The sequence below is a fragment of the Chlamydotis macqueenii genome, chromosome 3, assembly GCF_036417535.1.
Source record: "Chlamydotis macqueenii isolate bChlMac1 chromosome 3, bChlMac1.mat, whole genome shotgun sequence".
Classification (NCBI taxonomy): domain Eukaryota; kingdom Metazoa; phylum Chordata; class Aves; order Otidiformes; family Otididae; genus Chlamydotis; species Chlamydotis macqueenii.
The window spans coordinates 88,867,867-89,012,045 of NC_141558.1; the positions used below are offsets into that span (position 1 = coordinate 88,867,867).

Consider the following 144,179-nt stretch of genomic DNA (forward strand, 5'->3'; position numbering starts at 1 on the left):
TTGAGCAAGGCGGGGTTGGACGTGATGATCACAAGAGGTCCTTTCCAACATCAACTATTCTGTAATTCTGTAAAATTAAAAAGAACAATAATGACAGGCTGAAGATTACATGATCAGCAATTCACAGTGACAGACAAGACAAAGAATATTCTACAGAACACCTGTGACTACCTCATTTCTGAAGGTGTCCAAAAAGCAAGGAGATGCTGCTGAACAGTGCTCTGGAGGTGACTTGAAATGCTGAGATTAGCAGGGACCAAGCAGTTGAAGGAGTGCTCTGAGATTTCCTCCACCAGACACTACAGATGGATGAACCAGGAGGCACTCAGTGAGGAAATTCATGGGCTCTGGGATGAAAGAAAAGAAGTGCAGGTGGAGTCTCAGCATGCTGTTTGGAGAGGGGTTACATCCTGGCACAGTAGCTGGTAGGGATGTGGCTGGCTCCCACTGCGTGCCTCAGCCCTCTTCATGCACCTGAATGAGTACAGGGTTGTGCCCAGCCCAGATGGATGCTGAGCTTCGGCTTAAGAAAGGCATGGGTCTGGCATGAGTGCTTTCTCATTCAGCACTGGTTGTGGTCTACTTCTCTCACTTTTCCTCCCAATTGGCTTTAGCTGATCATCCAATTCCTTCCAATCATAACAAAATGACTTATATAGTCCTCAAGCAGTACAGCAAGGATTGCTTTGGAAAGTATTACCCAACATAAGGATGACAGAAGGATGGGCTGAAGCAAATCCATCTCCCTTGTCTGTTTTGGGTCCTTGTGCCAGAAGATAGCACCGCAGATGTCTGGAGAAAAGGGACTAGGCAGGGTTAACATACACTACTTGCAAGAACTTCCCATATTGTAGCTTAAAGAAAGGAATGAGATACCACTCTACTAGAGATCAGGGTACCTGCAGCTTCCAGCCTAATTAGCAGTGCACTCTGCCTGTACCTAAGAGCTGTATTTCTCTGTCCGGGAGGCACGTGTGTGCTTGCTTTGCTCACAGTCAGCATGGAGGAAATGCTCTGCCAGGAGCCTGAATTTGACAGTCTGTGAGCACGTTTTCTAGACCTGCATCTTCCCTGCAAGTGCCTCAGCTTTAGTCAACAGACATGCCTGTAACTGGCATCAGAAGACGACTTCAGGTGCTGACTGGCTTCAGCACATTTAAGCTGTCAAATACGAACCTTGTTCATTACTTTCTCTCACAGCTGCACATCCTGATCGCCATCCCGTTTTGCTTTCCCAATATGAGCAAAAGCTGTGGCAGAGCAGCAGGAGTGGAGAAATAACAAGTTTGGAGCAGATACGTCTTCCTACATGATAGACCATTTAATTAAGCAAAAGACCCAGTCAGACTGGGCACATACGATGTAATGAAGCTGATTTAGCTTGATTTGTGTATTAAAGAAAAGGACACAATTGTATAATAACTCATTCATACTAAAATGGCAGCAACAGGACAAATCTCAAGCTTTGCCTATATCAAACCATGCTGAGGTCATGAGCAGAAATACCAAGTCTGGTGTGCAGGACAGATCTCTGACTCCAGGCACACAAAATACCGCACCCAGTTCATCATCACAGCACGTAAGGGTATCCGCATGCATCGCCAAATATGACTGTGGTTTAAAATGCTGGTCATTATGATTCTCAGCCATATCAGCCAGTTCTGCATCTTTAATAAAGTGGCACATTTTCCCTCTGGTCATAGTTTGAACCCATGCCTTATCTGCTAATACTTTATTTTTTTGCACACTCTAACTGCTGAACACAAGTATGAAGAATTTTGTTAATAATGGTAGAGCATTCACACAGGCCAAGCGCACAGCAAGCAAATCCTTTATGCAGCCCATTTCTCCTCAGTGTTATGAGTAAAACTATTTAAAGTTTAATCAGTCTTTTCAGTTCCTGGCTAGGCTCTTGTTCTGATGTCTGAATGAAAATAAAATGAAAAATCTCTAATGAAAAATTCCCTGAAGAAGTTTTGTGCCACTAAGCTGATACAGGTGCAATACACCAGCGTGCTAAAGCAAATTACTCCGGCTTTGAAAACCTGAGACATTTATTCTTGAGTCCAAATTTTAAAACCTTTAAAAATCAAATGTTAGAAGTAGAAACCTGGGAGTAAAGCAAACCAAAGTCTGCATAAGTTAGTTTTGGCAAAATTAGAAAAGAAAACAGACCAAAATAAAATACCATCAAGGGAAAGGAAAACCCACAAACATAAAGGCACTCACAGTGTGATTTTTTCAAAGTGGATTTTCACCAAAATCTTTACATAAACTGAAAACTTCATTAAAACATAAAGCTTGAAAGGTTTTAGTGGACAGGGCTCTTGTTTATTATGTGAAACTGATGTCAGTCCAGGTGGAGGCTGTAATGAAAATAATTATAGATTTCAGTCCAGTTTCTTTGAAGGTTAACCCAGCATCACAAACCCATCACGTCATTTAACACCTATTGACAAGGCCGGGGTTGCTTCCATCTAGAAAGTCCTAGGACTGTATGGAGGGTATGTATACTGACCTACAAATCATTTGTGGGACAGTGGCTCAGTAAACGTAGGTTAAAATCTTTTGATGGTCATCAATAATTTGGAAAATATAAAAGGCCAGTTTTTCCAGAAACACGCATGTATCTGTCCTGAGTGTGAAAAATATTCTTCAGATGTGAATGGGTTCAGTGTTTGCACGAATACCTGGGGGCACCTGACTTGCAGGTTAGTCCTAAGCGCTGTGCACACTCATGTCACATGTGGTGCAGACCACTTAAAAAGAAAAGTAAACAGCGCATTTTTAGGAAATATAGTATAAACTCAGAATGCAGAACAGAAAAAGGGAAGTTCAGCTGAGATAGGAAACTGGTCCACTTCCCCTCTCAGCTTGAGAAGATTTTTATGAGAAGTTGAAGAGAACCTCTGAATGCCTCTCACAAGATCCCACCCTGAGTCTGAACCAGCCTCCAGGACCCAAACATCTCAAGAACTTCTTCATATAAGCCTATTCCTAAAGAAGATACAGGAGGAGGAAAGAAAGTCCAGATTTTGACTTGAAAAAAAAAGGAGTGTTTTCTTCCATGACAGAAGAGTTGTGATATGCTGCCTCTGCCTGTTGCTGCCTGGGAAAACAAGTGTAGGCAAATTTTCTTACTGCTAGATGCTTTAACTTCACCTGGGTTAAGGGAATTGCAATGGACCTTTATTGAGGCTCAGCCACTATGCATTTAGATAAATATCACACACAAAAGGCTGCATTTACTCATTATGGTGCACGCACCACAGCCTTAGCAAAGTACCTGCATCAAATGCAGTCCTTTGCTAAGGAGGTCTTTATCCCAACGTTGCAGGAAAGAAACCTGTCTCTTGCAAAGCATATGCATTTCAGATGTCTAACTCAGGTTCTCAAATGAGCTGAGAGGGCTGCTCTGTGCTCCCTCAGCTTTCCCTGCCCACATTTCCTCTCGTGTCTCACACAGCCAACAGCATGGAGGGGATCCAATGCTCCTGATGAGTACCTGAATACCTTGTCAGATTCTGTGTAAGGAGTCCTGGGAGTCTCCTGGAAGCAGAAATGTTGACTGCAAAGCCCGTGGAAGGTGCTGAGGGATTTCAAGGCTCTGGGGCAGGTGGGGACCTAACTTTGTGCTGGCTGGATGCATTTCTATTGCAATATTCATCAGCATGTGCCTTTTCCTCAGCACAGGTACCAAAAGTAAGTCAGCCCCTTTTCATAAGAAGAGGGCACCATCTTTCTTTTTCCGCTTATGAGAAGGGTGCTGGTTATTCTACACAACCTAGTCCAACTTTGAATAATGAGTAAAAGGATTCACATTTGAAAGCCAAGTGCCATAAGCCATATGCTCACCAGTCCCTCAAATCACCTTCTCTGGAGATAAGCAGTATGGAGATAACATATCTGCAGTTCTAAACCAAAAGTGAAATCAGTGTAACTTTCAAATTTTTTTTTTTGATGATTTATAAACAGGGTATAATGGCAGAATGTCACTTGTGTCATGGCCAGCACATGTTACAAGTGGAAAGGAGAGAGTGCTGGGCATAGCGTATCTCTGTCTCAGAAGTCCTGTGAGTTTTGAGGGGGCCCACAGAGCTCTCCTTCCCCGGAAACATTAATTAGTTTGCTGTTATTGTCATATATTCGTTTTTCTTAGCATCTAATAGCAGATATGGATTTGCTATTACACCTTTGTTGGAAATTTAATAGTTGCTGTCCTTAGACTGAACTATTGTTTTATTAGTCAATTCCAAATAAATTGGTTGAAAAATATTTTTTCTCAGGACAATTTTTTATAGAAAACAAATACAGTTTAAAAAATGTTCTCTATGTTTCTAACCTCATTTTTATGTTTCCTTTCTTTGAACTATGATCATTTCTGACCAGTCCTGTTTCCCAGGATCCCATCTGAACATCATTACACTGTGGATGTATTCAATCAGATTTTTATCACCTCAGAAGGAGGGGCTAGTAACATACTGCTTTCTCTAGCTTACTCTTATTCAAAGAAAAATAATATATTACTTTAGGGACTATCTTCCTTTTATTCTTGTTATTGGTGCTATCATCTGATATCCATCAATGAAGCTTTTTATTCTGTATATATCTATGCATAAAACAATTGTCTGGAGAGTCAATGTGAACTTTTAAAAAGAATTAAAACAATGTACAATCTCCTTTATATGTGATAGCAAGTGAAAGCCTTGTACGATTAAAGTATCAGTACTGGTTTGGTTTAGTTCCCAGATGTGCGTGCTCCACTTCTCCCCCAACTCTCTAAAGACCTCAGTTTGGCTCAGTCCAGCAAGTCTGTTAAAAAACTTCCCTGTAACATCCATGTTACAGCAGAACTGCTTGGCTGCTAGAAGGATTCTGGAGTTTGAATGTTTTCCTGTTTGCTTACTAAAAAATGTTGGATGCTGGACCGTGACATCACCTTGTCCCAAATCCCATCTTTATGGTTTCAACTGCTCTGCGTTTCCGTGCTTACAGCAGTTTGAGCTCCTCCAGGAGCCTGTTGGTTCAGTGAAGAAATTTTTTACTCTTTAATCTGAAGTTTAACAAGCAAACATTGGTTATGTAGCATGAGTGGAGGGCTTTATTTGCTGAATGCTGCCTCTCAGGGCAAGTTTATTGGCATATTTGAAGAGCTGAGGATGTTTTTGTAGTATAGAAGCCAAGCTGACTGTGATAGGACCCTGTGGGGTGGAACATCAGGGTATTTTCTGTGTTTAGTTAAACCCTTATATTTGTGAGTAATTTAAAACGTTGATTATATTTTATTGAAGACTCGTGATTCACTTTTCTCAAGAGGCCTATAAACATTAGGGTCTTCTTAGTCTATGAACAACCATATTGCGATGCCAGGATTTAAAACAAACAAACAAAACCCCCCAAAATCTCTCCTAAGACAATAGTTGAGATTCTAAAGGCCTATAAATTAATCAGCTTTCCAGTAGGAAGTGAAGTCTAGGAGAGTCACTGACTTTCCAAAATAATGTGCTAAGCAAGCCAGAGTCTGATCCAAGGCTTGTTGAAGACAGCGAAAGGAATCCTTTCACTCCAACAGGAGTCTAAGGACTCTCCACATCCAATGGCACCCCGAAATATAGGGAATTGTGACTCAAATTTTATGACATATTACAGTCATTTGGACACAGGTCATTTGGAAGGAATATCTACTTTATGGACAAGAACCACACAGAGCTGAAATTTTATATAAGTGAGACTGTTTTATATAAATCTGTGGGACAGTAGAAGTTACCAGTGGCAATTATTAGTTGAATGGTAATAGGATTCCTTGCTTCAGTTTGTCTGGTCAAGACAAATGGAAAGAGTCCACATATAGAGCAAAATGACTTTCAAATTCCTGTCTTTCTTTGCTGAGCTGATGCTCATACAGTACATTCAATAGATACAGTAGCATGTTGTGCAGATTAGCCATTGTGCTGTGACTGCTACCCTGTTAAAACTTGCTGCTCAGTGTATAGCTAGCAGATAGCTAAGAAATATTCACACCAAGTATTATTTCTGTTGGAAACAATCTTCAATGTTTATGATAGTCACTAAAAGGATAACAAATACACAACAATTCCATGCACTTGGAGTCTGAAACACTCCACAAAAATATCAGTTCCATCATTTCCAGGAAATCTGCCTTGCATTTTCACATTGACTGCCATGACCGACTTCCATGACCCAGCTAACTCAGACTGTTTTCTTGTGACAGAGCAAGCAGGCAAACACAGAAACCTCTCTACTTTCTGTAGCAGAGATTGTAATCATCTGCATATGTAAACTATGAGAACACAAATTAAATAACTTCCATAATACTTTGCTAGTTGTATGTTGGCTCTTTTCCTGTGCTAAGCTCCTCTGTTTCCACAGGACCACAACGTCACGCTAGTTGTGTACCTGCTTTAAACTGCCCCATAAATAGAGATCCACTGGGGAGAAGAAGGGATTGTTGTGGTTGATGGGATTTTAACCAAATAATCCACAGTGAAGAAAGAATTGCAAGTGGTTATGACAAAATGGGATAAATTTGTCAGTTTAGATTTGTAGTATTAGCTTAAAAAACCTTTTGTAATTAAGACTACTTTAAAAGGCAATCTGTTCAAAGTCTTAATTTTGCAATATCTTATTCAAAACAAAAGTTGTAAATCTAAATGTCTAAATGTTTCTGATTTTCACATTTGTATCTAAATTCATGAGCACCCATCGGCTACTCTTGAGTGTTAACTAAAAATACATCAATGTGATGATATTAAGAAGAGACAATTATTTTTCAGGTTTTGTTTGGTTTGGGAAAATAGAACTTTTACAGTATTCTGGGGTATTTCTGCCACATACGCGATGTAAAGGATTGTGAAGAATATAACTTCAAGCACCAGTTTTTTTCAGTTCTAGAGCTGAGGGATTGAGCAGCCAGCCAAGAAACACCACAGAAGAATGTGTTGAGGGAATAGTAGTTCAGGTAGATGGTTTGGCATGTTTCCTTCTACTGCACCGTTAAATTCCAGAGCACTGGGCTTGGCAGCACTCTGTGCAGCCTTCTGCGTAAGTTACAGGCCGATGGGGCTCCCAGATTCACTGGATTCACACACCGGAAACCTTCCAGCAATGCTGCAGAAAAGGTAACTCTTTGAAAATCAGATGCAGCCTGCAGTGGCAGAGAGGCTGGTATTCATACACTCACAGTATGTCCAGAAAATCCCACCCCATCAACCTCTTGCCGTCAGCATTTTAAGAAACCTTTCTAGAGTCTCCTATAAATTATTATTTTTCTAGAAAAATATGCCTTTCACAGAATTGCATAGATTTTGTCACAAAAATACAGACTCTAAGAAGTTTTTGTTTTCTTTTGAAATGCTTTAGAAGTTCTATAGTAATTTGTTCAGGGTTTTGATCATTTTCTGGCTTTATCCCTATTGAATTTTGTGAAATGCTTTCATAGAGGAAATAATTCATTAATGGTTGTAGCCCTTAGCACAGGCCTAAATGAGGAAGGGAAGTCTGAGTTCCCTGTTGCTGGTGATGGCAGCACATAGGAAATCCTTGCCCAATCCTCCCACCCAGTACTTGGCACGGGATATGGCTGGAGAGCAAAAGGTCTGAGCCTGGGGAAGCACTATATCTAAGGTGATTACGATTTATTAGGGCTATCCACAAACAAATCCTCTGCACTAATTAGGGAGACTGGTAGAAAAGGGAGTAAATTGCAGCTGAAAAGGAAGACAGGAAGGTGAGCTGATAAAGAGAGTCTCTCTGACCAGAAGCCGCCCATTTTCAGTCCCACGGTGAACTGCAGGCCAAGTTAGAATCAGTGCTGCCCACTGAGTGCCATGGTCTCGACAGGTCCCTAATTTCACCTGTTGTCTCTAGAGATTTTATTCAAGAGGAATAAACTTGAGCAAGAGAAAGAGAGAGGAACAAAAAGGGGTTTCCTCAGAGCTCTTAAAAAGGTTGTCCAGGGAAGACAATACAGACTACGTGGCTTTGAAGCACTTGCAGGTTGTCTCTGTCAAGTCTCTCTCTGTCTTCCCTGTCTCTACAGGAAAGAACCAAGACTTTGCAAAAGAGAAAAAAAGATCCCATCTCAGACTCTTTCCTTTGACATCTAAGCATTACTTTGTCTTATGCTTGGAGTGACAGGATTGGGTTTTTCCTATTTTCACTGAGCCTCAAAACTCTTAGTGGTGGAAAAATTCTCTTGTTTAATCTCTTCACAGTGGCTTATTTGGTCTTTGGTTTTACTGGTTCACTCCTGATTCTACAGTCTCCATCTGTACAGCACACTCAGTGTAGAGTTGTCTTAAATTTTGTCTGCTGTTCTTGTTATTAAGAGCATGATTTCAGAGATGAATGTTTATAACACAGCTTGAGGAATTTCATCCTCCCCTGGTAAACTGTGTAGGAGATTGCCTTAATGGACAAAGAAAAATGTCTGCTGGACTGTAGCCAGAAGCTTGGACTTGCCTACAAAGAAGAAAATACATGTTTAACCTTCTGGTATTGTGTACAAAAGACATATTTAAAAGAAAAACTCACCTCTCTTCTCACAACCTAAAATGGAACCAGTAAAAGATTAATGTGTTTTTCACTATTTTATAGCAAATCACTTAGTTGTGACAAGTTTACTTCTGCCTCATGATCAGATGTATTAAAAGGCTGTCCTGCTCTGGTTTCTTCTACAAATATCTCTAATTGTGAAAATAAATTACAGATCACTGTGAAAAACTGAAAAAAAACCTAAAAGTTATGAAAAGAGAAAGTGATAACAGGTTTTATTCACAGATATAAGGATTCTGACTTGAAACAACAGATTAAAAGCTGCAGCCCAGTTTTAACTTCCCAGAATAGTTTGAGCAAGACTTGGGACTTAAATTCAGCAAGCCATAATGTTAGTTATATTTGTGCTTCTGCAGTTCATTTAATTGGAGCCTGAATAAAGACTTCAGGATGTAAGCTGTTCTGAAGTCCATATGACACAGGGTGTTCTGAGTTTAAGTAAAATTCATTGTAGAGTCGTTTCTAACCTACACTGAAGAGAAGCAGAATCACCATGTGTTGCCTGGCTAATCTATCATGTACCATTTATTGTAAAAGAAATAATATACATGCTCAGAGCTATCTTGAAGAATGGCTACTAACAGGTAGAGAGCCTAACAATATTCATGCCAAACAGTTGTTGAGCATTTCAGTGGTTGCTTAAGAACTGTAAATGTGTAGGAGTTACAACGCAGAATTTCAAACAGGACCTAAGCATCGCTGAGGCAGCAGCCAGGGTGGACTACTGCCTTTCTCAGCCTGAGAAAGTAATCGAGAACTATGAATTGCCTTCTGTGTTTCCTCCCCTCACTCACTGGTCTAGGTTAAATGTCTGTTAACTGTATCCCCATGGAAAATGTTATGTGCCAGGAATGGAAAAGCACAGCAGTGATGGTCCCATGCAGCTGATGGAGTGATTAAAAGCTGATGGGTCCCTTCTGCCACTGCATCTTAAAAAGGGAAAAGAGGATGCCTCTTCTTCCTTAGAGCACCTTATCCCAGCTGCTGCTTCGGAGCTGGAGAAGGATGGAAGCTCTTTCTCCTGTTGGCATTGCCTGAGGTTGCTCTGGAATAGGAGACCAACTGCTCTTTCCCTAACTGAAGCTCTGGAGAATGAGAATTTATCTCCCACATTTCTGGAAAAGACTATCTGTCCAAAGTGGGATCACAATGGAAATGTGGGCTTGATCCTGGCGCCACCTCTCAGGCTCACAAGTTCCCTCACCCATAGCTTCCCTATTGAGCTGTCAAGAAGCCCAGAAAGCACGCGAACCGCTCATAGAGAAAGCCAAGTAAGCCTGCAGGGGCAGCAGGCAGCTTGGGATCCCACCCGGCTTCTGTCACAGCCAGTGCGCTGCTCAGAAACCTGTCAATTACAGCTTGGCTTTTGCTTTCCCAATGGAGAAATTTTATATCAGAAATTTCCAGCCAGCTCCGCTCTGTATTGCTACCGTTGCTACAAATGAGAAAGGCAAAAGAGAGAGTCTTGCTCAGAGAAGGCACAGAGTCCTCAGAGACCTGGCATTACGGCAGGTCTGGAGTCCTGGCTGCCACGACTCAACCACAAATACATTTCCAAAATGTCAGATATTCCCTCCAGTATGCATATTCACTCTAGTGTGACCGCCAAAACAGGGCACGTGCCTTTGCAGGGACTTTATTTAAAGGGGTTTATGCAACACTGTAGTCCTCTGCTAAAAAGTTCTGCTTCTTATTAGACGTCTAGTCCTGGCCAATATTCTTCGAATTTAAGAAAAAAGAAGTGAATTCCCACGAAGAAATTCATGCTTTTTTTTTTTTAAAACACCTAGTTGTTTAATACCTTGCACTTGTTACCTTACCTGACTGAAATGCATTTATAGCCAAGCTGGACAATGACATCTATCTGAAGTATGCAGGACTACCAAAATTACCAGGTCCAAAACTACTGTTGATGAAGTTAGGCTCTTAAAACTAATCAGGACATTGCTCCTGATGAGTGATAGTGTTAAAGCGTTACTGTGACTTTGCTGGCTCAGCTTGAGGAACAAATCAATTACCATGTTATTTCTTTGCATTGCAACTCTCAATGTACTACTCTTTTTCCATCTCTTAGAAACATGATGAAAATATCAAGCGTGTGGCATTTAGATGTAGATATTACAAGGAAAATTAACTAACATCTATGTAGTAACTGGAGTTTTTAAACTAAAGTGCCTATAATGATGCTGTTTTCCAGCTCAGTTTGAGCTAATTTTTATTATGCTTTACTGTTAAACACAGATTATGGTCTTAGGGGCACCACAGATAAACACCGCCATTGCCTCAAAGAGATCAAACTATTAAAAAAAAAAAAAAGATGCATACAAGAAAAAAATGCACTGAGAAACCCTGTTTGTTTAGAAATACTAGTCCAGCTTCTTTGCTGCACCAGACTGCTGTTCAGTACAACTCTTCAGGAGAAAGCAGCCAAGATAAGCACAGAAGCTATCAGAGCTTCGTGATTTTCTGCTCATCCTCCTGTTTCAGTTCAAAATAGATTTTGGGACATCTTGCCAAAGGTTGAAACTAAAGTAATCCTTTTTAGGACCAACGGGACAGTGATGATCACATGGGCTGGCCTCCCATATAACACAATCCAAATGTGTCTCTAATAATTTCCATGACAAGGATGTCTCCCAGTAGGCAGGGGTCAATATACCCTAGGCACATAAGAGCAAGATTCAGCAGTTTACCGTCTGAAGCGGATGGACAACTACTGATATCCAGCTTGAAGATCTGTTACCCTTTGAAGGGGCCTTTCTCTCCACAGAAGTTACAGGAAGCCTGCACCCACGTACCCTTGTTACACACTTGCATTCAGAAGGAAGGAATTCAGCTCATGGCCACCTTTGTTGCAGAGACAAGCTCTCTTGGCATTTAAAATTTTACAGACTTTCTCCAGCTTCCTTTATTTCTTGCAACTTCGCTTTTACCTCCAGTTTTTACCGGTGATTATTCCACTTTCCTTCTGAGCATCTGTTCTGCTGCTTCCATTTCTCTTTGGTATTTTTTTTTTCTTCAGACTCAAAGACACAGTGCTCAGAGCTGAATCTTTCTCATTAAGGGTCAAGTTACACAGAGCCACACCATGAGAATTACACTCATTCAGAGCTACACTAGAAACAAGAATAAACATCACAAAGGTCTCTGCTGCTCTCTTAACTAGTCCTGAGACATCTGTTAGTCTCCCTCTAGTATTGATACAGAACACAAGCAATTAAGTGCTGTCTTTCTCCATTTGTATCCTGTACTCCTTCTACTACAAGTCCCAATTAGCGGTGCACTCTCAAGGTGCACTTCCATGAGATGAGTTGAGTCAGTCCTCTTTTTCCTCCAGCTCTTGGCCATGTACTTTTTCCTCTTTTCTCACACTGGGCTCTGCCCTGAGCTGATTCAACCAGCCAATCTGGCAGAAAATTATCTTTAAAAAAAAAAAACAGTGTTTTTTTTAGCCAAGTCAGTGAGCTGAGAGACCTAGCTGAACACTGGCTTTGGTGCAAGGGAGGGTGTAAAAGAGCAGGGAAAAACAGGACACCTGCTTTGGATGGCAGCAAGCTGTTGTGCAAGCAGCTTTGTTTTCCAATGGCCGTTCTTCTTTCCTCCCTCCTTCATCTTTTTCCAGATTTCAAATCTCTTCTCCTTCCTTACCTCTTCTTAGGTAAACTAGTGAAAACCAAAGACTAACGTGGTTGTTTGTTCATACCGCAGTCTCCTGAGGCCCAAATTTTAAAAGCCAGGCTTCTAGATTTACCAGCGGGGCGCTGGCAGGGAGGTTTCACAGCCGGACCTGCAGCCGGCCACAAACCCAGCACCTCAGCCCAGCCCCGGCTGCGAGCAGGGATCTCACACCAGGGGACTCCGCCGTGAGGCTCCCCGGCCTCTTCACCGCCGGGGCAGCAGAAACGCGAGGAGCCTCGCCGCTGGCGTTTACCTCACACACCCTGCCCAACGCAGCGCAAAGCACCCGGACAGGTGAGGAACACCGGGGAAGGGGGTATGTGCGGGCTTTCCTCTCAGTATAAACAGGGTCGTCTCCAGGGATATCAGCGGCCCTTCTCCCCCTCAGAAAAACGGCGCCCCCCGCGCACCGACGCAGTTTTACTTAAGCCGCACAGCGCGGCTGCTCGGGCCAGCCTCGGCGGGAGCCGCGGGGAACCTGCAGGAAAGCGCCCGTGCCGTGCCGTGCCGTGCCGTGCCGTGCCGTGCCGTGCCGTGCCGTGCCGTGCCGTGCCGTGCCGTGCCGTGCCGGTGCCCGTAGGCCGCGGCACACGGCCCGCCCCGAGGCCCCGCCGCGCTCCGTCAGAGCGCAGCCGTTGCGAGGCGGCCCTCGCGCGCCACCCAGTGGGGCCGTTGCGGCGCGGCCGCGCCCTCAGGGCACCCCGAGGGGAAGCGGGCAGTGGGAGGCGGGAGGGGCCTGTCGCGCAGGTGGCCGTAACCCCTTGCGGCCGTGTCAGTGCGAGAAGGGTGAGTCCCTTGCTTGAGTCCAGAGCGTTTCCGAGAGCCTGTCGTGTGTGGGGGGAGACTCGGGCACCCGGGGAAGCGTGGAGGACTCCGTGCCCCCTCTGCCCTGGAAGCACGTACGGTAAGCATGGCACAGTGTGTGGTGTGGGACTCGAGGGACACAGGCTCCTGTCCCCCGCTGTCTTGGGGAGGCACGTTAAGGGCTTCTGTTCTCACATGTGTCACACCCCCTCTGAATACCAGGCAGTGTTGGTGCCCTCGGCAGGAACTGGCCATTGCGCGTTTTTGGTGGTGGCAGCATTTGGGGTGAAAAGAGAGTGGCAAATGGCAGGGTGCGGTGTGGTTGTGAGACAGGTGTCGTCCCCAGGACAGTGCGTGGCCTCGAGGAAATCGTATGGGCCACATGTGACTCAGACTACCCCTGCAAAAGGTTCTCTGTCAGGGACAGAAGGAACCAGGGCTGGTTATGGGGAGGCATTTGATTGATGTGTTGCCGTGGAGCCAACCAGTACCTGACTTGTGCCCTGGCCTTCCTCGCCTGATGCTGCTCCTTGCTGCACAGCCTCACCTTGCCCTCCAAACTCCCACTTGCAAGCCCTTATCAGCAGTTCCAAACATCAGGGCCCAAAGGCATCTTATATATAAGATATAAGTAGTACTGGCATGGTGCTCGTTTTGAGAAAAATATCGAGGAATATTTAAATGTTATTGCCCAACATTAGTTTGCAGCCTAACACAAATTAGTAGAGAGCACCCTGAGGTCAAACAGATTTCCTGTTCTGCACATTTACAATTTCCCTTTGCAGCATCATTTGGGAGACCACTGCAATAAGTTAAAAAATAAGCACATTTTTAGCATTCTTTCTGCATTTTTGGATCTGATGCAAAATAGTGAAATCAATACCTTATTTACATCATATGCTGCCTCACACATTGCTTGCTCTTCAGAGTAGCTCTTGATGTGTATCAGACTTGTTCAGAGCGTAGTCTTAGATTTTATCATCACTTCCGACTTCCTGCTCAGTAGGACTTTCAGTTGTTTGAGGAATGCAGATCAATAGACACCTTTAAATCTTTAAAAGCATTATAAATGTAAAATATATATATGTATTTTAAAATAGAAGTGTCAAAAAGGATTGTTTTGCGTCTGGAAGAGATACCATAATTTGCCACTTCTGCAAATGATTTTCTTGCTTTTGAAATAACTGTACCAACCTTTACACCTCCAGTGAAGACCAAACCAACCTTTACAACCCCATTCTATTTAAAAAGTGACAGACACGATCCCATTGACATGAAAACAACTTAATCAAATTGCTTTGACATTATTTTCAATTTTGCTGGCTCTGGGGCAAGCTTTTCCATTTCTGTCTTTGATTTTGCTTGCTTAAGCCCTACTTTCCCAATCCAAGGCTATTGAGTAAAACATAAAGTGCCTCCTTTATGAACATGAGTGATCTTGAAAAACTCCTTAGTAACTTGCTAAAGTGGATTATATCAGTATGCAAAGTATATCAGTATATCAAGTATTTTATGTGCCTGTTGACATACAAATCTGTATTTCTGTGTGCTTTTGAAAACTGGAAGCAAACCAAGAAAACAGAAAAACATGTTTCAATTGTTGGTACAGTTTCTTCTTAAGGCTGGAATCTTACTCTGTTGTTCTCAGAAATAACTCATATTTCAGTCTGACTACAAAAGCACATGCTAATGAAGATGCTTCTAACCAAAAATCTGCCTGTTTAAGAACAGTGTGATGTTGGCTGAGATGCTTTTCTAGCTTTTTGCATTAGGTTTGGATTTTTGAAACTACATATTGAGTAACCATGCAGTAGCTTTAAGTAGCATCTGTAAGAAGTGGCAATAGAAGAAACATTTTCACTGCCTTCACAGACAGCAGTACTGCTTATACCCCAGAATGTACTAGGAGGGATTTTGTTGCTTCTGCTAAAATACAATACAAAATTCTAGGCAGTCAAAGAGTCCAAGTCTTAGTCCACACTGAATAATGATTCCCCATGTAACCTACTGGTTTAATCACACTAACACAGACTGGATGGAATATTTCTAAATTAGAAAGAAAAAAAATCACAAGAAAAACGTGCAAACATTTAAAAGGCCATCATTATCGTTCTTGACAATTGATCTTAATACCCTCTTTTACAAGAGGGCTAACTTGGTGTTGAAGTTGCTGCAGCCTATTTTGCCCACAAGGTAGCAGCACCAGAGCTATGAATGAGCAAGAGGCTTGCGAGCCCATCGCACCAAAATTCAGAAAGGCTGTCTGATTTATGTACTTTTTAGTCTTCAGGAATCAGCAGCTCAGAATCAGAGGAAAAGCTTCTTAAACACCAGGGCTGGGTGCAAACAGCAATTAAAATAATAAATAATAAAGTCTACATTTACATTTTACTTTAACAGATGTGTCTCCTGCTGAAAAAGCACAGCAGGGGACTTGAAACAATCTGCAAAACTAAAATGCTGTGTATATAGATAAATTTGTGTGAGTGTATATGTGTGTGTGCATTGAATACTGTAGAAATCCTGTCTTGTTATTGTATATAGCAAACATCTTGTAACAAATTGTTTTGCCCACAGACACACGCCTCTCGGTCCCCACTGCTTGCTAATTTACACATAGCTTTAGTGGCCTGGATGGAAAGTTAAAAACAGAGGGGAAATTTCTGATAAGCTCACAAGTGCTAGTACAGAATAGGGGCAGAAATGATGGAAGAACACAGCACATCACCTGTGTGAAGGGTTTTTTAATGGGAAATTACAGAGATCCTAAGGCTGCGTATTAGGCGATATTTACTGGGGGACCGATTTGTGGAGTTCAGGAGGGGCACTCTGCCACTTGCAGGTGGTAAAAGTCTTTAAAATACTTTAATATGCTCTGAAATTGCATATTAATAGGGAAGCTGAAAAAAGAAACACTTCTCATTAAATAGAAGAAAATCCATTAAGTGATGTGGAATGCATGGCGCACACGTGTATTTACAAAGAGTTTGACTCTTGTTGAGTTTTGCCTGCCAAGGAATATATACATATATATTATTAAAATGTAAGTTTATACACACATAGTCTTATGGTTTTTATGGCTATTAATATCTTTTTCCTCTTTGGAGTACAGTCAGGCACTCCCAGGACCATTTTTCTTTGTGAAGGAATCAGGCAGCACTGTGGAATTAGATCTAATGCAGACTTGAGTATTTATTCCTATTGTTGTCAACACAACATACACAAATTCCTTTGGGCTGCCAACTCTTGTCTCTTACATCAAGGAAATTGAATCATGTACGTTGGCCTAAAAAATTAACATAGCTTGCATAAATATATTTGATAGTGTCCTTGAGCTTCCTGATGAGACAAAGACAAACACAAAGAAGCAGAAACAGTATGTACATTTTTCTTTTTTAAATGCCATGACATCAGTGATCATTTGTACTTTGCTGAAATTGCAGCACTGGATCCTATCAACACACTAAATAAAAAAAAAACAAACAGATGCTTCTGTGTGCAGCTGAACTAATGAAGCCAGGTTTCCTATCAGGTTGTGTCTTGTAGTTCAATTCCCCCACTTCTAATAAAATGCAAGCTCTGTTTTAGCTTTCCCTATCCTTGCAAAATGCTTTTCTCTGGTGTGTATTCTCAGTTCTATAACAAGGAGTGAGCAATCTTCCCCATAGTAGGGGCACTAATTCAGGGCTTGCTGCTTTAGAAGATCAACTAATTCAAAGAAACTTGTCATAAGTTAATTTCTCTGTGGCATTTGACTGAGATCGGCCAAAGATTAAAAAATACGGGAGATGATGCAGAGGTATAGTTCCACTTACACACACACAGACATAAAGACAGCAGAGCTACAATAACTGTTCTCCTCTGGGAACTACGGTGAGCAGTATATCTGTATTTGAAGAAAACAGAGGAGATCCATGTGTTATCACCCATCTCCTTTTAACTCAAATTTATTAATTTTCCATTAAAGGCACTGGACAATTGCTCAGGGCAAGAGCTGTAGAGAATATTGACAAGTCTGACTGAATGCGTCCACTCCCTATAAGGTAAGATATAATTTTGTTTATCTTTAGAGCAAAAGATTCAGTAGAATTAAATACAACTTGACAGAACAGCAGGATTTCTGACAGGCTGGTTGTGAGTCTGGTCAAAGGTATTTAAGCTTTCACAATATTTGGTGATTTATTAACAAGGTTTGATTATACACTTACAAGACAACTGCTGAAGTAGCAAGTATGAAGTGTTACTAACACATTAAAAGTTTCTGTATTCGTTATAACCAGTAGATAATCTTTAGTTGGGTGGGGGGATTTCAGAAAGAACACCATACCACGAAAGAAAATTTACAGAAGGATTACAGCTAAAGCATTTTATGTCAGTTGTAAAATACCAATGCCTTCCATACAGAAATGAAAACACCGGTAAATTAAGCTACATCTTGGCTAGAAATAGCATGCATCCGTTATTTACAATGTAATGGTTCTCTCGCCCATTGAACACAGTTGCTCAATAATAAGCTAATTTTTCTAATATGGCACGAGAATACTGCCCAAGTTCAAAATTTCCCAAGAGATCAGTCAAACTACATGGCCTGGTTTTACACAAATAGTGCTGTAAGAAGGCTGGTGCCCTATGCAGGTGTGTCAGTGTTGCAGCTCTGGTGTGCTGAGCTCATCCCCGAACATCTGCTTGGGGCCAGGGGCAGAGGGAGGCAGGATGTTCACAAGGTCTTCCCACCCTGGAGCTGCTGACCTTCATGAAACTTGTTGGAACTTCAGTATCTTGTCATATTTCTTCTGTCAAAACTGGCTGAAATTAAGCTATGGGTTCATAGAAGCACAGAATGGTTTGGGTTGAAAGGGACTTTAAATATCCTCTAGTTCCAACCCCTCTGCCCTGGGCAGGGACACCTTCCACTAGACCAGCTCACTCAAGCTCCATCCAACCCAGCCTTGAACACTTCCAGGTTCAGGAGCTACTACTGGGTGGAGAAAGTGTCATGGTATTGCCTGACAGAAGGACAGCATACAACCTGGGGACATAAGCCTCGTCTTAGGAACTATGGCTAAACAAACTCAAAAAATACCAAAAATACACAGAGCTAACCATTTTATGACAGATGGTAGTCTGCATTTGCATGATTTTTAGGACTTCAGTACAAAGTTTCTTTTCAACTAGGAAAAAAATCCACATGCAGAAAACCAGCACTTTTCTAAAAACAGTTCCTTTCAGTTTTTTAGAACATATGTCAGATTTAGGCCCGTTTAAACGTGCCAAATCTAGGCAAACTCATGTTTAGTTCCCCAGCTTAGAAAGCTGTGGTGTTCTTGCAGGTTTCTACATGCATGCAATAACTTCTATGCTTCTGTGCTGGTAAAATGGCCACAGATGAAAAGCAAATACAGAGTTTGGGACCAGAGAGGTGACCTGATTTTCACAGTTGCTATGTATCCAGGTGGTTGTAGACAGCAGTTCTCCTGGGCCATTATTTTTGAAAACAGGCCACTTGTCTAACGCCTGCAGTCTGAGACAGACACTTTGGAAAACTCACTTTGGTTTTTCCGTCCACAATTTTTTGTTTCATCTTTGTTAATTAATTTCTCCAATTAATTATCTTTTAAAAATCCTTTCCTGTTTTAATTGCCTTATGGAAAGATTTTTGTCAGATGGTATTGAAAAGAGAAAATAAAAATAAAGGTTCTCCAACAAATTTTTATTACTATTCCTGAACATTTGAAATACCATCAGCATGGAGATTCACATAGTCGTGTTCCATTTTAAAACACTGATGGATTATGTAACTTAAAACAATTACTTCTAGCGAAATTTATTCTTTAAAATAATTTTATTTTAGTAGTTTCCATAAAATTGAAGAGATTCCCATCCTCGGTTTAAAAATCTCAAATTACAAACATATGAACAGATTACTTTTCTTGTAACTAGGAGAACTGTAGAATACTGAAACAGTATTCATCTTTCCATCTTCACAAATTTCTGCCTGCCTTTCAGGTTGTAGTTTGGTCTCACATAAGGTGAGTTTCATCCTTTGGTTCTTAGCGGAGAATTAGTTAGCAGCTGTAGTTATTGTAAAGGTAGTCTTTGTCTGAAGATAGAAATTAGGCTGATTTACATTTGCTTATTTGCACTAAGACCGAACATTCTGGAGTTCTTGATACCTGTTTAAGGAAGTACTTTTTGGGGTTTTTTTTGACAGCACTTTGTTCACTTTTTAAAGGTAATTAGCGTGCCTTTTAAGAACTACATTGTGCTCCTTTGTTTCTGAGTGACATGGCTGAGGAAAATTCCACCTGTTGAAAAGCAGTTTCTTCCATTGCAGAGAGATAGCAGTGTCCTTAATGGGTTCCTTGAGCCCTCACACAGAACATGAGTTTTACACTTTTAAATTCTGGCAGGATGTTGTGCACCGGCACCCTCCAGAAGCCTGCAGGAAGTCGAATGGGCACAGCAGGTTGTCTGTGACGAACCTTCTTCCATTCCAGGCCAGAAACAGGAGGCGCAGGAAAATAGTGACAAAGGAGGAAGAAGGATCTTGTGAGCATCACCGAAAAAAAGTGATGTTTCAGATGTGCCACAGGAGCAATACCCCTCACACCCTGTTAAACCCAAGTTCCTCCATGACTTTGGGCAACCTATGATGGACGTTGTGCCCTTAGATGGCTAAAATTGCAATGAAGCTTTTTGTGCCAGGACTGCTTCTCTTCTAGCAACTGGGTTGGGGTTCTCCGTGATTTTGCAGCTTCAGGTCCCCACTGATGCAGTGGAAGTACAATTTCCCTAGGGCCTAGCAGTAGCAAAGGTTAAGTTAGTGACAACAAGCAGCAAACAGACTGAAGAGAGACACGAAAACAGGTACATTTGTGCTTGAACAGCGCAGCCGAGCACTGTCTGAGGCGGGTAGAGCAGGCGGCCCCGGGCAGCACCGGCCGGCGGGATTCCCAGAGCTGCGGCCCACCCAGGCTCACAGCTGGAAGCACAGGCCCTGGCCCCGGCCCTGGCCCCGGCCCCGGCCCCGGCCCCGGCCAGGCCGGAGGTCTGCCCGGCCGCTCTGGGGCTGACAGGGCTACAGGGCGGGCACGACACAGCACGGCCAGCCTCTGCCCAGCGCCCTCCTCCACAGGGCAGCAGCCGGTGGCGCGGCCCGCCGCTGCGGCGGAGGCCCGTCCCCCTCGATCCGGGTATCGCCGCCCCGGGGCGGCCCCGCCGCCGCCACCACCCCCTGCGCCGCGGCGGGAGAGCTGCGGGGCTGCGCGGTGCCGCGCCTGGGCCGGACCCGCTCCCGCTCCCGCTGCCGGACGGGCCCGCCGGTACGTAACGGGGGCGAGGGGCCGGGGCGGCGGCGAGACGCCCCTCCCGAGGGCGCGGGCCGCGCTACGGCCTGACACAGCTGGGTTTCCGCCGGTCTGCCGTTGCGGAAAATCCGGTCGTATGAGTTTCCCGCATTAAAACAACAAAAATCCCGAGAGGCGAGGAAGGGTAAAAGTGAAGGCTGTGGTCCCGCGCGCGTGCCGGTGCAGAAGTGTGTGCCCCCCGCCACCCCCTTCCCCCAGCCGTCTTGTTTTTGCTGTCATAGCACGTAGCCTTGTAGTGCAGAATCTGCTAGAGTTCTGTTGTAACTTTGTATCTGCAGCATGCGCCAGTTGTTCCAGCTTTACACTTTTGTGGCTGAAAAGCAAAGTAAGTCGTTTGCATAGAGTAGGAGAAACATCTTTAACTCTGAGTGTTATTGTTGTCTCACAATTTTAGGAGAGTGCAGAAATGTCATCGTTCGAAAATAAAGGACTGATACTGGGCATAATGGCAGGGACTGCTGGAGTAAGCCTGATGCTGATTTGGTACCGTAAGATCCGAAAACCTGGTGCAGCTGTGCGTATACCTGCGTTCCTAGATGTAGGTAACAGGCTTAATTCTGTGGGCTTGCAAAATGAAGCTCCTAATGAGCAAAGAGAAGTAATGGTTTTACATGGAAGACAACTGCAGATACTAGAAAAATTGAATGGCTTGCTCATAAGTGTGGATGAACTGAAGAGAGAGGTGAAATTTCTGAAAGAAGCTCTTCCAAAGCTTGAAGAGCTTGTTCGACATGAGCTTCAAGGGAAGGGAGACATTCAGAGAGTAAGCCCATCACACAGAGCAACAAAGCGGAGAAAAACTGAGACAGCTTCTGGTGCAACAGAAACTACCAGCTCTGAGGAGGCCGAAAGTGAAGGAGGGTGAGTCAATAATGTTTTGTATATACTACAGTACACATACAGTGCAAATTGCATCACTGCCTATGGGAAACTTTGTACTGTAAACAGGAGCCCTTTCAAAGTTTTATGTTTATTTTATATTTCTCTGTATTCATGGGGAAAAAAAAAAACCAAACAAATTCAGATCAGTGATTTTTAGGTCAGAGAAAACTCTGAGTGACTGTCTCTGAATCTGGATCTGCACAGCTGAAGTTGACTTAGTGCCAAGTGTAATACAGATTTTTAAGGGTAACAGTCTGATGCAGTATTGCTACATAGCTATACAATGAGAGGTAAAGTTCAGAATGGTGGTGTAATTTTAAAAGTGCTTCTAGTAGGGAAGTAGTCTTGCCTTGTGTCTCTGACAGAGTTTGTTCAAACTGTACAAATGTGCTTTTTGTAATAGGTGTCTTCTATGGGCCTTAAAAGTGAGTTATTGCAGTGTTCTCCCTAAAAGTACTACATGCTATGAAAGCTGTGTCTGAATGCAACACCTGTACAGTATGTTTATGTGTATTTGCTGTTGTGTATACCTTCTGGTGGCTTAAAAAGTGATCACAAGGGATTTAGGGTACTGACTTAGTAAGGTAGAAAGGTCCTAGTTTTGATCACGTCTTGTAGTCCCGTCATGGTTAATGGGATCTTTTATATGCGTGAGTTGAGGAACATGCACCTGGAGTCCAGGAGGACTATATTTTTGTCTTTTCATATGTTACCTAATATATCCTCCAGAAGTAATGCAAAAATGGTGATGACATTACTCTCCTGTAATTGCAGCTTGGTTTTGATATAATCAAATACTTACACGCAATTTAACAAGGGTGTGTTTGTAGCAACTGAGTTTTTTCAACCATCTCCTCAGTGTGTTATACATACCTGTGTGGGCAGCATTATGTCTGTAAATTGCTTATCTTAAGTCACTTTTTTCTTTAAAGATGTGTTAATTAACTGTAATATTCTGAAGAGAGCAACGTACTGCATATAATAATGAATAGAATTCTATTTTTAAGAGTTTCTCCAAATGTATTTTCACTTCCAGTGGGCAGAATTTAATGTGTTATATCCCAGCCCACATGCTTCACAAGTCTTATGTTTTGATACCATATTTTGAGACTTCTATTATGAACCAGTTTTTTATTTTAAGTATTCAGTATCGTTAGGGGTATTCAAAGACATTCCTCCTTCATATGATGTAGAAACATTTCATTTCTGTTAGTTTCTCAGATTGTTTTATCCATTACTTGGTTTGCAGAGGCCTTTATATTATGCATAAAACACTTGGAGATGTAGGTAAGGCTAAAGGACCAGTTTATGAATTATCAGGTTCAGAGACACAATGTAGGGGTTGTTCCACGCCTAGCATTTGGGAAGGTCCCGTTTTCTGGTCAGGAGAGATGCGGCGATGTTTGAGAACACTCCAAGGGAATTTGTCTGTTCAGATTCTTCTGTGACGAAGCAGCTGATGAGATGGTCCAATACAACTGATTATAGTGTGCAAGAGCTTTGAATGTGTCCTTAAGAGAGGCCTTCTCTGACAAGTATTTGTGTACAGTCAGAAGGAAGAAAGATTATTCAAGGTTATAGATAGTGTTAGACATTTGAGTATGTGCTTTTCCAATGCTATTTTTTAATCCCTTTTGAAAAGAGGTGGTTTTTTTCCTACTTACATCTTGTACTTGATGTGCTTGTTTTGCATATCTTCTCTAAATTTAAGATAATTTTATTTCATTTAAGAAATTTTCTTTTTGTATTTTTTTTCTTCCTCTTGCGAATGGAAATAGGTTGTTAATCCTTATGTGTGTACAGTTGCAATGTATATAGCTTTTTCTGAGGTCTTAAGTGACTTTAATGACAGTGGTGCATGTTCTGTGAGAGCTTGCCATGAGAGACAGTAACAACACACATTTTTTTTCCAGTTAATGTGCATCACCACTTCATGTGCTGTAGGTATAGCACCATGCGCATTGTTTTATACTGTTCTGTGGTGGATTCCACACACAATAATGCATTCAGTTGCTAGTTTGTGCACTAGAGAAATTATTTTTATTTTGTTATAGATTAAACATTTTTTCACTTTCTGTATTCTATCTAAAGTACATACGACATGCTTCACTGCTTCAGCAATATTTTCATAATCTAGAAGATAGGATTTTGCTTGTGTTAAGCACTTCTGATTTTAACTGACAAATGGGTAGATGCTGGGAATTGACAGATGAAGTAGTGTTAAGAGTTTTATGGACTTGTGCTGGATGACTACATTGGTTTCAGATTTGTAAACTTCTAGAAAAGCTTTTAATGCTACTTGTTTTTTCTGTAAAATATTTCAAGCTGTCAGTTTCTGACATGGTCCTCACTGCTTTGATCATCTACTCTACATCTTCTCAGTGTCACTGTATTCAACACTTCGGGAAGAGAAACTTTCTATTTTGCCTTTCAAAAATTATATATTTTTGTAAGTGGAAAATATCACATGCTTTCTAATAAATTAGATATATTTTTACATAATATCAGATAGCCTGAATGGAAGGTACACTGAATGGGAGGGACATAGACTGAATGCTAAAGAGCCTACGGTTTCTAGTCTGTGCTTTTCTGTATTCTATTCCTAATAGTTTGTTTCAGTTTCCATCATTTACTAGTGAAAACCTCAATCTTTAACATTTGAGAATGTGTAACAAGCGCTCATTCATTTACAAATACAATAAATTGTGTCTAGATTATCACCTGGAATGGAGAGTGTCACCTAATTCTCCTCTTTGTGATTTTAAAGCTATTTCCTCCTTGATACAGCAGTGGTGAACCATTGACATCAGTGTTGTGTTTGGCACCTATCTTCAGCTGGCCTGGTATCCAAGCTTTTCAAATTACATTCAACATCAGTCACCAGAAAGGTTCAGTGCAGTAAATCTTGTCCCTGCAGAGGTTTTATTTATAATTTTTCCTTGAAATAGTTTAAATATTCAGCAGGAAGAAACATTTCCCTTGCCTGTTTCTAAGTATCACTTCACTTATCATTTCTACATTTATTTTTGCTGCCCGTTTGTTTTCAGTGCAGCCCTCAGTTGACCTAAGAATCTGGTTTGCCAAACTTCTCCTTGAAGGTTGCTTGTCGTTACAGATGGATATGCACTCTGCTGGGTCATACTGTGCAAATTCGATCCAGATCAAGCTGTGACATATAATCGCCTTTCTATTGAATTAGCTGGAGCAGACGAGACTGTGTTTGTGTCAGATTGTGATTTTTTTTTTTTTAAGTTGGCAGGGAGACAACAGATTATATTTGATCTGTCTAAAAGCTGAAGTGTTGTGAACAGATGATACGTGGTTAGGCCCAGTGTCTGCCAATTTACAGGCAATCCAGCACAGTTTTTGAACCAACAAAGTGAGTTTATACCAGATGGTGTTTTACACCATGTAGCTCAGGTTTTTTTTAATGCAATACTATGTGCCTGGATTTACTCACCACAGCGTGGTGAGTCTCCAGCATAGTTTCCATTTGTTCTTTGAACTTTGAACAGTCCTTTGTGATCTGAGTCCTGTTGGTTGATCATTGCTGCTCACGTTCTTACTGCTGTTTTTCTCTTTTAAATAAAATCTATTGGTAATAAAGGCAAAAACAAGTTGGCACTGACCGTAGACATTTTTAAAGTTCTTCCATTTTCTCAAATATTGGTCAATGTATTTATCACAAGTAAATATCCACTTTTCTGTTTATCATCTGGTAAAACCTCTTGCAAGAAAGTACCAGGTAAAATTGCAGATGTCAGTGTTGTTATATGAAATATTGTAAAAACAAACTATAATGACTCTTTCTCCTTTTTTGTTGATTTCCCTTTTGAATTAGTGTCATCATCCCTTAGACTCTTTGAGTTTTTAAACTGTGTTGAAAAGAATCTCCACATCTGTTTGTGCTAGTACTGATTTTTTTTTTTTTAATGGTATTTCTCTTCATAACATGCTTTTCTAGAATGAGTAGATGTGTAAGCCTGCTAACTGCTTTGTTGAAGTCAGTTATCAAGCTCTTCTTATTGTAGTTTTGTATCGATAATATCTGTTACACTTTTATTTTGTCCTTAAGTAGCCAGAAGGACTTTCTATCTTGTAATAACATTGTCTTCAATTCAAATTGGTAAAGTACAGCTTACCCAAGTTGTTGTAGCTGTTTATTTTTTAAAAGTCTGTATTGCCTTCTTAACATGTCATGTGTGCAGTTCTGGGCCCTTCAGTACAAGAAGGATGTTGAGTTGCTGGGGCACATCCAGAGAATTGCACTGAAGCTGGTAAGGGTTCTGGAGCAGAAGCTCAGAAGCTGCTGAGGGCACTGGGATTGTTTAGTCTGGAGAAGAGGAGGCTGAGGGAAGACCTCATTGCTCTCTACAACTACCTGAAAGAAGGTTGTAGGGAGGCAGGTGTTGGTCTCTTCTCCCAGGTAACTTGTGATAGGACAAGAGGAAATAGCCTCAAGTTGTAGTAGGGAAGGTTTAGGTTGGAAATTAGGAGACACTTTACTGAAAGAGTGATCAGGCCTGGAACAGGCTGCTCAAGGAAATAGTTGAGTCACCATCCCTGGAGGTGTTCAAAGAACATGTAGACGTGGCACTTCAGGACAAGGTTTAGTAGGCATGGTGGTGTTGGGTTGATGGTTGGACTTTATGATCTTGGAGGTCTCTTCCAGCCTTAAGATTCTATGATTCTATGTTTTTATGCTTAACATTTCAGCTATGATAAAGGTCAAACAGACATCTAGTAAGAAAATGTCATCAGAAACAAAACAGAAAAACATTCTTTATGCCTAGTTTGCCACAACTTTTGAAGTGATGTTTAGTGTTTTATACTTGATTAAATTATCTTGCTGTCATTTTACCCCCACAACTCCTGAGCAATGTAGGAGTTTGCCTGGAGTGTGTGACTAGTGAGGTGGGAACTCATCACAAATAAGTCACAAATCCCTTGGCTGTCACCACGGTGCTTTTCCTCTGGAAAATGCTGGGAGGCAGCAATGTCAGCTCTGGAGCCAAAGAAGAGGAGACAAGGAAGAGAGGACCCTCTGAAGGCATTATGAAGTTGCTTTTCTAGGGAAAGAAAGGAAAAATTTAGGGGAATGCTGATGGATCTTGAGGGTAACTAGCATGCCCAATCTTAAACTAGCAATTGTTTGTACTCCCTTGGACGTTTTGATATCAGGACATTTAATTTTTGTCCTTCCCATGAAAAATACTATTCACTTCAAACCAAACTTGGAGAAGATTTTAAATATTTTATTTTGTGTGTTTGAGGATGGCGTTCTTCTCTGTTGGTTGTGTGGAAACTCCTGCCCCTTAGTGTAGCTCAGTGTCTTCTTATCTGTGTCAGCAAGCACAGGGTTGTATGGTTTGTTTCAGTCCCTAAGAATTATTGGCATTGCCTTACAATGAAAAAAGTTATTTACTGTTGTGTTTTTCACTTCCCACAAGTTGTTTTATAGGTATTGTTTTGCCTTCTTTAAAGCACGCAGTCAACAAGTAAATTGAAATTTGTGGCATTCTTGTCAAGGTTTAAGACGGTCTGCTCCGCATTTAAATTCTTTGAGGATTCATAAAGCAGATAAACAGAGGAGGTAGGAGAGAATTTCCCAGGGCAGTGGAGATGAGAGGGAGTGGGGAAGAAATGACCTGTCCTCTCTGCTGTTTCTCAGCCCAGACATGGCCTGGAGATAATGTTTCTGTAGGAGAGGTGCGATGAGGAAAGGCTTGATGTATGTCTGTATGGTCTCATCTTAAAAGATTATTCTTCCATGATATTTTGTAATTAGGTCCTTATGGGTTCACATAGTCTGTGAGATAGCGACCTACTTCACACGTTTTCCATTTGAGTCTCTCAGTGAATATTCTCATGTGACTTATCTGATGTCATATGAATTTGATGTTTGGCCATGACAGTTTGATACAGTGCTGCGGGAAATCTCTGCTGGGCTTGTTTGGAGTGACAGGGCTTGGCTGTCAGCCCAGCTTTGGCCATTATATTTTTGCTAGAATAGTACCGTTTTCTAATAATCACTTTTGTCTGTTTTCTAACATTGGAACCGTAATGATCATAGAAATTTTAGCAGATGTTTGTGCAGCAAAGATTAAAATGTCAGCATGATTCCTACTTTCCTATCTACTTGTTTAGGTAGCATTTGCTGTAGTGCTGAAATTCCTGTAACTGAGGAGTGTTAATGTTGCAGTATTGTATGGGAGTTTGAAGTTGCCTTTACTGCTTAGTTGTTGCTACTTTATATTACCTAGTGCCCTTATTTTAGGTCAGTAATTGCACAAACCCTCAGTGCATTTGTTTTTTAATTAGGGGTGAGAGGGGCATCCAAAACCATGTGAGGAAAGGTACTTTCCAAACATACTTCACATCATAGGATTATGTATGGGAGCGAAAAGATTGCCTGCCTCTCACCAAATCTCTTGCAGTTTTGATCAAGTTAGTGCTCTTACAAATGCAGCCTACATATGATGTAGCTCTGCACCCACTTCAAAATAATTATTGAAGAACAAGATGCTGTGTTTTTAAAGATGCTCCAGAAAACCAAAATAAATGTTCTGTGACTTACAAATAAAGACTCAGCAGGACACAACATAGGATGTGTCATCAACCTCAGTGTCATCAAGATTATGTAAAACACATCTGTAGGAATCTATGAAGTTTCCCATCTCTGCTCTGCTCCATGTTGGCTTGCAGTTTGAACACATACACATGGTTATGTATGTATCAGTTTATCCAAATGTGGTTTTGACTCCTCTTTCCCATACTATCAGGTTAATTTTGCAGTGAAACTGTCATGCCACATCTAGCACTTCCATAGCTTGATAAGCAGTTCTACTTGTTCATTTACAGGCTGTAAGTGTATCTGCATATGTTTTAGTTCTGGTCACTTTGAAAAGCAACCTATTGAAAGCAAAATATTTAAAAGTCATGATTATTAACCTCCATTTATATTGCTAATATTCTGTACTGGTTATATTTCTGGAAAAATATAGATTTTATGTATTTTGACTCTCATGGCCTACTTCGATTACTCAGTTGCTTAATGTGTATAGTACATTTCATGCTTTTTCGATTCATAGTTACCATTTAAAAAATCTCTGAACCTGGCAGCTAATACTTCTACACTATTATTACTCATCAGAACAATATTTTCAAAAGCTTTTCTGTCAATTTTTAATATATAAGAGAAAAGCTACTTTTAAAAAATAATGCCATTCGGTTGCTCCTGTATAAAACTGGAAGACCCTAATGTATACTCAGCACTTTGGACAGTAAGGCCACTTGCTTATCTCTGCATGGTATTTATGGCTTTTGTAAATATTTCTTTGTCCTTGATTGCCTTGTGCTGAGTACTTGTGCACTAAGCATGATAAATTAATATAAGCTCTTTCGTAGTTTCAGATATTCTGACCTTCAGAATGTTCAAGAGTAATAAGTAAAGGAATTTATAATAGTGATGTTATGGCTTATATTTAGATCTTATTAGTGTTTAACAAAACAGTGTATAAATGATTCTTATAGCACTTATGTTTTGGTTAGCAAGCTCATTCCTGTTTCAAAAAACAGGGAAATTGAGGTAAAGAGTTGAAGAGGCCTGTTCAGGGTTACAGAGCATGTCTTAATACACATTAGCGATTTGAAGTGTTCTGCATTTGCAACACAAGAATACATGTGTTTCTAATATGTATCTTTATTTTTTTAATGCAGTATTAGGCAGCAGGACAGTGTAATTACTTGCCTGTTATGTTTGGAATATGATTGTGCTGTCCCTTTGAAGACAAAGATTTTGTAATAATAATAAAAGCTTGATACCACGAATAAAAACTCCTTTAATGTTGGACAACTGCAAGAAATTGTGCTCCAGATTTTTTGTGTTTTAATTTAACAGTGCTTTACCAATATCTTCAGAAAAAGATTGTAATTATTTTCTGTGATTTTAGTTATCTTACAGCTTATACTGATTCTGAAGAAGACTCTGAGGAAGAAAAGGGATGTGTGAAATCACCCAATGCCATTGTGAAATCAGAAGAGGAAGAAGAGTTATTTAGCTTTTTACAGCAGGTGGACAATTTGCACAAGGGTTCAGAGGATGATAAAAAGGAGGGCTTCAGACTGCTACTTGAGAAAGATGACAAGGTATTAATGGGTAAACTTAATATTAAGTTGCTATTAATTTATGCTTTGCACTGCTTTTGAGAACTTCCTTAATACAAGCATTAAAATGCATGCAGGAATGGCAGATGAAATTTAATGCATACTTCTAATATACAGTGAAAAAGAAATATTTCAAAATGGTGTCAATATTCCTGTTGAGTAAGCATAGAAGTCTTATTATTTTGTATCCCATCCAGGCAACATAATTTTGAGGCTTTGATGTATGTATTCATGCATATGACAAAGAAAGATCATGGGCATTTTTCTACGTAAATGATACTTACTTTTGCTGGCTTTAGAATGGTCTATGTGAGAAAATCCTGTGGAATTAAGTAGAAAACAGACCAAATGTTCTCAAGAAATTGGACTATGAGCCTGTAGTCGATTTATAGTATACTGGTATACTTTGTGTGAATTTTTCCTTTGACTTCACTGTGCACATATGTAACTTCAGATAAAATTTTGCAATGCTTTGATGTACAGTGCTTAATTCAGTATATCAGTTTCTTCTGATTTTGGCGAAGTTCTGGTTATATTTTCATTTACCTATTGAAATACTCAGGAAGGTAGATGAGATACTAATTGTGAGTGGGCGTGTGGTGCTTATGGCATGCCTAAAGAGAGTACACATCACATCATTCAGGGACCTGGTTTGCTTTACTGTAAAAGAACTTTAAAACTGATTTATAAAATAAAATTTATGAAATAAAACCTCTTTAAACAGCCCAGAGTATTTCCAAAAGCTATCTTCTCCTTTGGTAATGAAAAACTGTTTATCTGGTTCTCTCATAAACAAAAAGTAGTACAGAAGGATGCAAAATAACCAAAGATTTATGCCATGTTCTGATAACCTGCTTTCAGCATCATGAAAGGAAACTGTTTAAATCACATTCTTACCAGCTGAGTTACCCAGCTGTCCTCTACTTTCAGTACGACAATTGTGTAGACTTTCTGTGGAGACTTGCACGCGCATATGGAGATCTGTTTGAGATGACTACTGATGCTGAGGAGAAGAGGAAATATGTTACTGATGGTAAGCAGAGAAAAAATGTTTATGTAGAATGACATCTGAGTGTAGTGAAATGTGCTTTGAACTTTAGTTAGGTTTTCCAATCCAAGGACTTTCCAATTCAATAAGTGGGAGCATTTGTACTGTAATAATGATGTTTTGTGCAATAAACTGCCACAGTATACAACTTCAGTCCATTTTTTTCTCACTGGAGAAATCCAAAACTGATGAAGAAGTATTTTGAGTCACGGTTGATGGCTATTGTCTCTGGATGCTGCCTTAAAATCTTCTATTTTGTTGAGAATCAGATGGATATAGAATGTGAAAAAAGATAGATGCGATCAGTGCATTTTCTTAATTACATCTTTGAGAGAGCAAGATGAATAAATAAATGCCAAAGCAAAGTCAAGGTTTGTTTTTCTGCTTTCCTGTGGCAAAGGAGTGCTCCTGCAGATCAGCAGCCTCTTTTGTGGTGATGGTGGGGATGAAGCTTTGTGAATTAGGAAAAACTGTTGACCAGAAACAGAAGTCATATGTGACAACTGATGTTACTTCCAGGCATTTCTCCCTATGTGTCTTGTTTGTCAGCTTAACCTCAACAAAGTTCTAATTTTCTTATTCACAGCACTTTTACTTTGTTGCTTTTGCATATTGGGTGGAGGTACAGTTTACATTTCCCTTTCTGTTTTGGGCCACCTTCTCTTTATTGCAATAAAACCTACATCTTTTCTACCTGTGTGACTCTCCTCCAGTCAATGTACTGTTCTTAGAATAATCTTTATTGCCTGTATCTGGGAATACTTCTCTCTCTCTTTTGTTTCTCCATTGCCTCTCCCTTTTTTGCTGTACCAACTTCAGGTTTTGTAAGTGTATTCCAAGTTCAGGTTGTTTTGTCTTTTGTGACTCTTTTCCCATTTTCTACTTCTTGTTCTGTCAGCAGTGACATCATCACTGACAAAACAGTTTTGGCTGCCCTTTGTCATCCTTAAAGGCAGTGTCATGCCTTTGTGCTGTCATTATATATTCCATAGCCAACCTCAGCTTGTCTATCGTCTTTGTCCCTATCTTTTTGTCTTCTAAATATACATGAAGACAAAGATAATGGCATAGCAAAAGACAGGGAGAGATAAATAATGATGGAATGAAACTGGGTCTTAGGTGTTGAGTAACCAGCCTAGTTTGACTCATTCTCATGAAATGGTGGGTGGCAACAGCCCTTTTCATCTCAGTTTTTGGAAGTGGTGCAGAGGGATAGAGACTGCAGGGGAGCTGGCAGTAGTTTTGTGGGTTTTTTCATTCCACTGGGTTGGAGGACTGTGTATGTGGTTCTTTGTTTTTTATGAAGTTAACTTGCAATACAGAAATGTCAGGGTGGCTTAATTGGTTGCAGCTGAGACTTGAACACCTACTTAATTGGTTGCAGCATCTCATCTGAACATCTTACTGGGAGCATGGGTTTGATCAAATCACCTACTGTCATCTTTATGTCGAACTTAATGGAAGTGTTTGTGCTGGAAAGGATCTTCAACTAGTTCATTCCTGTACCCAAGGCAGGAAACAGCTTTGCTGGTTCTTCTGACAGATGCTTCTTTAACCTGCTTTTTAAGGGTCTTCAGTCTTACAGACAACACAGCCTCCTCTGGCAGTGTAGTCCAATCCTTCCCTGATTTAGCTGCGTCTGAATTGTATTGTAGGAGAAAATACCAAAATTGCACCCATATATACATACACACATATTTCTGTATGTATCTATGTATGGGTATGTAAATGATGTAAAGCCAGGATGTTACCTTGTCCATCTAAATGTTTACAAGAAGAAGAAGCAATTTCTTCTTTGCAGTTAGCCTATGTCAGGTTGCTTCAGTCTTGGGAGTTGCCTAAAATGTGGAAGAGTACAATGAATCTTTTAATATATTGTGTTCCATTTACAGGAAAGATTAAAGCTGAAAAGGCTGTTCAGCTGGATGCCAGGAGTGCCGAGAGTCACCAATGGTAAGTTTAAGAAAGTGTGCATTTTTGCGAAGTTATGTGTATTTATCAAATCCAACAAAACACCCAGCTGTCTTTGGCTCTAAATAGTGCCCCCAGCCAGTTACATTTATTATACTGCAGTTTGACACCAGTTTAACAAATTGTTCAGTAGTATCTTTTCATAGTTTTATGGAACTTGGTTATCATCAGTTGCAGCTAAAAATTACACTGAATTATTCTGTGAAGCACGCACTATAGTGTGTGAAACAACTCAATAACCATACTTCAGTACATGTAGAAGGGAGTGTTTGCTTAAACCAGTATACTATTGCTCAGAGAAGCAATAGGTTTCCATTTACCTTGTCTTCCAACACTTTGCAAATTAATGTAATTTGACCTTGTATTTTGTCCTTTATTTTACTTGTAATAATCTAAATTCTAATAATTAAAAATAAACAGTGAGAGCACTATGGAAGTTTCAATTAACCTCTCAATTTTTGTTTTATCGTATCATTTTCTTCCGAGCTTGGCACTTGAATTAACTTTGTAGACCTTGCCAGGACTAACAAACTCTTTACAAATGTAAATATTTTATATCAAATCAATATTATCAGGTAGAAGATAATTCTACTAAGTTCTAGCTGAGAGTTCCTCACCTTACTATTTTATTAATCAATTTTACTGAGCTTCTAATTTCTTTTCTAATATTGTTGACTTTTCCTTTCCATTTTGGTTCAGTATTCTTCATTAATTTTTTCATTACACATGTAGGGTGGGATTTTACTTAACTTTTACATATCTAAACCAAATCTTTTTATCCCAGGCTCCCTTTGCAATCTAAAAAGAAGTAGCCACTTCTGGAGTACAGTTCATCTGAGTCTATTTTGCCCACCTGCATTAGGGTGAGATGAATTTCTCCTGAGGTTCAGTTGACAACATCTCCATTGCCAGTATAAGGAGCGCATGTCAGCTAGCTCAGGTTTAGATACTTGATTAGACACAGATGTTTTCGTTTAAGTAGATGACTCTCTGGCTTAATCTCTCTCTCCTAAACTTCAAAGATGGCTTTGTTATTGCTCCACACTGTGTTCCTGTGAGTGTTGCCATATTTCCATGGTTCTTTTTTTCCTCCTGTTTATAGCGACTAGTGATCCAAACACTCGCTTTGTAACAATAGGGTGTTAGAAGTGGTGTGTTGTGGGAATCTTGACTAGCTTCACCGTCAGGGACGGATTTGCCTTTGCTCTTTCCAGTGTCTTGGAAGTAATGATGATGCCTGCCTGGAAGTAAAGCCTAGGCTGTAGGTGGCTATAATGTGGCAGTTTAAGAGAGGAGCCTTTGCTTTTGGCCTTACCCAATGGTGGTTAAGGAGGTTGCCACCATGGCAGCAAAACTAACAGAAGAGGATCATCTAAGCATCACTCCTCAATGCAAAGTGATTTACGCCCATATAGCTTGAACACCTACTGAAAGCAGTTCACAGCCGTTTCTGCTGTTTGCCTGATGACAGCCATGGTCAATTCTTCAGGATAATGCTGGTGTTCAGCTAGAACTATGTGTATAAACAACCACAAAATCCCATGCAAGCACAAGGCCTGCCTCTCCCTCCCTTCCTCCCCAGCCCACGAAACTGACAAAATCACCTAGTACAAATACAACTTTGCTGGCAGAAACTATGCTGATAAAAGCTTACATGCTGTTCAGGGAGATGTAGATGGTCTGTTGGACTTCAGATGTGAGATTCTGTACTGACAGGCACATCTAGCAAGGGAAGAATTATGAGTGTAAGGAGACATGTTCCAGAGGTTAGCTCAGAAAGCCTATTTGAGAGGTTTAAGAGGAAAACCTTATGTTTTGTAAGCTACTGCTTATTGTAACAGGCAATGAATTTCTGTATGGTTTACAGTTTTCATCCTTTTTGTTTCTGGGTTCAAGTGAATGTGAGGGTTTTATCGGTTATTGTTGAACTAGTGGCTTTCTAGTGATGTAGATGTACACCACAGATTTCAATAGTTTAGTGTAATTTTTTTTTTAAATATTTTATCTGCTTGTCTGTCTTTTCTGGAGTCTTTCTTGATGCATAATTTTTAAAGTGTAATGCCTCATACTGGTTATGCCACTCTGACTGAGGCTCTGAATACTGGGCAGAATGGACTTTGATGCTCCAGACAGACATTTCTGTGTTTTTGTTGAGCCTGCCAATTGTTGTTCAGTCTGTGGTTCCAGTAGATCCTTTTCTGTTATGCTGCCACTTAACCAGATGGACTTGTTTCGTAACTGCACATTTATTTTTTTCTTCCTTTGCAGAGTACTTCACACACATTTCATAGTTTTCGTGCTGATTTCAGACCATTTCTCAGGTTTATTGAGGCCATTTAGATTTGTAAATGCTTGCATAGCCTCCTAGATTGCAATTTTATTTTTGAAGTGGTTTATTGTTTTGTGGGTTTTTTTTTTTATCATTGACTTCATTAATGAAATTAGTGGAAGATAATGGACCTGGTGCAAAACTTTGTGGAACACTTAGAATGATGTGCATGTTCACATGAACCTGGTTCTGCAAACCATCTCTACAGGTGATTTAATATAGAACATATTTCCATAGTTAGATTTTTATGAACATGAAGTAGGACAAAGTCAAAGACCACGTAAAGGTCAAGCTATATGTCATGGTTGTCTTCCTTAAATATTCCAGACTTGTTTATTTTGTCAGAAAAGAAAAGTATTTTTGTTGTATAGTGTTTGTCTATGACAAACTTGTATTAACTGTTCTGTGTGCTTCAGCACTTACAGAATAATTTATCCTGGGATGTTTTCAGGTTAGGCTGGTTTGTCTGTAACCCCTATCCTATCCTCTCCTTTCCTTTCTTTGTAGATAGCAACTATGTTTGACTTTTTCCTTTCTGCTGGGACTTTGTACATTACCCAGGAGGTTTTGGTAGCCATCTGTATGGTAGATCTGGATTGTTTGAGTCTGGCTGATGCAAATTTATCCAGTTTATCTAAACATTATTTTACATGTTAATCACAGTGAACAGGAAATAAGGCTTCAGGGAATCTTCCTGTAGAAACTGTGCTCTCAAAGTTATATGCAAACAGAACTTTGCCTAAAATCATAAAAAGACTGTATGTGAACAGAAAACAGCGCAGTACAATTAAGGCATGATGAAATTATATGTGAAAGTAATATGCAATCCATAGTTAAAAAGGACAATAAGAGAGGAAACAAAACTTAAAAGAAAAAATAGAACAAATATTTATACAAAAATCTAAGTTCACTAGCAGGTGGTCACTTAAAGAAGAATGATGTACTAGTTTTACCTGAGTTCAGAGATAAAGAGCAGTACCCAACTCCAGATTAACACCTAAATGTACTGTCTCCATTATATGTGTCTACGTGTGAGCAAGGGGCTTCTCCTCCACTTACAGGGGATGGAGAGTTAACGTTTGATAGGCAACATATGCAATTTGACATGCCAGGATATTTGCATGGCATGGCAGATATTACACAGGACCTTTAGGGGTCTGTACTCTTCCAGGCCAGCAGCTGGAAGTGATGGGAAACCATATGGCATCTCCAGTGGCAGTCCACACCTGTGTCCAGGCAGGGCTCCTGTGAACTGAACAGGGTCTGCGTTCACTGTAATAGGAGATCAGATACACAGATGAGAAGCTCAGCATGAATGCAAGCTCAGTGTGACAGCAATACTGTCTCAGACCAAAATCCTTCCTTTTTATCTCACTGCCAATATAAAATTTTCCTAAGTTGATTATTGGGTAAATAATCTTAGCCAGCGTAAGAGAAGCCCATCTGTTCATTAGACAGTTTTCTCTTTTTTCATGTAAGGTTATCTCAGTCTGTATTAGCTACTGATGAGGAAGCTGGCTTTCTGACCTTGCCTAAGGAAAAATTTCATTGATTTCTTACTAATCTGTACTTTCTTTTTTCTGAGGGGAGTTGGTATTTCTTATCAGCACAGCTGAGGTTTTAACTCACGTTTGGTATAGCTGCTATCTATATTGTCAACTCATGCATTATTTCTAATGTTCTCTGAAACTGTTTAATATGTTATGGCTTACTAAATGAGTGAGGATTAAATGATAGACCTGTTCTTTCCCTGGGTCTGTCTGTTCCTTGCTCTCTACTTACAGTTAACCCTTGCTGGGTAGGGGGAATGTAAGCAAAGAAGAAATTGAATTCATCCTTGTTGATTTCATCTTTTGTTATTTTTTCCTCATTGCTGATTGTTCTGTACTTTTATTTATGCTTCTTTCCCTCTGCTGTATTTATAGAACCTCTTATTGCTTCCTGTGTCTCTTGTGAGTTGCAATTCAATTTGTATCAGCATTTCTGATGTATATATCTCCAACTATGTAATCCAGTTCTGATTATATAGATATCTCTTTAACACTCATCCAATATCCCTAGCTTAGCCATGTGCTCTTATTTTCACTTTTAGAGTTAATTACTTTTGGATTTTTAAGTCAATAGAGAACACCTCACTGAAGCTGAATTAGTCTTTAAAACTATTTCCTGCCTTTCCTCTTCATCACAAAGGATCATTTGCTGCTGTACTTTTGAATATTATGTCTTAGATAATATTCTCTAGAACTTTTTATAACATGGCACTTTTTATGATTTAGTTTTCTTCATTAGAAATGTAGGCTGTTCCTGTCAAGCAAGGATTACGCCTATCGACCTCTTTGAAAATTTCTTTTGGAGGCTTATCCCTGCTGCTTGAAAGCTCTGTATACTGCATAAATACATTTTTATCACACCCTGACTGACATAACTGTTCCAGTAAAGCCCTAGTGTAGACAGAATTATACTGGCAGAAACATTCCTTTTTGAGAGCAAGATTTTTCCTGGTTTGTGGAACTGCTATAAGCTATCTGGGAAATAGAATGTACCTTTTGTCTCCACCAGGAGAAGTTAGTGGAATGGCCTCATGAGCGAACTCTTGCTGATGTAGGCCTAGAGTTCAGCTGTCTTGCCTTACTTTTCATATTTAATTAAGTCAAGAACAAAAAAAAAATTATATATCTTCTTAGTAGACCACCTATTTTTATATAAAACTGTACTGTAAAATATATCAACAGTAAAACTGGCCAACTTACTGATCAAAATACTGACAAGTAACCAATATTCATCCTCAAATTAAATTTGGTAAAATATAAGCAGAAAGAACAGAGCAAAATATATTGAAGTAGTCAGTAGGTTTTGGTAATGAACTTTTGCAGCTGTGAATAGTTTTCATATCTGAATCCAGATTTTTGAAAACATGTGATCATACTTAATATTGTAGTTGCCAATGAGATCAAAAGCCTTCAGATTTTTTGAATGGTGACCTCTAAAAAACGGAAATAAATGGAAACACTGGAAAGGAAAAACATAGCTGTAACCTTTTGTTATTTGTGTGACTACCCTAAAGAGAGGCAAAGTAAATATTCTAAGTGACTTGTTGCTTTGTTCAGCTGCTGTAAATTATTCAAGTTGTGAAGGAATTTGCAGGCAAGAGTTGGCATCAGCCAGTTGCAGGTCTTCTTGTTTTTCCCAAGCCCAAAAAAAATATTTTTGTGGGTCATTGGTTCCCAAGTCATAGCTCTGAGTCCACACAGCTCATCTTGGACCATGAAGCATCTCTGTCATCCAAATTTTAACTCCAAGTGCTATGCGAAGAATTCAGTGCTATAGTTGCTTCAGATGGCACCACTTTACGACTTTACAGTTACAGAAAACACAAAATGTAAAGGCATGTTAATAGCACTTTTATTTAAAACTAAGCAATCACTTTTAAGTTCTTTTGCAAAACAAGTGAGTTATATTTGGGGATTTTGTTGCTGTTTTTTCTTCAAGAGTTTGAAAGAAATCCAGCAGGCTTCTCTACTGTGGTCCAGAATCCCACACCTCCTTTGTTGCTGAGAAGGACTTGTTACAGGCTTTGCAAAGAGCAGAAAGGTTACTGGATGTGGCCAGTGTTCATGACATTTACTTAGAAAGATCATTCTTTGCATTCAGCTTTGGTTTGATTGCCACAGACAAACTTAGTGCTGCCGTTAAGTTTGGGTTAGTCTACAGAACTTACTTGCTGAAAGGAGTCATATAGCACGTGTCTCATTTAGATTGACGTTATCAAGTGAAAACCTAGTAATTTTAAGTGAAGACTTCCCCTGAACCACAGCTGCCTCCAAGGCTTTTCTCTGTCATGTGTATGTGAGTTACTTGGAAGTGCAGAAACAAGTTTCACAAGCCCAGGGTTGTGCATGGAAGCGGGTTCCAGAGCTAACGGACTCTCACTGAGAGGGAACGCTGAGGAAGAGAATGGATTGGCTTCACTGAGGATATGAGTAATTGCCACTTACTTGGGTGTTTTGTCTGACCTGTATTAGTAAGCCAAAAAATAGAGGATATAATAATAGAAATTATATTAGCTTTTCTTAGTTGTAGAAATTTGTTACTCACTTCCAGGACTAGTTGAAAATGTTGACTCTTATGTTCACATATAATTTTGTGGTAAGCTTGTGTCTAGGCTAGAACTCGATGCTTAGGGAATCTTTGGTTTGCTAGTATACTTCTGGGTGGACTTGCTGTACTTGGTATACAAAAAATGAAAGAAGTGATAGTCCTAGGTAAAACATATTTCAGTGAGGAAGTCTAGAGTTTGCGAAGATAGTGAGAGGCTTATATGTAACAGTGGAGTATCTAGCCAGAAGGTGTTTTGTATTACTTGGAAGGTAACAAGTATTCTGAAATGTAGAAAGTTGTGTTTCTACACAAAGAAAGTATTCAGAAATGCAGAAACTTCTAACTCATGTATCTTCTGAACGAAAGATGGTAAACTCACTCACAGTAGGATAAAAAACTGCTCGGAAGATGGTTCCTAAGAAAGTCTACTACTATTTTAACCCAACTGGGATTAAGTTTCTCCTGGAATTCAATCAATGGATTAACTTTTAAGAACAAGAGATATTACTGCCCAGCGTGATGAAGTCAAGTTCTTAACCTATATAACTTGGTTATTTTGCAGAAATATAGGGAGCTATGCAGAACCAGGAAAAATATAGTTGTTATGGAAGAAGAACTTTTATATTAATTGGCATGTAGATGCAACAGGATTTTACACAAACTTCCCACCAAAAAAAGTGAACAACATGTGCTCTCAGTAAGAGAATTGTAACAGATAATTTGTTAGATTTCTGGAGTGCGGTGGCATAAAAATAATTCACTAGTGAAACAAAACTCTGAAACTATACAATATGTTGTAGGATACATACTACTGACAACTTTTAAAATTAAATGCGTACCATATTTGTAACTAAATACTTGTAACTTTCTGCCCTTAGTTATCCCTTATTTAGACTTAGACAGAGAACTTACAGGCTACAGGCATCTGTTTCTATCATACGGTCTTATTTTTCAGGACTCGATACCTTGTGCATAAATACGTTCAGTCAAAACTTGGTCTAACAAAGTTTCCGGTTAGTAGTTATTTACCCTGTATTTGATTCATGGGAAGACCAAGAAAGTTTTACAGCAATTTTTGTTTTTAATTATGCTTAATGTTAATCAGTAATCTCTAAATTACTTGTTATTTTGGTAAAAATAAGTTAAAGTTTCAAATACAGAAAGGCAAATTCAGAAGCCATTTCTGAGAAGCTGTAACTTGTTGGATCAGAGGGATGCATAGCTTCTTGTGTATTTCTGGTGAGAGCTTTAATGAGAGAATGATGGAAGGTCATGCATTAGGACTATGTGGTTGCTGGGGTTAGTGATTAGATCTGATAAAAGTCACCTTAGGTGCAAAAAAAAAATCACAATCTGGTGGGGACTTGGAGGGTTTTTTTGGTTTTGTTTTTTTTTTCTCTTTTTCATAGGACAGCTCAGTGGAATATTTCAGTTCAGAAGTGTTGTTGCAATGCCTCAGGGCATTTGTGGTCCCTTCTCCAAGTTCTCCATCTGTTGATCTTTCTTCTTGGTGTGCAGGGAGGTAGCAGATGTTGGTGCTTGCAAGACAGTAGCCCTTTGCAAGTGACTGAGCTCAGGTCTGTAGTGTAGCCTATGAAGAGAAGTATGATGCATCGCCTGGGAAAAAGGTTCTTGAAATAGTACTGCATTGGTCAAACACTGCAGCATCCTCATGCAAGTGCAAAGGAGGTAGGTTTGAAATGTGGAAAGATCTGTTTACTATAAGCTTTTTGTCCGAATGTTCACAGAGGAAATAATACTGACAACCTAGTGATCCCTATTACATTTCTGTCAAGGACAGTGGTTGTGTTACTGTTTCTGAAAGCTATTGTTTCACTCTGTTTCCACATTTGTGAAGACTATATCCTGCTGATTTCTTCAAGATTATGTTTGCAGCTATAACGACTAAAAATATCTGTTATAAAAATAGAAGTTAAATTTCTGGAACATAGAAATTTTAACACAGTTGCGGGTTCCACAGCCTCAAAAATGCAGAACATGGCATTCACATGTTCTACTGGTGAACTTCTGTGAATATTGATTAACATCAGCATTTTTCCTTGTTTTGGTATATCGTATGTATTGCAGTAATTGATTAAGCCAAAATTCTTATGTGTCCTTACTTTTGTGCTTTTTAAATCAAACTATTTATTTGTTTTCCATATTTTTGCAAGCGTCACCTATGCAAGTATGTGCTACATCTGATGTTTTCCTGGAGCTCAGCTTCAGTGCTCGGGTGAATTTTTAATATGAAAACTATATTCCTGCCAATTTCTGTGATGTAGACTAAGCTGTATTCCAAGAAGAAGGAAAAAAAAAGAAAACAAACTTAAAAAAAAAAAACATGAACAAAACCCCACCTAAACACTTCACTTTGCACCTTGGCGCGTTTTACTTTGTATATTGGCGGTCTTTCACATTCTTAGCCACTGCTTCCATACCCTTACCGCCATGAGGAAGGTGATATCAAACTGATACTTTACTTTTCCACAGAAACTTAATATCAGATGCATTTTTATAGATGATGTGTCGTGATTGAAAAGTGACACAATTTTAAGTATGCAAAACTGTGATCTCTGGAAGAGGAAGGAACAGGAATCATGAACAGAAGTTGTAAAATCTCCCTACATAGCAATTGATATCTCGTTGAAGTCAGATGAAAAAGAAAGCCTGAGAGTCTGGCTGCATTGCAGAGACTGTCAGGATACGTAAGTGTGTGAAACTGGTGAGTGAGGGAGATGATGGCAGAGAAATAGGATGGGATGCACAGGTCTGAGCTGTGCAGAGATGGGGAGACACAAGAACACATTTAGAACTGGAATGGAAATGAACTTTCTTTTCACTGGGCATGCAAATCCCATGCATTACCCACACGTTAGCCTGTACTCATACTACGTTACATGACAAATGAGTCTTGGATGAAAAGGAAGGAGTGAAAAATAGGTATGACACAGATTAAATTGTTTGGTATTAGTAAATATCGCAAACTCTCCTCTCATTCACAAAGTCATACCAACTACAGTTAAGAAGAACTTTCCTGTTGACACTAGACTGCTAAAAGGGAGACCTAGGCTGCCAAATTAAGTCTGTACCCACACGTTTCTGAAGTCTACATGAAATAAGAGTGTTCTTCGGAGTTGGGATACATGGAAGGGGATATAGAAGAGCGAGGAACAAGCCTGGAAAGATGCATGTTATTTCTGATTTTGACCCTGTTAAATTTATCAGGGAAATGGTAAAACTTGCTGTATTTGAGTGGTCTAATGTGGCTTAGTCTTGATTTGAGACTTTGAACCTTTTCTGTAAATCCATCTCATATGGGATAAGTTGTGGATGCCAGACTCTTAAGTATTGGTAGCATCTTTCTGCATTTTCAGTATGAAAATTCAAGTTGCTTGCAAACATGCTTGATAAAACTCATTGTGTCAACCTGCTGTTCTTCCTTTTGCAGCAGGTAAGGTATGCTCCTTACAGTTTAATGTTGTCAGAGTATGTATAGAAATTCTGGAACACCAGAAGGGAAAACATTAATTCACCTTGATCTGAACCCCTCTACATTGAGGGCCATGTAGGCATTTGGCATCCATCTCTGTCAAGTACAGTTCTTTGTGAGTCTGAGTCTCAGTGACATCATTTGTAGCTAAGGGATGTAGTGCTGACTTATTTCTGAGTCAGTTTGGATGTGTTTGTGCTTAGAAAAGGAGCGTTAATTGTGAATGATCAGTCTGTACACTTCTGCACTGTTCTCAGCAACTTTTCTTCCACCTGGAAATAACATTTTTTTTATGTTAACAGAAGTACCATTTCTGTCTCAATGGGGTTATGATCGTTATGTTTATTTAGATGAACGTGTCTGTGGCTGATTTTTTACATTCTCCAGGAGCAGCATTAACTCAGCAGTTAGATCACTTCCTTGCAGCACTGAGTTGGTACAATTTTGTCTCTATTTTTCTCTGTGAAGGTACTGTAAACAGTATTTTAATCTTGATGTTCAAAGGGTGTGAGGCCGGCAGTGTGCGTGACAACGACCGGTGTGATTTCCTCTAACAAAAGATAGGTACATTCTACCCATTTCATAGGATATTTGCACATGTGTGATTTTTAATTTTTTCTTCTTTTTTACCCTCCCCCCCCTTTTTATAATAGAGCACAAGGTGATGATATTAAAAAAAAACAACCTGTGACAGGCCCGGGGCACAGAGGCCGAGGCTGCCTGCTGTGTCCGAGTGTCACCAGGAGATGGGGCATGTGACAAGGCCGATGCAGGCCGAGCGCCCGCCGGGCAGCGCCGCTCGCGTTCCCGCCTCCCTCCCGCTGCCGCTCCGCTGTCGCCGCGCTCGGCTTTGCCCAGAGCTGGGCCCGAAGTCTGGAAAGATGGTTTCGGGTGGAACTACAAGAACCAGATGGAAGCACTTTTAGTTAGTTCCTTCCTCATTTTCTCTGTTCGTTTTCTTGGTATTGCCCTTTGGATCAGTGAATTTGTTTTTTAAACTCTTTGAAAATAATTTAAAACCCCTAAAAATTATTTTCTGGAAAAAAAAAAACCCAAAACTGTTTGTTTTTTTTTTTTAATAAATGAAATATCTGAAATTCCATAGAACTCCAAAAAATAAATAATTTATTTATGCCAATTGCTTGCCTAGCTCAGTTCAAAAATATAAAATAGAAAAAAAATTACACTAATACATGAAAGACATTCTTACTTTTTCCTTGAAAAAAATAAAATACATTTAAAGTTAGTAGGTTAGCTTATTTTTCCTTTGTTGAAAATTTTACTGGGATTTCCCTCCCCAGAGATTTTAGCTGTAAGTAGAAGGTTTTCTTTGAACTGGTTTAAACTAAGGCCCTCTTTCTTGTCACGCACAGACAGGGAAATACTGCAAGATGCTGGATTAGCTTGTTCGCTTTTCATTGTTTTCTTTTGTAGCAGCAATCCGTTTAGCTATGGTATGCTGAGTTTATCTGATTAGCACTTAATGAGTGAAGGGAATAGGGGAAATGTAGCCTGAGTTACTTAAGCCTAATAAAGTTTTCAGTACCTTCCCCCTCTTTCTAAATACCTGAACTTTCCTGACCTCCACCCTTTGCTTTTTCCCTCTGTTGCAGCTCATTCCCATACAAAATGCGCTCCCCCTGCAGCTTGAACTGTCAGAAGCAGTGGTGCCATTAGCCAGATTTTGTTCAGTGCACACTGGTCACAACACATATCCTGCTCAACAGTGTTTGACAGTCTGTCTGGAGCCCTTACAAATTCGACTACTGTGGTTCTGCCGACTTGCGTGCCTTACCTGGGACCACTTACCGACTAAAAATGCAATAATCTGTAGCATGAGTTTTTCTAACTTAGAACTGTTACGTATCACCGTAAGCAATATGATAAGTTAGTTAGTTATGTTAACAGTGACATTTTAATGAGGATTCACTGGAGCTTGAGTAATTACATTATATAAAGAAATTCAAGAAAGCTGAGGTTTAATAATGCTTAAAAACTGTGTGTGCCATACAGATTGTGGGTCTGTTACCATAATTAACTCAATAAGTTTCTTGCATAGCTCTTGTATTTTCCTCTTGACTTCAAATTGATTTCCCTCTTTTAGGATTAATTTTTGTTTTAATTTCATATTGCATTGTAAAATTTTTAATATAAAAGTAAAATTTTGAAAAAAATAGAGAAATAATCTGTATTAGTTTATGCTGCTTAAATCTATCTTTGGTGGTTCTGTCAGTTTCATACAGAAATGCAAAGTTGTCTTAATAGCAATTAAAATAGGTCCAAGGAAAGTACAATGGCCATATGTGCAAGAGATTCCTTATGCATAGTAGGTTCTATAGCTGTTGAAGTAATAAATAAAAAGCAATAGAAGTTTAGGTGGAGAGTCAATAAAACAATAGTGTTGCTCTGAAAATATTTTCAGTTATACCTGCTTAACAATATAAATTTTTAGTAGAAATGATCTTGCGTTTATTTTACCACTGCCAGTGTCCCCAATTTGTAATAATAATAGTAATATAGTAATAATAATCTATGACACAGTAGCCAGCTAATAATAGCAGTAGTGATCCTGTGTGAGCAGAAGTGCGTGTATGTTTTAAAATAATTTTAAAGACATTAAAAGAATGCTAGAGGTACAAGAATGCACCAAGAATCTGGAGAAGCGTCAAAGACGACTGTGAATGATTTTTGAGATGTGCACAGCTTCCTGCTGAGCACGTCCCAAGGATTTGCCTTCCCGTGTGAGCTTCCGAGGCCGATGGTGTTCACATTCCCAGTGCATTGCAATGCAGAGAGCAATGTGTCCAGTTAAACTGCTGTCAATCCTGGAGCCAGTCTGGAAGTGTCACACTCTGATCTAAATGGTAGAAATTTTGGAAGAATTTTTTCACTTCACTGACAGCCCAAACAGTGTCACTTGAACAACTTCTTGTTTCCATTATTGTTTTGGTTTGTTTTTTTGTCTGCTCCTGAGTATGTACAGTTCATGCCAAACTTCTATCCAGCCATCAAGATGGAATAAAAACAGATGTTAATCTGTGAATTAGGTATTGAAATATTTTGTAATTTGATTCAAAGGTTTATTTAAGTCACAAAAAGTATGTGTGTGTGTTTTTCTTTTCCCCTCTCAGGTTTGCAATTATGTGTGGCTATATGTCTCAGTTTGAAAGTGTACAAAACAAAATCAGGAATGGTTATCTCTTTAAGGTATGTTTTCGTAGGGTTTGGGGTTTTTTTTAAGCTATTTCTTTAAATTATCTCATTATATAGTATCAAAGACAGATTTTTCCAACACAGTAATTGAGCCTTACAGGTCTATTTTGGTGCCAATGTTAAAGTGAAAAAGTTATTTTAGTGTATGCAAATAGATTATATGCTTACAAAATAAAAGAATTGAGGTAGGATTCTGGGAACAAGATTAAGATTTCTGTTTTATTTTGTAGTCCAAGGTGTGGAGGAAATGGGAGTAACAATTCTGTTTAGAAAATAAAAATAAATACTAAGTGATGAACTATCACAGTTCTGCAGTCATCCTTCGTGCCACCCTTATGAAGTAATATTTGTTTAACACTGTCCTTTCAAAGCTAATTGTGATTTTTAGAGTTAACAGTTTGTGTTATGTGTGCTACCCTCCCCTCCTTGTCCTCGGCATTGCTTAGGCGCTTTCCATCCCTTGCCCTCTGAGCCGGTGTCTCCCCTTTGTGGGTGTCAGTGAGAGAAAACAGACATGTTCCACTTCCCGGGGAGTGCCCGGGATGGGTCCCTGTCACATCGTGTCCGTGTTAGAGCTTGGAGTGTCGCAGAGCTTTCCTATGAGAGAGCATTAATTACATCTGAACTGTGAATTACATCTGAACCTTAGGCCCCCCCTCACTAACAAAACCACGACAGCTAGCTAAGCCCCGAGCGCTGGGACAAGCTGGGAATGAAGGGAAAATGACAAATAACGCAAGTGCTGCAGTTGTTTAAGGATGGAGTTTAAGAAGAGCCCATAGTGTTAGCAGTAGCCTGTTCAGGGAGGTTTTCCTCTTCACAAGTAATTACTGAAATCTATGTGAATAATTTTGAAATGTTAAAGCTTTGGGAAAATAATGGCATGAAAACATAGCTCCTATCTGAATAGTTTGTGGACAAAATGATAGAATAATAGGCTCTTAGATCTGTGCAACTTAGATATGTTAGTGATTAGCTTATTTAGAAAAACAGACGTATATGGGTGAGAAAAAATAAACCTTAGTAGTGAAATTTGTTTTGAGAGGCAAATGGTAGCTAGGGGCAAAATATTTTTTTTTTTCTTAAAACTCAAGTTGAGCAATAAGAGCTTTCTTTAGTAAATTAAAGAGAGAAATAAAGATACTCATATCCTGTAATGAAAATGGTTTTTAAAGAAGCACCTCATTAGATAATTTATGGGTTTATGGTTTCACTATAAACAGAACCATTTTATTTTCTGAGTTTCACATTATAGTAACAATTTCTTGTGTCATGTACCATTGCATTGGGGCAGTCACATTCCAAGGTGGAAGAGACTATGGTTCAGCGATGGGTGCTGGCGTGTAATCTCTGTCAAAGACAGTGGTTGCTTTCTCAACTGATTTGGTGTTGCATAGTATCCTAATACTAACTATACATAAAATGAATTTAGTTAAAGTTGTTGCCTTTTTAAGACAAAAGTTCTTGAGTTCTTTGATTGAACTTTAGAGCTGCTTAGTCATGTTCTAAGTACAGCATGCCTCCTTGCATTGTGTGCAAAGTTGCTTAATAATTTTGTTGGTGGTTTCCCTCCATGAGGAAGGGGTTTGCTAGCTAAAATATTTTTAGTTTGTTAGAAAAGTATTGCAGCAGAAGAGAATTTCTGATTTTTTTTTTTTATAATTTGCAGCAAGCTGCTTAGAATGTAAGCACACTTCCCAAACAAACATCTAAAGTGACACTGATTTTCTTTCTAATAGGAGCACCTAGACAAAGCAATTGAACTTAAGCCACAAGATCCTTTTTTGTATTACCTAAATGGAAGATGGTGCTATTCAGTAAGTTGGCTTTTTATCTAACATATGAATTGAGTATACTGAAAAATGATAATGCATTTGAAATGAAATAGTGGAACTTAAGACAAAGTAGATGTTTCTGAAGTAGGTATTTTGAGCTAAATGAAGCAGTATATTTACATTTCCTGAATTAACTTCTATATGTGTGATGTTAACTGCTGACATTCCTGTTGTGTACATTAAGTAAGCTGTGCTTTTGTGTCCCTCATTGTTGTGTTCAGGTTTCTTGTCTGAATGTATGAATGAGAAGTAACTGATACTTGAAAGGGAGGAAGGGTGACCTCTGGTATTGTAAGCCTTGATTTCAGTTCTTTATTTTGCCACAAACTTTCTGAGTGACCTTGGGCTGGTAACATAGCCTTTTAGTAACTTTATTCCCTATCCATAACTGAATTTAAAGGCACTTAGATGCTGTGGGATTGTGGCTGTGGCAGCAAGGCTACCATACTGGCTTGGTATATTCCAGGAGAATGTCACAACAAAGATGTAGGCATAAAAATCTGTAATTCACCAAAAAGTTTTGCAAGAGATACAATTTGTATTATGCCAATACGACAAGTGCTTTTAAATACTGTGTTAGTGACATAGTGGTAAGTACTTATATATGAAAAGTTAAAATAATTATTTTACAAGCTTAGCTGCCGATTAATTTTTTTTTCAGAAAAACGGTGCTTATGGTTGTAATATAAGAGTTGTTTTATTCTTAAACCCACGTCTTTGATGGCTCAGATGGCTATCCTTATTGCTTTATCTTTAGTGCTGTAAGAATCTTTTGTCAGAAGAAAATGTTCTTTCATAGTCTGTCCTGTAAAAGAACACTGGGAGGCTTCTCAGAGTAATGCACAGTGAATGCTAGCCTTGCCTTTTTCCTCCAGCTACTTCCAGTGCTCGTCACTATGAAGTGCCTGCAAAGTGTAAAGAAGGAGTTGCTGTGATACGTTGCAGCCTTTGACTTTGCATTAAGTCTTGCTGCAGATAAAGACAAAGTAATCTTTCAGCAGTTTTTTTCACAGCATATATTTGGCTTTCAAAGAGCAACTACATTTTTTTCTGAGTTGATTTGAATAAGGAATGACACCAACTTTTTCAAAGAGCTTTTCATTTTTATTTTCATCACACTATATTCTTGATTATCAGAATTAACTATGCAAAAGTGAGTTGCTGAAGATTGTCCTGTAGTATGCTTGCTATCCTGCCTTTGAAGAGCATCTCTTTCACCAGCACTTATACTGTACTGTGTCCAACCGCTGGCTGCAACTTCCATTTATGTCAAACACTCCTAGATGTTTTTCATGGCTTATTTCTCACTTGAGCTATTGCTTTTGGAAACTTTACATGTAATCTCAGTATACCTCGCTTTGTTCCTATTGCACTGTTTTTTACTCTTGTTTCCTTTTAGTGAAAATCGCCACTTCCTGACTAATGTATGTAGTTTGTTGCGCTGTATCATTACAAACTCATGTTCCACACTTGCAGCATCTATGCAGGGCCTCCCTACTGAACATTAAAGCCACAGATTAGCATTTACTTTAGGGAATGACCTGACTTGCATTTTATTAAGTAGCCACTGAAATACTTAAGGATTGATTCCTTTTTTCTTCCTTTTTTTTTTTTTTTAATTTAAATTTTTGCCTTCTGTGACTGTCTTGATGGCCATGACAAAATAGTAACCTGAAACACTTAGAACAGATTTTCATAATACAAATAAATTCAAGTATAGGACTGAATAGCATTTTGTTTTAACTTCTGGGGCTGTCAGCTCTTAGAAACTTTTGGTCAATTGAACACTTTCAGTAGCAGGATGAGACCATCATTTGGGAGCATTACTTTTGAGGCTCTGCTATGGAAACTAGATCTTAATCCTAGCCCAGTGAAGTTGGTGATCTCCTCATTAGTTTTAGCAGACTATATGAGTAGGTTTCTATACTGATCCACTAATACAGGTTTTGGCAGTGCAGGTGATACAGATAGTCTTAGAAGCTTGTGGAAGATGTGGCAAATTCCTTGGTCCTGTTCTGTAGACTGTGGTGTTTCATGCTGTGGTAATTATCCCAAAAGTAGACTGTTGGCTCTTGCATTGGTTCCAAATACTTCTTCAGGGTAGGGATTATGATAGGGTGCTTGAAAAATATATTTATCACTTCTTCTCTAGACTGGTACCTGTGGATGGAGTGATAATGCTTTTCTTACACCTTCTGTTTTTTTCTGTTTAGCTGAGATTGAGGCAATGTGAGGAAATTAAAGAAGAAAAAGGGATGAGTGAGGAAGGAAAGTTATTTTTTTTATTTAGCCTAGCTGACTTTGAGGTCCAGTTAAGACTGGCTGCAATAATTGTTCTTTCACAAGTGTTGCTTCCAGAGGCACGATTGTCTGTAGTTAAAAAAGACAGCAGTAGCAGTGTAGTTAAAAAAAGATAACTAGCATTTGATACTTTCTAGGCTTTGATAACATTTTTGGGAAACATGATGTACTTAAGTCTTCCTGGTAGAGTCAGCCACTTCCCATTGACTCCCCATTTAATCTTGGGGGATCTTATTACTGTCATCTAGTGCTCTTTTTTTCAACTGACACACTGAAAAAAATAGGTATAGCGTCAGAGATTGCAAAAGGAGATGCATCGAGTGTTGTGAATCTGGGCTTCAGGTCATTTTCACGAAGGAAAATCAGTTGAACAGACTTTTAAGTAAAAAGAGTAATGGAAACAAAAGAAGAAGATTTATTGAAGCCTGAAATCTATATCCAGAGACTGCGTGCTGTACTCGTAAACCTATTTGATTTGTGGAGTTTTGCCAGCATTTGGCTCTGACTGCCATTTCTCACCTTCCTTAGTTAACAGTGTAACATGACAAGCAATGGTATGGCAATGCCAAGTTCCTTACTCAGCAGTTTTTCTCCCTGGGCTAGATCTGAAGCTGATGCAGAGTGCCATAGCATTTTCCGGCAGGAGGGATGAGCTGGATTTTCACCGCATCGCAGCAGCTGGGGTTTGTCTCTGATGCAGAGCCAGTGACAGTTGTGTGCCACCTCATCTAAAAATCTAATTTTGCTGTTTCTTATTTCTCTTACTATTATAAAGCCAGTAGAGCTATACAAAAGAGGTAGATTCTGTTCTGATGTGTGTATCATCTCAGCTTTGTCAGAAAATTACTTCTGGTATCACAATCAGGTAGGCAAGAATTTCACCAGCTGTGTCATAGACAAAATTTTGCCTGTGAAACCTGCTGTGTATACAAGAAGCCACGTAGAGCTCTAATGTTTTTTGTTTGATTTGCAGAGGTGACAAGGGGAAAAAAAAGTTTTTATTTATACATTGAGCACACATAATTGAACACCACTGCTAATGGATAACTGCAGAACTCTACCAAGTGTTATTTTATTAATCCTTTTTCCAGAGCTGATATGAACTTCTACATTGTGGTAATTTTTTCCAGCATAGCTTCAAAGATCATAGAACAGTCTGGGTTGGAAGGGACCTTCAAAGGTCATCTAGTCCAACTCCCCTGCAAGAAGCAGGGACATCTCCAACCAGATCAGGTTGCTCAGAGCCCCATCCAATCTGGCCTTGAATGTTTCCAGGGATGGAGCATCCACCACCTCTCTGGGCAACCTGTTCCAGTGTTCCACCACCCTCACTGTAAAAAATGTCTTTCTTACATCTAGTCCAAATCTACACTCTTTTAGTTTAAAACCATTACCCCTTGTCCTATCACAACAGCCCATGCTAAAAAGTCTGTCCCCATTTTTCTTATAAGCCCCCTTTAGGTACTGGAAGACAACTATAAGGTCTTTCTGGAGCCTCCTCTTCTCCAGGTTGCACAGCCCCAGCTCTCAGCCTGTCCTCATAGGAGAGGTGCTCCAGCCCTGTGATCATCTTAGTGGCCCTCCTCTGGACTCTCTTCAACAGGCCCATGTCGTTTTTTATGTTGGGGGCTCCAGAGCTGGACGCAGTACTCCAGGTGGGGTCTCCCGAGTGCAGAGCAGAGGGGCAGAATCACCTCCCTTGACCTGCTGGCTACGCTTCTTTTGGTGCAGCCTAGGATGGGGTTGGCCTTTGGGGCCACAAGTGCACGTGGCTGGCTCATGTTGAGCTTCTCGTCTAACAGTACCCCCAAGTCCTTCTCCTCAGTGCTGCTCGCAATCCATTCTCCACCCAGCCTGTATTGCCCCGACCCGTTTGCAGGACCTTGCACTTGGCCTTCTTGAACTTCATGAGGTTTGCACAGGCCCACCTTTCCAGCCTGCCAAGGTCCTTCTGAATGGCATCCATTCCCTCCAGTGTGTTGACAGCACTACACAGCTTGGCGTCATGGGCGAACTTGCTGAGGGTGCACTCTATTCTACTGTCCATGTCAATGTTAGGAAAAGATGATTACCATGTAATTGTAATGAAGATACTTTAAAATATCTAGTAAGCAAAGTAAACCAATGTTTAGTATGTAAAAGAGATGTTACTATTCTAAAGAAAAACAACTACAGCAAAGTTTCATTTTAAATGTCTTTAGTGGTGGACAAAACTCTTTCTTCTCAGCCTTGTGTAACAAAACCAGGCTTTGTTAAGTACATATCTTTTAGGGAAGGTTTAATGTTTTAGGTACATGCTTGAATTGGTTCATATGGGCACAGTATTTACAGCCTTTCAAGTTTCAGCTTTGTTTTTGTTAAGGGAAAGTGAAAACTACTTTGTTCTTCAGATCAGTAAGAATATTTATTGGAAGTGAATTGATCTGTGGTGCATGGTGTATAGGAATTAATTTTCTTCCCTTAGAATTTTCAATGTGATTATCTGATAATCCTTTATAATTGTGTATTTGAGGGATTTTTTAGTGCTTTAATGCTTAGAATAGCTTTTAAAACAGAATATGTATCTAGTTGAGATTTATGGCTACTTGCCACTACAGAACTGACACAGAGCAGTTAGCATATTCTTGTGAAACTGGATCAGAGCCTCTGGTAAATGCTAGTGGAGTGTTAAAAATCAGATCTCTGGGGATTATCTTTTTACAGGTTACATGCCATGCATTGGATTCATCTCTGGTGTATCCCAGTGTCTGTTTGGGTTACATCAGGGAACAAATTGACCCAGTTCCTTTGTCTGTGTGCTCTGTAAGTCTGCTCCCCTTGCTGGAAAGTGAAAAGCCCAGGGAATTCAAGTTGGATAAATGCCTAAATATCTGTGCAGACTGTCCTGGTTCCGCAACTGGCAAGAAAGAGAATATTTGTGTTGGAAGCCAGTATTTTAAAATTGCTGTCCAGTTACTTAATCTCTTCCAGAAGTCAAAACATTGCAAAATTATTTAATACCACTTTACGTTCATATATTGTAATAAAAAAGAAAAAGAAACTCTCTGGGGATATTTAAGTAGGTGCCATTAATATTTTACTGAAGCTGGATCAATGGGATGATTTTCCTTTATGGAAGACAGTGTGTGATCTGTATTCAGTGAGCTATTAGCAAGGAAACATCAGAGAAGGAAATCCTTTAGGGCTGCAAGTCAATCCTGACTAATTTTCAATCCAAGTGTGTTAGTTGCCTTGGTACCAACATCCTGGAATTTGAAAAGAGCTGTCAATGGGCAGAGTTTGCATTTCATCAAAACAAACAGAAGACAAAACCAAAAAAAACCAAATGCCAACCAGTGTTTTAGTTCACATATGATTTTTGCTGATCTTAGGCTAAGGAAGAGAAAGGGATGTTAGGAAATCCCTTTCCCCATTATTTAGGGGAGAATCACATTTTCTGCCTTGGTCTTTAGAGGAACAGGAGGCCTGGTAGGAGCATGCTGGGTATGAACTTTATAGTCAGCTGCAGTTTAACCCTGTGGGTGGCTTTCTTCCATCTCTGGTATTAGTAGAGATTTGTGTAGAATAAATGGATGGGAGCTTGCTGTTTGACAGATCTATAGGAGAGATTGTTCAAGGCAACCATCTCTGTTAGCTTTGGGACACTGAAGAGTGGCCAAACCAAAACTCACTTCAGGTTTGGAAATAATCTGTAGGGCAAGGACAATCTTTATTCTGTAATGTTATTGTTGTAGTTAATTGTTGTAATGTTACTTGCTGCAGTAGCTGTTTTACTTATTACTTTCTGCTGCGCTACACCATTCTTGGAACACACATTAAGTGAAATCGTGGTTCCGCTGAAGGTAATGACAGTTACAGTCTTTTTGTACTTGATTTTGCATGGACCTCATATGGAAGTGCTTTGCACTATTTGGAATAACCTTGACTGTAGAAGTCAAATTTACACTACACCAGAACGTGCTACAGCAGGGTTTCTGTTGCCTATGATTGCTCGCACACAGAGAATGCATAGTAGGAATTATATTTCCATTTCACTGAACATGGCATAAGATTTACTCTAATCAAGTTATTTCAAATTAAAGACTGTGCGTGTGTGTGTTTAGGGCAAGAGTATGATTTCCTGTTCATCACTGTTGCTCCAGAACACAATTTTGTGTCTTGCTTTTCTGTTTGTCCCACCTCATCATAGGGGAGTGCAGACTGACTCGGGCAGGGCATCATTAAGCTGTTGTGATGGGATTCACCTAACCTGTCTTTAGTCATCCTGAGGGTATAATTGTCTATGCTCCTTTTGTAGCTGAAGGAAAGAAAGAAGAGAAAGAGAGGAGTGTTTGTCCCAGGCTAATGTAGGTGACCATGCAAGGAACCTGGACAACTGGCATAAATTAGGCATTTCATTTATGGATTGCTAGAGTTAGCTGTGATTAATTCATAAAGCCAGTGGCATGTAAGTCTGCTCAAAACATTACAGAACTCTCAGACTATCTGTGTAATAGTCACAAAGTATAATGCTGAAGCCAGTGCACATTAAAGAAAGCTCACTATTGTGCATACATGCATTTCACTTTTAAACATTGTTTTAGGTTGGTGGGATTTGTAATATAAAAATGGTCAAGTGCATGTATGCTTGGGCTTTTTTTTTTAAAGTTTAAATAATGCAAAGCAGCATCCAAGCCAGACAAAATAAAGAGTAAAACCTCAGTAAATCAGTTCTGATTAAATCTTGTAAGAAAATAAAAACAACTGCCAGGAAGAACTTGTGTTTTCAATAGGTAATTATAACTCCACATGGAAAAACTGCAGTTTTATTTCCTCGGTATTGCATAACAGCAGACACGTGTGTGGTAATTGTATCTGTGCAGTGTATGTGTATCTCCAGGGTGTTGTGTGGTCTTGCAGAGAACAGTGTAAGCATATACATTCCCTTTATTTTTTCCCCTCTCTTCCTCCCTCTGTAAGCTGCCTCTATCTTGATGCGATGGACCTAGAAATACAGAAAACCCCTTCCTTTTCCAAAAGAATAGAGAACACTACAGCAGTAGATTGGCATGAAGAAAACAATACTTCTGCAAAAATCCTTCTAGTATCTCTTGCAGAATATGTCTCAGAAACTAGAAAGCAGCTAGGGAAATGAAGTGTGTGAGGGAATTATATACATACCTACAATTTGAAGTTTTAGCCAGCATGCTGCAGTTTGTAACACAGTGTGAAAGCACTGCAGTGCAGAGAGGGGAATCACTTTGTTTCTTCCATGAATAAGAACTCGGGGATTGCTGGAGAACTTTTGTAAAAAACACTTTATTCCCTTAGAAGAGGCTTCAAAAGTGAGATACATGAGAGACAGAGAATGAGGAAAAGCTTTATTTTCTTGATATTGTTTATCTCAGAAGAAACATTCTGGTTAATGGCTGTGGATAGCTGTGTGTGGATAAATTACTAGAATTAACTGACATCTACTGGGTAATTGCTGGATTTAGCTGGAGAAGGCAGAGGGAGCAGCAACAGCCCTGAAGAGGTTGGGAAGCCAGGGAATGAGGCGGCAATAATCTAAAGCTATCCAAAACTATTTACGTTTTTACAACAGTAGGGACAGACTTGAGTTCAAGACTCAACTCTGTTGTTTGAGTCACAGCTCCCTCTGAAAAAAAGAGATGTCCCTATGTAACTCATATTTCAGCTCCAGGTCTCCAATGAAAGGCTCGCTTTCTTTGCCTGTGTGTCCCCCTTCTCTGTGTTGCCTCTACACGCATCAGGCCAGAAATAACTAGGAAAACACAGAACCTTGTTTTTTACCATTTTTAAACTCGGCTGTGCTCTGTGATAGGAGCCATCAGTGCTGTGGTTCAAATACTGTGTGAAGGAATAAAGTCCTGACTTTTCTTTACAGATGCAGTAGAAGCGTCCAAAGGAGGAGAGCCTCACTCCTGTGTTTAAACAGGCTCCAGTCTCACCCTGCATTTCTTAGCAGGCCCATCCTTTGTAAGAGATGTGAGGTGTGTTTCGCCAGGCTAAGTGATGGAGCTAAATATCTTTTGGCAGTAATCAGAGCAGTGTCTGTTAGGTGTCTGTATGCGTAAGGGAAGAAGTCATGTACATTGTGTGGCAATATGACAGTTCCCTAAAGTCTTTTTATAACAGCCCATCTTCCTGAAATGAGAAGAGGTCTTTGGCAAGTGTTATTTGTGAGATTTGAAGAGGAAAAAAATGAAGCCTATTTGTTAACAGTTATTGTCACCAGCTTATTGTAATAAATGAACTTGTTTTTCAAGTGCCAAAAGCACTCACATTCTGACTGTTGCAACAGCTTTTCGTAATGTTGAAAAGTAGTCAAGTACATGGCCTATCGTGTCTGTCTCATGAGAACCTCATCAGGTTTAAAGCACTATTTCTAGCCTTAGGTTGTAAAAAAATGGCAAGGTCTTATGAAACCTAAACTGTACTTTGAACTTTGTACATTGGAATAATCCCATATCAATGATCTTGGTGTTTTGTCATATATTTCTTAATGTGTACATTTTCCTGTTAACAGAATCTAAAATCCAAAAGACTGTGCTTTGAGCTGGCAAGTGGATAGTATAATACATTCCTTTACAGGTTCTTTTGCAAAATAGGTTGTGTAAGTAGTACAGTGGCACAGGACAGTATTTACTCCGAAACTGAAAAGCAAGCCTAAAGACTTTTGAGCTTTTTTATTATTATTATTATAGGTAGCTCAGTTGTCTTGGATTGAAAAGAAAGTAGCTGCTGCTCTCTTTGGGACTCCACCAACTTCAACAGTAGAAGAAGCATTGCAGAATTTCCTTAAGGTAAGTCTTAGCCAAGAGCTTTCCTGTGTGACTGTTCACCAGCTGCTGTATGTGACTGTTGTCAAGATGTCTGCTCAACAAACTACGTTCAGTAGCAAATCCAGGGCCCTCCTAAATACCACAGAGTTCCCTACTAAAATATTTTTTCTTTTCTGTTTTAAAATTAGTTTGGAGATTAGTGTCTAGCACCTTTCTTCTCTTTCTTTAGTTTTAAGGAATTCTTCAGTGACTTGCCTTGGTTAATAGTTACTGGATTTAATGTGAGCTGCATATAGATTAGTTATACATGCCATTGAACAATAACCGTAGCAATAATGGATTATTTGCCTGCTTCTGCAAGAGGGTTAACGTAGGCAAGGAAAACTTTGACATTGTGACACTTCTCTTTTTCTGATCTGAAGCTCTTTTCGTTGAATTTGTAGAACACTGGAACAGGTTGCCCAGAGAGGCTGTTGATGCCCCATCCCTGGAAACATTCAAGGCCAGGTTGGATGAGGCTCTGAGCAACCTGATCTAGTCGGGGATGTCCTTGCTCCTTGCAGGGAGGTTGTACTAGATGACCTTTGAAGGTCCCTTCCAACCCAAACCATTCTATGATTCTATGATTCTGATTTCAGTAGAAACCTTTCTTTGTGGAGATAAACTATCATATAGGTCCATAGAGATTTTATCTTTAAGGTCAAACTCCGAGGGCAATAGAAATAATTTGAAATGTTCACTTACTTTAGCTTCAGGGTGTTTTGTGGTGAGCTGCAGAGTAACTGTGGTTTTAAGTCATCATCTGCAACAAAATTAAATTACTGTCTAGAAGACAACTGTTTGGGTTTCTTTTTTCAGTTATTTGGTAGTACACAGTTGTAGTGAAAGCAGCATTGTTTTGGTCCAAAGATGACAGCTACTATAAATTTCACTGATGTAATTTTTCTCCCCCAAAAGCTGTTTGTTGATTAGAGCTACTTCTTGGTAAGGTTTTTACTCATTGTTCAAGCTTCTACATCCTTGATGTGTTTTAAAAGGAAGACAATCGTAAGCTGTTTTAATGACCTGAACTTTTCAGAAGATGGTAATGTGAAAAGGAAGGTGAACGCAGAGCTAGAAGATATGGGTCTGTGAAAGAAAAATTATAAAGTTGATTAATACAGTTCGTTACCCATTACACAGAGTGAATGGTTGGTTGCTTGTTTATTTCTTTGATAAGAAAATAAATATTAATAATCTAGAGAAAGCAGTGTCTTCCAACCTACTATGTAAGTGAATGAATCAAATAGATATTCTATAGAATGATCCAATAACTTTACAAAGCACTTAGGGAGAGAGAACAAGAAGTACAAAACATTGTTATATGTTTGATATCAGCATCTCATGTGTCAGTTTCAGGGCTTGGATTTTGGATTTTCTTGTTTTCTTGAGCATTTTTTTTTAAGTGCTAAAGAGGTTGTGGGGCACACAGTAGGAATGATTCAGTCTGATGTTTGAGGAAGCTTAGTGCGTTACTAAAAATGCTATGCAGACCACATAAATCTCATCATACAAGTTTTATGTCTGTTTTCTTTCCTGTTTTTTATTATTTAGGCAGAAGAAATGTGTCCAGGATATTCCAAATGCAATTATGTGTATTTGGCAAAGGTAAACAAGTTCTTTTAAAAAGAATGATTTGTAGACTCTGGTATTCTTACAGTGGTCTGATTGGAAACAAAATGTTTTTTTTTCTTCTCAGTGCTATAAAGATCTTGGCCAGAAAAACAATGCATTGAAGTACTGTGATTCTGCACTGTCAATTCTCTCAGTTACTAATGAGGTGGGTATTGAGAGTGATAACTTGTTCTCTTGTGACCACTGTCTTGTCTTTGGCACTCATTATTGCACTGCCAGTAATAACATAATGTTTCAGCTTTTCCTCTGAACACAGAACCTTCCTTTTTCCTCCACTCTAGGTTGGGTCATTATAGTTGTCTGTAAAAAAAAAAAAATCTTTGTTTGAGGAACTGTCAGAGACTTATCTGTGTCAGAGGCTGTCAGAATTGAATTGCACTCTTTGTAATTCAGCCCATTTCATTAGACTATCTTAAGTGTAAGCAGTTGAGTGTGTCACTCTAGCTGTGCTGAATTTTTTCCCCGGACCTACTTTTTCGCAGTTGAAAGCATTCTGGATTTTTGTCCCACAGTCTCTATTTCTGCTCCTGAAAGCCTTTGGTTTGTAATTCTTGTCAGGGCCTCCAGGGCAGTATGTTAGCTATGGCAGAGGTAGACAAGTTATTCAAGATTGCCTTTGTCTTCAACTACAGTGCAGTTAAAGAGTGGCAGTTCTTCCAGTTACATCTACTGGAAAATAGTTTATTCTAAGAGATTATTAGATTCCTTTTTAGGCCCTTCAGAGTATTTTTAGTACATGGATGCAAAATTTCTACAGATAATTTGGGAGATTTTAAGTGATTTAGTTTCTCAAATATAAGCCACATTATGGCAAGAAAGTTTGCTCTATCTGATCTCGTGTAGAAGCAAGTTCCATAATTACCAACCTATGACTGGAAACGTCTTACCATCCTAGGGCATGACAAGTTCAAACCTGAGCTTTGTCAGCCTAAGGGACCCCCTCTGAGCACAGCAGATGTGGTAGGGAGAGAGAGAGGTGATTCCGGAGACGAATTGGCCCTATACGGTTTAATTCTTTGAAGTTAAGGAAGACGACCATTAAATAGCTCTGTAACTTGATTGACAATAAATGCTGTGTGTGGAGCACTAACATGTTTATGTCAAGTGTTTCTGCTGGCAAGAAAGACCACTGCATGCCTCACCAGCAGCTGCTCCTGGGTGGCCTTTATTTTTGGCCCAAGTTATAGTATGTACCAGTCATAAATGAAGCAATCATTGTTTAAGTTCAGTGTTTCTTTAAATATGTATTGATACAGATATGACATTAATAATCTCTTAACTCTGCTTTTTTCTTTACTTATTGTTGAAATGTACCTTCAACTTGCCTCTTACAAAACACAGGAAAGACTGCTATAAATTATCCGTTATTTGGTGCCTTACATCTTTGCATAAAAAGAAGAACCAATGGCGTAAGGGAGAGAGCATACAACTGAAATTGCTTGAACTCAGCCTGTTTTGTATATATCTGCACTGGTTGTGTGTTTTGCTAGTGAATTTTTTGTTTTTCCTATATTCAGCTACCACAGGCCAGCTAATCTTGCAGTGAACTTTGAAGCTATCTGGTAAAACTGCAAACAAATGTATATCACAGAAACTTCTGGTAGGCAGAAGACTGTCTGTGTTTAGTAAACTGGAGGTCATTCAACATATTAACGAAGACTCCTTGAAAAAGTATAGACATAGCATAGATTCAGATTCATCTTTGATAACAGTAGCTGGACAGAATTTTGGTGACCAAAGGTAGTTGCTGAGGCTCCCCCTACACTGGGTGGAGAGAGACAGATGCATCCAGGTGCCTCATCCTGCTTCTCTCTGTCTCTTGATGGCAGAGACTAGATGTGAAGATCTGTGCAAGATGTGTACCGGAGACACCTGGCTCCTAGACTGTGCAGTTAATGAGAGGTGAATCCTGCCTCAGAAGTCCAGTGTCATCAGTCTAAACGTCAGCTGGAGTTCAGTGGGAGAGGCTTAGTCCCTGGTAAAAGGAACGCTTCATCACATTTCTGAAGTACTGGCAGACCTCAATGGGACCCTGAGTTGAGAGCAGGAATTTGGGAGTAATTTGAGGGCAGGGTCAGAGGGGAGGGTGTGTATTCTGGCAAGTAGGGTAGTGATGAGAATAAGAATGATACTGGTTTGTGAACAGAAGAAAGAGTGGCAAAAGAGCCACTTTTTGTCAATCAGAAGAGGACAAATCATTTTAGTTTTGACTAATTCTGTAGATATCACAGATTTGTCTGCTTTGTCTTTTTTACTTGTGATGTGTTTTAAGTTTAGAAAAAAAAAGTCCATGCAAATACAACATTGGGGCAATAGTGTGTAATTCAATTTAAAAAAAAAAAAAAGCAGTCAGCACAAGGGAAAGAAAGCCCAGTGCATGCTGAAAGGAATTACTATAAAATGGAGATCTGGAACAGAAACTCTGCTGACGCTGTTATCTGAAGTCCCATCTGAATTAGAATATTACGTGTTGTTTTGGTTATTATGTTAGAGAAAGACTGTTACTGATTTTGGGGGGAAACATGTTGGAACTGAAGTGGTTCAGGGCTTGGAGTTGTACATAGGAATAACATTTAGTCAGGTTAGTAATAAGACTAAAGAGATATTGGGGAGACAGTAATAAAGGGATGCTGAAAAAGTGCCTGAATTGACTACAGCCCTGTAAAAGATGAGTTCATTATCTGAAACAGAAAACAGAGGTCAGCAGCAGTCGGAGGATTTCTTTCAGATCCCATGCTGCCGCAGCACAGAATCTCAGGGTTGTCAGCAGCGTGGTGTGTTGTCACAGTCATGCGAAACTCATCATTCCCAAGTGTAATCATAGTTTCTCATGTGAGTTTTCTCTCTTTCTTCAGGCAGGGTAATTCCTTTATTGTTTTTAAATGTTGGCTTGTACTGAGAAACATATATATGTATAAAGGCAAAAAATCAGGAGCAGACTGAGAGACAAAGTTGCTGGAAAGGTGCCATACTGAGGAAATGTATAGTATTTCATGATACAAATCATCCTGGAGCATAAGTATGAAAAATAATAGCAGACAATGGTTTACTTTTTATTGCTTCTGAGCATCCACAGTTTCCAGTGACTTTAGTGGGAACCAGAGGTGCTCGGCATCAGTAAAATAACCCATAGCTCAATTTAATCCTCAGGTCAAATTCTCAGCTGGTCTAACTCAGGGCACTTATTTGAGGCTTTGTCTAAGATTCATTTCATGTAACATTTCAAGTTAAATGAGATGATTTTTGTTTTGAATGTTGTATCACATCCAAATATCCCTCTCTGCATCTATTCTACCGCTTACATAATATGTTTTTAATTCAAGGGGCAGAGGGGCTTCTAAACAGAGGTAATTCTTGTTAAAGAAATAAAATAATCAGATGGCCAGTTTCAACCCTGTTGTGAACCTTTAAAAAGATACAAAAGAAATCAAAGAAGATAAAACTTCTGATTGAATGATTTAATATCCGTTTTTAAAACTAGTTTGACACATTTTTAACTAACCAATCTATGCTAGGTTTTTTTTTTTATTATCATTTTAAAAGGTAATGCAGGAGATTTGGTACAAATTACAGCTGGAAGACAAAACTGATCTTACAGTACTACTTTAGAGACCTTTATCTTCTCTATTCTAAACAAAAAGCTCCGATGAATCATACGGTCCTTCCTTGGCCGTAAATACTGTCATACTGCAGAGTGGTACTTCACTGCTGGAGGTGCACGGGACATTAAATTGTCCTGCTCTTCTCTGGTTGCTGTCCAGGTGGATAACCTCAGGGTCCTGGGAAACATTCATTCCTTCAGTGAAAGAGGTCCTGATGTTCAGGGCTGCTCTGAGTTATTGTGAAGTGTGTAACAGCTGCTCTGTTTATCTAGTAGATGTTGCATTAGCCTTACTGAGACTCGTTACTTTGTAGTGTGCTCAAAGCCTTGGTGAGTGTGACTACATGAAGGGCTGTCAAAACCAGATGTGGTAGACTACTGTGATGGAAAAAACCAACTTTTTTAAATTTGGAGAGAAAAATGTAATTTAAATTTGAAAACATGAGCATTTGTCTTGCTTATAGAAAGACAAAACAAGTAGGGGTGTGTGTGTGCTTGATTAAATACATAATGCTTTGTGTGTAAGGGGAATAAGACACTAATTTATTGTTTATAACAAAGATTGTTGGGTATTTTCAAGGCTGGAACTTAGAGAAAATTAAAGTCTCAAGGTAGGATTATAAAGTCTAATAGTAAAGAAATTATTTTTTCTTGTATCTGGAGATGAGTATGAGTGTGAGAGTGAACTCTGTGCTTGTAGGACCAGTAAGCTCACCACAAAGGGATTAACAGCCTAGCAGAGAAAGAGATTAAAATTTCAAGGTTCTGGTCTCCACAACATTTTTTTTTTTAATGAATCTAAAAAGCGGCAGTTATATTACAAAAAATTTGATCTTGGAAGAGCTGAAGACAACAAAGCAGGAAGAATGCAAAGCAAATCTCTTTGCACTGAAAGTTGCTGAAAGTCTTACTTAAAATGCAGATTAAAAACTTCCCTGAAGCTGAGAATGTATTTTACAAGATTACTGGTGATTTTGAAAAAAAAAAAACCTTAATTTCAAAAACATTCCCTCCTTCTCAGCAATTACAAATGAAGGTAATTCAGAGCTGAAATTAACAGGTGAGAGAGATTTAGATATTACAGAAATTGATCTTTGCAGCATTCACTTCTTACAGGTGTAGAATGACAGGAAGCAGACTTGTTAAAGACTCTGCCTTCAGCCTCAGTGACATTTGAAACTCTAGAAAAACCTATGTGGAGGAGGAGGTAAATGTAATAATGGGCAGGAACAATGGCTGGATGTTTACACAAGAATGCAGTTGCTGAGGAGAAATCATACCAATAAGATTTTCTTACCTTTTTTTACATCTCCAAAATGGATTGCCCTGTTCATTAATTTACATTTTTAATATTGTCTGTAAGGAAAAGAGTGAGAGTTACAGAGGGATGGAAGAGAGGGCAGAGTATAAACTTCAGCACCCATCAATTGTTCCTGTTACAGCAGATCATTTGTATATCTTGAATTTTCCAAAACACATTTTCCAAGAAATGCCTACTCCAGGCACCATAGATTGGTCATATGTTGCAGACCTTGCTGTGATATTTTCAACAGATCTTATTTGAAGCTGCTCTGGTAATCTGTCCTTCTAAGTAAGATTTTGAGGAGAAAAAACTAATTTACTTTTCTTTTAAAGTGAAAGGTACATATTATGACTTGTTTGTGAAAAAACTACCCATCACAACTATGTGAATAGTTTGAGTTAACCTTATAAAAATGTTTTTGTTTTCTCATCAGACAGAACATTTTCTTTTCTCAGCATCATCAGCTCAGTACAAAATGTCATTGTTTTCAGAGGATATTTGTTCCTTTAGATTTTATGCACATTTGTTCTCCAAATGCCAAGCAAAAGTCCATCGTGTTTCAATTACAAAATAATGGAAGTATTCAGATTTGTGTTCATTTTGAATAATACTGTTTGTGGAATTGAACCAGAATTTCCTAATGGCTACCACCAACCCAGAATGAAAGTAACTTTTGAATATACTTTTAAAAACTGTTCTTTAATTAGTGATTCTGTTTATACTGAATATGAGTGCTTCAAGCTCAGGGAATGGGCCTTTTAAAAACTCATTATAAAGAGATCAGATTTCAAACTGTAAAATGCTACAAAAATGAGACCTTTGTAAAAGAGCTGCTAAAAGAATTTGTGATCTCTTATATTTTACATTATTTTACACTTCAGAGAATACAGTCTGTTTTTCTCTATCTTACTGATCAGATTGATTTGCCATCTGCATGTTTTTGAAGTTCTTGCCAAAAGGTTTGTTTGCATTGTCTGCTTATTCTTTCTCCTCCACCAAAAACAATTCAAAAAAATTAGAGATTTTTTTTGTAGTGTAGTAGTTTCGTACATAAGGATAAAAATATATCCTGATAAATACTGAGCTTACTATATTTATGATTAAATTGACTAGTTTATCACAAAGTATTCACTTCAACATCCTATCAAAGGTAACACAGTTTTAGCATAGTTCTTAGTGCAGCAGGACTGATCAACAGATGATTCCTCAAAGTGTGGAGTGTATCTCCTCTGCTGGCGTGTGGACAGTGCAGGGGGAGAGTGGGAGAAGTACTCACAGAGGTGATGGTGCTCTACGTGATTAAGAGGTTCGCAGTTGGTTTTCCATTTTTGTGCAGTGTCCAGGGAAAGTCAGACTTCCAGGAGTTTGAAATAGATTGTCCCAGGGTCAATATACAGGGTGAAGGAGAGCCTCAACAGGCATCTTTCCAAAGGGGCTGTAACTGAGCGTGATCGTGTTCAAGCAATTTCAGTGGTGACTGCACAGAAGGAAAAAGGCTGTAGATCCCCATGGTGGGGATTGCAGCTGGACAGAAAGAGGGGTATGTCTTGAGCACCAAAAGTTCCACAGTGTGTACAATAGTAAAAGGAAACCAGATTACAGGTGAAACTTAATCTTTTAAGTTAGAAAATAACTAATGGATAAAAATTTTACATGACTATTAATTATTTGACATTGAATTCTGCTGTTTTGTAATTTTTCAACAGCAGTCTTCAAACTAGCTGAAGTGTTTATTCACAGTCTTCTGGGTGAGAAAGGGTGTTTTTCCCTCTACTTAAAGTATAATCAGAAAATGTGGAATAATTGTCAGCTACGTATTTTAAAGCTGTGCTTGCCTTGATCCTAACAGCCGTGCAAAGTCATTTTTCATCCGCAGAGGAAGATACTGAAAATATGAAAGAACATAAAGTGCCCTCACCTGTGGCATACAGCAGTCATACAGAAGGTTGCAAGCGGATGATTCATTGGTTTATTGAAATGTCTAAGGGGAAAAACAGTATTTGGCAATTGTATGCAAATTAATGCCTACTACAGTCACACTATCTGTGAGAGTCTATCATGAAACTGCGAATGGATAGCGTATAGCTTTATATGATTTATATTGTCCACAAGAGCTGTTAGTCTCTAATTAACGATCCTTGTGCATATTTGGGAGTCTCTTCTGTTACAGTCCAGGATTTTTCCTGGAGCTGTGAAGGAATGATACAGCTGTACCCGAAAGCAAGAGTGGCTCTCAGCACCTCGTTGCTGTTACCGGGTATCAAAGTACGGCTCCGGACCACCCTTGCAGCCCAGCTCATTTAATATACCAGGCAGCCCCGCTGACTTCAGTGAAACCCTACAGGATGCATGTCAGCTTGGGGTCTGGCAGTGGTTGCACACAATTATGTTATAGTTGGCTGGGGTAGCCAGCTTGTCTGTGGTCACAGGGGTGTATCGTTTTCTGTTGACAGTTAGGACTTTGTCAACAAGAGCACACATGTGCAGCGCCTGGGTTGAATGTTTAGCGCATAAGGAAGTAATTAGCAGAGATGGAAGGTAAAATCATTATCTTTCTGTCTCTGCTTTAATTGCCATTTAATTTTTACATGCACATTTATATGTGTATGTCTGTGTGTACATAGATTTATCAGTAAAATTTTTCAACTGTCAAAATGTGGGCTACCTCCAGCTAAGCCAACATTCCCTTTTTCCCACCAGCTCTCTCTTCCGTCTTGCTCTTGTTTTCAGCTCCCTCTTTCCCCTTATTCATTCCCTGGCCTCCCAGATCTTTTTTTTCCTGTGCGTATCCCCTGTGGATGCTGAAACATAAAAGAAAAGCAACTAAATAGGAAGAGGGGAAAATACAGTCACTGACCCTGTAATTTGAATACCTTTTGTGTAGCAGTTTGCAGAACATTTTGAACTCATATTCAACTCTAAAAATGATATGAGAAGTGTTTAATAAATGTGAGCCTTGACAGTAGAAAGTCAAGGTTGAAAATGGCTGTGTATTCAGTCAGCGCTGAACTAAGCCTCAGGGTGAACAAATGGGTCTGACACAAATATATTGCATTCCTCCTATGACTTGCACCTCTTCCTCTCCCTGCTGCGCTCTGAAGGGAGATCAAAGCCTGCCTGTCTTAAAAAAAAAATAAAATAAAAAGGAAAAAAAAAAGCCTGTCTTATTGTTCATTTTTAGAAACCCACAGACCCAGAAGTCAGTGAGAAAGAGAGTTGGCCAAATACAGGATTTATGGCTTTGTCTTGCTATTAACAGTCAAGCTTTGGGCAGCAATGAAGTTTTCATCCTTAAAGCTGGAGACTGATGCACTGAACAGAGTTGTGGCTTCTCTCTCCTTTTAGCGTGACACACCTCTTGGTCTGGACAGACTCTGTCCAAAGGTGACATAATAGTTCCCTTCACTGACTGTTCTCAGTTTTGGTTTTAGTGCAATTACTGATTTTTTTCAATGCTTTTGCCATCTGAGTTCTTATTATTGACTGGAAGTTGCTGGCTCAATTAACACAGCCCATTAAATAGTTTGCAACAATAATAATTCCTGCTTTTGCTGATATAGTCTTGTTCAGAACTGGCAACCTAGAGGTAGGACGCTTTGCGTGTTTACAGTTTCTGCTACAGCTCGTTCTTAGAACAATCATGGGTTTGTTTCATTCTTTTTCCTAAGCCCAGGGGAAGATTCAGGAAAGATTGCCCAATATTTTTGGGACCTTTGCAACTTGTTAAAGCTCATTGCCTAATACAATCCTTTGCTTCTAAGGAGAGAGATGATTGTACAAAGTTGTTTGGAGATATATTTTTAAAATTCTGTATCCTGCAAAGTTAGTAAAGAATCCCATCAATCCATAAAATGCTGAACACCGTTCAGATATGAGAAAACCTGCATCTTTATCACTTTCAGCTTAGAAAAGTGTGAAAAGAGTAGGACCAAATACAATGAAATCTTTTTCATTTTTCTTAATAGCATGGGACAATATCTGGCTTTTAACTTTTTTGTTTAATGGAGTTTAGCATCATTTTCACAAGTTGACAAGAGTCAGTACAGAAAACAGTGTATTTCCCCTGAATTAATCAACATATTGATACAAATTTTGAGTTTTCCAATATTTATTGAGAGCCATGGGCTAGTGCTCCAGGCAGCCTGTAGTGATGTGGAGTTTAAGGGGTGCTGAATTCAGTGTGACATTTCCTTCTGTTAGAGTATTTTGGCAAGAGCTTACTGGCTTTGCAGTGTGTGCCTTTTAAGGCCTCTGATAAATGATTAGGCAGATAGTTTAGCCTATTGTTGCCAGTGGGAGCAAGGCAGCAACTCCAAGAGAAGTGTCCAGCTAATGTATTAATGCCTTAATCCAGACCAATAATACAATGTACTTTGACGTGTCTGGCATATGGTTTCTATCATCTCAATATTCTTCTCTATTCCTCCATGACATTACAGACAACTAACCAAAATAAAGAGAAGCAGGAATTTCTTCACCCGTAAAATGTATTTTAAAATGTCTTGTATTTTGTTCCAGCTCTACAGTTGATTGGATAATGAAGTGATCCTGAAATTTGGTGATTACTTCACTGTCTGTCTACAGTATTTTCTTTCAGAACTGCCTATGGCGTTATCTGGGAAAGAAATACTGGTGTCTGTCATTAGAAATACTTGCACAAAATTTGTGATGTGCCAAAGGTTTTGGCTCGCACTGCTAAACACACATGGGTGCATGTATTGGGTGTTTAGACGCATACCAGCCTACAGGTATGAGTTGCTGACTTTTTAGAAATGTGATTTTAAACCAAGGTGTATTTTGCAAGCTAGAAGTTTTTAAGTGGCAAGTAAAGCAAGTGGATTATATCCAAGAGACATTTCAAAAATAAGTAGAATAATGGAATTTTTGTACTGCATTTACATGTTCATATGCATGTACCCATTTCTGAACAGATTATACATGGAACAGCCAAAATATATGTCACTAGTTACTGTCAGAGAGTCTGTGTGCTGGGTTTGGTTTAAAGCCCCCCGCTTACACGTCAGCCTAAAAGGAGCCTTTCCCTTCTGTCCTAGGAGGTACAATATAGTCTTGGCTCTGAGCGTAGCAGATTACTTGCCTCTTGCCCCCCCCTTGGCTCCATGAGCCCAGAGCATAGGCAGAGCCCACCAACACCAGTATGGGAGATACCGAGGGTGTAGTCAGTCTGTGGTGGTTATTACAGGTAGGTATGGCTGTACACACTGAAACCACAATCTAACCAATGTCATTAATTATATTTCCCAATGTTTTCTTGTTAATTGCATCATAAATCATTAGCAAACATCACGGAAATAGCTGTAGAAAAACTGCACACAGTCGGGTTGCAAGCTTACATAAAGTATAAGGCAAGGCAGTAGTTTTATGCAAAGTACACCATTAAAAGTTACGGCCTAAGCTGACAGGCTTACTGGTCTGCTGAGAAGGCTGTCTGTGGCTAACATTTTAAGTGCTTTAACAGAGCTGTAAAGGGAGGGCTGCCATCTGGCTCTTGTTTTCACTTCAAACTGTATTTTTGCAATCACTGATAAATTAACTTACTACGTGGTCTTGTACATTCTGTGGCTGTTGCTGTTGTGTGTTATGTCTGTTAGCGAAGAAATGTGGATAGGCACGTATTAGGCAAATGAAGGGATTTATCCTATCTTAAGTTGATGCATGATTGTCTGTTTCTTTCAGGATAAAGAGGCCCAGAAAGACTTAGAGGATTTACTTCTTGCACTGAAGCTGTGATACTACACACTTTTTAACTCTTCACGCTGTGATAAAATTGCAAAACTAAAACGAGACTCTATAGTGACTGGGAACTGCAGGTGAATTCCAGCTAAGTCAATGGGAAAAATGTCATTGATTTTGGCTAGCTTGGGTCATGGCCTTTAAGCATCTGGTGATTAAGAGATTAAAATGATGCATTCATTTTTGATTTGATTATTTATAATCTTCTACTGAAGTTTAATTTTAGATTGCTGACACTGTGAGTCTGATTCTCTGAACATGAAGTCCACTGCTGGCAATGGACATACTGGGACTTGGAATGCAAAATACATAAATCTCACTCTGAAAGATTAATCAACTACTATGTGATGCCAGCATAGAACTATGTATAGCAAAAATAAACAAACAAAATGTTTCTATAGTAAATTATATTTGTATCAACTAATTTACACAGATGTGTACAAAAGAAAATAATGAATGTTTATGTTTACACATTTCTCTGCTGTTATAAAATTAGAATCTCATTGAAGTTAAAGAAAAAGCTTTTGCCTCCACAAAGGAGGCAACCTACTGTTGGTTTTGCATGGAAATGTAAAAACTTTATAAACTCAATATTAAAGTTTTATTTTATTTGTAACATTAAGTACAATATTAAAAATCAGACCAATGAAACTAAGTGGTTTAGATGAATCAGTTACAGCTGTAATGTTTAATGGATTTCTTACAGGAGCTCCATCAAGTCTGTGAATCCTAGCTGTTTCTCTTTGAACAGTTGTCTAGCATGGTGGCATCGGTGTGCCTTCGGAGAACCTAGCCCAGCATGTGATCACCACTAACCTTTTATATTATCTATATAACATAATCTGTATATAAAAATAGACTAATTAAAGACCTACTACTTTTGTCTTGAGTGTGTAGGACAGCAAGGTTTTCAATAAAATGTGACAGGTAGGGAAAGAATTTTGTTTACCCACAGACAGATCCAGAATTCACCAAATTCTATGGAAAAATAAAGGCCAGTTTTCACCGGCTTTTAATTCAGAGTCTTAATCTAGATGCAAGGGAGTGTATCTGGAAGAAGCAAACATTTCTGTTAAAGGAAATACAATTGGATAAGGACAACTGCATGTTCCCTTGACCTATTTGATGTGTAAGACGACATGGACCAGTTTATGACTAAGACAAGGAGGACTCATATGGCACCAGTATATTGAACTAGTGATCAGGGATTTAATTTTGGACAGATGGACAACAGTGAAATTAGCAAGTAGGAACTACAGTCACTACAACAAAGATGTAAAAATTGGGCAGCTGTGAAGGAGTATGTATGCGTACAACTGAAACATCTCATAGTAAGGGTGAGCTTTAACTACTAACAACAGAAGGCAATAGATGCTGGAAGAAGACAAATGTGTAGAGTTACATTTGAATTTAGCCTGGCTCCATGACTCCTCGTAAAGTACAGAGATAAAGTAGGGCTGTCCACTTTTTCAAACATTTTATTTAAAAATATGTTTGCAGACGTGCAAGCATTACTATGAGATATCCCTGAACAAAATCTGAAAGTTCAGAACTACTTCTGAGTTCTTGCCGTTATCTTCATGCTTTTCACTAATCTGAAGATCTTAACAAATTGAAATATGAATTTTAGTTGTTTTTAATGTTCATTCTCAGGGAAAATTGTTCCTCTTTTCAATTCCAAAGTTCTCTTTTTTATATATACAACTTCAGAGAAAAGGGGAAATACCATGCGAGATAAATCCTATCAAATAATTATTTCTGTGAGGGAATAGTTGACTTGTGAACAGAGAAGCTGCAAAGGTGACGTGTCTTCTTTCTTTTTTTTTTTTTTTGGAAGGGGCATTTGGTAAAGACTGCTTTTGACATTTTCATAGCCACTTGCAGGAAGCAAGTGATCTTAAATGGATCTACAAGAGTGCTTTGTACTTAGGGTTGATTTAGCAATTCACTGTCACCTAGGAGGATGTAATAAGGAGACCTTTACTTAGATCACTTTTATGCTAATTGATACACTTCATAAAATAGATTGGATTGTGCAATAGATTTACAAACAATTATTGCCAATAAAGGCTGAAAATATGTTGGAGGAATAGATTAGAACAGGAAGTTATTTAAATTAATTGCAGAAATTAGGTAACATAAGTAGGATTTGCTTCATTGAGGGCAAATAGGAAGTGTTGAAATAAGAGATGGTCGATGGAGGAAGTCTGGCCAGTTGTGGTAATTCTGTGGAAAAGGATGTGCAGATTTCAGTGAGCGGCAAGGTAGCCACCATTAGGTCAATAATGTCATGGTTTTGTGAAAAAGCAAATTTCATATTAGACTGAATAAATAAGCATTTCCCATTAAATTCACATGAAAAAAACTTTTACTCTAATTAGGCCTAATAAGGTCTAACGAGATCTGAGCTGGAATACTCTATACTGTTTCAGGCACCACACTTCAAGGAGGATGGGGGCTAACTGGAAAGAGTCCAGTCAGAGAGACAAGAAAGATGAGAGTGCTAGACAACATCATTTTGTGTGTAAAAATTGAAAGAATTTGGTTTGTTTAGTCTGCAGGAGCAACGACTAAAGCAGCATTCACATTTGTAAAAAGCTATTGCAGAGAAGACAGTAAAAAAAAAAAAAAAAACAAAAAAAAAACCCCAAAACCCCAGACCCCCTTGTTCTCCATATCCCCTGTTCATAGGACAAGAAGTAATTGCCTACCTTTAGATTAGGCATTAGGAGAAAATAATCCTGATGGTAACTTTGCAAAACCCTGCAATACATTTCTGGAGAACATTGTAAAATCATTTACACAAGTTTTAAAGTAAAAGTTAAACAAAGAAGACTTTAAACACTGGCAACGTTTAAGGTACAGTTCATCCTCTGGTGGAGGTTGGACTAGAAGACTTCTTAAGTTTGCACTTGGCCTTGCTGTCCCTGGGGAGTGCACAACTCCAGCCTCCTACAAGCCACGGGCGCTCCTGCTGAGTTTCTGGAGTCGATGGGGTTGTGTCCACACATGCTGGTTCTGCATTTGGGCCCAGACTACCTAATGAATCTGTACTGTGAAACATTTACCAGTGTGTTTCAAGGCTTTAATTTAAAGATGCGCATCATGGCTGCCCTCGACTATGTTTTTCACACCTGTAGTTTTAATCCACGTAATTACATTTTTAAAGAAATTTCTGATTTTATAAATGAAACTACTGATCTTTCTTTTCAGCTTTCTGAATTAAGCCCAATCTTCTATTTTAATTTTTTGCTTATTACTAGCCTATGTGTAGAATCACAAAATAACATCTGGGAGAGAAAAGACTGATTTTAATTGTTCATTCTAAGTTGTCTTTCATAGTTTGCAGAAATGGGGGGGATGGACTAGATGACCTATAAAGGTCCCTTCCAACCCAAACTATTCTATGAGTCTATATTCCTTGCACAGGTTAGAAACTGCTGTTTTATACAGCTATGATATTTTGTGCTTTTAAAATTTTTTACTAGTTAGTGTACACGAGCATTCTCAACTTTTTTGTGTTTCTGCTTTGCTAATCTGAGCAGATTAAAATTGAAGAGTATTCCCTAAATTGTTCTAATTGCTCTTTGGAATAAAACTTTTGCATTTAGTTCTAGGCCTAGGTTATCTGTTTTCTGTGACATATCAGCTGGAGAAACAGCAAGCGTAGTTCCAGAGGGCCATATGTTTTCTTTTTTGTTTAAAATATCCACAAGCAGACATTCACTTCCGTAGTTTTGTCTCTGTGGAGGAGCTAGAAGTTATCCATATTAACCCCTGTGGGCCTTTAAGCCATATGGAGCAGATGGGGCTGCAGGCTGTTTGAAGCCGTAGTGCTTTGGCCGTGTTGCCTGCTACCTCCTTCAGCTCCTCTGCTGCGGCATCTCTTGTTTGGTCTCTGCTCCAGTACATGCACTAAATTTTCCAGCAGGATTTGTCTCTTTACATGTTTGCAAAAGGTGAGGTCAGGGGCCTCGATCTGGTACAAGGATTCTTGTGCTTTATTACAGTTAAAATTACTAGTTCTGCCTTCCTGGATATTTGAGATTATTTTTATTTCTTGTGGTGAAGCTAAGGGCTCTGTCGTTGTATTCTGATCCCTTTGGGATTGTCCGCCTGCAAGAGCAGGTAATCACAAACCAAGTTATATATATTTTTTTTGTAGCAATTGGCCACTGGCACATTGTGGGAACAGTTACAGTGATGCACTCTCATACTACTGTGTTTCAATTACTGTCTTTCCTTTTCCAGAGTCTCAGGGTGATTTACTAATTTTTATGCAGTAATATCAATACACTGACTTCTGGAATGAATTAGGAAGCTGTCCAACAGTGGTGAGTAGCTGACAATTTAGAAAGAAAAGTGACAATTCATGAATCCGGTTAAATAAAAAAAAAAAAACAAACTCTAAATCCACACCTGCAATCCTGTTATTATAGTAGTAAAAGCCTGAACTAAAACAAAACAAAACAAAACAAAAAAACCACACAAAACAACAACAGAAAAACAATGAAGAAGTGGCTACCAGAGATCCAGCCATGTTCAGCCTGAACGTATCAGCTTATCTGGATGTATTTGTCTTCAGCCATCACTTCCTGAACACTTTCCACCTGACGTCCCTAGAACTCTGGGGAGGTACTGTGGATTCCAGCATGGTCCATGAATTTTCTGGAACTTTGCTGGACACCCTGCAGCGTGGTCATGTGGTGTTTTCTTTCAGTGGGCACAATAGTCATGATGGATACATTACACATACTTTAAATCAGAAAATCCTGCAGTAATGAGACAAAATTGTATTGCAGCGTTCATCCAGTGCAAACTCAAGGAGTAACTCTGACTGAAGGGCCAATGTTATTCTTTGCTTTTTTCCTTCCTTCTGTACATAAGGTTATATTCTTATTTTCCAGCACTTTCCCTTCTTACAGGCTCTCCCAAGTTCCTTGGAGAAGAAACAAATCAAACTGTCTTGACAATACAAAAAGAAGTAAGCTTTTCTGGCCCTGTCTGTTTGTGTAACCCATGCATGTGTGACACTGGTAAATGAAGCACTAGAACTAAGAATGTGAAACACTAATAATTTTTTTTTTGAGGAAATACTTTACTCAATCTCATTAAAATAAACAACCGGTCATTCTATAAGTATTTGAGGGAGTGATGTCCAATGTGAATTTGAATATGAACAATCTGAGCTCTGTGCTTGGTAGTGCTACTGACCCTTGATGTGACCATGGGGTAAGCTACTCAGCTACAAGTTACGCGCATGCAAACACCACCTATCCTCTCTTCATATGTCTTGTTTATGATTATGAGCTGGTTTGGATTGCCTACCTGTATGAGGCAAAAAACCAGCCACACAATATTGACTGGGCATATTGTAACCTAAACAGGTCCAAAGGAGACGGGCGTGAATGTTGGATGTACTTTCTAACCTACCAAACTAAGCTCAGGTTTCTAGTTCGTGGATAAAGGTAATCAACATGGCTGATGAAATTTCAGCCCCCAGGTGAGAAAAATGTTCTTGTTTGTTGTTCAGAAGATCGTGGCAAATCAGCAAAGTGGATTCAGCAATTTACTTAATAGTGCACTATAAAATCATATATGAAGTGTTAAAGCAGTTTTTTTTTTTTCAAAGTAAAGGAGCAGAATGCTTCTACAGCAACACTTCTAAAGTGCGGCAAGGGGTTCATACAAAAGCACTGTTAGACTGTGTGCTGGTTTTGATACCCCCAGTGTATGGGTATTGGCAGTTTCAAGCAAAACAGTCTTCCTGGTGCATTCATCCCAAATCCCTGAGCAAGAATTACCAGTGCATGCTGGCACAAAAGACCATAATTGAGAGTGTGACCCCACGGTCATTTGACGTCTTCTTTGTTTTCAAAGTGTTTGTCTTACTAAAGAGTAGTTTCACTTGATTTGTCCCTATAAAACCTACCTGTGACATTTTGGTGCCATCGAGAACATGGCAAAACAACCCCTGGACATCAGTGAGACCCAGGCGTGCTAGGATGAGGTTTTTAAAAGCACCCACTTGACCTTGTCTGTCATTTGCACATGTACATCCCGATACTTGGTTCGGCTTGTTCCAGCGGCACGTTGCTTTCAGTCCCTTTTGCAGCCATTCCTACGTGACCAAATGTGTTGATTCATGAAACGAGAAGCAGGTCTTTTCAGCTGTCATGGGAGAAATTCAGAACAATAGTTGAAGGGAAAAAAAAAAAACAAACAACTGGACCTGTATAGTCATTTGAGCAATACTTTTATTTAGTTGTCCACTCGACATGACTTCTCCAAAGGACATTAGTTTATTCTCTGGAAAGGCAGCTTTATGATCAGTCTAGCCTATTGCATACCACAAAATTTTTCTCCAGTCTCACCAAGGCTTTACATTATCATACTTATTACCCTCCTCCCCTTGGCTTACTTCCTCATCTGAAAAAATAGGGCTGATAGTGCTTCTTTCACCCATGTGGTTTGAGAAAAACATGTTGGGCAGTGAGGCACAATTCCCAACAATGAGAGCCATTGCAGTCTTTGCATGGACCATCTGCTTGCCACCAAAGCTGGCAGCAGCTCCCTCGTTGCCAGGCTGGCATTGCAAAACAGGGAGGCTGTCTGCGGTTTTCCAGTAACTGGTAGAGCCAAGCCAAGGTCCAGCCAAGCGTTTACTGGTTGGGGAGCACACAGAGCAGTAAGCAGTAAACCAGGCTTCACTTTTTAGGCCTCTTTTACTCTTTCCATCGGCACCTGAAGAGCTGTCAGGGAAGACAAAGCCTTGGGAAGCATTCATGCTGCATTTCCAGGCTGTTTCGGAAGGCACAGGAAGCCCGTGCAGGTACATGAATAGATGCACAGCTGTACTTCCAGCCACAGCAGTGTATTTGTAGGCACAGGTGTGAGCAGCCACCCCAGCAGGTGAGTGGCGGCCGGGCAGGGAGCGGTGCTGGGGGCTGGAACACATCTCCCTGCAGCTGTGGGCTGGTGGCCTAGCAAGGCCGGGGGAGAGGTGGGGACACCTGACCGAGCAGTGAGGAGAGCTGAGTGGGGTTCAGGTGGGCCCTGGCAGCGGAGAATCGGCAACTGGGTGCACATAGTTGGACTAAACCTTCCCAGAGAGCTGGTGAAAGGTGTTTTCGGGGGACGTGTGTTGGTTACTCAGGAGCTGTGTCGCTGCAGGAGTTTGCTGGGAGACTCTGGCTGCTGCTGGCGTGGAGGTGAAGGAGGGGTGAGTACCTGCTCTGCGGGGCATCCAGCTTCACGCTGCTGCATCTGTGTCAGAAAGAGTGTGTGTGTGACACGTGTGACGGGTACTGTAATGGTGGGTGTTTCACAGCCCGTGTGTCTGCTCATGGCACCTGCCTGCATTCTGTTAGAAGAGAAAATCTGGAAGCTGTCCCTAGGAAAGCTAACCAAAGGCAGGCAGGATGTGGTGACTCCTGACGAGAAGGTGTGTTAAGTCTTGAGGCTGCAACTACCTACGTGCAAGGGCTTTAACTCCCCTGTAGCAAGACTGGGGGGACACTCCAGAACCTTCCTCTGTCACCACCGCATCCTCCTCTGGGGCAGCAGTGCATGCAACAGATGACAGTGAAATGAAATTTTTTTTTTCTTATTTCCTTACTTCAAAAATGGTTTTTGTTTATGTTCTCTAACTTAAATTTATATGGAAAAGTTCAAGGTAGAAAAGACATCTCCAGTGCATTACCTATGCACTGCCATCTTACCTATGCACTGCTGTTTTCCTATGGGAAGAGCTTGTCACTGTTAAGCAAACGAGCTAAAATCAAGCTAGAACACTAGTGTGAAAACACTGCTGTAGCTTGATTTTGTGAGATATATTTTAACTGCCAATATTTTATTCGGTTTCCTCCATAAGTGCTTGCAGCACTTAGTTAAAATCCCTGCTGACGGACCTGCATGAAAGCCACGTGCTGGGTGCAAGGCAGTCGGCAGCTGCTGGGATGGGCAGGGCTCCATCAGCAGCACCCTGCGAGGGGGGTCAGCCCTGATTCCCAGCAGCTGAGACCCATTTTGTCAACTGGCAGCCTTAAATGAAAGCTAAGGGGTGCTGTTTTTTTCTTAAATTGTTGAGGGGATTGTTGAAAAGTAATCCTTAAATTTAGGAACTTGTATGAAGGAGCTTTCCTTCTATCCAACAGCAGCAGAATAGAAGGAAATGTTCAGTACAGCTACAGTGGTACAAAGTAAAGGCAAACAGGCTGCTTGGGTTAATCTGCACTGCAACATCCTGATTTCTGTGTGTTGCACTGCATTTCTTTTGATAGGAATGCTATGGATTTGGGATTTCATCCTGTCTTATTTTGAATGTTAAACTGTAATTACACATGCAGAAATTGAATGGGGACCACAGTTTCTGTGTTTGTGTGTGTATATACATATAAAAATATTTGTGTAAATGTACACCTCTGTGAGTTTAATAGAGGAATTCAAATAGATATGATTTGCTGCATTTTGTAGCTACAAAAAGCAACTCAATTACTTTGTGAACCTTTTGAAATTTCTGTCCCTAATGTGTGGAGTTAAGAAGTGAGGGAGAAAGATTCTGCCTGCACAGCATTTTATATCCTAACTTGCAAGAGCAGAGTTAAAAATGCTTCCTGAAAGGAATTGCCACAATTCAGCACTTAACTGGGGTTCACTCTGAGAGGAATGACAGGAAAAATATCTGTTGAATACAAAGTATTGCTAGATGCCTTGCATGCTGGAGAGGAAATGCTAGGTGATAACGCTGCTCAAGACTGCAGGCTCATCTCAACATAGAGCTGTCTGTACCTATTGGAAGCCCCTTACGTGTTTGGCAGGCAGGTGGTAAAGACAAAGGTAAAAGATACTGTAAATAAACATATTTTTACAATGAGGGTGGTGAAGCACTGGAACAGGTTGCCCAGAGAGGTGGTAGATGCCCTGTCCCTGGAAACATTCAAGGCCAGGTTGGATGAGGCTCTGAGCAACCTGATCTGGTTGGAGATGTCCCTGTTCCTTGCAGGGGGGTTGGACTGGATGGGCTTTAAAGGTCCCTTCCAACCCCAACAATTCTATGATTCTGTATTAGCTTTCCTTGCCTTGGCTTCTCAAGCTTTGAGCTTGTGAACTCTAAAGGGTTTACTGAGGCAGTAGGAATCAACTCCATAGTCTATCAACCCTGTCTCTAAGAGCAACGGTTGTGATCAGTATCCCCACACCACCATGTCTACTTCTAGGGAGTCTGTGGCTGAAGGGGAGGGATGAGCGGGTACAGCTTTATGTGTCTGGAGAGGCGGCAGTTGTCTTTTGAGGGTGCTTTTTCCTAAGTAGGTATTGTGGTTTGCAGAGAAATGCTCAAGGAGGCTTGTTTAATACCCATCTGTGGTACGTTTTACTTTCTTTGGTTTCCTGAACTCAGTACCCATTCATCAGAAAGTGAAGTGACTCCTGTGGGATTGGGAAGGGGAGAGAAATTTCAGGCAAGATTGAAACAGTCTTGGATATTAAGTACGAGGAGACTGAAGCACATCCCTGAACCCCTCCTGCTGAGATGCTAATAGCTGATCCGCTCACCCGTATTACACTGAATCTCTTCCAGTTTTCCTGCCAAAACAAGTGGTATTTTCAGTTGTACTCCAAGTAAGGAGAAGTCAAAATGTAACCTTAAACCAGTGAGCTTTAGAGTCAGGGTTGCAGGGGCTGTGAAGTGCTTTTTCTGCCAAGCAGACAGGCGGGGCATTCAGCAGGAACCACAGGCCTGTCAGCAAGTTTGACTGGAGACAATTGGGGCCCCATGGCCAAAAGGGAAGGTGTCCATAAAAATTAAGTCCTCAGCAGAGCCGTGTAAGTCTCCTGTACTTCGGTTTCCACGAGTTTTGGCAAACTGTTTTTCAGTGTTGATCTTGTGTGACTCCTTCTCTCTGGAGTTGGCTTTGATTTTTATTCTGATTTTTCTGACACATGGTAATCAGAAATGGAGAAGTTTGGAACCTTAGTTTAGCATTTGCTTCCTGCATTGTTATGTTCATCACTATGTACAGCCTCCAATATATTTAATGCTTATTGTATACAGTATGTACAACTGAGGGGAGGTAATGCTGTGTTTGCCAAGTTACTCGATCATCATCTTACCAAACTACTTCTAATTACTCACCTATTTTGTCAGATGAGGTCCCTTCTTATCTCTAGCATATGCTTTTACAACTAAGTAGAGCACCTCTTTTTTTCAAAATCTCTTAAAGTCTACAAAAAAATATTTCTTGCACTGGAGACCTGTGAAACTTTCCAATCAGGTAGTATTTCACTCGATATAATTATGATAAAATACAGCTGACATGGAAACCTGGGTACAAAGCAGCCAATTGCCCAAGTCCACATTTTCTTTTTTTCCAGTGGCATAATAGATTTTCCGCTTGTAACTGACAGATTGCAAAAGGATATATCTCATATTCGGAGACAGGCTGAGTAATTCTTGATACTGCAGGCATTGGAGCAGCCTTAGAGAGACGCATCGTCTTTCAATTCAGATGCAATTCTCTCTTAAATTTTGCAAAATAGTTTAGAAAACTTCTGGTGTGGAAGGACACCCTTCTGAGCATTGCTTCATGTAAAGCACTTTATACTGATGTGTGTGTGCCGTGAGACTTTGAAGCAATCTTTTTACACACAGTATTTACCTGATCTGTTTTATTTTGAGAAATGTTGCGTAAGTTTTTAAAGACTTAGTTCCTATAGTTGACACTTGCCACTTGCAAATTGCTCTGCATTCCTCATCCTTCATGTTCTTCTAAGTTTAAAACCAAAAACAACAAAGCCCTCGACTCAGTCTCTAACTCTGATCTGGAGAGGGATCCAGGGGCCCTGGATTTCAGTAGGGATTTTCCTGCTGATTTGAAGTGGAGCGTTCTCAGGTGCGACAGTGAGTAGGGTGCCATAAAACTAACTGTAATTGTCTTCTGGGTTTCTGTCGCCACCTGAAAGGATGCCACGCGATAACAGATTAATGCCCTGGAATAAAGCTAGCCAGTGAAAGTGGTCAGAGAACACTGTTAGCACATCACAAAAGCCACAGTTTCTAAACTGACTGTAAACTTAAGGGATATGAGGACCCAATGGGTTTTGTGGTGTAGGAAAGAAAACAGTATCTTTCCACTGCAATGTTATCAGAGTGACAATTCTGTAAGGAACTTACAAAAATAATATTAAAACCAGACTGATACTATTAACTTTGAACTATATTTTTCTTATTTCTTTTTTTCATGGAAGTAGCTTTAACATTTCCCTGGTATTGATTTGCCAAGAAATATGTCACATCAATTAAATTTAAAAAAAAAAAAGCATTATCACTATTCTTGCCATAAACAGAGACCACATGGCAGCCTGTAGGTCTGTCCTAATAAGCAGATAACCCTAGGAGGACATGTCGGGGAAGCAGCAATGCTGGGCTGCCACTGAGTTGCCAGCCGTGTGGTTCCCTCTCTGACAGCGTGCCACTTTGTGGAAGCCCCATCTGTTGTTTCAGTTGTTGGAGTTCTCGTTAGTCCTGTTGGAGACAGCAGTGCAAACATTAAAAAAGAAAGAAACGAGAAACCCTGATTTCTGCTTTTTTTTGGCTCTCGGTGGTTCCCAGTTGACGTTCAACTGGGAGAGAGGGACACTGAAGAGTCTCAGTGGTGCTGGGCAGCAGCAGTTCCTGAGGTGCCTGGAGCACAGCGTTTGTTGCAGGAACAGCACATTTTGTTGATTCCACAATTAAGTGCTATGGGATTTTAATTTTCTATTTACTCATTTTTAATTTCCTTCATTTTTTTGGCATTCAGACACAATTTTGATGAAAAGATTGCCCCAGGACATGAACACTATCCTGGACCTGAAAGCTGGATTAGCAAAGCACTTTACTACGACCTCCTCCTTAACACCCGCCTCGTTCCCTGGGGAAGGGGTGGGCTTGCTGTGAGGGCTGTAGCTCGAGATGTGCACATAGGTTTCATGGTAACAGGAAGCCCCAGCAAGAGCTTTGGCAAGGAGCTTGACTGCAGTGATGTTTCTAGGCTGGGGAGTGAAATTTGTGAGCCTGTAGCAGTGAGGTGTTGTTTTCTTAGGGGGCTGCAGCCTTCCCTCTTAAAACACCTAAGGTAGCATGCATGTCTGCGTCCTGTGATGTTTTCTCAGTCCATATTCTAAGCCTGGCAATGAGCCCATTTACTGGAGAAACTGATATATCCACCCTTAGGAAATGAAGAGATTGGCTGCCCCTAAATGCCAGTGTTGCCCTTGGCTTAGGTGTACGAGTGCCACTCTGACTTTTTTTTTTACGTGTTTGCATTTCATCAGAAAAAAATACCAGCAGTTTTTAATTTAAGGGATTGTTTAACTGTTTAACTGTTGGTGACTGTGAGCTGGTCCCAAACAAGATCTTCTAATAAAATCACCTGGTGTCTGGGTATTGGCCGCAGCGTTATTGCCTGTTTCCTGAAACACGAGGGAGGAGCAATGCAAACACGCATCTGTGTGGAAGATGTTTGGCAACATAATGTTTTTCTAGGATAACTCCTTATTGTTGAATGAATATTGCCAGGGCTACATCCAAATTCTTTCCTCTTCCTCCTGCAAAAATATGAAACTTAACTATAGTACTTGTATCTCTTTACATGAAAACTTTCACAGAAAGATTGTGGGCAGGTTGTTAGGTTTTGTTTGTTGTATTTTTTTTTTCCTGAACAAGCACAGGAGAATGAATAACTTTGTAACGTAACTTTGCATCCACATTTTTGAGTACATGGGAGTTAAGTGCCTAGATGACTTCTAGGGGACATGGTATTGAAAACGTGAGAACTCCACCCCGAGTTGGAGCAGAAATGTTTTGGAAGCATCTGATATTTGTTCTGCTCAAGCACAATCCTGAAGTTTTGTTCTGCTAATACAATCCATCTTCATTTAATATAAGGACCAGTTGAACATTCTTGCTAATCCCAGAAAATTTAGGCTTATTTGCAAGCATTGAGAACTAAGGAAACATCAGGGGACCTGTTCCTGTAGAATGAAAGTGTGGCTTGTTCTGCGAGAGCACCCTTCAGTTCCTTTGCTGCAGTAGGCTGCTTGCTAAAATGCGTGTGTCTTTTTTCCAAACATGGACATAGACATGGACATAGATACCAAGCTTTGTTCCAAGCTTTTCCAGACATTTACTCTTTAGATACAAATGCTGAGAGAGCCTGGAGTCCAGCGTCCCTGCAGCCAAGTGGCCCGTCCGCTCTCACTTGGTTTCTCTGTCCGAGCAGGATAGCTCTATAGACAGTGCAAGCAATTAATCATAGCTGTTGACAGCAATATAGGGATTTTGGGATTAAACTCTAGGTACTATGATACCTACTACGTAACTACATTGTATTTTCTGTCATAACGAAGGGTGTGTCTGGAGAGTGAAAAGGAGAGGAATTTGCTAGCTGTGATGCAAATTGAAGCTTTCTAGGGGCTTAAACAGTTTACATGATACAGCATTTTAAGTGGTGTAAACTCTTCCAACAAGGAGGCAGAAGGGGATTTACTGAGCTCAGAAACAATAAAAATCAGGCTGAAACTCTCCTAACAGGTGCTAAATGTGACATAGTGTGTGGTCTTCCTGAACAGGGTTGGCTTTCCCTGTAAATGGGAAAGGGAAACACCAGTCGTTTCAATGCATGCACACGGATAAACAATGCTTTTATGGCATATTAAAAACAGTTTGGTTTATAGCTCTTTAGATGCATCTTAAAATCTTGTTCTATGACAACTTCAGCAGAGCTGTCCAATTTCCAAGATGTGCTTCTAAAGCAGAATGAGGGTTGTACCTGTTTTTTATTAACTAGGTTACAAGCTAAAAATAAACCAAGTTGCAGACAGCTGACAGCATTGCGGACTCTCAATGTGTTTCATTAAAAATAATAATAGTTCTCCGGGGGAGGGAGGCAGAGATCAAGCTCTTTTTGTCTCCTAGAAGCCCTTTGGCTTGTCTGGGGGAGAAAAGTAACCTGACAGTCTTTGAGATTCACTGGTATTTGATCAAGATCACTTGGCTTTGAATGGAGCTCTAGTTAATTATGAACTTTAACCCCATATTTGAGTTTGTTCTTGGACAAAAATATGAAAATAAGTGGCTTCATCGTGCCTTGCAGGCTACTGGCAGAGTAGGGTGTATGAAAGGATCCTGGGGCTGTATGTTGAAATCTGACAACTGCAAGTGCAGAATTACAATGAGGGTGGTCAATTTTTTTAGTCCAGCATAGGGATGTGGTGGTTCTCTTGAATTTGTCATCTAATCATGTCTGAGTGCCTTTGTGAAGAATGGACTCAAACTGACTCGGGAGTTACAGTTTCAACAGAGCAATTCATAGGACCTCTGCAGGAGTGCAGGGTAATTGCTGAGCACAGGTTGAGGGCCAGGCCCTTGAAAGAAGCATTATAAAAAAAAATCTAGCCCGGCCAGAGCTAGAGAAATGAAGAAATATTCTAGAAGAACACTGGGCTTTTTAAAAATCTTTACTATATAAGCCTACGCTACTACTGAATCTGTTTCCCCCAGAGTTACATTTCTCTGAAGTTTGTCTTTCCTAGTAGTACGGCTCTTTAGCAGGCAAAACTGAAACGGCAATAAACCACATGCACTTAAGCTGAAAACATGTTGTACCTCCCAATACATTTGGAGACAATTTCTGTGGCACAGTTTAATAAAACTTGTTTTGATGAACATCTGTAAACAAATGGCTTTGTGTATTGGATAGAAAAAAGCCTCTACAAAATCTAAAGTAGAGTTTTGATGCTTCTTTTTGATAACTCAGCAAAACGTTTCTGGAACTGGGAAAGAAAGCCTTCTGCAAATGATTTAGACTGATAGCTGAGCAAGGATGAGAAAGCAAAGAAAAAGAAACCCACAAACCAAACACTGGAAAGAAAAGGTTAGAGTTTTAATTTCTAGCTGTTTTTGAAGTGCTGTTCAGTGGCCTAAATTCCCCTGTCCAGATTTGGATTGACATAAATTGTCATTTGTTTCCTACAATATTCAGAATGCAGTAAATTTAAAAATATGCAGTAAAATGTCGTGGCCAGATTAGAGACTTAGCTGTTCACAAACACATTGCTCTGTAGCTTTTCCTCTCTTTAATCCTGACTACAGAGTCTGACTGGAGACATGCCGTGCATTTACCATCCTTGTGTTGATATTTGGAAATATATGAGAACCGATGACAGGACTTTGCAAGGAATTGCTTTTTAAATATTGAGGGGAAAGCTTAGATTCTTTGATTTATCATCATTAAAATAAACACTGACTTCTGTGCTGAAAATCAGTGAGCAAACAGGGCGCTGTTAATTACTGATGTCTTAATTGCATGGCTGCTTCTCTTACTGGTGTAGGTAAGGTTGCTGCATGTAGTGCTTAGTTGTTACTTCAAGTATCAAAGATGCCGTGGTGCTATTTAGAACTTTAAAAGGATTAAAACCTTTGAAAGGTGTGGGGCTTTTCACCAGTGGGTCATACATGTGTACGCTGGTCCCAGTGGTTCAGGAGGGGTTCTTTGGTAGAGCTCTCGCTCGTGAAGCATCCCGGACCAACCCTGTTCCTGCAGGCAAGCGTGCGCCTCGTTCCTGAAGTCACGTGGAGAATTGCCCCCATCTCTGCTTGTGCTGGCCCAGGTCTTCAGGGAGAGCTGGCAGTACATGCGGTTCCTGTCAGTACAGACAACAGAAACATCTGGGGAAGATGGGAAAGACTGACTGGCTCAGTTCAGCAGCATGAAAGCCTGTGACAGATCGTTCTGGGCAGATAGATCCTCTCGATTATGTGCTGAGGCAGGGAGCAAATAGACATAAAATCATACAAAATTCAGCTCAGGGGATGGGCATTAAGAGCTGTCTTGTATGGCCCTTCCCCGTTCCTGCCTCTGGGGGTGCTTCCTAAAGGAAGGTTAAGGGAAGGCTTTTCTCACCCAGTGGGAGTGCCGAGGAAAAGCACTTCCTAGGGACAGCAGTGGGTTTCCCAGGGTGGTTCCCATACAGGTTTAACTTCAAGAGGAAAGGAAAGCAAACCAGCGGTGAACATATTTTCTATGCGTTTACTGTAAAAAAAATTTAAGGAAAAAGCCTGTAGCATGGTGGGTAGTTGTTACCATTGTGAAGGCAGAATGACTAGGCTGGCTCCAGGTGGCCCCGCTTGAGCAGGGCATTGGATGAGATGACCTCCAGAGGTCCCTTCCCATCTCAACCAGTCTAATTCTGTGACATCAGGTAGTTAAATTGGGTTAGACTCTGCAACACAGCCTGGTTAAATCAGTGTGACTTATTTCCTTGATCCCTAGGGAAATGTGTCCCCCCAGTGTAAGAGCATTGTTTGTTTTTTCTCATCTAACTGCACCACTGAAGATGTTCTGTAGCTTGACACGTCTGTTTCTAAGCAAGGCAGACCTAAATATCCATCTCTGGCATACGGTGAGCAGTAAAGGAGGGACATGGTGCATCAATAACCTGAACGGCAGGTGTTCAGTACAAGCAGGCAGGCAATGCTCTCTAGTCCGTGGAGATAAAAGGGCAGCAGGGATGAATTCCCCTCTGCAGGGCTGGGTGTGTCTGTCTTCATCAGTTACAACCTGTGGTCCCCAGGGTTCGCTGAGAAGCAATTGTACCTGGGGATGGGGCAAATTAGCATTACCAGCAGCTCGCATTCTTTTTCCTCATTTTCATTCTCCTCCATGTGATGAAACATTTATTTCTATTTTTCTCTGGTCTGTTATTTTCCTGTTTCTCCATCTCCGCTGTGTTCTCTCACTTCTCTACTGCCTCAGTTTCCCCTATGCTTATTCCTCCATACATACAGAATCTTCTTTGCTATTGAGCCTGAAGAACTGCTTCTTCTATTACCATATGAGCAAACCTTGCTGCATTTCCCCAAAAGGCAAGAAGGTGCCTATTTAGAAAAATAAAAATAAACACGTCTGACTTGAGTTCAGTGAAATAACTGACGAGAATTTTTTTGATAGCTGAAGCTGTGTGTATTTCAGGAAATATTGGAAGAAAAGAGAGGGATGACAAATCCTCAGGGAGGAACTTGCTCATAATTTCATGAATACTATATAGGAATGTAAGGATGCAGGAAGCCCCGCTAACTGGATTTTTGCTAGGGAGAACGTTGCAGTCTAATCAGGGTGCAGTTTAGGGGCTATAAAGAGAGCTAAAGAGGTCCAGTCACTTCATTAATCGGTTTTTCATAAACCCTGTTCTCTTGAGAGCAAAATTTTATCTTTAGTATCCAATCCTTATGTATCTGTTCTGCTTTCACTATTTCAGCCATTCAGACAATTGATGGGGCATCTATTTATTCCAAGAACTTCCCTAAAGGTTTCTGTTCTGCTGTATAGTTTTATACCCAGTGAAAACTACTGTATGCACTTAACTCTGGGAACAGGCTAGAGCTATTTACTCAAGCAGAAAAGTATTGTATTTGGGTAAGAGATAGCTTGTGAAGATAAGAAAGGAATCTTTCTGGCTTTCAGTAAGACATGAAGATATTTGAAACAGTGTTGTACAGTGTTACAGTGTTACAGTGAATACATTGCCAGCCAAATGCTTTGAATTCTGGCTCTGCTGATGACTTCAAGGAAATTAGTACCTTATGCCTGAAATGCAGAGGACAATATTGTCAGTGTGCTGTAGATCTGTGTGCACAGATGTTAAGTAGCTTTGTCTTAATGCCAGCAGAAGTAGGAATCTCTTTGTACAAGGTTTCAGTTCAAGTATAATGTCACTGGAGGGTCTGCCTTGTAATTCTCTGGGGAAACTTCTTAATTTAAATATTTATCTCAACCTGATTATTTTCTTCCCCCTCTTTTATGGGAATTCATCCTTGTTTAATTTTATTAAACATTTTCTGCAGTGTTTCTGACCAAAGCCCATTGGCTGATCTGCACTCAGCTCACTGTGGTGCAAGTGCTTGTCACATACTTGGAAGATGTAGGCTTGGCAGGATGCTGAGCACCTGAGAGAAGGAATGCTCACGCAGAGAAAGCCGGTGGAAAACACTTCCCTTTTGTTCCTGTGCCACCTGGAAGGGTTGTCCAGAAAGCTTCCCTGCAGGCCATATTGTTCTGGAGTGTAGGCACAGCTCTTCGTCGCTTCTGCCAGAAACAGAAGGGTAAATGTAGTTACGTCTTGGAACAAGTTGCAGCATGACACCATGCCCCAGCAGCTGTATACACGAATGAAGGGAAGGGAAAGGAGGTTTGTTGCAGTGAGACAAAGGTTCATTTAGGAATCTCATTTTTCATTAGGGTAATTATTGTGAAGCCTGAGTTTAATTTCTGATGGTACTTCTTTTTTACTTGAATTGAGTTATTTCAATTTCGTGAACCACAAAAGATTAATAGCTTCACAATTTATGATTTTTCTCTGTAGAGTAAAAAAGTATAATTAAAAATAAGATATACAGTAGAACTAAATTTGCAAACTGCATCTTGGAAGTTTCTGACAGAGTACAAAGCGTAAAAGAAGCATGGAGTATTGTTTCATGCTGTTCTGCAGCTGATTGCAAATCATACTTGCTTTGTGAAGTCAAAAATTGTCTCAAATATTGCTTTCTTACTGGGGACAAGGGTGTCTCGCACCACATCTCCACTTCCGTTATCATGAGTAGAGTAGTCCAAATAAGTGGAGGGTGTTCTGTTATTCTTAGCCCAGAAAACATGATCACATGAAATCTTATTTCTTACCATGAGAGGATTAGAAGCCTGTTTCTGTGTGATAACTGTTATGCTCCTACCAGAGTTCAGGTTGGGAGAAGGGAGATTGTGGAAATAAAGTCTATTCTTGTAGAACTGCCCTTGCCAACAAAAGGTGATCCATCTTATGTATACAAATAATATACAAATAATATCAGAGGATAAAGGGCAGTTCTGGAGCATCCTGCAATATATATGCCATTCTTTCCCTAGGGGTTATTGAGCAACCCTTGATACAACTGAAGACGTAACTGTATAGCATGGGAAGAGCCAACTTTGATACACACCTCTCCCTGCTCAGCTTGCTCAAATAAATGACACTGACTTGCTCTGAATAGATCCTCTAGACCAGTAGGGTTTTTGCCTGGTCTAATGCCCGCTCCTTCCACTGCTCTGTCTCAATAGGGAGAGGAAAATTTCCCCAAATTGTGTTTAGACTGGTGCAGCTGGGCTGTCTTTTCCTCCCTGTTGTCCTCAGGTGCTGGGGATGCTGAGGTGAAGAGGAGAATGACAGGCTCCCCATGGCTTTTGTTTTCAAATCCTGCAGCCTGTATGGCACAGCCCGATCCCTTGTGTTTAGTTGCTCAGCTCTTGTTTCCATGTTTGCCATCACCACCTCTTTCCCTGGAAATCAGGGACCCTGCACACAGTTCCTCCCTAGCTGGAATCTTCCTGCACTTCAGGCATGTATTTTCCTCTGCTAGCTCTCAGCCACTGCAGCAAATGACTCCTCTATAGCTCTGCAGATGATTTCTACACTTTTAAGAAGTCCCCTATGCATTCACTCCCTTCCCTGCTCTGCACAGGCGCAGCTGAAATGCCTCAGCATCCTGTATCTTCTGAGTTAACTGATGGATCAGTGTCCCCAGACATCCAGCACAGACAAAGGGTGTAGGCTGTTGTTTGATTTGGTTGGGTCTAGCTTTGTGCTTTCAGGCTGGAGCAAGATCTGCTCTAAGTATTGAAGGACAAGGCAACACCAACAAAGCAAAGAATTTTTTGGTTAGTGGAGCTGTCTGAAAAGTTGGCAAAAGCCCCAAAGGAGGGCTCTCAAAACATCGACTACAGCCATCTTAAATGCTCCAGGCTGTCTGTGCTTAAGACTAAGCTTGTTTTCACTTGACAATTTAGTGAGTTGGCCTGGTCTGAGTACAAGCGACTGGAACATGAAAACAACTCAGCTGCAAAAATGCAGGGTGGTAAACAGCAAAGTTGTTGAAACGCCGATGTAGCTGGGTAGCAATGCATACCAAAATAACAGCACTGTTCAGAATCCAGTCCTTTTCTTCATCCACAAAAAAGCCAGGTTCACCTTCAGCCTTATCGCAGGTTGAATTTGTTGTGTGGGTAAATGAGATGTCTGTGTAAAATTTAACCAACCTAAAGATGCCGCAAAGGCATATGTTAACTTTTCACTAGCCATGGCTAATTCCTCAACTTTTCTCAGGTAAAATATAAGCTCCCAATTGCCTAGGGTCTGGTTGCTCTGCCTGGATAATCTGAACCGATTTCCTACAGACAGACCTATGCATCAGTCGCTACCACTCACAAAAACACACTGGGTCTGATGCAAAAGGAGTTGGAATTTGTTGTTGTGAATTTGCATTTAGTTACATTGCGCCGTGACTATGCTGGTATTGTTGGCTGATCCACAGATCCTGGACTGACCCCTCTCTCCTCTTTCTAGCAGCAGTTCTTTCTCAAGTTCTGATGAGTCTTGTCCCTTATGGTTGTATTATTGCTATTTATTTCAGCAGCTCTGAACTGACTCCTGCTGAAGCCAGCAAGTTTAACTAGTGGCTTCACGGGGACCGTAATGGTACCCCTGGATAGAATAAACATATTCCATGTGAACTCAGCTAGCGCAGCCTACTTGCCCCCCCCCCGCGTTGTGTATGCTTGGCTTGAATTCTCCCCATGCTTCCTGTAGTGTGTTTTTTTGTTGTTTTGTTGGGTCTTTTTTAATCCCTTATCTCAACTTGAATTAAAGATGCTGCTTTAATTCTGGGAGATGGACTAAGTGTGTGCATGCGCACACACACAGAGAAAGCAAGCGTTGAAATGACATTTGGCTTTCCTGACCTATTGAAATCACTACAACCTAAGCGTAAAGATTTTTAAAGGAAAAATATTGTCTTGAATACAGCTGCTAAACTTCTTTGTGCTTTATTTCATGAAGAAAGTGCAACATGTATTTGTCTAGTATTGCTATGGTGACACCCAGTCACAGGTTGGTGAGGGAGGCAGTGACAGTGCAAATACAAAATTTCATGAGACTCGCTGTTAAATGTGACCTTGCCCAGATTTGAAAATAATGGATTTTCTACCAACTGTTCCAATGAAACAAATGGAAAATTGAAATACAGAATTAAAAAAAAAAAAAGCCAATTTGCTGGGTTAGTCTTACTCTATTTCCTTAACACTTGGTACTGGCTTACGGGAGGCAATCAGAAACATTCAGTTCTCTGCTCAACTGTTAAAAATAGTATTTGTAGTGATCTCTAAGAATCTCCCCAAGAATGCCTTCTTCATGCCAACTTCTGGCTGCACCAGCCCTGCATCTTTTGGCACTAAGGTAGCAAGTGCTGCTATAAAAATGTGCTTGTCAACACTGAAGAGGGAGTCCAGACTTCAGCTGTAGACAGCTGGGAAAGCAGAAAAATACCTAGAAATTAATGGGAAGTGAGGACAAAGTGGCAGCATCTCTTGTTCTTGGGTTTTACCCAGGGAGGACACTTGCTTTATATGTACACTGCGTCGCTCTGGTGAGCCCCAGCCACGTATGCACCACATGGGGTGTCTTTGGACACTACACCTACTCCACAGGTCCTAAGCTACTTCTAGGGGGTCTTTGTAAGTTGGCTTCGACCCGTGCTCCTTCTGATTTCACCAGTTCAGTCTGTACTTAGAATTCTGCCACCTTAGGGAGAAACTCCAGCTAAAAATATCCCAAATCAGGAGGGAACCACCTTTAGTTGGTCTGCCCAGCCTTTTGCGCCAGTCAGCTTTTCTTCCACCTCCTCGGGGTTAGGGAAAATGTAAAGGTCTTTCCTAAGCCAGCTCTGAAGTAAGCAGGCTTGTGCAGTAGGCTGAGGAAAGAAGGCAAAGGGGGGCAGAGGTGCTGCTGCACCATGAGGAAATATCTTACATATGCAGTAACGGCCACCCTTCACCACAGGATTGTCTTGATTTTGTGCGAGGTTGCTCTGCAAGGAGACGTCAAGGCCTGTTTGGCCTTGAGATTTCCTTCCTGGTACTCCTGACTATGCACCAAGGCCAAACCAGCACAAACTGGTCCCAAGGGCAGCGGTGGGGATCCAGTATTGGGAGTATATAGATGCCAGCACTAGATACGGGAGAAAAAAAGAGGAAGGGAAACCACTCTGTGTGCTTCAAATAAGGGAAAGTGGAAGTAAATTGAAACGCCAGAGGGAAGAACATAGCATAGGAGATTGTGCAGGCTGAGGAGAGATTAACAAGTATTAGCAGAAAGCAAAGGACTTGAGAGAATTCAGATCAATGCTGAGACGAGCAGCAGGAATTCTTAGCAAGGAGCATGAGGAAGAGGAACACATATGGCAAGGTATGGATAAGCAGGCAGACCTGAGAAGGTGTGTGGGCAGGATAGAGAAAAACCTTAAAATCCAGAAATAGGAAGAGGGTGAAAAGTATATGAACAAGTACCTAAAATAATACTCCTTTCCAAACCAGATATAATAATTTTGTTCATCTTGAAAGCCATACATAAACTAAGCAAAGGCAGTGTAAGAATAATTTTATTTAGTATTTTGGTAACACAATGATACATCTCAAAATGACCACAAGAGTTAGCTCGCTGAACAACTGCATACATTCTAAATGGGTGCTACTAAATCTGAGTAACTTCACAGATTATATGAGGCATTATTTGACCAACAGCCATGTAGTGTGTGACCTCCTGACAGACATGAGCAGTGTGAATGGAAGTTGCATTAGTAGCCAATGCATAGTTAAAGCTTTTGAAAGAGCACAAAATTGCAAAAGCTGTTTTTATTAAAATATGAATTGGTGATTCTTGCGTTAGAATAACTATTCAGTTGTAGGTTACATCCTTTATATTTTTTTAATAACAATACTTACAAAGGTACAAGGAAAAGTGTCTTGCTCCCATTTGATCTAATGTAGATCTTCATATGAAAATGCTGAGTATCTTACAAAGCTTTTCACAGGTATAGGCTAAGTTCTGGGATATCACAAACTTGTACATAATTCAGAAGAACACCTGAGGTTACTCCTTGTGTATGTAACAGAAAGCTATTTTAGCTTTGAAAATAGAAGATAGATGCCATATAAGTCAGAGACTTTAAACAGGTATGTTACTACTATGTGAGGTTACAGAATATTATTTTTAGGCTTGATGCAGGTTATTAAAATCAGTAGTGAAGCTTCTGTTTAAGAAGATCAGGATTGCGTTGTTAACCCAGCTCTTACCAATGTCAGTATGAGCTCTGCCACTGCTGCCAACATGACTAAGAGTGGCCATGGATGAGAAGACCCAGTGCAAATCTGGACACACCATCTAACTCAGCCTACCAGAATGACTAGTGAGCAGGGCTGTAATTGCTCTGTGCTTTACTTGAGGCTTGCGGCATGAAAGTTTCATTACCAAAACCCCAAGTCTTCACTTCTAAATACCTCAGCCCACATGGATTTTACTGGACTTGCCTATGTGGCTAGGGACGGGGATATTAACTCTTTACTAAAGAAATACAAAGTTCAGCTCTACCTTTATTAAAGTTTCTAATGCAAATATCTATTTTGTTCATGAATACACTAATGAACAGATTAGCATACGGTTTGTACCACCCTTGCCATTTGATGATGTATCAAAACTGATCTTTCAAAACTTAATGAAAAGTTACTATATTAGGACATTCTATTCATTCTTATAATAAATATTATTTTTATTTTCAAATGTGCTTATAAGCAAGTCTATTTTTTCTTATTTTTAGTCATTTATGTAAACACTTTGGAATGCTAAAGGCAACACTTTACATTGTCATTTTACCAAAAATGTATTGAACACTTATAATGGAGGCATTAATGTACATCCCAGCAGTGACAGCACAGGAGCTGCCATGTGCCTACAGCAGTTTCCAGTACAGTGAATTCAGAGGCAGGCTGCAGTGTTCTGAGCACACCTTTTTTTTTTTTTTTTTAATAAGAAATTTCACTTTGGGATGTGGAGTCACTGAAGGCAAACTGAAGAGTTAAGGCACAGTGCATGGAGACATGGAAGGATCGTACAAACAGTTCCTGGAGGTGCTCCAACCAGTTAGTAGATAAAAAGTGGTTTACAATGGTGACTTCGGTGAACAAGCTAGAAAAGAAAAGGCTGACTTTCAATTGCATATGTTTTATTATTTAATACATTACATTGTTCCCTGGCTCTCCTGCTAGAATTGAAAAGAGGACTGAATTATACCTTGTGCAGTTTTACTTCCTGCTCTTGTGACTTGTAATATAGGTTAATTTCCAAAAAGATCACCAGAGAAAAACTATAATTTATTTAAGTCTAAAAAGAGAGAGCGAGATTATCTTCAAATGCAAGGTTTGTTGCTTAGGTATTTGCTGACAGCTGATTTTCAGTGGCTGCTTTCTCTGCCTGCAGTCTTTGGACAGCCTGATCGAGCAAATCCATAGTATCTCTAAGGGTAACATTCAAGGTAAATGGCTTAGGTTTAATGGTCAGCCCATAGGTAAAGTCCATTTTAGGGTCCTCGTTTGGATTGGCAGTAAAATTGCACTGATGCACCAGTATGGAGGTAAAGAGAAACAGCTGCATCTTGGATAACTCCTCTCCAATACACCGACGCTTTCCCAATGAGAAAATCATCACGCTACTGGTCAGATCTTTATTGATGAATCCATTCTCATCCAGGAATCTTGTTGGATCAAAATCTTCCGGGTTGGACCATTTTGCTGGATCATGATTCACTGACCACTGATTAACAAAAATCACTGTGTCCTTGGGAATGAGGTAGCCCATGATGAAGGTGTTGGTTGTGGTGGCATGTGGGATAGTAACAGGCACAAAGCTGCTGAAACGCATGGATTCATACAAGAAAGCCATGACGTAGGGCAAGTGAGGCTGATCTTCAGCACATGGCAGACGGTCTCTTCCAACAATCCTGTCCACTTCTTCTTGCATTTTAGCCTGCACATTTGGATACCTGCCATTTAAAGTAAGATGTGTGTACATACATAGCACTTTCAAAAGATTTTCTGAAAAACAATCCTTGCTGTAAATTTTTTTTCACAGAACCTCACCCCTACCCTAAATAATGCAGTTTGAGCAAAGCTTAAATATATTGCAGGAACATGTAGACCTTGATGGAAAACTTCATGAGAGAAAAGTCCAAAGTTCCCATGCAATGGTATCATTTTAGATTTGCTCAGTTTTGACTTTAATAATACCACATGTAACTGATTCTCAACCTAAGAAATGAAACTAACGCAAAATGTGCTGAAACTGAAGATTCTGATCCAATTCTGAAAATTAATTCTAAAACTAAAATTACTTGTCTCTTCTGAATACCGGGCTTTCCGTGGGAACGAGAATTTGGTTTTCTAGCTCTATATGCGACCCCTAAATATTAGCATGGAGTTTGTTATCGCTAGACATATTGCACACATACGAAAGTCTGCATGTTTTTAAACTGAAAAAACCCACCTGGTAATAATTGCAAGAATTGCTTTATGAACATCCCACTTTTAGTTTATACTTTTTCTAATTAATATCAAAATATGTTTTCTTTATAAGGTACTTTAAGACCACTGTCTTGAAGCCTGGATAGTCTGGAGGACCATACAGTAACCAAACAATCAAAATGTTAATACTTTTTGCTTATTTTCTTTTGCTCGTCTAAAAGCACACGTTCCTTCAAGGAGCTTTTATTTGCTTTTTTTAAGTATTCAAGTTTGACTTCTGTGTCCCTGCTTTTTCGTCTCGCAGCAGGTCTGCCTGTCGAATGCTGGGCAAATGTAAGAAACGGGGAGAAACCCAACAGATTACCTGGACACTGCGCATCATAACCTTAGCTCAAAGCGTTAAATATTTGCCTGTTTTTCAAGAAGCAGCTGAGTAGATAATTTTTGTGTAAGCCTACAAATTACGCAGATGACGGAAGAAAAAGCCGGGACAGACAAGGAAATCCGTGTCACGCCTTCTCCTATTAAACCACCTCCCCTAGTCGAGATTTTCCCCCTGGAAGAGCTGGTGCCAGGGCAGTGCACAGACGGGGTGTGCTTGCACCCGCCGGCTGCCCCACGGGCCTGCCTGTCCCCGAGTCACGCAATGGCGATAAGGGCACACGCTGCTGGCAAATTATAGCATAATAGCGGGTTTGTAAACCAGTGCATGAACTCTTTATCTCGCTTAAGCAGTTGTTATCCCGTTCCTATGATCTCCTTGATCTTGACCTGGTAAAATCTGTTACTTTTAGGTTTTATTCGGCTGCCTTTTTGCCAGCCTCTCTTTATGCACCGACCGCCGGAATAGTTTGTTGGGTTTGTTTTTGTTTTTTTTTTTTTTCTCCTTATCTTTTTCTGGCAGGTTTCCTAAAGCTTCCGTGTCAGTTAATCGGAAGCTGCTGTGGTACCCGGGCACCACAGGGGCTTGCCGGTCCCTCAGACCCTCGCCCCGGCGGCGCCGCTCCCCCTGCTCCAGCGGTTTAGGCGCTCGCCGGGGCCGGCTCTTACCTTCGCGGCGGCGATTTCGCCCCTGCAGCGCCGTTAAAACGGGGATTTCCCGCCCCCTCCCCAACCGCCCCCGAGGCCGGCCGGCGCGCTGCCCCCGCGACACCCCGGGCTCACTCCCGCGTCCCTCGCCAGGGCCGGTGGGGCGGCCCGGCCTCCCGCCTCCGCCCCGGGCGGCGGGGAGGGTCCGCCCCCCGCCGAGGCACCGACCTGATGAGGAAGATGAGGAGCCACTGCAGGGCGGTGGAGAGGGTGTCCTGGCTGGCGCCGAAGATGTCGGTGACGGTGGCGGGCACGTGCTCGAGCTGCAGGCGCGGCTGCTCCCGCTGCAGGCGGATGAAGGCGTCCATCATGTCGCGGGGGGCAGCCCCCGGGCGCAGGCTGCGCTGGTGCTGCAGGAACTTGCCGCGGACGAAGCCGTAGAAGTCGCGGTTGAGGTCGCGGAAGGCGCGGTAGGCGGCGCGCACGGGGCTGGGGAAGCGCTGCAGCCAGGGCAGCGCGTCCACCAAGCTGCCGGCGCCCACCGCCCGCCCGAACTGCTCGTTGCGCCCCACGAGGCGCAGGAACTCGCCGTCGCCGTGGCTGTAGCGGCGGCCGAAGCACAGGGCGCTCATCACGTTGGCCACGGCCACCACCAGGACGCGGGAGGGGTCGAGGAAGGCGCCGCCGGCGCTGCCGCGCACCAGCAGCGCCACCAGCGCCCGCGCCTCGCCCAGCAGGTGCCGCTCCAGCAGGCGGCGGGTGGCGGGGCTGCCGGTGGAGAAGGCGCGCACCGTGGCGTGCGCCGCCCGCCGGTGCAGCTTCCACAGCTCCGAGTAGCCGCCGAAGGCCAGGCTGAGCCCGCCCGACACCAGCCGGAAGGAGGGGAAGGGCGGGCGGCCGGCGAAGGCGGCCCCCTGGCGGACGAGGGCCTGGCGGATGGCGCGCTCGCCGTTCAGCACCACCACGGGCCAGCGCCCCAGGCGCAGCCGGAAAACGGCGCCGTAGGTGCCGGCCAGGCGGGCGAAGGAGAGGTGCGGGGCGCTGCCCAGCTGCGCCGCGTTGCCGATCAAGGGCCAGGGGAAAGGGCCCGGCGGCGCCCGGCGCTGGCCCTGCCGCCGGCGCTGCTGCTGCTGCTGCAGGAGGAGCTTGCCCAGGCGGACGGCGGCCAGGAGGCAGAGGAGGAGCAGCAGACAGCTCTGCAAGGGGGGGATGCCGCGCAGGGCGTCCCCGAGCCTCTCCAGGGCCATGCTGCGAGAGAAAGGAGGAAAAGGGAAAGGTCAGCGGGCGGCGGCTCCCTCCCCGTCTCCCGCAGCCGGGACGGGAAGGGGCCCGGCCGGGCGAGGGGACGGGGACGCGTCGGCGGGGCGCGCCGGAGTCGGGGTCCGTCCTTGCTCTGCGCCCCTCGCGCGCCTGAAGCCCGCCCGCGTCCTGTGCGAAAAACAAGGGGGTACTCGATAATCAGGTGGCAAAGCGCTCAACAAGGGATCGAAACCGCATTTGGCGGCGGGGCCGCTGCTTTCTCCCTCCCTGTAGGGAAAGTTTGCGAGGGATCCGGGAGGTGACGGCTGAGACAGGCAGAGAGGGAGGCAGGAGGATGCTCTCGCCTGCCGAGCCTCCCGCAGATGCAGGCAGCCGCCGTGCGCGGGAGACAGGTTCATCCCGGCGCTGCCCATCCCTCCTCCCGGCGGCAGATGCGGGCTCCCCGCCCCTCTGTCGGAGCTTTCCGCTGCTCCGGAGAGAAAAACCTCCGCACGCGGCCGCCGAGCCCCGCACTGTCCCGAGCCCTCCCCTCCTCCCCGTAGCTTCGCGCCCCTCCCGACGGCGAGGGCCGGCGGCTCCGGGGATGGGCTGCGGAGGATGCCCGAGGTCCCGACGTGGCAGAGCTGAGCTGCTCCGCTTCCCATCCCCGTGCCCGGGGACCACCCTGTTCCTACCGTTTGCTCCAGCTTTTCTGAAGCAGCGAGGGGAGGAAGGGGTGAAATAAACGGCCACCTCGGGCGCCCGTAGCGGCACTGACCTGTTGCACACTGTTTCCATCTGAGGCCTCGGGGAGGATGGAGAGGAGCCGGGCAGCCGGCGGCGGCTCTAACGGGCAGCCCCGGGACGAGAGCGGCGACGGCGACGTTCAGATCCCGGCCTCTGGGAAACTCATTAGGAGCCCCGGTTCCTGTCACCCGGTGCTTGGCAGGTTATGTGCAGGCAAATGCCAATCGCACCCGATCCCAGCGCGGCCTTATTATCACCTTCCCAGCGCTTTAACCCTTCTGAGCTCGCCCCGCCGGCAGCCACCTGCCCGGTGCAGCCCCGCCGACCGGGGGCGAGCGGGCTGCCGCAGCCCCGCTCCCTCCCAACCCGCCTGCTGGGCTGCGGGGACGGGACGGGAGTGTGGGTGAGCGGCTCAGAGGGCGCGGGAGGGACGGGCCGTTGCCCCCGGGCAGAGCCGGAGCCGGAGCAGCCGCCTCTGGGCGCCTGGCATTGGTACCCGCGGCTTTAAATCCGCCAGCATCTGCGGTGCGGGGTGCGGTGCGGGCGTGTCGCGGTTCTAGCCCCGCTGACAAATCGCCATCCCCTGGCTGGAGGGGGTCGCAGCTACTTGCCAGCTGCCCTCGGGCCCTCGCCAAAGCGGGGCGGCTGAGCCGCCGAGGCTTTTATGGCCGGGGCCACAAAGTCTCTGGCGGAGGAGGTGCCGGGAGGGGAGCGGGGCGGCGGGCGGGCTCGCAGCCCTCTCTCTCTGGCGGGAGGCAAAGTCTCGCCTGCATCTTGGGGGCTGAGGAAGCCGGAGAGCTCCCCCTCCTCCGCCTGTCGCCTCCCCGTTGCGTGCGGAGTTTGCATTGCGTGAGCCGGGGCTGGAAAGCCTCCAGCCATCTCCTCCCCGGGCCCCTACCCCTCCTCGCAATACCTGACACGGGCTCGGGTGGGGGGACGCGGGGGGGAAGGAGGCAGGGAAGCGCCGGGCAGCTCGCACCCGACCGGCCCCGCTGCCCCCTGGCACTGCGTTCGGCGCGTTTTTACCGTGAAATCTGGCATCTCCACCCCCGCTACCCCGCACTCCGGGAGGGCTGGCGAAGGGCCTGCGGGTGCGGCGCTCCAAGCTCCCACCCCGGGTTTTCCGGAGCCCCCGGGGGGGAACCGGGGCTGCAAAACCCGCAGGCATCGAGGGAACCGTTTCCCAGGAAATGAGAACGCTCTTGCTTTGTTGTCGTCGGCTTTGCTGTACCAAGCAAAACTTTAAAATACGACATTTACTTCAGATTTTCTACAGTCACGCCAGGAGGAGAAAATAAGGTGTTTTGGTAGCATTTAGGGATTAGACAAAATTAGATGCTGGGAGTCAGCGCCGCTGGCCCCGGCTGCAGCTGCTGTCTGCTAAGAAGTGCAGTCCTGGCCCTTGTCACTGTCCCGGGCTCCTCCAGGCAGCTCCTCCTCTTGCTCAGACTGGCATCAGCCACATCTCCCTGTGCCTCAGAGCGCACTGTGCTCCTTCCTGCCACTGCCCAGGGACAGAGGGGTCAAAACCACTTTTTTTTTTTACTTTTTTTTTTTTTTTTTTTTCCGAGCAGTGCCAGAAAACGTGAGCTTCACTCCTCTCAGCCCCATCTCTGTGGTGAAATGGAAGGATCCTGCAGTCCAGCCCAGCACGTGGCCCAGCTTCAAAGAGGAGCAAAGTTCCAGCCCTGTGGCATTAAGCTGAGGGCAAGCTTGGAGAGAGACGAGGCAGTTTGATCTCTCCGTCACCATCATGAGGTTGGAGCCAGCTTTCACATGCTGTGACCTCTCAGCTGTGCCTAAGTGGCCTGTCCCAACCTGACAGCCACCTTCTGTCCTTCATCAGCCACGTGTCAAAGAAGAGACACAGGCTTCTCCCTGCAAAGAGTGTTCTGGGCACTGGATGTGGGTGGTAAGGACTAGCTTGGATCAGTTACCCGAGCTCTGGATTGTAGTGCTGGCCATTTGTCTTTTCCAGGGGGGAAATTTGCCTTTTTCCTGGTGACCATGGTAATCAGTTGCCTAAAACCCAGGCATTACAGCTCTTGTTAGTAAGACCCTAAATCCTTGCTTCGATACAGCACCTAAACTAGCCCAGGAATTACAAGTCCTTGTACATTTTTTTTAATGCTGTAAGAAAACATTAATTTCTTCTTCTTCTTTTTTTTTTTTTTTTTTTCCCCCACTTCTCTTTGGTCTTCAGGACTTCTGTCACTATTAGACATGAGAGAAGGAAAAATCTATTTTAGTTGTTTTGTTCTGTTGTGGTAGTACCAGCTGGTCCTCCTGTGCTATGTGCTGTACAACCAGGGTATTTACAGTGTTGGCTTACTGTTGCATCTATTACAGCCTGAGTATTAGTTTGACTGTATACAATGAATGTTCACCCAATTTTTCTAGGCTTTTTTTTCTATGTGACGTTGATTAGTCCTTTACAATCAAGCCCAGCTTGGGTGAAGCAATTTATTACACCAGTGAATTAGTGTGGTACAAAATGCAGACAATGGACAATCAGGCTCTTGGTCTCTGTTATGTTCTACAAGTTGCCCTTCTGCTTACCTCTTTATTTACTCTTCTCACTTCTTTGTTTCTAGAAGCATAGAAGTTCAGAATTGCTCTTAGATAATGCATGTTTCTTTTTTTTCCCAATTCTGGGGACTTAAATCAGAGGCAGGTCCTACTGAATCCAGTCCCAAATTATTGAGTCAAAGTTAGTTCTGTTAGACATCGAAGACTGAATCACTGAAAACATACACCACGTAAAATTAGTTGTTTCTGAGGTCAGAAAACCCTACTTAGTGTAAGATATGGAAGAGAAAAGAAGTTGAAGGGGCAGAAGTGGGTGGGTTTGGGATTAAGGGAAAGGAATTTGGGCTTAATCTGTTAAAAATCCTGATTGATTTGACAGGAATGCCAGACACAGGGGGCTAGCAGAGACTGCAGGGACATCAGTACCTCTGCAACTCTGAATGAAGGTGCTTTTTGTATGTGGATGAGAGTCCTTGTTGTGGAGGTAAACGTTTGATAAAGGAGGAGGAATTACACAACCTGAAGAGTCTTCATTTGCCCTTTGAGAGGAATTTTTTTCTCTGCCACAGTCCTCCATTTTCCAAGAAAACCCCTTAACCCCTAAGAGATTTTTTACAAGTGTTAAGAATTAATTATCTAAATAAGGGTTTACGGACTCAGTTCTTGGTTCTTCTTCCAACTATGGCAGCCACTGACTTCTCTTCTGGGCATTGGCAAGGTGCTCATAAATCCTCATAAGCAGTAACTGGAATTTCTCAAGGACTTAACCTTGTCCTGTTTTCTATCCTTACCTCTTCCTTTTGCAGCTCTCCGTGGAGACCCCTCGCACACTGGCTTTCTCTCTCTCTTTCCCATACCTGGGACCATGTATCTTTTCCTCCGCTCTCTTAATTTTACAATATCCCAAGGTGGATTATATGACAGTTGAGCGATGTTTTATGCTGGGATTGCTTCAGCACAGAGCTTGTACAAATTGTTTACAGTTTATAGAGTGATCCAAGCCATTCTTCATTAAATAATCCCTTGGAAATATTGTTTCTGATTGTCTCCTTCTGAGTGTTGCACAATACTATATAAGATGAAGAAACAAGTAGCATAACTGTAAAACACAAATCGCTTGGAAGCTTAAACAAATGCAATATCCTATTGTTTCAGGCTGCTTAAAATTTTACAGGCGTTCTTATGTATCTCTGGGGATTGACTCTAGTCTCAACAATACTGCTCTAAGTCAGCAAAATCATCGTTAAAACAATCAGATTACAATCAGAATTAGAACCTGCAAGCCTCCACGTTTACAACAGCTTGCTGATATTATATTTACGCTGCAATCCAGCACAAAGTAGAGCTACCACTACCCTTCAAGTATCTGGGAGCAGAAGATCTGCACCAGCCACTCAGTCCAGAGGGCAGCCAGCTCGGCAGCCACCGTCTGTGCTTGCTGCTCTGTGCCATGTAGATGTGCCTGCTTGCTCGGGCTTATCCGCACGATACTGAATTGCTCGGTGCTAAAACTAACCTGAGACTGGGGTACCAGGAGTGTGGATGACAATGAAATCATGTCTGATGCAGGTTTCTGGTTTTGCTCAGTTTGGCAGCTTTCCTGTGATGCCAAGCATGAGATGTAAAGAAAATACAAGGAGTCACATCCTTCCTTAGTGCTGCTCAGAGTGCCAGGCATACATAGGAGCCAGCTGTAGCTCCATGATTCAGGGTTATATATTTAGGCTGGTCACTGTGGCCTAAAATAAAGCGTTTGTGGTATGCTTTTTAAAGCATATGTATTTGTGGTTACATACTGCATTCTTAACCTTCATTAACTTCCAGCTTTCCTTGGACTTTCGCTCTTCCCTGTGTTCCCACTGAGTTCCTAGCTCACATTTTCAATTCTCCCTTGCTATTGAAAAGCCTAAATTGGGCTCCTAATTCTGAGCTGAATTCCCCCAGCTGCTGTGGGAAGGCAAGAAACCTTCCAGTACTTGCTGAGGCACAGCTCAGTGCTAGTCTGAACTGTAGACTTTCCATCTGTTTGCATTTCCATGTTACTTGCAAATTAAGGACATACATTGCAGACTACTTCCACACAGGTAACACACACGTATGATGACAGAAAATGAGGACATAGCATTATCCTTAATTCAGGCATCAAACTTGGTTATGAAACTGTTTTAATTTTGCATTGCTAGATTCCTACAGTATTTCTTTCCCAACTTTGCTGTCTTTTCTTGGTAGTATTAGATGAAACCACATAGCGGACTCTTTCTTGAGAGGAAAAGACAAAGCTGGTCACTTTGTGGCTACCCCTTGAGAAGCCTTTTTAAACTGTCTTCTGCTAGGAGGCAAAAGTGTAAAATCTAATTTACACACTGTTGGGCACTCATCTGTGGCATTTTGTCTGTGTCTTTTTATTTATACTATACAAATGCTCTTTATTGAAGTACTGTGAAGAAGATGGACAAAACAGCAACAATGGGGAAAGTTTAGACACTGGCTAAGATGTGCATTATTGTATCTATCCTCAACATGTGGTGTGTGGGCAAACTGTTGTGTCTACTTAATCGCTGACTTGAGCAAAGGGTCTCCCTGGGGCATCTGGCAGCTTCGCATCCTAAAACCGCTGCTGAAATTTGCAGAACCAAGAGCTGTGTTGCCAAGGTCCATCTTTTTTTTTTTTGACATATAGAAACCTTGTAGTCTGTATGATGTGCTCGGTCACTCTAAAGCTTAAAAAATGATAACATTGCTTAGGGCCAATATTGTTAACATGTTAACAAGCAGTAGTATTTTTTTCTCTTTTGTTTTCCAGACTTTATTGGATATTGTATTAGTAGTGATGATACGAAGTTTGTGGTGCCCTTGCTTTGCTAACTCTAAGAGTTTAGCATTTGCCATTTTAGAAAATGCCAGGCTCAGAACAGCCCTGGGCTACAGCTGAAAGCAAAGTGTACTTCCCTCACAGGCAGAAGCATATTCTGTAGGTGTGAAGGTTTTGAAGGTTTACCTATGAAATTCTACAAAAACTTTCATACAGATGTGCAAAATATGATTTTTGAGATTTTGGAAATTTGTCCAAATTTGAACGAATTATCAAGGGAAGAGCGAAATAAAAGACCAATCTGAAGTCACTGCTTTAGAGGTTGAGACTAAAAAGCTTTTCAAAGAAAAGGGCACAACCAATGTTTTAATAGGAACACATTTTCTTGTTCTCATAAATGTGTTCAACTAGTTTGGGACTGAACATGTCTAAAGATTACAATGTGAAACATGAATTTTTCAAGGATAGAAAACTTCAGACCAGATGATTAAATATGGACAAAGTTGTAAGTAACGAAGGACCTGGAGTTTCCAGCTATGGGAACTCTGTACAAGTAGACACCATGACTCTCCTGCACAGAGAGAGAAGATAGTGAAGCACAGATAGTATGAAGAAGCATACAGTTCTTTGATGAGAACATGGGTTTTCCTATCTTGTGTCCTAGGTCTCCCAGCCATTGATCAGCCCAGCCTATGAGTGTTCAGCTCAGCACTTCCCAAGCAATAATTTCCCATGACACAAATATTGGTCATTTGGGTTCTTCAGTTTGTGTTGCATATGTGCCGTTCTTTGGTGCCTTGGCAGCAGAACAGCTCGTTGAAATGTTAAAACAGGCAACACAATTTGAATCTAGGAGCCTCTAAAGCAATCCAAGTTGAATTTCAGAATTCTCCTTCCTTCGGAGAATAAACCTGGTTATGTAGTAGGGGGTGCGGGTCTGATCTAGGTAAGAGAGCTGCACAGAGATGTAAGCATTGCTTTGTCCTCTGTTATGATACCTTAAGTCTTACTGCTTAAGGGGTTCTTGGGCTGGGTTGCAAACATCTACGAGTACTTCAGAAAGTGATGCCAGGTGTCTAGCATAGTGTGTGTACGTATACATACATGCTTCCTCTTTTGGAGTCAGACTAGAACTGTTGCTGAAGCATACTATCAAGCGCAAAAGGCAGATCTTGGCTACCTGCACTCATTCTGTGTTTTCACAGGGCTGGCAGTGTGTCTCTCCCTTGTTTGGGCTTCAGTTTTAACTTCTGAAAAGCCTGTTCTGCTTACCTTGCACGTTCAAGTGGATACACCAAACTTGGACTCCATAGGCTCTGAGGTAACTTCTTGTCCAAAGGATTGAAATTTTATTATCGTAAGTTTTCAGCATTTAAAAAAAAAAAATGTTATCCTTAGAACTGCTCCCTTCAGATTTTCATGTGCTCTGAGAGAGAAGGTGGTGCTAAGCACTAACTCATTGTCAAGACAGTGGCTCAACCAAACAGGAGCACAATAATTTGTGCTTCATGAGGGCTTTCCCTAGCTTTTGATCATGAAGAGACAGGCCTTTAGCTGGGATTTCCCAAAGGAAATTCCTGTCACAGACCTAAGGAATTTCATGTCGGTCAAGGAATTGCTTGTAAATGTCACCCTGCTCAAATGAGTGAGGGAATATGCTCACCCTCGTTCTCCTTTCCATTACTCCAGGTCAATAAAATGGTGAAGAGTATTTGTGAAGAAGCTGCAGAGTGATAGTTTTTCCACCAGAAACAGGTTCTGGATACCTTGGCTTTGCTAAGTATCCTGTCAGATGGAAATGCATGCATCTAAACCAGGACTGTGCTGCTTTGGGCTGGGATAGAGTTCATTTTCTTCATAGTAGCGTAGTAGGGGCTATATTTTGGATTTGTGCTGGAAACAGTGTTGATAATACAAGAATGTTTTAGTTACTGCTGAGCAGTGCTTACACAGAGTCAGGGGCCTTTTCTGCCTGTCTCACCATCCCACCAGCGAGTAGGCTGGGGGTGCACAAGAAGCTGGGGGGGAAACAGAGTCGGGACAGCTGACCCCAGCTGACCCAATGGATATTCCATACCATATGACATCATGCTCAGCATATAAAGCTGGGAGAAGAAGAAGGAAGGGGATGATGTTCAGAGTGATGGCGTTCATCTTCCCAAGTAACAATTACACGTGATGGAGCCCTGCTTTCCTGGAGATGGCTGAACACCTGCCTGTCAATGGGAAGTAGTGAATGAATTCCTTGTTTTGCTTTCCTTGTGTGTGTGGCTTTTGCTTTACCTATTAAACTGTCTCTATCTCAACCCACCATCCCACTGGGGAGGAGTGAGCAAGCGGCTGTGTGGGGCTTATTTGCCAGTTGGGGTTAAACCACGACAAGAACCTTCAGTGGTTTGGCTGCTGAAGCTCAGCTGAGGAAACATTTGCACATCTCTCTGCCACACAGCATTCTTGGCTTCCTCTGCTCTGTTGTGCAACGGTTTGGTGTATTTGCCTGCAGCGGTAACTGCATTTCAGTGGTAAAAGAAATGACTCAAATACTAGGGACTGGGATCTATGTGGATATGTATTCATGCTCTTCCCTAGGGTATGGGAAATGGAGTTGTTTATTTGCACATTTTTTGATTTGAAGAAAGACTTGGAGAAAGTATATTCAAACCCAGGGTATAAGGGAAACTCCCTTTGTGGTATCTGTGGTCAATGATGGAAAATTGAGCTTAGGAGATTTTTACAGTATTCCATGCAAGGGCTGCAATCTTGATCAAGACAGTTGACTCCTCCTGTAAGACAAATAATAATAATAATAAAGATTTCCTCTAGCCCTCGGTAAGATCAACAGAGGGAGAAAACACTCCTGACACAGATAGATTGCTCCTAGCATTTGGAAGCAACCCCAAGGAAGTGTCTGTTTCTGAGCCATTCAGGTCTTCTAACCTTCAGCAATGGCAGATCAAAGACCATGAGGGAAACAGACTGCAGGTGCCAGTCAGGGCAGGTTTCGTCTTGTCGTAGCACTCCGGGAAGAGGCATTTGCTAATGTCTGTTAATCTCATGGCACGCCAAGGGAGAAAGACAGAAAAAATTGCCATAAATTCTTCCCTTTCCCAAGCAGCCCACACCCAGGCTGAGGGTGGCTGCACGAAGGCTTGCCGGCTGCCTCCAGAGGGGAGAGCGGTGCGGGACTCTGTGCCACCCCCGGGGAGCAGGGCAGATTTGGGGTCACCTGGCAGCATGCTGGCTGTGTCGGGGAACGGGACATGAAGCAGCTGCAGAAGCAGCATTTCACTGGAGGTGCACCCTCATGGCGAAGGTGAAAGCAGCAGTAGCTGGGACCATGAGAGCAAAGGTCTCCCAAAGAAGAAAGCCCAAAGTCCATCTTGGTCGCTGTCCTCTCCCATAGAAGCATTCTGACTTTGCAGTCAAGGAAGAAGAGTAAAATGCTGTGCAGCACCCTGGGGAGGAGGTAGCAGCAGTGGAGGCAACAGGGTGCTTTGCCAGATGCAGGGAGAAGGCAGGATTAGGCACAGCTTGGGGCGCTCTAGGGGATGGCTTTGGCCAAAAGCCAGGTTTGCCCTGTCTTTCTTTTGAGGTGTAAATGGCATGCAAGCAGGCTCCTCTCAGTGGCTTCCCTGTGAAGATAAATAACCTGATTCCCTGGTTATTATCCCCCTGCTCTCCTCCCCTTCCCTCTGACTGACTTTGATTATTGTAACTTTACATGCGCTTTTAATTTGCGTGCAGGCAAGTACAAAGGCCCAACCGGATATACCTGTTATTTGCCAATGACCTGAAAGAGTATAGTTTATGTTAAGCCTTGGGTTATGGTAAGGTTTGCACGCGATTCCTCAATATACATGCTGCAGGCAACTGATGGATGGAGGTGATGGAGGGTGGAGGAAAGTTTTAAAGTGACAGAGCCTGATTTGGTTCTTAGTCAATCTACTAGTTATGTAAAGGCCTATACTGCAATTCTGTGTAGAACCCAAGTCTTGCACTTTCTTTAGGCCAGGAATGTATGATCACGTTATCCGGGCTGTAGTCTGTTCATGGCTGCTCCTGCAACTGTTCTCATTAAAGCTTTATGAAAATCAGGCAAAAAAGGCGGGTCGGATATTCACACCTCCCTGTTTGTACATACTCTGGCATGGCAGGGAGAAGATTGGAGGTGAAGGAGGAAGCTACAAATGAGAGAATTTGTGGCAACCGAGTCAGTGCTGTGTGTGCAGGGATGCAGCACAATGGAGGTGTGAGGACTTGTGATGGTGAGGAGATCCACATTTTATCGCATGGTTCTCCGCCTGCCCCACTCCTTAGAGAGATTTCATTTGAGATAGCCTCCCTTAGCAAGAGTTAAAGAGTATCCATCTCTCATGGGTTGCCTGCTCCTGCAGGAGAGGAAGACAGAGTAGTGAGTCTAGAAGTTACAGCAAGAGACTGCAAAGAGATGTGGGGTCCAGTGCTGAGCCTGCAGACTGACTTGCTCACCCTTGAAAGTAACCACAGAGAAAGCCTAGTGACATTTAAAAAAAAAAATCGTTTCAGTGATTCCACATCAAATTAGCTAGGTCTTCAAGCAGAAAGGAAGTGTTTTTATCTGTCAGGCAAGTAAACTAACCTTGAGGTCTGAAACTTGAGTGGTTTTATTTCTGGTATGTGTCTTAACCCAGTGTTAAGGACCACACCAAAGGAGTTAATTAGACATTTTGTTTGAAGGTTCAGGAAAGGGAAAGGATCCTGTTCATTCTCAGCACCACCTCTTATCTCCAGGAACGTGAGAACAACATGAGTTAAATGCAGTTTTGTGGGCCTTATGGGACAGACTTTGCTACTCACACTTCCCTCAGAGACAGTGGGACAAGGTACAGAGAGTCAAGTGCTGCTCTTACAGATGAGGCCATCATAAAATGATTGTTAAAATAATAGAAGACGATGGACTTCTTGTTACAAGAGCCCTATGTAAGTTTATGTTTCTAGACATAAGCACATTTCATTTTTTCTGTCCCTCAGCTTCCCCATAAAATTGTGAGTGATAATAGTGTGTGCAGCCATCTAGTATCCATTCGTCTGTTCTCTAGCTTGTTATGATAGACTTTGTACAGCCAGCATCCAAGAAGATTATGTTTAAATTTGCAGGATAGCGATTGATGGACTGAGTTTTTGCTCCTGTTTTTAAGTCAAAAAAACCAACGTTGCCTTTCATCTTCACAAGCCCACAGTCCACCAGGGAACCATGGTCTGCTTGTTGAAGGGCATTTATCTGAAGCAGCCTTGAAAACAAATCCATTTGCTTTTCTCCTCTCTGCTCTGCTATTTCTTGCTTCCTGTTTGCATCCCAGTTTATCTGCTCTTTTGAGGAACTGGTTTTCATAGAATCATAGAATGGTTAGGGTTGGAAGGGACCTTCAAAGGTCATCTAGTCCAACCCCCCTGGCCAGGACCAGGGACGTCTCCAACCAGATCAGGTTGCTCAGAGCCTCATCCAACCTGATCTTGAATGTTTCCAGGGATGGGGCATCCACCACCTCTCTGGACAACCTGTTCCAGTGTTCTACAACCCTCATTGTAAAAAATTTTTTCCTAAAATCTAATCTAATTTTATTTAAAAAACTCTTCTTTTCCTTATTAGTTTACTGTTTACCATCATATTTTTCAGTTCTAAGTGTCCAAAACACATAACACTTTTGCATGTCTTCATTGTTATTCTTCCCCATTTGTCTTGATGCTTTGGCTGAGCGTAGAAAATTTACATCTAATAGGAGCTTCTCAGAGGCTGTGAACTCTTAAACACACAGTTGGTCTTTCTGTGGTCAGTATATTTCTGAAAGTTGAAATCTGTGTACAGACTTGTTCTGATGAAGAAAGGTTTCAATTTCATTTAAAAAAAATAAATCACATATAGCAGTCCACAGCCTGATTTTTAAATAAGTGTAGTAGAATAATCTAATGCTGCTGTAAGTACTGATGCACAAAACAAACCCTTCAACTGTGTACTCAAAAACCTGGAAAAGTGTAAAACTGTCCCCTCCATCCCTGGAATAAAACATTCATAACAGCACACCCTGTTGTGACAGGGTTAAACAGTCAGGAAAGGGTTACAGGCTGCCTGCTTGTCACTTGATTCAGCAGGGGTTTAGATGAAGATGTGTGCCCTTTTTCTGGCATGGAAAGCCTGGGAGCCCCTGCAGCTGACTTTGGATGAGGGAATAGCTTTGCTTTGTGTTACTTTATGAATTTGATGTTTAGATAATAAACTGTATCCTGGAGCGAAAGCTGAAGAGGACTTGGGTTGTTTCTGTGCCTTGACCTTTCCCTTTCCCCTGGGCAAGAAAGCCCACCAGCATACAGGCTGTGAAAGAGCACGTGGCAAGCATAGTAAAATATTTTTCTTTTCCTTTATTAAAGTAATCCTGGGTTACACTATCAAAAGAGAAGTGTGAGGAGGCAGGTATGAAGAAGCTGTAAAGAAGCAACAGGCCCACGTTTCACTTGTACATGCAAGAGAAAGTCTTACTGAAGTTATATGGGGTTTTGATGAAAGTAGAGTGATTTAGATTGGTTTGTGATATCTATCTAATACTCAGCATTTGCAGTGCTTGTGTGGCAAAGCAGTGGCTGCTGGAGCATGAGGTATGTCTTCTGATTACTGAAAATTTTGAATTCCCAGATAGGAAACCTGGCATTAGATCAGGAGGTCAAATCAGCTACTGTGACCTTCAGCTGGATAAGGATCATAGAAATGGATGCTGAGTCTGAAACATTGCACACATAAAACGTGATAGCAGTAACAACCTGCTTCAGTGATATTGGCTGGTGCTGTTTCCGTGGTGGGCAAGCTCTACCTGCACGGCACTTACTACTGTTGAGGTAGAGTGACGTGGGAAGTCGCTTCTGGAAAGGGTGTGTCGTCCAAGTGTGAGAGAGGCGGCAGATACAGACAATCTCGGTAAGTGCGATCAAGTGCTGGTTTCAGCACACGAACATCTTCACTGTCTATAGCACTTGTGGAAGAAGTGATGGTGACAATATTATATTAAGCATTTTTGCATGGCAGATTTCTTAAAATGCTGAGAAAATAAAAGTTTTGGAAAATGTTGATATACTCCACACTTGCTAAATTATCCCCTTGACTTAAGCAGCATACTTTTCCTTAAGTTATTCCAATCAAGAGAAATGATGGGCCATCTGGTGTGAGTATTTCCACACTAATTCAAATTAGAGAGGAAGGCTTTGGCTTAGTATCCCAAGGGATTTGGGTATCCTGCAGGGAAGACTGGACACCAACAAGATGAAGTAATAAAAGCGCGGAGGACTAGACACAAATAAGATTGGTTCATGGTATCTATGTAACAGTATCATCAATGCTCATGCCGCTAAGTGGCAACCTGGCCTGAGAAGGCAGCCTCCACACAAGCATCAGAGAGGTTGGTGTCATGATTGATTGCAAATGAAACAGAAAGTGTTGGGATGTTGCAAAAGGCAGATGTCAGTCTGCAATGGATAAGAAGCAGTGTTCACGTTGATGAGCATTCCTTATTTCTGGTAACGGTAATGACAACAACTCCTTCATTTAACCGTCCTTTAAGCTCTTATTTCTTGGAAGCCAAAGAAGTGGTGTAGCGTGTGCACACCTCTCTGGCCTGTTGTCTCCTAACATGCTGAGCTGTAGGATCCGTGGCTGCACACTGATGCCACCTCAGTGCTCTACCAGATCATCTGGCAGGACAAATGGAATCTGACACAGTTTTTATGCTTTACGCCAGATGCATAAGGAGATATGATACCCATAAGAGCAGTATGAAAAAAAATTCTATCTAGTCTGCCGTAAACTCTGCATAGGTGAACATATCTCTTCAGAGTATTCTGGACTAATCTGAACTGACAGAGCAAACTTGTAGCACTTTGATATAGCCTAGGTATTTTAGATCTATATTCCAAGTATACTTGCCTTGTGGAGTTGTATTATCGAGTTGTAGCCTGACTTGTTCTGTATGGTGCGTAATTCTTACTCTTCCATCAAGGTCCACTGAAATTATTATTTCAGCAGATAAGTACGTGGATTCTGTTTACTAAGCCCCCATTGGACATTTTAAAATCGGTTGTTTACCATGGTTTTAATGTACCCCTCCTTGACATATTTTGCTGTACAGCATCCTTGTGACATATTACAGGATGAATTTTGAGTGCGGTCTTCACTATTTGCTCTTGATTTAAGACCTAGGCAACTGTCCAGATTGTACAGCAAAACAGTTTGTAATCTGGAATAAGTATCTGTCAATCAATTGTACTAAGGTATGAAGGAACAATCTAAGTGTAAGTAGTTTGTTACCTTGAAATTCCAGCCAGCATCTGAAATAGATCACCTGGAGATGCAGATGTATTTGCATAAATGTACACAGATCGTAGTGATAATAATGCGAATAACATTTTTTGTGAGGTAATTGCAGACTCTTTTGCAATCACTCCTACAGTGCAGTATAGCACACTTGTGAGGTGGGTAATTACTAAAATTCCATTTTAGAGAGGAAAACTCTGAAACAACATGATTAGGGACTTTCCAGAGGCCATCCCTGACATTTTTTACTTGCTTGGCAGTAAAATCAAATTTAATTACTTCTGTTCCTGTACTTTATCTACAGACTCATTTTCCTTTTTTAAGCTTTTGCTTGGCATTACCTGTTACACCTCATATCTTTTTACATTCAAGTAGACCCTTGCTAAGTGTTCCCACTGATAGATAACTTTTGACAGATATTTTCCATCTTACTAATAAAATGTGACAAAAAAACCCCCTAAGCTTCTTCTATACCAGAAGAAATAAATACATCCACCCACTTCTGCTGTTTCCTAAAGTTTGTTTTGACAAGCCAGACCTGTATTAAAATCAGCTAGGCACCACACTCACTTCCATCTTAATGCCAAGTGATGAAGCTCAACCTACTTGAAATGTTTTCCTGGCACCTTTTATAAACTCTTTTGGGAAATCCAGCAACAAAACACAGGTTTAAAACATCAAATATGGTAGAAAGATACCTGTGGCAAAAAACAGTCAACTCCACATGGGGTCAGGGAGTGCATCTGTTAGGTGTCACCTGGAACAAACTACTCCCGTTCTGCTGTGGACACGGTCATGCCTTGACTCATGGGAGAAGAAACAGGCACACGGCTCACATGCAGAGACCTGGAGCCACAGCCTCGACTGCAGATGTGCCGCTCACAGTACCAGCAATGCATGTGCGAGCATCCAGAGGACACAGAGCTCCCCATTGCGACCCCTTGTTCCTTGGCTTCATGTCCCCACATGCAAGGTGGAGCAGCCTGGGAGGTCAAGCGGCCAAAAACTACAGCTGGAAAATGCAGAGGGGGAATACGGAGCTGGAGCCATGGAGATCTGGGGGGATCTCCAGGGATAACACAGACCACCCTGCTGCTGCCAAGCCCAGATCAAATGTGCCTGTAACACTTCCAACAGATGTGTATCTGAGCTCTCCTGAAAACCCTTCCCAACGGAGATCTCACTTTGTCCTTTGACAGTATGTCTGGGGCTTTGTTGCAGTTTCCCAAATGTCATGCTTTGGGTTTCCTTCTTGCAGTTCAGACACATAACTTTTTATCCATCAGAGACCCAGAGAATAGGCTCTTCCATCTGCAGTCTTTTGTATATTTGAAGTCTGACGTGCTGCTTCCCGTCAGTCTTCTCTAGGTGGAGCCCCCCAGCTTCCTCGTAGATTATAGTTCCTAGATATATATCAATTCTTGTTATTTTTTTTCCACGCCTTGTGCTATTGCTCTATGTTATTCTTAAAGTCAGAGCCTAAAACTGGACAGAGTATCGTAAAGAGCACAAGTGAGCAGAACAAAAAGTTTGTTTTCTTTTAAAGATAAATCTCATGGCACACAACCCCAGGATTGGTTTTGGGGTTATGTTGTGGCTCTCTTTTCCGAGAGGGAAGCAATTTCTTTTCAATATAATATGTCCTGCAGCAATATCTTGTGAGGTAATGAAGAAGGTTGAACAAATGCAGTAGGACAAAGTTCTAATCGTTAAATAATGTGAATGTGTAGCTGGCTTTGAATGTAATTGCTTTTATTAGTTTATTATCATAACGGTTTTGTGATAATTAAGAGTTTTTCCTGCTGCAATGGGAATGACATAGGGGCTTATGTGTCCCCAGGACCAGCTCTCTAATTTAGCAGAGCTACATTTATGATCTGCTTGGAAACCACTTTCAGTATTCTTGACTTCTCATCTCCCAGCTAGCCTGTTTTGATGCTCACAAAAATACAGCAGTTCCTGAGTGTGTGGGTAGAGTATGCAGATAGGACTGTCTCCTTCATCCAAGTTATCTTTCATTTGTTTCCTTCAATAACTATCCCTGTCATTTCTTCAGAAACTGTCTCTGGTGACTATGGAACTAAGACATTTCAATTGCATATCTTTTGTCATTTAAAATATCTCCTCTCTTTTATACAGAAAACAGAAAGAGGGCAACTATGCAAACTGGGCAGACATGCAAGACCCTAATGCAGAGACCAGTCCCCACCAGGATTGATTTCCTCTCTGAAGTTGACAGAAGTACAATTCCATGAGACCGTGATACATTCCTCTGTTCATAGCTGATGTAGAGGACTCATTTAATTACTGCACCCAATTACCAGGCACTTTCCCTATTGGCCACGTGAAACGTGGGATTGCTATAGGATCTGGTGGAAGGCATTTCTATATCCCAGTAAGGTTTGTCATGTGTTCAGTCCCCACAAATCTTCTTGGGCTTAGCACACCAAGTAGCACTTCCTTTCACTTGGACCTTCTGTGTTGACAGTAGGCCATTTTGTCCGTGTTATATGTGGCCGGTTCCTTTATTTTCACTAAAATTATCTGCTATGACAAAGCCTGTGTCTTCTCCATGAGAGGCATACACTGCAATAAGAACACCAGCTTGAAAAGATTGTGAGAATGAAGAGAAGAATCACTGGTAAAGAACGTTACACTAAGAAAACACCACAAAAAAAAAAAAAAAACCACAAAAAACCAACTTGGCTGTGCTGTGGAAAGCTGAAATGATTAAAAAGTGAGATGTGTCATTTTTTTTTCTTCTAGCTACATGCAGCATGTGTTTCCCATGTCTCGTATTACAAGCAAATGTGAACTGAGGGTTTATGGTAATACCACCAAGGAAGCATGAGATCATCTCCCCCACAGGTGGTAAGTCAGTTTTCCAAGGTGTGTTTATGCGGTGCGTTGCAGAGCACTAGCACACACATGAGATACTTACGCAGTATCTGTAATTACGGAGGAGATTGAGGAATAAACACTGTCTAGCCAGGTATGAGTTGTAAAACACCTTATGGCAAAATAGGTGATATCATTCATCTTGATAAATACTTGTCAGGGCATGAATTTGGCTGAAGTTAAATGAAGCTGATAATGTGGTTTATAAATGCACAGCACGTAGATCTTATGTAATAAGATTAGTCGTTAATAAGATAAATAATTTGATAGTGCAGAAGCAAATTTGCTTATATTTTGACACTTGCAAGTCTGTATTTCAGGATCCTGGTCTGTTTTTATCTAAGTTGTAAACCACAAACATAATAAATGGTATAAGATTGCTAGAGGAAAAGTGACAAAAATGAGCATCAGTCACACGGCCAGCTTGATACATTTATTTTCCTTTTGGGTCATCAGATGACTGAATAACTAAAAATTGTAAATATTATTGAAGAATTAGCTGCCATTGATGTTCTTTGTGGTTATGTTTATTGAAACTCTTTCATACAGTCAAATAGGCTGGAAATGGCACTTGCCTGCTGAGTCTATTTGCTGTTTGTTATCTTTTACATTGGAAGCACATATATAAAATATGTGCTTAGAATGAGTGAAATGGAGTAAAACCCAGTAACTGGTTCCTTGTATGTTACTTTGCTTCCAGTGCCTGGGTCCAGGACAAATTCACAGATGTCTTTCTCCAGGACCTGGGATATTTTGGTCAGAAAATGGTACAGAAGGGAAAGGCTCTGTGTCCTATTGCCATTGCAGTGCTGGAATCTCACTTTGTTTTTCATTGTTTTTTCTCAGTCTGATCCCGTTCAAGTGTCTTAGCAGATGTGCTTGACCACCTACAGCCTTTTTGGACTGTTCTCCTTCCTGGCTTTTCATGCTCAGCTATTCATGAAATCTGAACTATGTGTTGATCTCTGAGGCTGTTCCAACTTCCCTTAATGCAGCGATTATTTAAAAGAAGAAGTAGGCAGCAGTTCTGCAAAATATTTGTCCCCATTTCTCTTGGATGCTTTCCTTTAATAAGCAGATGAGGAGAGCATCTGGTTTTAGCCGGTTTCCTGGGGAGGCAAAGGCACGGCAAGCACCGTACTGGCTGACTGCACATATGTGTGTGTCTTAGTGCTCCCCAAACAGCTTTTGAACTCACTGGCCGCTCTAAACTAGAGGGACAGAGATCCCCGTGGTCCTGGGCATCCCTACAAACTTCAGACGAACTGGAAAGAAGAGAGATGTGTTATCCAGGGTTTGTTGATGGGCAGACTTCATCACAAGTGCATCCTTTAATAGGCGCCATTCAGCCACGAGGCACAAATCCATAGGGGAAGGTTCCTTAGCTTCACTGCTCACACCACTCCTAATGAAAGCGTACATGGTGAGTGGCTTATGTCTCTTGGCCAGGAGTAAGGCAGTGCTTTTGTGGGTGCTAAAGTCTCAAATCTTATGAAAGACCTTATCAGAGCATATTTCTCCTGTCTTCCACACCAGTCTCTCAGTAATTGTTTTCTGGTTAGTTTATGAATTGTGGAGTCCCATGGGGCTTAATACTGCAGCTACTTCTTATGCATATATGTTGTTTCTCAGTCCAGCTTTCCTCTAAAGAGCTATGGGGCAATGCTACCTCAGCCATTCTTCAGCACTCCTTCTTTCCTGGTGTGTCATGTTCTTCTCTTTCATGCTCTGCTAGAGAGTGAGCATTAGTAGCACACAAGTTTTTGATCAGGAAACAATACTGAGCAAAGCTGAAGTTATATTTTGCCAATTGTATTGTTTACAGCTTCTATTTATAATCTCTTTTTCAATCTATAAAACTGTAACATTACTGATATTTCTTTTCCTTCTCATCTCCACAGAGAAGTCGCTGACTGTCGGTTAGTCTTTAGACATGGCTTTTCCCAGAAGTAGCATCAGGCCTGATTGGATCCCCAGAGAGCTGAGGATGGCAGATCTCCTCTGTCCCTATCCCCTCCCAGTGGTGTGTGGGGGGCTGCATCAGAGCTGCTAGAGCACCCCGTGCCAGAAGGGACTGGCCTGGGGATGAACAAGGCACACAGTGGGTATCTGCCCTAAGTTTACTGCAGTCAGCCCAGTCTTTTTTCCTCATGGTTGCAGGCTAGTCAATCCCAACTCGTATTTTTTTACAGTTGATACAACTTGCTTCTTCCTGAGGCAGCAACAAACTCATTTACAGCTATTAGAGAGAGATTTGCTGCCTGAACTCCTGCTCTCTGTCTTTTTGATCACTGTGGTAAAGTCAGTAGGGATCCAGATCTAGATGCATTAAGCTCATCTGCATTTCTTTATGAGAAAACTCCCTATTTCTGCCCAAACTCCCTTATTACAACTTCAGAAGTAGCTGAATTTTTTCTAGTTTCAGATTGAAGCTTTTGAATTTTGCATGATAAAACAATATATGAGACCTGCCCAAGTCACTGATGTGGCTCTGGGACGAAAGTTAAAACAGCGTGAGGTGCGGAGAATCCATGTATTTCAGTTTTTGTAATTTGTGATTCTTCAAAAATTAGGTGCATTGCATGAACGAGACATTTAGGTATGCTTTCCTGCTAAGGTTTTTGAGATGAAGCCTCTCACTTGTTATAAGTTTTATACCACGTGGTACAACACATTCATTTGTGGTAGTTTTCCGTTCTTCAGTAATTTCATATCTGTGATATGGGAAATCAGATTTTGCCGTGAAAAATATTAAAAACCAATTGCATTTGAAATCTGAGATTCTGCTTTCACTAGAACAAGCCTTGTATTCTCCTTAGCCCAGCATTGCAGTGTAATCACTATTCCTTTTAGGAAACACATTTCTTAGGTGAATTTGAAATGGTAACATTGAAACCTAGCAATGACTAAAGAAATGTGTTTGAAAGGTAATGATTTGCACAATTCTGCAACATTTGCCGTCAGCAATGCTTTAAAAGAGGAGTGAAGTTTCAAACTTGAAAGGAAAGAAGGCGGCATTTGGTTTAGAAGTGTCTTAAAGTGAGTAAATGAATTACTCATATTTCATCCACTGACATCTGAGGTGGGAGCTGCTTTTATTAGTGACTGACAGCACAAAGACAGAGTCACCCAGGAAAGCACCGATAGTCTGATTTACTCATTGCCTTCCTCAACCTGAGAACCAAGAAGTGTACAAACAAATTATTTTCTAATGATGTCTCAGGCTGATGCATGAAAAAAACTTTGGTTTTCTTCTGGGACATGCTTGGTCCAGCAGTTTGATCCCCATGTCTTTAGATACTCCTCACCAGGCATGATGTGTCAGTCCCTTTCTAATTGTGGAGATAGCAAAGCTTTCCCAGTTTCCGCTCAAGCACAGGAACCGTAGAAAGAGGCAGCTCCTCCCCCCTCCAATGAATCAAATCTTCCAGAGAGAGTGAAAAGATTGGAGCTTTTTCATCTGGGAGGGCATAAGCAGAAGGGAATGTGTAAAATTAGCAACATAGTAAAGCATTTAGAGCAGTTTGATTTGTTGCTTTTATTACCTTTCTGACAACACAAGAGCAAGGGGACAGTCAGAGATGAAATACAAGCAAATTCCAAATAGATTAAAGGAAATGCATTTTATGTCACGTACAGCTGGATCTTGGGACTCATTGCCAAGAAACAGCAACTAGGCTCAGGAGTCAGCGAGGCTGGGAAGACGACTGGATACTTCTGTGTGTAGTGTAGTTCAGAGACGCTTTGAAAAGGCTCAAAAACAGCTTTAGAAGGGATGTAAAACCTGAGATAGTTGTGAAATCTGCACAAATCAACCCTCTGAGCATTAAACTTACAACTTCAGTGCTCCTCACTGTTTGATCTTTTCAGCCTGTAGGTAAACATACCTGTCAGACCTCATTGGTGTTAGCCAACATATTAATTTCCCTGTGTATCAAGAGTGTGCCTGGCTGCTCTGGGGTGCTGCAGGTTCATGGATAACACTTTGTCTGTGTCTAGTTTGGGTTTTTCCCAGTTTTTGGGTTTTCAGTGTCACCTCCTAGGGAGAAGAATTCAGCCTTTCCTTTTACTTCAAGATTTTAGACAGGTGGGAGAGCCTGTTTCCCTGTTGGAAATGTTTGTTTGGGGTATTATTTGAGCAAATCCTGAATACTTACAACATCAAGCAAGTTTTAAACAGAGTAGAATTCTTATGGCTGATCCTTACTTGTAGCTATGCTAGTTGGTCACCTCCAATCTAAGTGCTCCTGCTCCAAAAAGGAGGATTTGAGTACTTGCTGGATGATTGCAGAAGAGGAGATTTATTGGTATGTTATTTTGTTCCCGTAAAGATGTCAGCCTGCGAGATTCTCCCTCCCTATTTTTCTCCCTCTGGGCAACTGCATGGTCACTGCTTGCTCCTTTCCTCCAATTTTTATCTGCTCAAGGGCGTGCCTCTTTTGAATGCCGGCGTTGTGTCAAGAGGTTAAGAAGGAATCTACAGGTAAGAAAAGGTGAAGTTCTTGTTGTAGGAGAGGAAGGACCTGGCTGTTGTCCCCATGCCCCTCTGGTGACACCAGAGGGAAGAACCAAGAGAAGGAGACCCACGGTTGTATCTTCTGTATCGCCCGCACTGTGAAATCTAGACCCACAGGCCAGAAAATAAGGTGAAAGCTTGCTTTGTCACATGGCAAAAAATACTTAGCAAACCACAATGAGGCATTTCAGACTATCCTCTTATTCATTCTTAAAACTGTTAGATTTCCTTCTAACACTAGCCGTCAAACAAAATATTTGAATTTTTTAAGAAGCACAGTTACTTTTTGCTTTGTAAATAAGAAACTAACTTATTCATCTGTAGCTGTCTTTGAAATCAGTTTTTTGATTCAATGGAAAAGTGATGACAGCTGTTGTCAGGCAGAAATTAATTCTTTCAGCATAACTGTCCGGGCTCTCAAATGATTTATTCCGTGTAAAGTATTTGGCAAAAATGAAATCTACTTAACCTGTTTAAACAACAAGGGAAAATTATTAAACCAAACTTTCCATGCCGCCTGCCTGGGCCATGCGGGTTGGAAAGCGGCACCCTCACCATTACAGCGAGCAGGGCAGAGGCTATTAAACTGATCCTGGACAAAGTCTCATAATGGGGGATTTTCTCAGTGAGAAGAATGCCAGCATTTGTTTCAGGCCATCACCAAAATCATTGTTCTCATTCTTGTTGTTGTTGGTTTTCGCTGCATTAGAACAGATTACAGCCTTAAAAACAAAGGTCTTCATTCCCCATATCCATTACTTTGTTCTCATGAGAAGAAACCCGTCTCTGCCTGTTATAATAAACTGATGTTCCAGATTATGGTGAAGCTAATCGGAAGTGGCAGTATAATAGGAGTGACTGCAGCTTAAGTTGCAATAAATTTGTTTGTTTATAGATGGGATTTTGTGACAAAGAAAGTGTTTTATAAATCAAAGAGATCTCTCACCAAACTTACCTTACTCAGGAGTAAAATAACATCTAATAACGAGAAAAACAGAGCTGGTTTGAGAAAGCCATTTTCTTAATTTATTTGGAAACAGTTGGTATGTGAGCATTTTGTTCATTTCAGCCAATGCAGCACTGCTATCATTTGATTTTGTCCCACAGTCCCATAATATTTATCCTACATCCTGTTGACATGTGAATGCCAGTTTCTTCCCTTCCCTTTTGCTTTTAGTAAGTTTGTATTCCCCTGGTTTCAGGAAGAACCTGGGCTGTCAAATCAGGAGACAAATGCATTTACTAAATTCTGTTATGTGTATAAAAATATAAAATTCAAAACATTATTGTGACTAGGGGCCACCTCATGTATTTTTCATTCTTGGGTTGGCAATTTTGTTATTATTTGTCAGTTCTGCCAAGATAGATCCCATCAGGACTGCTGTTCTGTCTCTATGGTCCCAGCCTTTATCTCTAATTTGCAACTCGATTGTAGGAACGATACAGTAGTTATCATCTCTTGGTCACTGTTACTCTGCTAATCACCTTTGCACTCTTCTTAATAAGACATTTGGGATAGGAGCAGATTTGAACATATATTTAGAAAACACTACCAAGAATTTTCATATCAGTTTATTTACTGCTTCCAGAAAATTCATCTTTTGCTTTTTGATGGATGGACCGTGAGTATAGGTTTCCAACATAATTTGTTTTACCCTTCTCTAAATTTACTGATATTGACTAATTCATATTTTAAATTATTTTAACAACTGAAAATTTTAAATGTGTACAGCAGAAAGCAGTGCTTTTCTCCCTGACGGGTTAAGAAATATGGAGCTACATTAATACAACATGTTACAGCCTGCTCCTTTCAGTGTAATAGACTATAGATCAGCAATTTGCAACTTGACCACAGACCTCTTGCCTGTCGCTACCACACCAGTCACCTTGGCTGATCACACTGCCAGAAGCTGCAGGATTTTGCAGTTTGATGATGTGCACTACACAGAAGGCTGCATGGCAGAGCTGAGAAATGCTGCTGACGTAGTGCCAGACTGCGACAATTTGTAAAATATAAGAACTGAGAAAGGGAAGGACATTTTTTGTTTTTGTACATCAAAAAACCCCAAACATTTAATATAAAGCCCATTAAAAAAAAATGAAAATAAGGTCCATTCTTAGATTAGATTGTTTGCCTTCACTGACTTTACAGGCAGGCTGCTCTGGAGTACTCACCTTCTGATAGCCAGCTTGGCTGGATCTTCTTCTGCCATGGTGCTCACTCCTGGGTATTAAATAGCAGCAATGTGGTACCTCAGTTTTTCTTTAGTCAGGATAAATTCCTTCAGTTTTCTCTTGCATCATGCATTCTCTTTCTTTTACCCTCTTGGTGGCCCTTCCCTGCCTGTCTCAGAGTGAATTCATCTTTCCTAAACACACAGACAGCAAGAACTTTATACACCATTGTAACTGAGATTTTACTCATCTGTGACATTAGCAATAATGGAAGGGTGGAAACACCCTTACTTTTTGTCTACAGGTAATAATGAGAAATACTTCATCACATTCAGTGTAATGCATTGTAGTTGGCAGGATCCAGCGTAACGTGTGCCTGTTTCGTAGGGTACACTGTCCTTGCCTCTAAGAATCACTAGCAATAACTCACCTAGCCTTTTTAAAATTAATTTTAATATTTTTTTTGGTTAAGATTTGTAGCTAAGGACTGGATAAGCCCTATGCTAACAGGCTGGGTAGCTGCCAGGCCAGATAGATTGGGATAAGGCATAGGCTGTGCCTCTCTGAAAAGCGACAGCAAGGTTTCCTCGGGAAGCCCATTCTCAAGCTTACCTCCGGTTAGCACATTACGTTTTTATTGCTCTGGTGTTTTGTGCTTATTAAAAATCTCCATTGGAGAGAGCCTGTTAAAACCTGCCAGCAGCTCCTTCCCTTTGGCATCTTCTGAGCCTGGGGTGCTCTCGGCTTGCTGCTCTGTGACTTTGTAGTGTACGCAACTTGTCCTGGCTTTGATGTAACCCTGACAGGAAAGGGACACTTGCAAAAATACTTTAAAATATTTTTTTTTTAATTATAAATATCTGCATTAAAAGTAGAGTTTTGGATAGAGAGCCTGCCAGTGGAAAGGTTTTGATGGTCTCCAGGAGCGAGGCTCGCTGTTGTGGGGTATCCCTGGATGTGGCTTGTGGCCCATCTGCACCGCAGGGGGTGGCTGCAGCCCCCACCTCCTGCAAAATGTATTCTCCTCCTGCTTCCAGGACTCTTTCAGTTGGAATTATTTGGTCTTGCTGACACTAGTTTAGCTCACGGGGACTGCAAGGGACAGGAGGGCTCTCAGAAGCCAGGAGGTGGCAGCCCAGACAAGGGAGGGCAGGGACATCTTGTCCCCATGCCGCTACATCACTCCGGGATGTCTGTCCGCAGCCAAATGTTGTTTTGTGCCACGTGCCAACGCTGTTGGGAGTCTCCCATCCATATTCATTCAGAGCCTGCCCTCTTTTCCTTGAAACTGTGAGGTTTGAAATTAAACATCGAGTTCTCTATAAATAATCTTAATTGGCAGCAAGCTCACTGAACATGATCTTTTGCATACGAATTAAATGCTGCTGTAGTGAACTTGAGACAGTCCTGAAACAGGTTCACCGTTCCAGTGGGACTTTCACTTTGTGCCACTTCGTGTGAATTAGTTTAAAACTGGTTTAGCAGAGCGCTGCCTTTCTTCAGGGCAGACCTCTCCTGGGCTCTTTGTGAGGGCAGCTGTGCCACAGCCAACACTGAATCCATGTTCTCCATCCTACCAGGAGTTTGGCCATAGCCTTAATAAGAATCATTTAAGTGTGCTTAATAGCCTTAATAAGAATCATTTAAGTTTCTTGCTTCAGAGCAAGAAACTCTGAAGAGCATGTCCTATTACTAGCTGCCTCCAGGGTCTGTCCACGCTCTTACCTCCCAATTATATCAAACTTATATTTTGGCTGTGGAAGTTTAATGATGTACCTTACCATAAGCGCTTACTTATATCCTTTGCATTGCTGTTTCATCCTGTTGACTTCAGTGAGATCACTTCTGCGCATGCATCCATCTGTACAGAAATATTTGCAGAAGTAGAGTCTAATCCATACTTGGCCTCCTTTTTTTTTTTTTTTTTTCGCCTGTGTCATCATCAATGAACCTTCCAGTAAAGTCATCACAGCAATTTCAACCACAGCAGAAATGGGATCGTCTGAATAAAGTCAGTGCAGTTAGTGCTGGAACAAATGTTTAAAAAATGGGATATCTGCTGCATGGAAGTGGAGAGGAGTGGGGGATTTCAACAGTTAAGAAAGACAATGAGAGTGCTACAGTTCATTTTATTTTACAAATAATTTACTCTTTTGAACAAAACTTTATTCAATTTTATTTACTGTAACAGAGAGATATCAATTCATCATTTGAATCTGTAGAAATGTGGGATAATGCTAGAAGCTTTTGGCAACCCTTAAATTTTCTCCAAATGGGACTTTATGTTAATCTGGAATGAGAGAATATTTACACAATACAAGTCCGTAAGTACTTTTTAAATGAGGAGCTTGCACTACCCTCATGTTGGTCCAGTGTGCAGGCAACCTGTGTCTGTCAGCACTTTGCAACCATGGTTTGTAATGTGTCGGCAGAAGATGTTCCATTGTACCTAATTCAGGGCGCACTGAACCCAGCAGGAGTCTCTCCAGCAATTTCAGTTGGATTTAAATTGCACTCTTATTGCATGAGCGAGCCTGCCCGGCATGCAGAGGAGCGCTGCCCTCTCCTCATCCCACCAGTGAGCCCATGCTCCTCCAGCCCAGCCCAGCCCCCACATACGGCTGTGAGGGCGAACCCTTTGGCACCTTGTCCCTGGGAGCCGCAGGCAGTATTTCGCTCTCACTAATCTAACCTAAATTGGAAGAGGTGCTTTTCTGCAGCCTACATCTCTGGTGTTTTGTTTTGTTGGGTTTTTTTTTCCCCTGCTATCTCTCTTTATGGAGAATTTCTTTATAAACAGACAGCAGGAAAAAAACCCCCATCAGCACCTACTGATTAAGCATGAAGCACTTTTCCAGCTTAGAAAACACAGAGTTATTGCAATACAAGCTTAGTCAGATATGGAGAGAAAAGTAAATATTTGGAAGAAGAGGAGATCTAATTTTTAAAACCTCTCTCTCTATTTCAGTTGATTTCCAAAACAAAACCTTAAAAATGTCCAACCAAAAAGAATGTGAAAGAAAGTGCAAGAAATATTATTAGTGAGATTGTATCTACTGAAATTGGCCAAGTACTTACACAGGTTGCTGAAAGAAATTTGACGCTTAATTCTTTCAGACAATTTGGATGTTGCCAGAGGTGGTGTTCCACCTGCCTACAGGAAACTATCTGCAACTTTACATCTTAAAAAAAAGTTTTAAAATTTATATTAATCATCTCATTTACAAGCTACTGGTACTATACATGTTGCTGCAGATTAAATGACTCATTGGCTGGGTTTCAAATAGTAGAAAACAGCGCTCTGCTCCCACGTCTTCCCTTTCTGTCACGCTGATTAGGCTGCTATTTGCATTCTTTTTATCCCATCTGGACCCCTCAGCAGAAGGGATTGTTTAGCCCTGAAAGATTAAGATTAAAATTGGTCTGATGACAATCTGATGGAAATTTATCCTGTTTTCATGCTGGGATTTTAGAATGGGCTAGGTTTCCATAGGAAACTATGTGGGCATAGGACTATGTGTCCTCAGGACTATGTAGGCAAACAAGTTACTGTGGCGGTAGATCAGCTAGCCAGAAATGATAGACCATGATTGTGCCGTTACCCTGTGCTATATTGCATAGGCTTCCTGGGATGGATAAGTTCCTTGCGTTTCCTATGGGTACCACAGGGTAAGACCACATAACCACAGGCAGTTACTGAGGAGTAGCTCATATGCTACTAATTCAGACCTGGCTTCAGCCTTGGTATCTCCTAAGGGAGGAAAGGTGACTTGGGAGTTAAGAAACTGGAGGTATGTCCAGGTGCGAGGCAAGTTCTCCACCACTTTGTGCACTGCGTGCAGTTCCCTGTTTGCAAATAGGGAAGTTCCCAGGACAAAGGGGGTGGTGTGTGGGCAGGGTCCCTTCTAACCCTTGTGGCAGGGCTCATTGTGACCAAATTGTCTTGAGCGTTCTCTCCACTCTCTTGTTGCTTGCTGACAAATCTAGACTACCACCTGCTGAAGGAGATGTCTCTCCATGTCATGATGGCTTTCATTGCCTGATTATGAGCAGGCCTCTGGGCTAGTGGAGTATTGCCCTGCAGACTCTTTAGCTGTTAGATGCTCTGGGAATTTGCTAGTCCATTCTTGGATTATTAATTTCTCCTAAATGTGGATACGAGACACCTGTGCAGGATGGACAAACATGAAACAGGGTCTACAGGAGACACATAATCTTCTAGTTGGTATAGGGGGGCAAAGAGACCCAGGACATCTCAGATGCCTTTAAACACCCATGTTTGAGCTACTGCATTGGGATTTAGGCTATGTCTGCCCTTCAAAAAAGCCTACAATAGAGTAATTAATCTACGAAGGGCACAGGAGGGCTAATAATGACCCATAAATACTGCGTCTGTTTATCTTACAGGGCATAAAGTCAGGTTTCTGACAGCATTGTTGTTCTTCCTGATAATCTTGCTTGCTTTACATTTCATTACAGTTGTGTAAGTCTTAATACCACTAAGCACATATCTGCATCTTGAAGGCAATGCTTTGTGGAGTTGGAACCACGTAGTGTTTGTGTGCCCTTGCAGATGGAGATGGCTGGCACCGTGTGAGCCTACAACAGGCTGCTGGAAGCAAAGCTGCCTTTATTGCATCTCCGTGAGCTTCCAGGAAACAGAGAGAAAGGATGTCTTACAGATCAGCTGCTTCTCAAATAACTGGGATGAGTGGAGTGATTATTGACAATCTGCCATTAAATTGTTGCTGAAAACACAGCATTGTATTGTTTAACCTCATTCTGCAGAATAGTTACCATGATGCAGTGAATCATCAGTCTGAGATGTACAAGCTAAATTTACTAAGATATTGCTATCTTAGGTGCCTAAAACATTGCCCCCTATGATGGGGCTTGCTATGAAGTCCTTTGAAGAGAGGAGACCAAGACCTGATTAGAATATTTGGGTTAGATCTGCTCTCTTTCTAGATATCTGTACTTCTATCAGTTCCCAAAGTTAGTATCGCATGTCACAAAGTATAACACAGCTGACATCTTTGGAGGACATGCACAGCAAAAGCTTTGTGTTTCATGAATGGTTTGTGTGCAATGCTTCAGGATCATAAAACATACACAAATCTTCAATCTCATGTGCAAATGCAGCCTTTTCAGATGCAAATACTGGTTGGATATATCTTTGCAGAAGCCCCTTGGAAAGCATCGGCTACTATTTGCATTTAGTTCTCATTGCCCAGGACTGGCTATTTAATCTCTCTTCCTTACCTTACTTTTTTTTTGGTCCAACAGTGCATTTCACTTTTCTATTCTGAGTTGCATCAAGTTTGCATCAGGAAAACATAGCATTTAACCCACAGTAACATTTCTCACTGAGACAGGAAAGGGATTTTACTGTTGTTGAAACTCCCTTTTCAAATGTGTATAAGCTACTTGTGTTTTATGGAACAGTGAAAGGAAAAAAGCATATTGACTCCATCCAAGCTCACAAGTTGTAAAGATGAAAACCAGCAGGAAAATACAGATAAATATATGAAGCATGTGATGACTGTTGTGTTTAAAGATGGTATTTTATAAGATTTGCAAAGAAGTACAAAAAGAATAAAGGGAGAAACCTAGAAGCCAGTCTGCCTTGGAGAATGGTTCATTTATGTAGTTCCAAAGAAACCTCTAGGTGAAAAGATGATTATGGAAAGTGCCAACAGAAAAACCATTGCTGGTGTCTACTGTAAACTGTAAGTAAGCAATGCAGAATAACGTTAGTATGTTAGGTAAATATCAAGAAGGAAATGAGAGAAATGGTTATCAAACCCACAGAACTAGTTACATCCAAACTCAAGGCTCTTCCTGGTGATGTAAATATCTGAGCGGTGCTTCCTCACAGATTTTTTTCAGGTTTTATTAATTTTGGTGGGAATCTATGGGAAGGCAGAGAAGCCCATGTGGGCAGTGGGCAGCTGAGAAAGTCTAGACTGGAGAGTTTTCCTCTCCTTACTCAGATCATTTGGGGCCTCGTAAACATTTTCTATTTGCTTGGAAAAGACCATTGTTATACACATCAAGTGAGCTGACATACAGTGCTGGAAAATGAAGGTTAATAATGGAGGGAATAAACCTTATGCTCAATTTACAGCAGACCAAAATGAAGACAGTAGGGATATAAAATATAGCTTTTTATCTCCAAGTGTGAAATCAGTCTCTCCCATCCTACTCTGTCCTTCCTAACCTTCACCAGCCCTGCCCAGCTTCAGGCTTTTCAGATCATAGTAGTCTTTGACAATTTACTCCCCATTTGCACTGCTCCCATCCAGGCCTTTTTTTTTTTGTAATCTCTTGTCTATTTTACTGCTGCTTCAGCCTTCCCACCAAAACTTTAGTCTAGCTGTTGACTGTCCCACTCCTGAAATACTACAATGCCTTCTGCTTGGCCTCCATTTTTCACTTTCCTCCCCAAATCATATTTGACCCTTCATTTTGATTTGGGCAGACACCTCTCCAACCGTGCACATGCACACACACTTTTGGCTTACTCCTGCAGCTGTCCTTGCTTTTTGCATCCTATTCAAAAGTTTTGTTTTTGTCTTTTAACACCTTGCAGATAAATATTCCTTGGCATGTCTTCTTACTTCTTCATACTGCATCCATCTGCTACCAGTGCTTCATCAGTTCTCCTTTTCCACCCATGTCTTTCACACGAAGCTGAGAAAATAGCAGTAGCCAAAGAAAGATCTCAACAAATTCTGAATGCAAATGTGGGAGTTCTTAGAAAAGAAAATAGCTTTACAACATCTTCTTTAAAGGGGTTCTCATTAGTGCAATGGCATGCATAGTGTGTTTTATGTGAAGCAATAGACTATGCTATACCTAAAAAAAAATCAGAGAGTTGATAAGGATTCCCATTAGCCTGCAGCTCCATTATTCACTATTACTTTTCAGGCATAGTCTCTGTTACACATTCCATCATTAATATAGCAGAAAAAACACTTATTCTTGGAAAATGCCCTTCACTGCTCCAAAAGACTGTGATCAACAGCTCGGAGATCCTAATTGCAGCCTATTAGGAATAATGAGATTTGCATGGTAGAAGACAGAGAATTACACGGATAAAGGAAAAAATTCACAACATGAAAGGTTAATATAAACATATACTGCCCAAGAGTGCAAAGGACACATAAATTGGTGGCTCATTACTGCGGACTGACCCATGGGTAAGAATGTCACCCAGCTCAGAAGCTTTCCCAGGAAGTTTGGCTGCAAAAGTTACAAAAGATAAGGACATGCTTGTGGAAACCGCTAAACTAATGAGAGCTGAAAGTTGTTTGAAATATCCCGATGACCTCACAGATGGGATGCTTATTAAGGTATCTGCATCAGTTTCTTTTTTGTCTGACAGACTCTTGTAAAGCTTTGCTGAGGCGTAGCCAACAGTCCGTGAAGGTGTCTCCATGCCTTCTGACATACCAAGGGCTTTTTTTTTTTTTTGAATGAATTCAAAATGAAAACCAACATGCATATCCAATTTTTGTTTGCAGGCATTTTTGTGGAATAGCGCAGGCGAGGCAGTCAACTATGATTACTTCATCAACACGGGGTCTGCCTGCTACCTACGTGCCTATCTGCTCGAGTGCGCTGGTCAGGAGCCAACTGCAAATTTAGGTCTTGAAAGTCTGAAGAAAAGCGCTTTATGTGCGAGGGTCCCATGAAGGCTCCATAACGCAATTAAGCCCCATTTTAACAAAAGGCTAGCCATTTTGCTGAGGCATGACATGAGTAATTAAAATATCATTTTAAAAAAAGACAAATGAGTGTTCTTTTCTGCTCTCAGATATTGTTTGAGAAAGATGAGGGCACAGGATTATGATTTTTGTTTGTTCCAGGGTCCTCTGAGTGGAAATCATGGGCAATGCAATAAGTCTGCAGAAAAACATATCTGCCCAAGCTCCCTTGGAGACCCTATCAGTGTAGCAGCCAATATAACTGAAAGAGTAGCAAAAGATATTTCCTTCCCTGCTGGAAAGAAATAGATTTTCTAAGTGCTTGTCTTAGTTTGTTGTAGATGACTGTGTAATTATAAAAGTGTTTTAGGAAAATCAAGGCAAGGAGGAGAAAGGAATACATGACACAAATTGGTACATGGATTTTGCTTGTAGTGAAACGATGCTGGAGTGGCATGAGATAATGGCAGGTCAACCAAAAGAGTGAGAAATGGCCATAGGTTAAAAAACGGGAGCTATAGTTCTGGTTATTCCTAAAGATGAGAAAAGAAAAATAAATTTGTGAGGAAAAATATTGTGCAAGGTGTGTTGAAGAAAGTAGATTTGAGTGACTTTATTTAAAGGAACGATTTTGTTTAGCTTTTGCTAAATCACAATGAGATGTAACTGTTGCAGTGCTTTTGGCCAGGTTGTGATGGATATCTCCTGTGAGGCAGAGGTCTGGTGGATGTTGAATTTGGCTCATTTCCCTGGGTTGTGATGGAATTCATGGTTGCTACAAAATCTGTTGTGTTAAAAATACATGGTCGTACTGCAGTGAGATGTTGCCTGCAATGAGAAATTCAGTAACAGCCCAGGCGCAGCCAAATCCTACTAAAATTTTTGGCAACCTTTATTTAAGGGCTTACATTCAGATTTAAGAGCCTAATTTTAGGTTCTCAGATGCAAAAGGGTATCCTCTTTAGGAAAATCACAAGCAAAAACAAATTAGAGACCTGCTATGTATAGCACCAACTAGGTCTTTCTGGGGCCACACAAGCCAATAAACCCCTGCAGTACATGTCCTCTGACCTCCTGGCAGTTTGCTTCCACAGAAAGGAGCCTAGCAGCAAGCCACAGCAACAAAACCACCATTTTGCTAAATTCCTTCACTGGCTTCCTTTGCCTTTCCCTTCGGGTCTATTTCTTTGCTGAAGGCCCACGAAAATCTCCACAGTTTCAGTTGTGATGGGCGGGAGCCCTCCCAGGAGATGCATAGGGTGCCCTTGTCCTCTCCCCACACCTTCTTTCTACTGTGGACTCTGTTCTGAACTAAAACAGCAAAGAAACCCAGGAATGGTGACTAAAACAAAAATCAGGGAAGATTTCCATCATGGCTTGCTCTGAACCCAGTGGGTGGAGGAGAGGTGGGCATTGTACCACAGGGAGGTCCATTTCCTACAAATACACTTAGTGATGTGAAAACTCTTACAAAGCCTTACCGTGGCTGAGGTGGTGTTTTTGAGATGGTCGGTTTTCTGGCCAGCAAAGGTATGTAACTTTGCAAGAGGTGCTCGATCCCATGTGTTCTCCACAGCTCTTCTCTCCTCCCTGCTCTACCAGCCAGCCTAGCAGCCGTTTTGGGTTAGGAGTGGTGCTTCCATCCAAATGTGATAAGCACTTTGACTTAAATGTTTATTTTTCACATTCTGAGGCATTAAAATCTAGTAGGTTTTTACCCAATGTACACTGAGAAGTATGTTCATTTTGTGGAATGTTTTGTTCCTGCAAACAAAGCTATTATTATATGTGAATGCATCATGCTAGTGCCATGATATTTCCATTATGCTAAAAAATAGGACTGAAAATTATTGAAAATCTGATGTGCTGTGTTTTTTGCAACTTCCATAATTAGAAGGGAAAGAGCAAGTCATGATTATTTTGAGAAGTTATTGAAAATAGTGAGGAAAGGGCAGAAATATTCACAGTTGAAGCCCTTCATTTCTAAGCACCCCAGTTATTCTGCTGGAGGACACAAGATACTGTGTGTGTGTGTGGTGGAGGGGAGTCGCTCTACGGATTCAAGTTCAGCAAAGGTTGTAATTCAGCTTTTATAATCCTATGCCGGATTTGAACTTCTGAACTCGGTGTTGTCTCAAGTTTGTCCTCCTGCTGGTGTGCCCATGTGCAGCTGCGATACCATTACGTTTCCATTTTCCCCAGTGTGCTGTCGTGCAATCGCAATCACATATTGAAATTAAATGGAAAATGATTTATTGTGTGGGATCAGCTTTCTTTTTTTTTCCTCTACAGTGTATGGATGTAAATCTAGGGTGATTTCCCATGCTCCTCGAACTAGGTTTCACTTGAAAAAAATGTCTAGAATCAACACATGGGAAAAACACTCCAGAGCACTAGAAAAATAGGAGCATTTCCCTCTGCCTTCCTATGCTGGTCCAATGGGGCTTTGCTGAGGTTGCTAATGACTGCAAAATGTCTTGTACATAAATTCTCTAAACCCCTTTCTGCAATTACATTTCATAATTCTGTGCAACTGAATACACAAATGACGTTAAAATAACAGTCATGTAATACCTCTGAATTCTCCATGTGAAGCTGTTGTAGATAACAGCTACAAAAAGCTGGTTTACAGAATGGAAGTGCCTGAGAAACAGGAATTCAGAAGAAACTGATGATAAATCTCATTGTGAACATTACTCTCAGTAGTGTAGCAGAAATCCAGCCATTAGAGAAGACAGATGACCATTGAAATAGATGGGCTATTCTGATGTTAAATGAGGCACACATGAAATATATGTCATTTAAATTATTAAATAGACAGTAATTGATGTTGTTCTAAGCTCACATTCTATACTGATATTCTCGGAGGATGAATTTCTGCCAATCTTATCCACAAACCCAAGGAAATCTTTCTCCCACTGGGACTGTTTAATTTCATTTGTGAGTTTCTTTGCCTGCAATAACATCTAAGTTGTTTGTCTTCTTGTTTTAGCCTGTAAAATTTCAGATGTGTAGCTGTATCTCATGTACAGCCCATATCATCCCAGGGCCTGTGTCTCCACTGGGTCTTTTAGAAGATGTTGTAGCACAAATCATAGTAAATAAATACTGCTCAGAAGAAAAGAAGCATCAACAGCTGGATTTTCACTTTGCCTCACTCATCTAATGAGAACATAGTCCATTCTTGACACAGGAAAGTTACTGAGAGGTGAATGATGAGGGGAGTTTATCCTCAGTAGAGGATCACAGAAGACATGGCCAATGTACTAAGACTGGGACAGATATTGTCCATGCTGTTGGCAGACATAACAGTTGTAAAGCTAGAAAGATATCCAAGGGCTCATGTGTGTGGGACTGATGAGAAAAAATGTCAAGTATATGGCATTTCTGGAGAGTTTCAGCGGCTTGTGAAGTCTCCTCCATTTGTTCCTACCAATCCTGACTGCTGATTTTTGCTTCGCTATTTTTTATTTCCAGTAAAAGCAGGAAATGATGATAAGAGCTTTCTAAAATGTTAAATCTTCTTTTCTGTTAGCCAAAGAAATACTAAGAAATGGGACAAATAAACTACAATAATTTATTTGTTATTTTTTCCAGCTAGTGCTATTTGAAGTGTCTATCTGCACCAGTCAGTGTATTACTCCAGGGGCTGATTAGGGAGCCTAGGAAGGGGACAAAGATGAACTTTGCTGAAACAACTTGCTTTTTCCCACTTGGAACAAAAATGTAATTTGATAGGTGAGGCAGGATCCTGCAAGCAGGATGAGGTGGCAGAAGTGGCAGAAATCAGTCTCCAACCAAGCAGGCAGCAATGAGATTTGCATTTCGGCTTGGCATCGCCTGCCTGTTGCAGTAGCTCTGAATGATTCATTTTAAGCATAACAGCCTCCTTCGTGGTGCTGCGACCTGTAGCGGCAAGGGTGATGGGCTCCCTTTCAGATTGAATCACAGCACGATGGCTGAGTTGTTTTTTTAACCCTAACAAGAGCTGTCATTAAAAGTTACTGAAGCCTAACTTTTCCTCCCTCTTTGCCAGCCCCCCTCAGCCAGGGCCGCAGGTCCCACGCCCTTTGAAGCCAGCTGAGCTCCCTTTGTTGCTTTTTGGTGCATAATGACACCGGGCAGCTCTGCGGTCTAGAGCGCCCAGCAAGACCCAACCAACTGTGGCTGGTGGAAAGGCCAATATCTAAGTAAGCTGGGAAACAAACCCCTGCAGTATTTCCTGAACGCTGCCTGTTGGGATTAAAGGTGGCTGTGAAAAACGTGATACTTTTGCCAGTCCTCTGCCAGGGGGAAGGGAGCCTTGATTCTGTGTTTGGTGTCATGTAGAGTAGGATGAAGGAAGGTTTTTAGTTCTTCATGTTTAAGGTTATTGACATTATGTAACTCTGTTAATGACACGATGCTTTTGGTTGGCAAAGACAGTTTCGTTAGCTAGGATGTCCACTTACTGTTTAGAAGCACTTTAAGATATTGCTTCAGAATCATGGAATATATCATTTCAGAAAAGGCTGTCTGCCATCAGAAGCACTGCTTTCCTAGGTATTTCCCATTTTGCCACACCTCAAGTATCAATCATTATCTCTACTACATATTTATCAGCAAAAAGCTGGCAACAGGATGAGAATACAGAGAATAACCAAAGAACAATGAAGGCAGTGGAAAGAGGTCCTATGGGCATTCAAATGGTCCTGTAATTGGTATTGTACTCTAAACACAGCACAAAGAGAATTATTTCTGTCTAGAAAATGCCAGCATCTGAGAGAATTTTATCGGGAGTAAAAAAAAAAAAAACCCACAAAAAAAACTTGGGGTCACTTGGTACAGACCCGTCCCATGTGACATTTGCACTCCCCCTTTCTCCCTCTGCCACCCCCCAAGGAGGGCTTTGCAGCTGCACAGTTGTTCACACCCTGGGATTGGCACTCAGGGCTGCGCATTTTCACCGCTCTGCTGTCCTCTTACAGGAGCAGAACAGTCACTGAAGTCTCCTTTGCTTTTTCTTCTACTCTTTCTCATTTCTTTGCTTATTTATGTATTCCTGCACCCATCCAAGGCCAAGATTTCTTACTGTGTCACTGGCACAATTTGGTGTAAAAAGCTTGTTGGCATTGCAAAGAACAAGTGCAGTGGGGGGATGAGGGGGGCAGTGCCCTTGCTCCCCACCTCTGATCTGCACTGCCAACAGGAGACCCCACAGTGATCCTCTCTCACTCATATCATAGAATCATAGAACGGTTAGGGTTGGAAGGGACCTTCAAAGGTCATCTAGTCCAACCTCCCTGCAAGAAGCAGGGACATCTCCAACCAGATCAGGTTGCTCAGAGCCTCATCCAACCTGGCCTTGAACGTTTCCAGGGATGGGGCATCCACCATCTCTCCGGGCAACCTGTGCCAGTGTTCTACAACCCTCAGTGTAAAAAACTTTTTCCTAATATCTAGTCTGAATCTACCTCCCTCTCTTTTAAAACCAGCCCCAGTGGATGGCTTAAAGACTTGCCTCTGGAAATCAAGTTTAGAGTACAAAAATCATCATATTTAGTATTTGAGTGTTTGAACACATTTGTTTGCAAAGCTGTACTCCTACAAGTCACCAGGACAAGCCTGTAGCTGCAGCATCAGGCATCTGTGAGGCTTTTCTAGCTGAAAGGGAGCAGCTGAGGCTGGTTATCTTGTGAAAGGTGTTTCCAGGTTAAGTAACCATTACAGGATCAGAGTTGACAAACACCTGGCTGAAGCATAATAATGTAGTATAATCAGGAACCTACCACATTTAAACACACTAAGTAGGACTATAAACTTACAATCACTGCAGAAATGAAATGTTGCTTCCTGTCTTCCCAGACTACAGCCCCTTCTGTGAATTCAGCAAAACATAGGAGTATCCATCATCTGCTCTGCTACAAGGTCCCCTCACTGTGGCAGCTTGACTGCAATTTCCTATTCAGCTTGGACCTCTCATTTTTCACATCTCTTCCAGCATCACATTTCCAGATTTCTTAATTTCATGAACTATATATATGAATGGTATTCCCCTAACAGAAAGCTAACACCTTTCTTAGTCATGTCAATTAGGCATTAATCCCATAAATGTAAATATTTAAATTTGAGTAAGAGCCTATTGATTTACTTTCTTGCCATTTCTTATCTCTGCTCCCGTTGTGCTGCCTCTCAGTTCTCAGAGGTTATTAGTGCAGATGTTAAATATAACTGTTCTCTAGTATTTTTCATTAAGAATATAAGTTTCAATAGAAGTAAGAACGTAATTTAATACTTTGTCCACTATGAGAAACATAGTTAGATTATGTGGATACACTTCTGCCGTTGTTGGCTGTCCAGAAAGAAAACACCCATTTCACTCCAATCATCTGATAAGGTATGAGCATCTTTTTGCAATAGTTACATGTAGTGGACCAAAATACTCACCTTCATAGTGGTGTTACTCAGAAACTGAAGAATGTATGGGTTTGTGCTTTGGTTGTGGGGGACAGAGATTTATAAAAGGGATCTAGTAGCTTTGAAGATGAAGAGGGGTGACACTGGAGGTCAGGAATTAAGATGGCAAGGAGGCGTCGTCTAATGAGCTCTCCCAAACCTGGCCATAGGAAGCATGCCAGAAGCAGGGCTGGCTTTGGAAGGCAATTAAAATCATGTGGTGGCACTCCTGCTCAGAAATGTTGCTCTTTGCAAGAGGGGTGATTTAGGGCATCTTGCAGTGCCTGTGAGGATTTATGTGGACTTCTGGAGCAATGCTGCATCCAGAGGGTACAAGGACAGGTCAAAGACATATCTGCTCATCTTCTCCTCTTTTTGAGTGCTTTCTACGTGTCTGTAGGATGCACAGCAGATTCCCACAATGTGCGTTTCTTAAAATATGTTCTATTCAGAAGCAGCATGTTCTAACACATTAGAATTATTTCAGACATTTTCAAGTGAAAAAAAAATGGCACAAAACTAATCCATGAAGACACTCACCATTTTATTACTGAGTTAATTCAAGACTTGGCATGAGTGGCACATCTCTGTAGACTTTTAATGGGCAAGGGTCTGTTTGCACAACTGCTGAACTGGCTGATAGCCTCTGTGTTGGAGGGTGCACAACAAAACTGGAATTCAAACATAATTCCCCTTCTTTGGAAAGTGGCTGCAGACAAGGGGGCATGAGACCAGCAGGTTTTTAGCCACCTGCCTAACCTCTTAAGCCAAAAACTGTTAAAATAAAGCAGAGCCTCTCGAAGTGTGATGGTTTGGGTTTTCATGAAAACCATTTTCTGCTTGGATGGTTCCTCCAAGTTCACACCCACTAATGTTGTTCTAGTTTACAGGCTGGGATTAATACAAAATCTCCAAATGGCAAGTCTAGCCAAAATGAGACAGAAGGTTTTAAACCATGAAAAACCATTGAGTTTCAGATGTGTTCCACCTAAACTCATACATTTCACATCTGAACACATCTGGATAAAAACCAGCTAGGTTTCCTTAGCACTCAGATGAAAATTGCAAAGGATTCCAGCTGTCCCTGTCCCCTATAGCACATTAAATCAGACAAAGAGGTACTAGGCCACGCCTGACTGATGTTATTAATATTGCTCTCTGGTGACAGATTCCTGCCCCAGGACAATCAGACAAACAATGAATGAAATGAACTTACCATACATTACAAGTACTTTTAAAATTATTATTACCCTAGTTTTATGCCTTTCTTTTGTTTCAGCATCCTCTTATTCTGGCACTCACATCAATTTGTGTCTGATAGACACTTTAAAATGTTTTCCTTTAATCTTCCAAGATTTTTTCTTCTTCCATTACTGTATGCTCCACGTAAGGGCAGCACTGTATTCTCTGGATGCCACCTCCTAACGGTGGCCAATGTTTAGGGGCCCTGTCTGTAAACGAGCTGATGTTGCACTTGTCACAAGACCTAACACAGGACAAGCAGAGATACTACAGGTACCACCTCTGTGCCTTTTCTCCAAAGCCTGACCTGTGAATAAAAAATGAAAGTCTGTGTTGGGTGGATAAATACTGACGGTAGTAGCTGACATATAGTCTGTGTAGGAGTGGTCATTAGGGTAGGTAAATGTGGTATCTTAAGAAGGTTTTTTTTTTTAGACAGTTATATTTGCACTGAACAAGAACTTCACATTTACTTTGGGGAAAAAAAAACTCAACCCTGACTTTCACAAAATATTCTGTAGCGATCAATAATAAAAATAGTGTAATTTAAAAAAAGAAAATGAAAACTTAAAGAACAGATTTCTGTGGGGGAACAGAAAAATTCAGCATGTAATGACTGAGATTAAAATTTATCCTTTCACTCAGAAGACATCTGTTTCCTATTTATGTGCAGCATATTCTGTTCTGTACAGATGCCTCACAGTATATCAAGAGGTTTCTTACCAGTTGTGACAAAATATTGAGCAGAACTTCAGATGTATGAATTAATTTTTGTCAGAGTATTGTTTCACCCCAGTAGTTGTAAAAAAAAAAATCCTTTAAAGCTTAGAGACATTTTCTTGGCAACCAAGATGTGATTTTATAGGGGTACATGGAACTGTGAATGTACTGAACGCCTTGTAACAGTGACTCACACGGGCTGTACTCATTTGGTGGATTGTCAGTTATAGCCTGTAGGCAGTATCGCAGCACGGACAGCAGATACTGCGGAATCATCACCTTTCATACTCCTTTCTTCATTTGCTGGTGGACAGTAGAAAAAATATTGGTAAAGCATATAAGATCAGTACATTATTTGGCTTAGCTGAGAACAGCAAATATAGTAACAGTCACACCAGTGAAGCATGCAACATATGGGCCAGCTATTACTGTGTATGAGTTGACTCAATCTCAGTCTGAATAAAAAGTGGTGAATAGGGAGGGAGGTAGATTTAGATTAGATATTAGGAAAAATTTTTTTACAATGCAAGTTGTAGAATACTGGAACAGGTTGCCCAGAAAGGTGGTGGAAGCCCCATCCCTGGAAACGTTCAAGGCCAGGCTGGATGAGGTTCTGAGCAACCTGATCTAGTGGGGGATGTCCCTGCTCCTTGCAGGGGGGTTGGACTAGATGACCTTTGAAGGTCCCTTCCAACCCTAACCATTCTATGATTCTATGATTCTACTTAAAAATGAAATTGCAGACTCAGAAGACAGTGTTTGGAAGAGCCCTTAGAGAAGATCTATGTCAAGTCTTTTCACTGAGAGAGGATGAACTGCATTTAGGCATTCCCAAAAGGGTTTGTCCAGTGGGTTTTCAAAAACCTGTAATATTCCTAATGACTCTCTTTGGCTAGTTCAGGACTCTAATAAAAAAGGTTGGGTTTTCCCCCAGCATCCAAATTAAATCTTCTTCTGCAAATTAAGATTATTTCTTCTTATTTTGTTTGAGTGGCTATGGAGACAAATTTGTCACAATCCTCTCTCAAATAACCTTTAGCGCAATGCATTGGAAGATTTCTATCTAATTGCCCTCTCCAAACCCGCCTGTGTCTAGGGTAAGCAAGACCAATCTTCTCTCATAGTCAATACTTCAACGTCTTGTAATCCAGACTCTCCCTCTCCAGTCTCTCCACGTCTTTTGTAACCAAACACAATGTGGCATTTGAGGTCTTTTTGAGCAAAGAGAAGAAAGCTATCTATCTCCTGTGAGGTATGTGTGATGCTGCCATTAGTACAGCTGAGATGAATTAACAGCATTAACTTATTACTTCACACTCAGCTTAGAATTAGCCTTAAACCCGGCCTCCCCTTTTCACTAAGCACTTACTTATGAGTTTGATTTCTCTTTCCTAAGTACTGCACCGTGCATTGTCATTACTGAATGTTATCCTTGTTTGGGGTTTGCTTTTTCTGATTCCTCACATTCAATTTGAATTCTAAAGTGCTTTAAAAACCTTCCAGCATGGTGTGTCACCTTTCGTCCCGCTCTCCTCTGTCCTCTAAGCTGTTCACTGGAATATTATTACAACTCTGATCAGGAAAGTCATTTGCAGGAACACACTTAAAGGTATACACTGAACTCCTGAGAAGTGCTCCTTCAAAGTCTTTTTTTTTAAACCAGCTGGACACATTATGTTTATATCAATGTCCATTAACTTGCTTTTGTATCAAGTGATGGTACTAAAAACCTCACTGAAATTAAGAAGTATCTGTATCTAATGCTTCCAACTTAATGCACCAAGCCAGAGACTCTGTTCTTGATACCCAGGCTGATGATTTTCCATCTTGTTGCTATCTTCTAAGTATTTGCAAACTGATTGTACAGTGGCTTGTTCAACAACTCTTGCTGGTATTGAGGGTAGGATCACTGGTTTACTGTTTGCCAAGTTCTTGACGAAGACAGGCACAATGTTTAATCTTCTGCCAACAGAATGGGCAGTCTCACTGCCTCCCATCTTCAGTGGTTTCAGTGTTTCCCTCTGAAGTGCCACTGAAAAGGGAAAATATCTACAGTACTATCTTCTCAAGTTGGGAACAAAATCTTGCTTTTCAAAGGGAAAATAAGTGAAAAATCTGTGGCTGGCTGATCCCAGTTTTCCAGTGAGGAGCAGAAGGTTTGGGTATACTTTGGGTGTGGGAGAAAAGGCTGTGAGAAGACAGGTATCTTTATAACCACCACATTATTCCCACTTAGGCCTCACTTTTAACAGCCTTTATCCATCTGAGAACTCTCTCTTCCATTTTCTAGATCAGTTTAATTTCTTTAAGAGCCTTCTGTGAATGACCTGCTTCAAATGCCTTTTAGAAACCAAGGTAGACAATATCAGCGAGATCTGGTTTGTTCGCATGTTTGCTGCCTTCAGATAACTCCAGTAGATTTGTGACATACTTCACTTCACAGAAACCCTACAGCTTTTCATCAACGTACTCTATTTATCCGTGTGCCTACTATCTGTGCTCTTCAGAACACTTCTGCTGTTTTGCCTGGTGTACATGTAAGGTTTGTTTTTTACCCTTCACCAAAGGTAGAGACCTCTGCTAACCTGCCTCCAGGACCCCTGGCTGAATCTTATATCCAATATCTTAATTTGTTGGTTAATGTTTAAAAAGAGGTGTGCAAGTGTTATGTTCGTGGTGCAATTATTCAGAAAACACCTACCATAGTGAATAGGCAAGTAAGAGAAAGGGAGTTACAGTAAGTGCTAAGTGTTTTTCTCAATTTAACACCTTTCATTCACCAGGAGTGGATTACAGGAAGGAGCATGATTTTCCAGCTCAAGGAGTTACCTTGCTTCTGAAGTAGCTTCTGAAGGCCAGTAGAGATGATATGTTGAGGACCAAGACTCCAGAATTTCCCATTGTGTGATTGCATTATGGTAAAACCAGAGCCAGCATAGCGTGACTGATGTGCTAAGCCCAAGGTGTAGCGTGCCAGGACAGTTGCCAAGTTTTCAGACTATGTCTTTGTTGTCTTCCAGGATGTAGACTGCCAAGATATGTGGTTTTGGCTGAGTGGAAGCACTTTTTGTTTCAGTATGTCAACATAGCAGGCTGGTAGATCAAAACATATTATTACTATGTTCCGACATGCATGGCATACTGGCAAAGAAAGTGGTTTCTTTATCTCTTCAACAACTAGGCATTACAGGATGTATTGCTGCCTGTGATGTTTGCTTTTGATTCATTATAGGTTTAGGAACACTGAAATGGTTGCAACTGTATATCCCAAACTAAGGTCATGGGCAAAGGAGAAAGTTATTCTTGTCATTGGTGACTTGACTTGTGAGGAAATGAGGATATTGACTGTAGGTTCTCAGGTGAAACTTGCAGAAACTTGGGTTTTACGCAACCAAATCATCATTCATTCACCATTCACTCTCCATTTGCTCCCAGGACTGAGAGGCATCTATCTGAGTGCTGTAGAGAGCTTCTGGTTTGGTTACACCTTCTTGTTCCCTTCCTCTGTCTACCAGTTACAGCACTATTACCAAATACTCTCATTCAGTCTTTCTACGCTGCATCCTCCATGCCTATCCTGTAGTATAATTGTGTGGTTAGCCAGTCTTTAGCAGAAGCAAAGGCACCCTTCACCGCTTGCCAATTCTTAAACTGCAGGATATGGGGCATGATGTTCAGTTCCACCTCCCAGGGGAGGTGTATTTCATAAAGTGCTATCAGGTAGAAGTGACTACACTGACTAGAAAGTCAGTGCTCACCTTGGTCCTGGGAGTGAGACTGGAAGATAACCAGGCTCCTGGTGTAATTTGAGACTGCAATTCTTCAGTGTTCACCAGTGAATATACAGGATAAGCAGAAGATTTCATGAACTCCAGTAATTTCTAGTCTGCCCCTTCATTTAGGCAGGGAAAGGCAATATCATCCATAAATAGAAACACTTTATTGTTGATTACTCTTTTTGATAGCTTTGTTTGGTTTTGTTCAACCAGTATTTCCTTCCAAATTTCACAGAAGGTCTATCTGCCTTTCTGCTAGGGTTGAGACTTGTGCCTGACCAGGGGAAAAAAAAAAAACCCGAACCATTTTTTTGTGAACTTTACTAAAATAAGAAGCAAAACCATAGGACTGACCCTTTGAAGACTCGGAATAGTTTCTGTATGTGAGACCTGCAGAAAATAGACAAAAAGACTACATGCAAAGGCTGATGTGGCTTCCCTCTAAAGAACCTGGGCCTGCCTACCCTACCCATGGGGGCTGACCACCCCCAGGCCACCTCAGACTTCTTTGTTGGACACACAGCAGGGACATCCACGAGGCTGGTCCACCCAAGTACAGTGGGAATCTGTCAGCCTCATGGCACTCACGTGTATCACGTGTACACTGCCTTCTGCTGAAGAAGACTTCCAACTAAAGACTGGATTCTAAGATTCAATTTGCAATTAAAAGGAAAAAAAATGTTTTGGGGTAAAGGATGGCTTCTCTTAAGAAATCAGAGGTGGACTTAGGGGATTGACTCGGTTCCTGCTGCAGTCAGTACCTAAAAGACAGTAGTCAAGAAGTCATCTGCTGAATTAACTGGCCTGAATGTATTGCAAAGTGTTAGTGGGGTTTTACCCCACAGGGAATTTTGGTAAAATGAGTTTTGTGGGGAATGAGTCACATGAAAAGGCTGGCTGGAATCCGCCAGTGATAGGAAAGAAACACGAACGGCTGGTTGACTGAAGACACAATTGTAGATGGCACAAAAATCAGAGGAATAGGAATTAACAGCTAAGGATGCCACAGGGAAAAAGCACGTTGTGGTCCTTTGGTGTGATAGGAGCAACGAGGTAGTGGGAAAGCCTGGACCAAGGAGTCCATATTACTTCTGTGGGTGCTCAGGAGGCTTGTACCAAAGGGTGTCCATGTCAGTGTTGCCCATGCTCAAGGAGACACTGTGGGGGCTACAGGGTCCTGAGCACCCCAGTGCCAGGAGTGTGGAACGGGATGGGAGGGCAGAGCTGCAGCAGCTCCCTCTTCATCAGTGTCTGCCCCCAGGCTGGGGCTGGTTGCAAAGAGCTCGGGAGAGAGAAGTGGTTTGGGGAACGGGAGGCTGATGGGCGCAGTTCCTTTGACTCATTGCAGAGGAAATGAAGAGGTAATTCAATTAGAGTCTGAGCGTGCATGTGAAGGGGAGGGAAGGATACCTGAAACTGTAGGGCTCTTTAATCTCACAGATAAAGGCAGAACAAGATTTAGTTTCTCAAAGTTGAAGACAGCCAAGTTTAGCACTGGGAGAAATTAGTTGCTGAAATGGCAGGAGGTGAGAAAGTCTCCAGCACTGGAAGTCCCCATGTCAAAGCTGGATATTTCTGCCAGGGACAGACTATTGCTCAGGCACAGATGGAAATTGAAGATCTCAGCTGCTGACCAACAGTCCACAGCTCATGTTGTACCAGAAAGCCTGCTACACCGCCACCCAGTCTCTGTGGGTCTTGTGTCTGGATTTGTGATGGACATTTGAAATCAGGATCAAGTCCACTGGTCAGTACTGGTTGCAACAGTGTTTGCAGTCACAGCTGAAAGTTATGATTAGAATCATCCTCATCATTGTCCCAATTCCTACGATGATTATTATCTGTACTACTGTAGATCACCACTTTGTACTGAGGTCCATAGGGACGGTCTGTGGCAACTAGAGCCAGAGCGTTCCCTGAGTCAAAGAAAATTTCCTTGCCTTTTAACTAATGAAATGCATCAAAGAAATTGTGCAGTGATCTTCCCTCCCCTTTTCTCTTTTTTTCGTTAAACCCTTATGGATCACAATAGTTTACTACTGAAAAAAAAAAACCCTATGTCAGAAAAGTAACTTAATCTTTATTTTCCTTTTTCACTGAATAGTGGGAAACTTAATCTATACTGCCCAACTGGGTGTGTTTGGCTGTTCCTCAAACTAAAACAAGACTCAGAAGATTAAAGTGGAGCTTGGCTCAAGATCAGGTGAATCAGCACAGTTACAATGCCACAAAATAGCCTGCAGGAGGCCTCCTCTTCTGTAATTATACAGCTATTTTATGCCGTATAGGCAAAGGAAGTAATTTAATTTATCTGTTCTAATTAAATATATGATATGAGGAAACACTGATATGTCTGTTTAAAACATGCTTTAGGTTCTGTCAGTGAGAAAGTGAATGGGCTGACTACAGCTACTGCATTCTAATGTGACTGTTAATGCTCACGCTCTTAAATGTCATTTATGTAACAACTTCTAATGACCGGCTGGGGCTGATACACGGGATGAAACCTGATGCAAAGAACTGGACTTAGAATGCAGTTATTTTCCCCCATCTTTTTATATTGCATGAGTTTATTTTGCAATCTCTTGCAAGTGTCTTGGACAAGTCCTCATATCCCCAAAAACGAAATGAAATTCAGTTATCACAGAACCGGGACCAGTGAAGATACTTGGGAAAATTAATTCCCACAGACTGTAGTGGGAGCCAGGTTTGGCCCATGTGTGACTATGTTCTCATTTAGCTAGGAAATAGTAATATTTCCTTAGAAAGAGTATTTGAAGACTGACATTCAGTATTTCTTTTCTCATCTATTGGTAAGCATCTGATCATAAAAGTCCTGCCTTTGGTTTCAAAAGCCAAAGTCAGCCCTGAGCTGTTACAAGAACGTGTTAATGGGAAGAACTGGAGAGGGGGAGGAGCGTGATGAGGGAATGAAAAGGATTTAGCAAATCAAATTGTCAAATACTGATCAAACATGGAACAAGAAATGAATCAAGTTCTGCCATTGTGCTTGTCTTATCCAGGGCCAAGACAAGCTGAAGAATTTTTTTGAGGCATTCATTAAAAAAATATCAGTGTTTTAAGACCATTAAGAATGTGCCATCTTAACATAGCACTATGTGATTTGCAGGTGCTTTCCCATATTTTCATGTGTGATTTTTAAAAAAGGACTAGGATTCTTAAAACTTGCCCCACCAGTGAAGAGGACAAATGCTTTGAGGAAAAAATGCTTTTGTGCTTTTGGTGCTTGTTTGCCGTAAACTGGCACGGTTATCTCATTTGCAGAAGGACTAGACGTTCCAGCTGTTTAGAGATGAAAAAAATATGCTGTAAATTGGGCTCTAATCCTCAGCTTTTTGCTGAGGATTAGAGCTAGTCTTTGGAGGAGGAAAGAGAGTCTGTGAAAGCTTTGGTCCTGCTGACAGTGGTATCATGCCCAGGGAGCCGTACCCAGCGCACAACTTGGCCTGGGAACTTAACATGAAGATAAAAGAGAAAGGGTGTTACCTGTACCATCCAGGAAGGCTTTGACAATGTTACTCTGGAAAGCTACCAAGGGAATATTTCTGGGAGAAACTAACATCTTACTCAGCTCCTAAAGCCAGTGGTGCTAATGACTCGGAGCGTGGGGCACCTTGTTTACATAGCCAAGTGCTTTTTGCTGACTGTGAGTAATGGGTTCGCCCATCCCAAGGTTTGCTGGCAAGCCAGGAGAGGGGTGAGGTG

At 41.3% G+C, this 144,179-nt stretch overlaps 2 protein-coding genes and 1 long non-coding RNA gene across 5 annotated transcripts; 2 read left to right on the forward strand and 1 right to left on the reverse strand.

Annotated features, from left to right (window-relative positions):
* Nucleotides 1-17,038: 17,038 nt before the first annotated feature.
* Nucleotides 17,039-69,759, forward strand: RMDN2 (regulator of microtubule dynamics 2). Of its 3 annotated transcripts, none has more exons than XM_086744755.1 (11): nt 17,039-17,099; nt 20,818-21,284; nt 29,258-29,453; nt 30,402-30,504; nt 32,412-32,472; nt 45,542-45,617; nt 47,363-47,440; nt 56,467-56,565; nt 58,138-58,191; nt 58,283-58,363; nt 68,820-69,759. In XM_086744755.1, the coding sequence occupies exons 2-11, from the start codon at nt 20,830-20,832 to the stop codon at nt 68,871-68,873; spliced, it is 1,257 nt and encodes a 418-aa protein (XP_086600881.1). In that variant the 5' UTR covers nt 17,039-17,099; nt 20,818-20,829; the 3' UTR covers nt 68,874-69,759. The 3 variants fall into 3 exon arrangements, with proteins under 3 accessions (XP_086600881.1, XP_086600880.1, XP_086600882.1); XM_086744754.1 differs by lacking the exon at nt 17,039-17,099 and adding an exon at nt 20,282-20,378; XM_086744756.1 differs by lacking the exons at nt 17,039-17,099; nt 56,467-56,565 and adding an exon at nt 20,282-20,378.
* Nucleotides 69,760-91,359: 21,600 nt separating this feature from the next.
* CYP1B1 (cytochrome P450 family 1 subfamily B member 1) lies at nt 91,360-97,681 on the reverse strand. Its single transcript, XM_086744276.1, has 3 exons — nt 97,338-97,681; nt 95,549-96,568; nt 91,360-93,813 (listed from the first exon to the last, which is right to left on the reverse strand). The coding sequence occupies exons 1-3, from the start codon at nt 97,355-97,357 to the stop codon at nt 93,201-93,203; spliced, it is 1,653 nt and encodes a 550-aa protein (XP_086600402.1). The 5' UTR covers nt 97,358-97,681; the 3' UTR covers nt 91,360-93,200.
* On the forward strand, nt 96,519-113,747 carry LOC147601346 (uncharacterized). The gene is made up of 2 exons (XR_015258107.1): nt 96,519-96,596; nt 113,122-113,747. It is a non-coding gene; the product is annotated as an uncharacterized LOC147601346 (long non-coding RNA).
* Nucleotides 113,748-144,179: the final 30,432 nt, after the last annotated feature.

Excerpts from the sequence above, each read along its gene's own strand:
- CYP1B1 (XM_086744276.1), bottom strand. The coding sequence starts at position 97,357 with ATGGAAACAGTGTGCAACAG. Across the intron at positions 96,569-97,337 it reads ATGGAAACAGTGTGCAACAG|CATGGCCCTGGAGAGGCTCG; the intron begins GTCAGTGCCGCT and ends TTTCTCTCGCAG. Across the intron at positions 93,814-95,548 it reads CTCCTCATCTTCCTCATCAG|GTATCCAAATGTGCAGGCTA; the intron begins GTCGGTGCCTCG and ends TTTAAATGGCAG.
- RMDN2 (XM_086744755.1), top strand. The coding sequence starts at position 20,830 with ATGTCATCGTTCGAAAATAAAGGACTGATACTGGGCATAATGGCAGGG. Across the intron at positions 32,473-45,541 it reads AGTGCCGAGAGTCACCAATG|GTTTGCAATTATGTGTGGCT; the intron begins GTAAGTTTAAGA and ends TTCCCCTCTCAG. Across the intron at positions 56,566-58,137 it reads CATTGCAGAATTTCCTTAAG|GCAGAAGAAATGTGTCCAGG; the intron begins GTAAGTCTTAGC and ends TTTATTATTTAG.